This window comes from Oryza glaberrima, chromosome 6 (assembly GCF_000147395.1).
Source record: "Oryza glaberrima chromosome 6, OglaRS2, whole genome shotgun sequence".
Classification (NCBI taxonomy): Eukaryota; Viridiplantae; Streptophyta; class Magnoliopsida; order Poales; family Poaceae; genus Oryza; species Oryza glaberrima.
The window spans coordinates 13,068,800-13,195,220 of record NC_068331.1 but is presented as its reverse complement, the minus strand read 5'-3'; the positions used below and the strand labels follow the sequence as shown (position 1 = coordinate 13,195,220).

The window sequence follows — 126,421 nt, the reverse complement described above, 5'->3', positions numbered from 1 at the left end:
CCTCTCCCACGGCGCCCTCTCTCATTCCCTCCAAAATATCCTTAAATCTCCCTCAAATCGAAGGTTATTTTATGGGCATTGCTTTGGAGATTGATTTGTAAGATAAACCCCTCCAAAAACCCTAATTTCCCCAAGGTTTGCCTCATTTTTGTTGGGTATTTTGGTTGAAACCGTGGGTTGTTGAATGTGGCTTGGGATGAGGTGTGAATTGGGGAATGTGGGTAAGGATGTAATGTTGTAGTTGTATATTGATGTTGGTACGGAGAATTCATATTGATTTTGCAAGTTTTGTACTCTTTTGCCATGGGTGAATTTGGGAGGGATGCATAGTGCTCTTGTGTTATGAATATTTGGGGATTTATGTTGATTCATGTTGATATTGATAGGTATAGATCCTAAGAATATTGTGACCAGTGGTTAGGCTTTAAAATTACAAGAATCTCGTAGGTAGTTTTGGGGTACCCATGTCAATTTTCTATTTTTAAACTAGCGTATTATTTTAGAATCATGCACTTTTATTTATCGGTTAAATGATGTAGATAGATAGATTGTTAGGACTCCATTTTGTTGGTTGTGTGGTAAATAAAAGTACCGGTGGAAGCCAATTTGAGGGGATGACTAGTGTTTCATGCTAAACCCACATTTGAGGAGTTAATTTCCCGCACGAAGGATGAATTAGATTGGAGTGGTGAGTCGACTGATATGCAAGGGAGATACGATGTGGGTGTCGGTCCCATGTCGCATAAGTTTATGTTAGACTTGAATGGAGAGGTGGAATGGGAAACATATATAGATATAGCATTGGGATCACAGTTCAAATCGCTTGAGGTATTTGCTTGGAAGAAAGAGCGCAAGGAATCGAAGAACGATGTGTTTGTAGCGAATCGAAAGAAAGAATTAATTGAGAAAGATGTGGAGGTAGGGGACGAAGTACAAGTTAAGGAGGATGTGGAGGTAGGGGAGGAAGTACTGGATGAGGAGGATGTGGAGGTAGGGGAGGAATTGTCAGATGGTAATCTGGATGTGAATTAAGTGGAGAATGAGATGAGAGTTGAACCTAATGATAGGTAGATAGATGGCTACATTCATCAGAGAATTGCTTCAAAGAAAAATTTACACCCACCAGGAGTGTGAGGGGGCTATGATATTTAATGGATTGAACTCATATTTGTTGGATGTTGATTAAGAGGATGAAGTGGATGAGTATGCTTCTAACTCAAATAGATGGTGCATGAGGCATTTCTGTGCTAACTTTTATACCGTTGAAGCTGCTCAGGATCAGATGAAATATCTCGAGCGCATATGTCAAATAAACAAAAAAGTTCCGTTCCTAAGTGAGATTAAGTGCCTCATGTGTTTCGTTGAAGAGGGACCGAAGAGGTGACTAGAGGACAATATGCCACTTAAGGTTAAATGGGCAAGATCATTTGATACCGATGGACGTCGATACAGCTTCATGACTAGCAATATGACCGAGAGTTTCAACAATGTCTTGAGAGGCATTCGAAAACTGCCCATGACGGCTATTGTGGAGTACGCATTCTCGAAATGCAATACTTGGTTCATCGATAGACATAAAGCAGCTACCGCGGAAATCCAGAGTGGGCACAAGTGGCCTAAAAAAAATTAGGCAAATCCTGGAGGAGCAGAAAAAACGAACTTTGGGTTAACTAACATGTTTCGATTTTCCTTCCACGAAGTATGAGGTTACCGAGCAAGGTGGACGTCACTCTGTGTGGTTGCAAGAAATAACACATGTACTCGTCATTTCCCTGAACTCTGCCATATGCCATGTTCACACATGATAACCGTTTATAGAGTCCGAGGTTTGGACATGGAGGTTCCCCCACGGATGTGTTTCGAAGTTTCCAATGAGGTTGTGCAGCACACGAACTCCCCAAGTTTTGAGCCCTACTTAGATCCATCTTAGTGGGTGAGTTATGGCCATGTGCATCTGTTTTGTACTTGCCATCCAGCAGTCGTCGCGTGCGCGCACACAGTGGTGCATGCATATGAGATTCATCATGCATGATGATGTTGTTTTCCCATCCCCTCTTGCTGCATGTGGATTTGCCTCAACAAGTGAAAGAAAAGTTGCTATATAGTGTTTCCAGGAGACATGCAGTGCTGCAGCATTGTATCCAAATACTGTACATACATACAGCTTTTGAATTGCTCTGTTGGTGTGTCTGATTTGCTGCATCTACCCACTCCAGCTGCTGTAAGGCATCAGCTTTTGCATCCCCCTTCTAGAGGGAAGTGAGAGACCGAGAGAGCGAGAAAAGTTTTTTTTAGCTTTGCGCCTTTTGCCGTTTCGAGCAAGCTAGGCCACAACGATCAGGGCTAATCAATGGCGAAGCCACAACGGGTGCCCGACTAGGCCTCGCACCCCCATGTGGCCATGCGAGAACACCCCCGGGAGGGGGAGCAAGTGATTAGCCTCTGCTCCCATATAATTTGCTCAGTAATTGCGAATTGAAGCTAGCTAGCTAACCGCCTATTGGTTCTAGCTTACTTGGTTAGTTACGAGAGTTAATTAAGTAAAGTCAGATGTGGTCGTATGGGTGCAACTGTGCAAGCCTCCATTTAAAAGAATGAATTAGTGGGCGTGATATTACATTGTCCGTATACTGAATTACTCAATTTTGAATGGGTGCTATTTAGCGACCTTGTTTCGAATTGGTGTATTTTAATCATCGATATATTAGACTACATACGGACATATGTAAACATAAACTGAAATACATCAAAAACCATATCAACAATCATTTTATACATTAATTAATATGAACGACAGATTAACATATATTTTGATAATTACACAAGAGACGACCAAACATATCAAATTTATGCATAATTACGGATTCTAATGCGAACAAGAGACATTTGTACATAGTCAAGCAATCATTCCATAGAGTCAAGCTGCCAAGGTGTTAAGGCGAATCGTGATTCATGGTTTATTATTTCTCTCGTAGCTATTAGCTAATTTTTGTGACATGATACAGATTAAGCATCGACGTCACCGTCCAGGCATCCACTAAGCTGCTAGTGAGTTCTCACGTCTTCTAGCTGGCACCCCAAATCAACAGATCCTGGCTTCGCCCCTTGCACGGGAATGGTAAACCCTATCTACCACGCACCACGTTTGAAATCTAGGACGCCACGTGGCCCCACGAAGTCACTGCCAGGTGAGGCCAACCACCCACCGCGCCTGTTCGGCTGGGTTGTGGAAAATGTGCATGCATTGGGTCCACTTCCTCCACGTCAGCTACATGTGTGTTGAGAAGAGAGTTAATGGGTGTTATTTGATTTTGCTCGATTTGACGTTGTATCAGTTCAACGTTGCAATGATCGCTATGCGTGTGTGTTCATGTGTTTTCATGAGGCATGGTCTGATTTGAGGCTGCACGTGACATGACATCTATATGTGTACGTAGTCCACAAGTTAGGAATAGTACAAGGAGAAGCACCGGGCTCCAAGGATAGCGAGCAGAGAGGTTATTCTCCATTTCACTCTTCCTTTTATGTTTTAAGCATTTCTATTTATTGCACAGATTTATTGACACTAACATATTTTTTATGTCTACTGATGCAGCGCCTCAAGACCCTACGAGTTAGAGCTCATACAACACACATCCCGTTCGATGACCGGTACATTCCGTTCCTACGACGAGCGAAGCTGTTGGCGTTCGTCACCATGACGCAGTGGCTCATGCCTATGTACAACGCCGCAGTACTGACGACTTTTGTGGACCGATGGAGACCAGAAGTTCACACTTTCCACCTTTCTAGCGGGGAGCTGATGGTGACACTTGAGGACAATGCCATGATCCTGGTTCATCCTTCATGGGGCCAGGCAGTCACCAGTGACACTAGTTGCGGTAACTGGAGGGGCGTGTGGTACAGTACCTTGGCGTCGAGCCTCTAGAGGCACCTGACAGGCAGAGGCTGACGAAGACCTCTAGAGTTCCACTCAGTTGGTTGCGTGCCAACTTCTCACACCGTCCTCCTGATATTGACCAGGCGATGGTTGACCAGTATTGCAAGGCGTACGTGATGTATCCTTGATGTGGTTGCCTCTGCTAGCTGATTGGGACGAGACAGGTACCTATAATTGGGGTTCTGCTACCCTAGCGTGGTTGTACAGTCACCTGTGTGATGCAGGCAGAAGGACTAGTGCAGACGCTAACTTCGCAGAATGTGTTTGGTTGCTACATGTATGTGGCTGTTTGCGGCTGTTAAATGCCAAATTTATACCACCAATACCTGCATAAACATAGAAAAAAAAACATCCAACATAGTGGTAGGGCTTAAATCAAACATTTTCCACGAGTGTTGGTGTATATTTGGATGCACGTACTAAAACGCTAAAGTTGGGAGGAAATCCAAACTACAGTGAAGGAAAATTTCATCCATACAAGTGTTGGGCTCTAGAACTCCATTTTAACATCAGAGAATTGGCTGAACTCTCGAAGAAATGGATAAGGTAGGCTGTGAAGGAGCAACAGGCCAGTTTCTAGGCCTGTTGGGCCAGGCCAGGGTTGGGCCGAACCCCAATCTCAGCCGTTCAGGCTGAGGTTTGGCATGGACGCTCCAGATGCTCTCATGATGGCGGTTGAGGGGCACTTTAGACATTTTGTGTTCTCCGACTGTCATTACCTGCTTATATAAGGACATCACCTTTTTACTTCACTCACACACTCCAAGATTGAGCTAAATTATCAGAGGCTCTATTGTACTTTATTGTATACTAGAATTAGGGAGAGAGTAGAGTAGAAGCCGGAGAAATTCCGGAGTTGTCGGTAATCCTCTTCTTTTTTCTGTTACTCTGTTAATTACTCTACTTTAATAGAATTATCATTCTAAGTAATTAAGACTTATTCAGTGAAAATTATCTCTTGGTTAGTTCCTAATTAGCGTGCAGGATCATTGATCACTATAATCTAGTAAAATATAGTGGTTGCTTTAGTGATTAGTTAGCACTAAAGTAGTTATTGATTGCATAGACGTGGTGTCTGGGTTGTTAATTTCCGGTAATTGCTCCGTATCCCACAATTGGTTTGAGGTGGGTGTAGAGGTGGTGACAGCCCTCAATTACACTAAAGTCCCCCCGTCCGGGTACGCAGTAGAGCGACATCTGGGAGCAGCAGGCTGGCCAGTGCCTGAAGTATCGCGTTAGGATTAAACTGAGCTTTTCGTACACTGTTTCTCACTAGTAAATCCTCTCTACCCTTTGCCTACCTTTGCTTTGTGTCCTTGGATAAACACGACGAGGAGTTGAGCACACACGTTCCTTGTGGAAATCGATACCTTGGAATACTTTTGGGTGAAGTGCTACATCGGTGAGGTTAAGAAATACCAACAGTGGCAATATTTAATGTTGTGATTCATTTTTTGGTCATAAGTTATAAATGCTAACAAGTTACATCTTACAGGTCAGGATGTGGATTCTCCTCTCGGTTGGTCGTCCTACTTGAAATATTAAATGAAATTTGCTTCAAATCATCTTGAGCAACAAGATTGAAAATATGATTCAAACATCTCACATGGAAAATGGCCTCATCACAGATCAAGGGTTGTATCTTGTTGAGCTTGCTGATGCATTGTCCAAAGTAAGTGCAAGCAATTTCCTAGCAAGGTTCCAATCCAGTACACTATCATAGAATTCTTTGCTCAAGTTCCCTGTGTGATGACCCTCTACATGCATGAACATTATAATTCTCTTTTGCATGCACCAATTATCATCTATCCAATTCACAATGATGCACATATAACCTTTATTTTGATTTGAAGCCCACATGTCCATGGTTGTACAAAAGCGGCACGAAAGAGTTTTGAAGTACTCATACATTATCTTTCCTAACCCCTTTCAAAAAACATGTCTTTCCTAACAGTTATGCAACTTTTCATTGCAAAAGTAGGGCACAATGACTTAATAAGATCCACAAAGTACTCATGCTCAACAATATTAAAGGGATATTCATATATAATGATCAAGTAAAATTTCTTCAAGCTAACTCCCTCATCATACCTGTAGATCCCAACAGAAGTGCTGCTTTCACTCTTCTTGAGATCTTGAAGCTGTTGGCCACTTTTTATTTGGTGCTTGTTGTCTAAGTGACTCCAAAATATTGTTGTGCACTGTTGCTCTCACAATGAGATGTATAGCTGTACTTCTTACCCTTTTCCCAAAGCTCTACGATCTCTGTTCCATCATATCCTACTGTCTTTTTCTCATACATGTCAAAGTGGCTCCAAACTTCAGAACTGCACTTCTTTGCCTTCTTTGCAAGAGGGACATTTGGATCTGTAGTTTCCTGTGTCAAATCAACTTTAACTCTTGCTACTACAACAACATTTGCAGCATGATCTCCTTCATTTGCAAGAGTTGGTTCTGATGCTCACAAAGCTGCAACACTCGCACTGCATACACTTGCACGGTTGCTACTTGCATATGACGTATCCATCACCAATCTACAGCATAAAAGAAAGAAAATCAACTCGGGGCTCCACAACATAACTGTAGAAACCAAATCATTCAACATTCACCAAAACAAATCTATACAGAGACTACACAATAGAGGTGGAGGTGGGGGCAGAGTCAGGTTAGCATCGGTCAGCGTCGATGGTGTCGGTGCTAGGGCTTGAGGCGTTGGCATTGGGCGAGAGGTGACAGTTATGGCGGCGGCCCAAGAGGGCGAGGGGTGGAAGCGGCACAAGACGGCAATGGGCAGGGGCGGTGCAAGACGGCGATGCAAGATGGCGTGGGGAGGAGCCGGCTCGAGACAGCGAGGGGGTGCGGCGGCGTGCGATGGTGAGGGGGCGCAGTGGCGTGAGACCGCTCCACCGCCCTTCTCCTCATCTGGAATGGATATGTCTCTTTGAATCTCTCTCTCACTGCTAGGGTTAGCCTATTTGGGGATTTAGGAATTATGAATTTAGGGCTATTATTGTGTTGTATGGGTTGTGCTATGGGCCTAGAAATTCTGAGAAAATTTCCAGAAAATTTCCGACCAATTCCAAGTTTCGACGGAAACTACCCTTATCATATTTGATTCCATTTCTGAGAAAATATTTCCGAATTCATTTTTGTTTCTAAAAAATTCCAACCGATAGATTCCGTTTTTAAAAATAACTTTAGAATCCGGAAAGTTTCCATACTATTTTCACCCCTAGGTAGGAGGAACGTTAGAACATGTTTGTCTGCAAAAGGCAAGCTGAAGGAAATTCTAGATGTTCAGTCTTAATCCGATGGGATCATAATCTTTTTTTAAGATGATGTGGCCTTTTGTGATGTCTGCTTTATAGCATTAAGTGTAGTTAGTGGGTTGTAATTAAATAAGTGTGTAATTACTATGTTGTACTCTCATATATTACTAGATGATCGATGCTCCACGCGAAATATACATGTTTGAATATATGTTAAATATTTTAGAAATGATGGATGAATATATTTTGAAAATTATGTGGGTGACGATGATTTGACATGCTTGCAGGTTGTACTGTGGAATTTCATAAGCTATAGATAATGTGGAATGCTTGAGTTAGCTTTAAATGTAATTATCACCACGTCAGATCAGCACATCTGTGTCGGCCAACCTGTGATGAACCAAAATGTCTCGTCACAGATGATATCATCTCTGACGGGTTAAACTAAATCCTGTTGTAGATGAGGCTCAAGAGAATAACCTGTTACAGCCAACAACTCATTTGTGATGGATCTATATAAGGACCCGACACATAACATCTCTGATGAGCTCACGTATACCCGTCACAAATAACCTCTTACATGTGACGGGTGTTGAGTTTGCACCCGTCACAGGTGAGCTATCTCATCTCAAACGTGTGCAATTCTCGTCAGTGATGACTTAAAAAAGGAAAAAGCCCCGGGCCTACCAGTTCGCCCGTCCCTTCTCCTCCCCACCTCCGTACCGACTCCCTCCCCATCTCCTCCTCTTCTTCGATCTCTCTTCTCTCTTCCTCCTCATCTTTCTCCGTCTCTTCCCCTCCGACCGCTTGCCACCATAATCGACCGCCTGAAGCCGTCTTCCCCAAGCCCTCCTTCAATCGCTGACCGCTGCCCCTCCCACCGAACCACTGGCCTTTGCGGCCTCCTTCCAACGATCGCCGCCCACCGGATCCGGCCTCCACGAGGTTGGGGTATGCGGATCCGACAGCCGGCTCTATCGCCCGCCGCCGTCGTCTGCTTGTCTCATCCGCCCCTGAGCATCGTCGGCCGCATCTTTGCCCCCAAGCTCTAGCCGCTGTGGCCTCCTTCGCCTAGTGCCCAAGGTCGCCGGTTACCGCCTCGAGCTTCGGGGTGCCAGATCTAGTCTCTAGGTGGTTGAGGACCATTAGATCTGTATGGCCACTGAGCCCCAATCTGCTCATCTCGTTCACTCCCATGCTTCAGCCTTCTTCGCCATCCGCCCAAGGTCACTGGTGGCTGCCTCTCCGCCGCCCGAACTCCGGGGCGCTCCCATGCTCCGAACGCCGCCTCCTCCAGCCCCTAGCCACCCCCTCTACCATGACTCCACTTCCTCGTCGTCCTCCACCTCTACCGCAGACTACCAACCGCCGACGACCGCCTCAGCAGCATCTACGTTGACTCCCTCCTCCGGCAGGTGTCGATCCTTTGCCCAGATGTGTGTTTGGATGTGCCCAGATGTGTGATTTTGATGATTTTTATGGTTTGTTAATTTGTAAGATGAATGCAATTGCAACGAGCAATAGAATGAAATATATTTTGTTTTTTTTTCATTGGTAATGTACAGCATTGATGGGTCGCATTGTTCTACCCGTCACAGGTGAGACACCTATGATGGGTTGCAATGCCACCAGTCAATGGGGTCAACATCACCTCTGACGAGTAACAATTTGCAACCCGCCAGAGGTATCCTATACTAGTGATGAGTCTTCACCTGTTAGAGATGAGTTTAGTCATCACTAAACACTCATCTCTAACTAGCACCCTATCGGTTAGAGGTGTCGATTTGTGTCCATATATCATTGATGACCTGAACCAGCATAGCGAATTGCGAATTTTTAGCGAGTCATGATGTGTCATGTTTGCATGTTAAGTCTTAGAGCTACTGCGTTTTAATTATATAGAAGATAAAAATATCGCTAGAGGCAATTGTCTTCCTCTTTCCCCCCTATCACGAACAGCACAAAAAACCTTCGTGAGAACCCGAACCGCCCCCACCTCCCACCCTACCACCCTCTCTCAAGATTAACCAACCTATGAAAGCAAATAGAAACAACTAAAACCTATAAAACCATTATTTTGTATTCTTTCAGATCCGTTACAATGCACGGGCATAGCACTAGTTCATATGTAAGAAAAAGATTAACAATGGTAGTTGATATCCTATATGTATCTTGATGCCTTGCAAGTAACATAAAAAAAACTGTCATTTATTACTAAGAATAAGAACAAGAAGGTAACACCGTAGAGAGAGTAAGCACAACTTCTAACTAGCAGCTCAACTGCTCAGGTGAAAAAGAAGAAAATGTTTCCACTCGGGAGTAGGCCTGCCACTGGGTAATCATTACCCATTCCCATATCCATACCCACATTATTTAGATAAGGTATGGGTAAAACAAAGTTTACCCATTTAAATTTTGGATATGAGGAGGGTATTATCCATTTTACCCACTTTGTCCATACCCATTTGTTATAGGTAAAACTCGGACCTAAAATTTTTAAACTCACGTTCACATTACAAAATCTTATCAAATTTGATTAAAATTTGAAAGGATGATTTACTATATGAAAGAGTAACATTTTATAAATTTGGTCCATTTCTATATATGGAACCCACATATATATTTTCTCTTACCCATTGGGTAATACCCACTTTATTTTATTTGGGTATGTGTAATTTTTTTTAGATTGTGATGGGTAAAATTTGATATAGATATGAGTTACCTATTATCCTCCACCGTGGCAGGCCTACTCAGGAGTTGGGACTCTGCGTACTCCCTTCGTCTCCCCCCCCCCCCCCCCCCCCCCCCAAAAAAAAAGTCCAATTGATTCATCCCTAGAATTGGACTTTTTTGGGGATGGAGGGAGTAGATAGTTAGGGCGATAGCAATGCGTCATAAGTATTTGCCGGAGCTTAGATGCCAGATGGGCTAGGAACGGTGATAGACACAAGGCTCACCATGCATCAACCTCACGTGGGGTCCAAAAAAATTTTTTTTCCTTTTTTTCTCCACTTTTCCCCCTCTCTCTCTTTCCTCGAGACCCACGCTTCCTTCTCCCCCTCTCTCTCCTCTCACGCTCGGACGCCGCTCTCCTCTTCTCCTTCCACCATGACGGGGTGGCCGAGTGGAGCAGCAGCCCGAGTGGAGACGACGGCGGGGCGGTCGGGCAGAGTAGCGGCCGGGTGGAGCAGCAGCCCGAGTGGAGACAGCGCCGGGGCGGCCGGGCGGAGCAGCGGCAGGGCCTGGTGCTCGCCGGTGCAACAGCGGCGTAGTCGGCGGCGCAGTAGCGGGGGACACGGGAGCTCGGTGGCGCAGTAGTAGGGGACGGCGGGAACTTGACGGCGCTGGGCAGCGGGACGGCTCGAGTGCCTCACCTCCTCCTCTTCCGGATCGGGGGGCGGCGTGGCTGGCGAGTTCCGGCGGGCGCAGATCGAGGGGCGCGGCGGCCGGCAGCGAGCGTAGCCCGTCGTGAAGGCGGGGGCCGCGGTGGCACCCTCCTCTCTCCCCGTTGGCGACGCCCTCCTTTCTCCCCGTTGGCGCGGGAGCTCGGACTCGGCGCAGATGCGGCTTCTCCGGCGAGCTTCTCCCCCTTCTCTCTCTCCTGCTTTCTCATCATGGGTGTGGATGCTATTCTCTGTGAAAAAACTGTTTTTTTTTCTGATGAGGTTCTCGGAGCCAACAAGGCTGCGCGAACCTGGTGAAGACATCGGCCCCACTGCCTTATCTCCTCCACGCATGCAATCTGCCTAGCTGGAGAGTTGAGGCCAAATACCATGTAGATGTAGTGTGAATGGCCTTAGGTTGTATTCTTTTCCCCTCTTTCCTAACTCACTTTTCTCATTTTTTGCGCGCGCGCTCTTCAAACTGCTAAACGGTGTACTATTTTGTAAAGTTTTTTTTATATGAATGTTGCTTTAAAAAATCATATTAATCCATTTTTTAATTTTTTTAGGCTAATACTTAATTAATCTCATTATAATCATGTGCTTTGTTTTTCGTGGTCAGGAGGCAACCTTGCCTCCCGAACGTAGTCGAGTTGTTTCCTAGAGTTGGGCTTGTCCTGTTAGTTGTAGTCGTCAGGCTTCCAGTGGTCTGCGTTTTGCCCGGCCTGCCAGCCATGGATACCCTCGCTGAGTTTCTTGTGGTCTCTGAGACAATGTGCTCTTCGTAGACTCCAGCTTCTAGGTGCATGGCAGAGTTGCAGGAGATGGAGGTGTTGTCCAGTCCTCCATCTCTCTATTCATCAACAAGGTACTACTAGCCTCCTACCTTCCAGTGATCAGCCTTCTTCCTTACCTCCAAATTCCAATGATGGACTTCCAACAGGCAAGTGAAGATTGAAGATTATGCAAAAAATGCCACAGCCTCCAAATCCATGAGGTCTCAAAAGGGTTTGCAACTAGGCCTTTTTTTTTTTTTTTGCTGTTGGTCTTGGTTTCTCTGGTATTGTCATCGCCATCATCATCGATCTGGTCGGAGCATAGGAATAAATAGAGATAATTGCTTTTTCAGAATTTTGGAGCCCTTCTTTTTATGTTTGTTGTTCAATATCAAATTTGATTGGTTTTTCGGAGCTTCTTTACAAATCTAGCTATGTACCCAACTAGCTTTAATAAATAATACTCTGAGGCCTTTAGCCTTAGGCCTGTTTTTCTTTAAAAGAAAAAGGGCTAAGACATTCTGAGATCTATTTAGTATTTGAGGTGGGTTATGATAGATCTCGTTTTGCACTAAAACTTGTAGGTATTTTGGCCCTTGGCAAACTTATTTTGTTTTAATCTAATCTATTTTGCAAAAGATAGTATTTCTGCTCTTTGATAATATTAGGAGATTCATGATAGTGGGGCAATATAAATTTGAACCTTAATTTTCACCTGTGTAATTGTCACACCCTAAAAATCTTAAATATATAAATTGTTGTTTAATTGGAATTATTAGAATTGATTTTAAAAGCCTAGAAGAGAAGATCTAATTTTAAATAATAAATTCCAATATAAAAGTGGGCCAGATAAAATTTTATTAAATACTTCTCTTGATTCTATAGTTCCTAGATTTTTCTGGGATTTATTTGAGCCAAGGAAGTATTTTTAATAAATGGAATTGCATTTCATGAATAATTTAAATTGAAAAAGTTTTAAAAGTCTTCTTTTGGCTTTGGGCCGAAAGTCGGCCCAAAACCGCTCTCTCTCTCTCCCCAGCCAGGTCGGCCTGCAGCCGAGCCACTGCTCGCGCGCGCGTGCTCCCTCCCATTGACAGGTGGGGCCCACCTGTCAGGCCTTCGTCTACCTCGCGCCGCCGCCACAGCCGAACCCTAGCCGAGCCGCGCCGCCGTCTCCTTCCAAATTCGCTCGTCCCTTTCCTTTTTCGGTGAAATCAATAGAGGGGAAATGATCCCCGGGATCCCCTCTACCTTTTCTCTTTTGGAATCATCGTCTAATTTCTTTTGAAAATCGAGGGATTCGAGTTTGATTCGGATTTGCCTCTCTCTCTCGAACCCTAACCTTTCCTTCCCGTCGCCGGCCGCCGTGGGTCTTCGTCGCCGCCCCTTAGCCACTATAAAAGGACCCTCGGTGTCTCCTCTACCCGCCGCCACCCTCGCTTTCGTCTCTCGCCGCCGGTAGAGCTCTAGCACCGTGTAGCCTAGCGCCGCCGTCGCCGCCGCGAGTTTAACCGAGCACCGCCGTCGCTCCGGTCGTCATCGTCGCTCGGGAAGGACACCGTCGGGATTGCCAGGTCGTCCCCGTCCTCGTCCACCCCTCCGTCGTCGCCGAGGATCGCCAGAAGACCACCGTTGTCGTCAAGCTGATCGTCTCCGCCGCTTCGTCCTCGTCGCCGTCGCTGTCCGGTTGCCGTCCGCCGCCGTTTAGGTCACCGGTGAGTTCGCCGCGTCGCCCTCTACGTGCTGGTGCCCTCCGTTTGAGCCGCCGCGCCGTCGTTCGCCGGCGAGCATGCGCCGTCCGAGCCGTCGTCGGTGATGACATCACCGCTGACGTCATCGTCGCTGTCCGTCTGTAGACCGCGGTAGACCGATTAGATCTTGGTCGTTCGTTTTGGATAGATTAGATCTCGGCCGTTCGTTTCCGTGAGCCGCTGCCGTGCACCCGGTCCACCGTGATCCCGAGCCGCTGACACAATAATCTCTTTTTCCTTTTCAAAAATAATTCATTATTGCGTCATAATTCAATTAAAATCTATATAAATGATTTAATCCGATTTAATCTTTGAAAATTCATAACTAATTCATCTTAGCTCAGATTTAGTTGGTTCAAGTCTCTAAATTTCTCTAAAATTGAGATCTACATGTTAAAAATATCCACATATACTGTTCATACTTGTTTATGTGCTGTTTTGGTGTTTTTGTTCTTTTCTCCTTAGATTCCGACGTTCTCGGAGAGTCTGATTTCGCAGGAGAAGATTTTGAAGAGTTCCAAGGCCAGCAAGGCAAGTCACACAGATCCCAAACAACCCTTTGAGCATGTTGATCCCGTTTAAAGCTATTGTTTCTATTCAACTATTGCATTTGTTTTCAAATGTCATTTGGTGGAAATAATCTATTGCCTTGTTATAGCCCTTTTGCTATTGATTCCCTATTCTTTGTCATTTGGTTAATAATTTGATTAGCTAGAACATTATATGGTTTTAGCTAAAGTGAATAGGATGCTTAGCCATGCTTAGAGACACTAGCTCACATAAATGGGATAACTTATGATTCACTACTACTTAATGATGGCTTAATGATAGCTCATGATGGTTAATCATGATTGGTTAATTAATCAATTTGCCAACTAAAACCTGATAATGGTGGGTTGTGAGCATATGGTTTTGATGGTTGTGCTCATGACAATTAAGGACCGGTTCAGGATTTTCGGTTGTGAAACATTTACCGTGCCAACCACAAGCCAGCGTGGGCAACGGCTTTACTTTCTGTATAGTATGGTTCATAGTAGAGCACCAGACTGTGAAGTGGCGGAGATAAGCCCACGAGGGTCGCTGGGGAGTCCATGCCTTGTTTAAGGGGGTGATTATGATCCGGGAACGGTGCACTGCTTTGAATTGTATTATATAGAGGGTATTGTCACAATCTCTATTCAGGTACTTGTCAAGTATCGTGACGCATGGTTGACATGATGTTGAGGTTGTGTCTTGTGGGTACAGTGGTACACCTCTGGCCAGAGTTTAAACTATTCGAATAGACGTGCCCGCGGTTATGGGCGGGTCTAACAATGTCTTTCGTGATTAGTTTCACACTTCTCACCATATTAAATGATGTTGTTAATAACCTGTTAGCTCCTGGTTTGGAATGGTATATTTCTGGTTTGGAGATAGAACTGTGCAGCCGGGATTGGTTGTTCATAATGGTTGGGCCTATGCAACAGGTATGTTGTATAGCGTTGGATTAATACTGTTTAATTAAATACTCTACTGTTTTATTAAATTATGAAATGTTTATTAAATGCTATTTATGCAAATGAGACTATACTATGCCATCCTTTGTTATCCTGTGCACTTGCATATTTGCTGCGTGGCTTGCTGAGTATGTCATATACTCACCTTGCAATCATTCATCAGAGGAGGAGTTCTACAGTGATGTTGATGGTGTGGATGATTAGGCGTAGCCCTGGTCAAGCTGCCTGTGGAGAGGAGTCGCCTGCGCTGTTTCTTTTATTTTCCGCTGCTTAGAACTTTATTGATTGAGAGGAACTATCTGCCTCTGTAATGACATTTTATTCACTTATTAATTAGAGTAATAATTGTACTCTATTATCAATTTGTTATTGTGTGCCTTGGCTGATTCCTGGACGAGGGTTTACACACATGTAAGCGTTTGGAATTTTGGATAGAAATTCCGGGCGTGACAGTAATTACTATAAAATTGTAAGATTTCATTTGACATCAACTTAAAAAATAGACACAACATAGTAACTCCTCATCAGTTTGTTGCAAATATGGTGTCTCTAATTAATTTATTGTTATTCCCTCTAGTCAAAAGAACATGTTAGTGTGTAGCCGCGAATGATCTCCAAAATATAATTGACCACTCTCTCTCCATTGCAATATATTTTTAAAACATATAAGCAATAATATAATAAAATGATGTGTTGAAATGCTTTAAAAAAATTGTACTAACAGCGTGTACGTCCAAAGTAACAGTTTTTGTTTTGTCAAGAGAAAAGTAACAATTTTTGTGAATGAGTAGATTAAACTCACAATATATGAACTTGTGTAGTAGGTCCAAATAAGTATAACAACTTCCAAACCGATCATTTTGGTACAATAACTTGGCTAATAAGTGTAAACCGGCCCATGAACTTGTGAGTTGCATAACATCCAAGATTGACTTGTAATTTTTTTTAGAGAATCTATTTATACCACTGAGTTTCTCCGAGTTCAATAATTTGCTACTGACATTATCTCTTTCTATGATATACCGGTAACTTTATCAATTGTTTTACAATACGCCATTGGACCGAGCATTCTTTTTTAAAAATACCCAAAATACCCTTTTTTGGACACACAAGATTGACAATTGATTTATCACATTAGAAGTTTCACAAAAGATATGAAAATTTTCATGTGGCCTCCTTACCTAACATGGAAGTTTGTATTTAAGTTTCTAGTTCTTTGCATTTCTATTTTTTTTGTAAAATATAACTTATCTGTTATATGCTATACAAAATACTTTTTGTTGGTGTTTTTAATATAAATCATCTTTCATACACTACAGAAGATATTTTTTACTATTATCTTTTGTGTAAGCAAATTGTCTCTCATAGACCACAAAATTTTTTTTTTATAAAAGTTAAATATACTAAAAAAACTTGAAACTTATATAGAAGTTTCCATGTTTCCATATTGTATAAGGAGGCCATATAAAAATTTTCATATTTTTTCGAAACTTCTAATAAGATAAATTAATTGTTAACATTATATGTCTATAGGGTATTTTGGGCATTTTTTTTTTGAAAAAAGTCCAATCCAATGGCATATCGTCGAACAATATATAAAGTCACCGCTATATTAGATAAAGAGACAATGTCAGTGGTAAACCGTTGAACATTGACAAACTCAGTGGCATAGAGTAGATTTTATCATCTCTCATTTCTCCTCAGTCCCCACTAAACCAAACAAGGCCATAAGGATAACGAGTCAACACCAGCTTCCAGGCAACGATCAATATTTTCTATAAGTAGGAATCACTGGATTGCTAAAAGGGGGAGAGGACGAATAGTACGATGGCCAATTGGCATCATGACGCATGTATTTTAGGTTGGGAACAAGGATACATGCATGGGACCAACAGTAACAGATGAGGATATGTTGTGGCGTTTCCTGCCCTCTCACCATCACTTGTATAGAGCCACACACAACATCCGCATCCCAACGAAATACCCCAGTGACCACAGCTCACACTTATCTTAACCCATTCATAATAAGCTAGACACTACTGGCCGGCCAGCTAGCTGTGGCCTCTGGGCTCTCTATAAAGAAGAAAGAGTATGTTGTGTATGAGAGAGAGAGAGAGAGGGTATGAAGAGGAGAGGTGGTGATGGAGGGAGAACATTAGACATGAAGGATGAAGAGACGTAGACGATGAAGGAGCGGGGCAAGATGGAAGATCTGTGCTCAAGGCTTGTCTCTCTCATTCCACAAGACTACTTGCTGCTGGAAACCACCTCACAGCAGGTACTGTAAATCAGCAAAAATTTTTACAAATTTATATCCTGCTGGCTTATATATATGATTAGACTAGAAAAAATGCCCGTGCATTGCGACGGATGAAGGTTATTTTTATCTTTATTATTGTTATACAGTTTAATTAAGTGAACTTCATTGTGGGAATTCGCTTAAAATCATGAGTTGTAATTAGAGTCTGATCGTCTCAAGTTAGCATGCGAGTTTTTTTTAAGAGATTTTTTTATAGATCAACTCTTATGTATTTCCAAAAGCAAACAAACTTAATAAACGACTCAAATACGGATATGTATTTCCAAAAGTGAACAAACTTGAAAACCGACTCATACACAGATGACGTACCAAAGTACCGGTAAAAATATCTTTAATTTTCATAATAGTATAGATATAGAAGAAATAGTGCATTGGTGATACAAGTCGGGTTAGAAAGCCGGGTTAACGAATAATCTGATTTCCAAAAGAAATGAAAAAGAATTAGCTGCTGCGGCTCTCTCTCTCGTTTGCACTTGTTTGATCATTAAAGAGATTTTACATACACAAAACAAATTTTTACTACATGCAATCTATGAACGTTTTTATTATAAGGTTGAGATCAACAGAATCAGTTACCAAAAAAGAAAAAAAGATCAACATAATCGGGTATGGATTCTACATGGTGAGATATTAAAAAAAGAAAAACTATATATGGAGCATTTATGTAGTTTAACATGCGTTTTTCACGTCATACAAGTTGGAGAAGTGGGGAATCATTTTTTATTAGGAAGGTATGTGGTGCTAATTATGTACTCACCAAACAATGTCTTCTTAGAATTTTGACTAGTATGGTTCCTATCTGGGCATATGAAAATGATATAACCAAATTTATCATGGAAATTCTTTCATAATACCTAACTTGTCCAGATTTGTGCAAGAAAATTCGATGGTGAAAGTTATGTTATGTTGACTATAGAAAATAAAATATTAGAGCAAGTTTAATAGTATAGCCAACTACTAGCTCCAAATAATCTATAGCTAATATAATAGTCAATTCATATAATAGTTGTTTACTACACTATTAATACCTGGTCTTACCAGTCATACACACATTACGTCTTAGATTCCGTGCTGCAGCTGGCTAAGATCTGTAGCTCGCTGCTTTTCTCTCTCTTCTTTTATCTTTTTAAAATATGTTTATAGCTAGCTTATAGCCTGCTATTGCACCTGCTCTTATACCATCCTTCATTAACTACACGTATCAAATAATTAATACTCATACCTCTTTTGAGTACAGAAGTTAGAGAAACACAAGTACCCACACACGAACACCTTACATCCACAAGAATGGGTGCATCCTAACCTCATATGAGCATCAAACACATTCATATATACATCTAGGTAGTGTATGGTGTTTGTCTTTTTTAACCTCATTCATGTATACATTTAGTCCTAACCGGAGACCACTTCATCCCATATATAAATCCTCATTTAGCATATGGTGTTTGTCTTTTTTAACCTCTTTAATGACGTGTATCTTTTAAATCACATATTTTTTAAGATCTATTTGCATCATTGTACTCTACTCAAAATATAAGACAAAACGAGATCCATATTGAATATATTCAAACATTTCATTACTTTTAAAGGTAATTTATTTAAATTGTAGAAGTAACTATCTACACCCTCCATCCTAAAATATAACAACTTTTAGCCCTTAAGATTTGTCCCAAAATACAATACCTTCTCCACCAACATTCTCTTCCCAACCAATCACAATCCTCCACGATTCACTTTTCTCACCTACCTCCACTACTCAACTAATCACAACTCTCCACCATTCATTTCTACCTACTTTCTTAATAACCGTGTCCAACTCTAAAAATGATTATATTCTGGGATGGAGGGAGTATAACATTAGGAGTAATTATATTATGACTAAGTTGAAATAAGAAACTATATGAAATAAATTCACAAGCAAAGTGTAGAGAAGATTTGCAAGTAAATACATTTATGAGAGTAAATTCAATAAAGTCTAAAAGTAATTTACAAAAATCATAAAAGTAACTTTGTACAAAATGGAAGTAAGTTGTTACAATATTTTAATGAAAACCCGTTGTAGGGATAATAATATGAGTCTATCTAGAAATTAAATTTAATCATCACCAATTATGGAATTGACTAAAAACAATAATAAAAGTGATCAACTCAAAGCATTATGAATGTATAAGAAGTAATTTAATCAAATATAAAAGTAATATATATATATATATGATAAAAGTAACTTACATATATAATAAAAGTTATTTACAAACATAAATATTTTTTTATCATAATATAATCATGTAAGATCTTGTTATAAAGGTTTAATTACAATGAACGCAATGGTGTAATCAGATTGTGGATCTGATAAATATTTTAAGAGAAAATTCTATAAGAAGAAACTTTTGGGTGTCACTACACCATGGCATAGTGTTTATAGCAATACAACTGCTCTTAAAAATAGTTTGTATGGCAATTCATCTGCCGGTAAAAGGCTTTCCTGGCACTTGCTAACTGCCCTATAAAGTCCTGTAGGGAATGCTCTTAGCCGGCAGAAAACAAGTTCCCGGTAGTTAACTGCCGTAGTTGCAATTCGGTTTCCTCGGCAAATGTTCAGATTACCGGCAATTAAATGCCCTAAATGTTTGAAACATCCTCAGCACATCATTCAATTATCCCTAGCAGTTATATGTGTTTGCTGGCATGATTTTTTCACAAGGCATGCATGCACCAAATCAATTGTACGATTTGTAAAATAGATAAAAATTCAGATTGTAGACATTAATTCACCATGCATTCAATAGTTCAGATTAAACATACATCCATCAACACTGTATAAAACATTCCACTGTAGAATTCCAAATCAGAACTTCAGAAATAACAAATTCATAAGTAACAATTATGTTGCATCTAGGATAGCAATATATACATGCATCTGCATAGAGCATATGCATACAAGAGTACAGACAACTCTTAGCATTCATTAAATTTAAGTCATAACTTCTCAATAAAGTTTATCGAATTACTCTACATTGAAGTGGCATCTCTTCTAGATAATATAAATACAGAGAGAACTTCATTGGACAAGTGACATCTTAAGCAGGTCTTTATTGGACACGTGATATCTTTAGCAGGTCTCCATTCATAAATAACTTCAGCAAAAAAATCTTCAATGGACAATTTCTGGGAAAAGTGACATCTTTAGCAGAACAATTTCAGTAGCCCTTTCGATTTTGACCTAAAAATAATGGTTTGAAATCTGTGAGCAATATTGCATGTAGAATATAAAGAACTATCTATCAGAATATAAATACATTCTTGATCACAAACTGACAAGACACCATGCAAACTGGCCAGGATCAAAGAAACAAAATAGCTACATATGCAATCAATGTATATTATTGAGGTCACTTGATCATGCAGCACCAATAAAGAACACTTCAGACTGTCCAGGTTAACAGTCTATCCAGACAACATAATATCACAAGGATAGTGTGAGATGGGAAATCACATCAGACCACTAATGGTTCTAGCTCCATATGCCCTTCTCAATGTAGCACATGATCGACAACATAACCTCCCAAAAGGTTTCATGTGGATAAAATGTTCTAGGTGCGGTCAATTTGACAAACAATCATAGGCTGTGGTCCTAAAATTATCAGGTAGAATTGTACCTAGGAAGGTCCATCCATCTCTTATCCATATAGCTGATATTGACAATCAAATTTCACATGCCACCTAAATTATTCTGTGTTTCAGTGGTGTTTTCTGCGCACGCGTACAAACCATTGTGCTCATGGGAAAAATAATAAAAAGACTTTGCACAAGACAAACATAACACATAGATATAACATTTCAGCCTTTAAGCACAGTACTGATGGCAAGTTGGATGATACTAACCGTGGTACGATGTTTTTTTGGATCTCCTGCTTGGTAGATGCTCAACAACGTAGGTCGATTGTAGCAAAATCGATAGTGGCAAACTAAACTGCACCATAAATCCAAATAGTTCACATTTAGAAACAGATTATAACACTGACTTAAAATTAAATGCTTGCGTTAATAATTTCAAGGAACTCCCAAGATATCAATCATGGTACAGAGTACTAGAACATTTAAGTGGTTGCCAATGTCCAGATCAATATAACATTTAACGAAATCGTTATGTAGGAGTACAACAGGTTACCTTCCTATAAGCTATGCTCATTACATGACTGACTTTATTGAAACAAATCAACATCCTATAAAAAAACCTATATTCATCCATGAGCATAGCTTATAAACAAACGAAATTGACCGATGAAGACAACCAAATTACCAACATGTTATATGCAGGGCAGAGATATAACAAACAGATTTGTAGCTTGCATATAAGGTGCTTTATACTTATATGTAGACATACAAGACAGAGGGTTCCTCATGTTTGTAATATTGGCTAACACAAGTATTTAGCCCTAACGCTTCAGGAGTCATTGCTGCCATGATGCACATATTTCAGGGAGTGAAGATTAAATCTCCAAATTCTAAAGGTATCAGAATTCAGGTGAAAACTACAAGAACATAGATGGCTCTGAAAAAATTCAGGTGAAATCTTTGTACTACTGTATCTCTGAATTATGTTCATGTATGTAGCTACATATTTAGAGTTACAAGCTGCCAAAGAGCATTCCATGGTTCACTGTCTTGTATCAAGACATGTGCTAAAATTAGTGAGCTGGTAGCCCAATCTGGCTGGTGCAGTGTACTTACATGCAGACTAATTCAGGTAAATCACAGGCTAACCAGGCCTATCAGTCAACAAGTATGAAATATGTCAGGTAAAAAACATGCAGTGCTAAGGGATTACTGTTCATAAGCTCAAACAACACCATGGTTACCTCGTTGATCTAAGATTCATGGCTACCTCCCTTGTCATTCTCTCAATTCTAACACCCGAAACAAATTCTGATTGCAATCGGTGCAAAATTCGTTAAAGTACAGAACAAGCAAGCTGGTCAATCAATTACCCTCGAATTCTAAGCAACTAATGGCTGCAAGTTACCCTCCAAATCCATCATGCAAGCACCAATATGCGGACAAATTAAGTAAATCACAGGGCAAACATACAGCTTATAGGCAAGGTTGTAAAAAGAAAAACACATGTAACCAAGAGATTTGATTTTTACCTGAACAAGGGGACTTCCTTGATGTCGGAAGATGAGGTGGAGGCAGGAACCGGAGGCGGAGGCGGCGGAGGTGGGGAAGAGGGTAGAGTCAACTGCGGCAATGGGAAGGCGTTGGGCGGAGGAGCCGATAGTGGAAGCCAGCGTGCAGGTCGAGTCGGAGGTGGGGAGGAGGGGAGGGTTTGAGTGGAGTTGGAGTTAGGGAGTAGCGGCGGCTGGCTAGTGGAGTCGACGGCGGCGTGCGGCGGTGTGGGTGAGGCGGAGGGGGCTGCGTGGTGGAGGCGGCACGTGGTGGGAGAGGAGCGAGCAGGTGGGGGGCGCTGGATTTGGCGGAGGAGGTGGTGCGCGGTGGCGGGGGGCGCACGCGGTGGATTTGGCGGAGGAGGCAGCGGCGCGTGCGGTGGATGGCGACAAAGGCGCGCGCGGTGGAAGGGGGCACGAGGTGGTGGCGCCTAGGGTTTTTTTGGCATTGATTTTCTTTTTGGCGTGGATTTTTTTTTTGGCGTGGAAAAAATTTGGGTGATTCTTTTTTTTATTATTTTCCTGCACCCCTAAATTAATTTGCCGCCCGAGTATACACTTCACTCTATCTTAACCATGGGATCAAGATCTGACGGAGTTCAGTGGAGATAGGGGAGATTGAGACTCGTTTTCCGCGCGCACGCTTTTCAAAGTATTAAACGGTGTATTTTTCGTAAAAATTTTCTATAGGAAAATTATTTTAAAAAATCATATTAATCCATTTTTGAAATTCAAAATAGTTAATATTTAATTAATCATGCGCTAATGGCTCACCTCATTTTGCGTATCTTCTCAATCGTCTCTTTTCCTCTCCTCTCAAACACTCCCAGATTTCACGACATATAATTGGTTTCTGCTCATAATATTGCTGACAGATATTTTGATCAAAAAATATTTTAATTTGCCGACATATAACATGTCTTATTACATAGCATTGCCAACATATAATTTGCCAAAAGCCTTTACCAACAAATAGTCTATCAATAATTGTTAATCTTTACCGATAGATGTTTGTTGATAATCTAGTGTCAGCGGCGCAGATGAGGAATTGGGTGTGGAGTAGGAGTGCGGCACAGATGAGGAATAGGGTACGCAGATGGGAGTGGAATCAGGTGTGGCCCACGAAAGTTTTCGCACCTTGGCGCCTTGCTCGGCCCAATAATATTTTTAGCCCGCCAAAATTTCCTCAAAAAGTTAACTAGAAATTTGTTTTCCCGGTAACAAAATTCCCGGCAGATTATGTGTTGTCTTAAATTATCTATAGCAGATCAATTGACCTGTTATATTAGTTCATTGCCGGCACTTAATTTGCTGCTCTATTTTTTTAATTCCCGGCAAATGAGATGATATCCAAGATTATTTCTGGCACTTGATATATTTCCGGCAAATAGTTCACCACTAACTTCATTTTATTACCGGCAGTTAAGTGCCATGAATATTAGGTCATGGTGTAGTGTGTACTAGTAGCAACTTACAGGACTCTAACCTATAGGTTTCTTTGGTTAAGACTAATCTGAGAGTGCTATCCGTTTATATTTTACCATACATTTATTATTTCTTAACATTTATCTTGAGAAAAATATAAGCACCGCTTTGAGTTTGGAGTGGATAGTTTTCATAACAACACCCTAACTTATTAAGCCATGCTCAGTTCACAATTATCACGTATATTTGCTCTAACTTTTAGTAGCAAAGTATCTTGGAACTATAAGGATATAAATATGTTCCGTTCCTTTCATAACATCTTTTCATAACAACTTAAATGCAATAAAGAATTTAACAACATGTAGATAATAGCAAAAACAATTGCTACACAATATACAGTCAAATATGCGAGAATCAATATATACTAAGAACAAATTCAATAATATAGTCAATTGATGGCTATAGAAATATAAATGTCATTGAGAGACAGAACCAAGAGATGCCAAGTATAATAGTTACTACTAAGTTGTCTACATACTTCTCTAGACAATTATTTTTTATATTACTTGCTTCTCTCTACCTATCCCATTTGGATACGAGCGTTGACCAAGTTATTAAGTAGAACTAGGACATGGCATCGATTTCGAAAGTGCTTTGCATCTGCCGTCTGACGGAATGAAAAATATGGGCGCTTCCGTCCTACCACGTCCACGTAGTCAACACTAAAAGGTATTGACATCCATCCATCCAAACTTATCCATCCATCTAATAACTCATCTCTCCTCTAGCTCTCTCGCATTCTCCTTTTCTCTTTGCTTCAACTACCACCACGGCACCACCTCTCTCATGATTGCTGCTCAAACGTAGATGCTACGAGACGGCAGGAGGAGGAGCTAGATGGAGTACGTGTCGGGGCACATACACTACACTTGCCGCCGCCGACGAGGGCCCATGCCCCTGCACGTTTACTCCATCTTAGCGAGGTCCTCATCAGATTGCCGCCTACAGGTCGGCCTCTTGCTCGTTGAAGCGCGCGATGGCCCACCGACGAGGACGGTTGCCGTGCGAACAAAACATATACCGAAGCTCGATGGTTGTCGCCTCTATGAGTGTACTCCCCATCTTTTCTGGCAGAAGGGAGCATGGATTGCTCAGATCTAGCGAGCGGAGAAGAGCGGGGATGTGGATTCGGGGTCAGAGTAGAGGAAGAAGGCAGGAAGTAGGCTTTTTTCTTTAGCTTTTCATGTTTTTGCAGCCTGATGTTGATCCTTGTTGCAACTTAGTGTATTCGAATGTTTCACTCTATTTTAACCATACGTTCCACACATTTGATTCTTTGGTATTGCAGTTGTTGGCAACTTTTTGACAAGTTGACAAGCACGATCGTAGCACCTTAAGCCTTGCAGTAATTCTAGAGTCGCCAACCACCTCGATCTAGCAAAGAGCTAAACCTATATGGGTTTTGATAACTAAACCGGCTAGCGGAGCCGATTTCTAGATAACTACCCGTCTCGTGGGCAAAACGGAAGGTTTTCAGGACAAACCTACAAAGAGATGTCGCACTCTCGCAGCGGCGGCGGACGGTTTACGGCGCAAACCGATAAAGATGGACAAACTAAGAGAAAACTAAAAGCAATATAAAAAACGATTCGATTGATTGATTGTAGATTGGTTTTTTACAATGAACCGGCCATGTCCCTTAAACAGGGGTTGGTCCTGCCCTCTACAGGCCCTCCTCTACGTCCAACTCGGGGTAGAAACTAAAGGAAACCCGAAACATGCCTTCCCGAGCAAAGAAACCTTGAGACCCGACGAAACACAGTCGGACTCGGACCTGCCGGTCAGACCGGCCTCATACCGCCGGTCTGACCGGCCCTCAACCGGCGGTCTGACCGCCCAACACACGGCGGTCCGACCGGCCCACTCAGAGGAAACCGGTAGACTTCCAAATTTTGGCAATCTTTCCTATTTTAATCCTAGGTGCCAAATTTGGGTGTAAACACATGCCCCCCTATCTTTTTGATGAACAACGTGAATCTAAAAGTATAGAACATGTTTTGGTCTTAGGACGATAATCCAATTACCGGCCATAGCACCTCCTAAGTGTCTTGCCAAACGCTCGGGAAGTATTTCTTCAAGTATTTCCCATTAATTGCTCGCTGAAAATGCTCCCCTTGAAGTGTCTCCAAAAAGTATGCGTTCCCTCGAACAATGCCGCACACTCGAGTTCCTAAAGGCAAAATCGTCTTCCAAACCAAGTCTCCAACTTGAAACAACTTTGCTTTCACCCTTTTATTGTACGCCTTGGCCACCCTCTTCTTCTCTTTCTCTATTTCTTCCAATGCCTTCAAGCACTTGTCGATGACTTCATCAAGATTATCTCCCATCAACGTCTTGTAATCTTCACTTGACAAATCATCTTGCTTGACACAACGAAGAGAACCAAGATTTACCTCTACCGGTAAAATGGCTTCTTGACCATAAACCAATTCAAAAGGAGTGACTTTAGTGGCACCATGTTTAGATATCCTATGCGCCTACAATGCTTCGGAAAGCACCTCATGCCACCTCTTTGGGTGTTCCTCAATCTTCTTTTTTACTAACTTCAACAATGTCTTATTACTCGGCTCGGCTTGTCCATTAGCCTGAGCGTAGTAAGGAGAAGAACTTAACAATTTAATACCATAAGATTCGGTAAAACTCTTCACTTCCTTAGACATAAAAGAAGCACCTTGATCCGTAGTTAATGTTTGTGGAATGCCGAATCTATGGATAATATGCTTCAAAATAAAGTCAATTACCTCCGTATGAGTCATATTCTTCAAAGGCACGGCTTCGGCCCACTTGGTGAAGTAATCCGTAGCAACTAGCACGAACCTATGCCCCTTTGACGACGAAGGATAAATTTGACCAATGAAATCCAAAGCCCAATCTCGGAACGGCCATGGTTTGATTATAGGACTCAACACGGCGGTGGGCGCCAATTGAACATTGCTGAACCGTTGACAAGCTTCACATCCTTTACAATATTTGAAGCAATCATCAATCATCCTCGGCCAATAGAATCCCGCTCTTCTAAGCAACCAATTCATCTTATGGGCCGATTGATGAGTTCCACAAATTCCTTCATGCACCTCTCTCATAGCCACTTTAGATTGATCTTCATCTAAGCACTTCAACAAGACACCATCTATATTTCGGCGATATAAATCTTCATCAAGCAATGTTTATTTGAATGCTTGCCACAGAATTTTCCGATCAACCTTAAGTGTGGGATCTTTCAAACATCGAATCAAAGGAATTCTCCAATCTTCTTCTGCTTCCTGGGCATAAATGTCCGAATTCACAATTAATTCGGCCTCTAAATTGATTGAAACGTGCCCCCCAGCACTCTGCCCAAAATCAGTCAGACCGACCACACAGGGCCGGTCAGACCGCTCGGGCTCGCCGGTCAGACCGGCGACATGGAGCCGGTCAGACCGCCCTTGGTCACCGGTCAGACTGGCCACGCAATGCCGGTCAGACCGCCGCTGGTCCTCAGTTTTGCCAATTTCGCACAAAGATTTAAAAGCAAGCACCGGCTCCTCTAATATCAAAAATAATCACTTCTTCACATTATAGCCAGATGCTTGTTGTGCCAAGTCATTTGCTCTAGAGTTATCACGCCTAGCAATATGTTTAATAGCAAAATTATCAAAATTGGCAATAATATCCAAACATGAATCGAGGTACCTATTTAGTGATCTGTCCAAGCATTCGTAGACTCCGGCAACTTGTTGCACCATCAATTCCGAATCACCAAAAGCTTCTACGTACTTAGCTCCAACCATCTCCATGACTTGTAAGCCGAATAACAAAGCATTATATTCGGCTTGATTATTTGTACAATAATATTCCAAACGAACCGATGCTTCATAAAACATGCCATTAGGTGAAAACAAAACTACCCATATGCCTTGACCTTCTTTGCAAGAAGAACCATCAAAATAAATCTTCCAAGGTATAACTTCAACTAGGTAAATCTCTTCCTCATAAGCAATATCTATATGATGGTCCACTATAAAATCACATACAATCTGGCCTTTCATAGATTTCAATGGTTCATAAGCCAAATCATATTCTATCAAAGCATATGCCCACTTGCCAATTCTTCCACTTAGAATTGGCCTTTGCAACATGTGTTTAATAACATCGGCTTGACAAGCAACTATGCATGTACTAGATAACAAGTAATGCCTCAATTTGGTACAAGCATAGTATATACATAGACAAAGTCTCTCTATAAAGACATACCTCGTTTCGGCATCCAAAAGACGGCGGCTCAAATATGTAATGATATATTCCTTGCCATCTTCCTCTTACGTCAAAACGGCACTAATGACTTTGTCCTCGGAGGCAATATATAACCGAAAAGGCTTTCCGGCTTTAGGCGCTCGCAAACGGGTGGAGCAGACAAATACCTCTTCAACTCTTCAAACGCCTCTTGTTGTTTTGCCCCGCAAGTAAAATCGGCTTCTTTTTCCAAGCAAAGTATAGGAACAAAAGCATCGATTTTACCCGCTAGATTAGAAATAAACCTTCTCAAATAATTCACCTTACCTAGCAACTTTTGGACCTCCTTCTTACATGTCGGCGCTTTGAAATCACGAATCTTTTCTATCTTCTTAGGATCAATCTCAACCCCTCTCTCATGCACCATGAATCCTAAGAACTTCCCCGCCGACACACCAAAAGCACACTTAAGTGGGTTCATCTTCAAACCATACCGGCGCATCCTCTCAAAAGCTAACCTCAAATCGGCTATGTGTCCTTCCATACCATCCAATTTGACAACAATATCATCAATGTAAATCTCTAAGATAATACCTAGCAAATCATGAAAGATCAAATTCATTGCCCTTTGATATGTTGCACTGGCATTCTTCAACCCAAAAGTCATGACAACCCACTCAAACAAACCAACAAATCCCGGGCACCTAAAAGCCGTCTTGTACATATCCTCTTCCGCCATAAAGATTTGATTGTAGCTGGCATTACCATCTAAAAAGCTAATCACCTTATGACCCGAGGCATCATTAATCATCATATCGGCTATAGGCATAGGATACTCATCTTTGGGAGTGGCTTTATTTAAATCTCTAAAATCTATGCAAACTCTAATCTTACCACTCCCCTTCTTCTCCACCGGGACTATGCTAGAAACCCACTCCGCATAACAACATGGCCTAATAAACCCTGCCTTCAACAACCGATCAATCTCCTCTTTGACCCGGTCATATAGCAAAGGATTAAAACGACGAGGTGGTTGCTTATAAGGCCTAAAACCCGGTTTAATTGGAAGCCGATGCTCAACAAGCTCACGGCTAAGACCCGGCATCTCATGATATTCACATGCAAAGCAATCAACATATTCTTTAAGTAGCTCGATTATCTTAACCTTATAATCGGCTCTCATATTTTTGTTTACAAAAGTCGGCCTTGGTTTGGTTCCATCACCAATGTCCACTTCCTCTAATGGATCGGCCGATGTAAACCCTTGTCCAAGTTTCTCCACTTCATCAAAATCTTCAACGGTTTCACCAATATCGTTCTGTGTAGACCGATATTATTGCACCCTCTTTTGTAACCATTCTAAATTAGCCTTATTACTCATTATACAAATTTATATGGCTTAGCCGTGCTACACTAGCCGGCTTTACAGAGATAGGTACAAATTTGCCATCGGAAATACTAATAAAATCATAGCTAGAAAGATCCCTCCCCGATAAGCATTGGATATTCCCATGACGCCACTCAAAAGTAGCATCGGCCATTGCAACCTTGGCCAATGTATCCGCTTGAACAATTTCAACATCATCGCCGTCCCATTGAATTATACATTGATGCAAGGTAGAAGGCACACAACAATTGGCATGAATCCAACAACGACCCAAAATAACATTTTAGTTACCTTGCACATCGACGATGAAGAAAGCGGTTGGTAGCGTCTTGTTTCTCACGGTGAGCTCCGCCGAAAAGATACCCTTTGCCTCCGTTGGTTCACCATTGAAGCCATTGAGAATCATGTTGGTCTTCTTCAACTCATCATCCTCACGCCCCAACTTCTTGAATAATGAGTACGGCATCAAGTTCATGGCGGCACCTCCATCCACTAGCATCCTAGAGACCGGCTTCCCATCAACATGGCCTTTGAGATAGAGACGCTTCATGTGACGGTTTGACTCATCGGGCTTCTCAAAAACCGCGTCTTTAGGATCTAATGAGAATTGAGCAACCTCGGCTTCATCCATAGCACAAAACTCCATAGGCAACATACATACCATGTTGATATCCATGTCTTCTTTTGGAGATGATTCACCTTTATCAACCGATTGTTCCTCCTTCTCCTCTACAACAACCGGTTTTTCCTTCTCTATGGACTTATGCCTCCATACTGGTGGTGGTCGCAACACATTGAACCTTTTATCTCTTTGCTCTTCGGCCTTTTTCTCTCTCATCTCTTGAGCTCGAAGACGTTGCAACCTTCTCTTTTGAGTAGCCGTCAAATCCTTAGGCATCCACCTAGGATTCGGCTCTGTTCTAGGAGGTAAATAATGCCCTCTAGTAACCTTGCTTGAAGACGATGAAGCCCTCACATCGCCCTTTACAATCCTCCTATCAAACCGGCACTGGAGCCCGGTCAGACCGGATGGACCACCGGTTAGACCGGCCAGATGCGCCGGTCAGACCGACAGTTGGCGCACAGTCAAACCGGCCTAAGGCATCGGTTGGACTACCGTCGGGTTGGCGGTCAAACTGGCCTGATGGCCCGGTCAGACCGGCCGTATGGCTGCGGTCAGACCGGCCAGAAGGCCTGGTCAGACCGGCCGACTGCGATGAGCTGGTACCGGCTTCGAAGTTTTTGCTTGAAGACTCCCCAACTTCATCTCCAGAAGGTATTGGCACATCATGAGACCCCACTTTGATGGTAATTACTTCCAAAGTCCTTGCCTCTACCTTAACACGCTTTTCTTCCCTCCTTTCTCCATTGGCTCGATTCTTACCAAAAAACCGGCCATTATTTGGTGAAGACAAACGCTCCTGAATTGGCCTCCTTGGTCCTCCCCACCCTTGTTTGAATTGCATTGGAGGCATATGATTGAACATTGGCGGAGTTGCCCCCCATGGCATGTAATAAGGATAAGGATAACCCGGTGGCGGCATTGGATAAGAACCCCATGACATGTCCTGTGGATGATGATATGGAGGTGAATGCGACCGTCTTGGTGAATGACCAAATGGCTCCCTAGGAGGTGATCTTGGTCTTTTTCCTTTGTTGCGAATTCTCTCACCACCTCGCTTCTCATATTTCTCCAAAAGCATATCAAAAGTCACTTTGGTCTTCCTAGGGGCTTTAGAAGTTGAAGCTTCACTCTTATTTTCCTTACAAACACCAACCTCCAGCTTCTTTGGCACTATCATCTTTGGTCTTGGTTCACCAATGATTACTCCTTTTCCTTTAGTAGATTTGACTTGCTCCGGCCGAATCAACACCTTTTTATTATTGAAATTAATTGTATTCACCGGAAAAGGATCATGATCAAGCTTCATCTTGGAGCCATCGGTGAACTTCAATCGTCCTTCATCTATGGCCGATTGAACCTGTCGTCGAAACACATTGCAATCATTAGTAGAATGAGAATGAGAATCATGCCAATTACAATATGCTCAGCGTTTCAACTCTTCTTGAGATGGTATGACATGGCCTTTAGGTAATCTAATTTGTTTTTCTTGTAAAAGATAATCAAAAATTTTATCACACTTGGCCACATCAAAACTATATTTAACCTCACTTTGCTGATCTTTGCGAGGAGTCGGCATTAGGTTGGAGCAAACAAAAGGCTTGTTTTTGTTAGTCCATGACCATTCAGCAACATATATATCATGATCACCCTCCTCCTCACTATCAATAGCCTCAGGGTAATTAATCACATTAACATTAGGCTTTTTGTCATATGATCTAACAAGTTTTTTATTATCCTTAACCCGGCTTTCTTGAGCCAGAGCCCTTTGCATAAGTTGACTAACATCAAGAAATTGTTGGCCATCTAGTCTTTCTCTAAGAGGAGCAATTAAACCATTAAAAGCAAGACCAGCCAAATCTCTATCAGTTATATTCAAGCTATAACATCGGTTTCTAACATCCCTAAATCTCTTAATATAATCAATGACAGGCTCATTATACTTTTGCTTAACCGATGTTAAATCACATAACCTAAGCTCAGTTTCTCCAGTATAGAAATAATCATGAAATTTTTCTCCTAATTGAGCCCAAGTATGAATAGAATTTGCCAGTAAAGAAGTAAACCATGTAAAAGCATTACTGGACAAAGATAAAGAAAACAAGCGCAATTTAAAAGTATCACTATTAGCCTCACCACATTGCGCCAAAAATTGACCTACATGCTCCCATGTGGTCTTACCATCCTCACCACTAAACTTGGTAAATTTAAGAACTCTATAATTACGGGGAAACGGTACATTGTCATAATAACCAGGATACGGCTTTTTGTAAACCCTAGCACAATTCCTAGTTTCAATCCCGAATCTATTCCTAATAATCTCACTAATTATATCCTCCATATTATTAGGCCCATGTTGATTTGGCGGTGGATTTGGTGGCCTAATAGGTTGTGTTTGTGGCACAATATGATTATATTGGCCTTATCTAGTAATGGGAATATACCCCCTAGCAACATCATTATAAGCATTAGGAATATGTGGAGGAACTTGGGGATTATTTGCACTAGTAGATACAGGAGGATCAAATGTTCTAAGATGATACAAATAACTAGCATTAGTCATCGGATCGATTCCTTGTATAGGTATAATCGCGCCGGTCTAACCAGCCCAGGGCCCGGTCTGACCGGCATCCAGAGGCGCGGTCGAATCGTCCTGAGTATCGGTCTGACCCCGAGGTAATACCCGGTCTGACCGGCCGTTTGGCCGGTCGGACCGACGGCTAAGTCACGGTCGGACCGGCCGTGTGCGCCGCTCCATTGGTTTTACTACCCGTTTGATCTATAGGAGGTTGGTTAGTAGCGGTAGAGGCTTTATCCTTTGACATGTAATCGGCCATAAGAGGGCCAAATTTAACCCTTAAAAACTCATCAAATTTACCCTCAAAAGTTGCATCTAACTTATCTTTGAAAGCAATCATAGATGAATCTATTGTAGATGCTACTTGTTGTTGGATAGATTGTGTTACCTCATCATTACTTACCAAATCGGGGGTGAGCTTAGGACATGGCCCGGGCTTGATGATCACGCCTTTACGAGTCCTAGTGCTTGCCCTCATCAACGCCTCTCGCGTGAGTTCGTTGATGTACTCCTCCATAGCTTTGCGGTCCTCTCCATCCAAATCCTCCAATGTGACCGATATCACATTGGATGGCTCCACCTCCGTCTTGGATGGCGGCTTCATCATGGTGAAGTCGAAGTTGAGTTGACGATGAACGGATCTCCTCCCCAGTGGAGTCGCCAAAAATCGTGTTGGCAACTTTTTTGACAAGTTGACAAGCACGAACGCAGCACCTTAAGCCTTGCGGTGATCCTAGAGTCGCCAACCACCTCAATCTAGCAAAGAGCTAAACCTAGATGGGTTTTGATAACTAAACCGGCTAGCGGAGCCGATTTCTAGAACACGCGCCAACGAAGAGAACATGGGCACCTTGTACTACGTGAAACGGGCACCACAAAAACTACACAAGGCAACATCAGGGTGAATTTGTGGATAATGCTTACCATCAGCCATCCGACACGGAAGAAAAAATCGGATGCATCGGTCCAAACGAGCAGCAGGTGCATGGCAAGTCTAAGCATGCATGCAAGCATATTTTAAACTTAAAATGATTTTTTCTCTCAAACTATTTATCTGAATTTCAAACTAATTATATCGTTGGATTTGTTATAATTAAATATTTATAACAAGATATCACATGACTATATTCTGATGACCTTTTTTTTTACTTTTTAAATGTTGCACACATTGTTAATGTATATTCCAACAAGTATTTATTAATGTTTCACTAATGCATTAGCAATGTTGCACATTATTTTTTATATGTTTCAGCAACCATTTTTTTTTATGTTTCAACAATTACAATTCGATGCAAGCTAAATACAAAAATATTTTAACAAAATCAAATATTTGCAAATGTATTGTATCATACGATTTTTTTTTTCAATGTTTCACTAGTTGGGACATAATGTCTCATGTAGTGATAATTACTGTTATAGTCAATACTTTTTATACGTTGAATCTCTGGAACATTTTATGAACTGGGTTGACGCATCTGCACATGTGATGAAACTTTTTTTAGATGGTGCAACATAAGTTTGATTTTTTAATAAATATTTTTTATCAAAATATATCCAGGTGAGATCTTGTTATAAAGATGTAATTATGACGAATAAAATGACGCATTAGAATTATATATTGAACACATATTTTAGAAAAAGGAAAAGAGAGAAAGTAGAAAAATACATGCATGTGACATACGCCATGCATGCGCCACAAGCCAACATGCAAACGGTATACGATGCGCATCCTGACGGATGTGTCAGACGCCAAGGATGGGCGGGTGTCCGATATTTGATAAAATATCCGAAAATGCTTGAACCCGAGCGCCCGATCCGTGTGCCAAACAATCGGGTGATCCCTCCACGTGCCGCGCTTCCCGCGTGCGTCCGCGCCCGTGCATGTGTCCCCGCCACTGCGCCGCTCCTGCCACGTGTCCCCACCACGCACAACATTACAACAAATCACCCACATATTTTGGAAGGCAAAATTTGCTACAGGACACTCAAAAAACGTGTAATTAGCTAAGAGACACCGCAAAAATGAGACACGGCTGATGGACACTACAAAAATTGTGTAATTGGCTATAGGACACCGAAGACAATATTTTATAATATCCGGGTCAAAAGAGGTGAGAAATTTTTCGAAATGGCAAGATTGCCCCAGGCTCCATCTTCCTCCACTTGAAATCACACAAAAAAAAAAGAATAGCAGGGAGCAGCCGCCGGCGAGGTTGTCCATGGCAAGGGAGAGAGCGGCGACTGCCCTCCAGGAGCGGCCAACGGCGCGGAGGCGGACGCGGTCGGGGAGGGAGCGCGAGGGAGGCGGTGTGGAGCGCAAGCAGGAGGCGGCTGCACGCGAGGCTGGCGGCGGCGGCGGCGACGGCGGCGCGGAGCACAAGCAGGAGGTGGCCATGCGCAAGGAGGCTATTGAACGCTGGCCGATATGAGGCTTGCTGTGGCCGCCGGTCGCTGGGTCTCGCCGGTACACCTACACATCCATGATCCTAGGTCTCTCAATGCACGGCCGCGGTGAGGATGCCCTGTCTCTATTCGCCGGCATGCAATGAGCCGGCATGACGCCGAACGAGGTGACCCTCCTCGGCGTCCTCATGGCGTGCTATCACGCCGGACTCGTCGAGGAGGGGCTCCAGCAACTCGACGCCATGCTGGAACCTCGCATCAAGCACTACGGCTGCGTCGTCGGCATGCTCGACCGCGCCGGGAGACTAGACGAGGCAGAGGAGCTCGTCGCGGCAATGCCAGCACACCCCGACGTGCTCATCTGGGGCTCGCTGCTCGTCGCATGCCGCGCGCACGGTGACGTCGAGCACGCCGAGCGGGTGATGCTGCGGCGCACCACCGACGCCGACGCAGACACCGGCGACTACGTGTTGATGTCGAACACGTACGCGTCGAATGACCGGCACGGCAAGGCGGTGAAGGTGAGGAGGCAGATAAGGAGGAACGAGATCGACAAGGTCCCCGGCTGCAGCCTCATCGAGATCGATGGCGTCGTGCACGAATTCAAAGCAATCCCAGCAAATTCCATCCGATAAAAACACAACAAGATTCATCAAAGAACAGGTTATCCGATTGATCGATTGATCACTGTAGATAACAAGATTCATAGAACCAAGGATGCAAGATTTCAACTGGAAATTTTCTATTTCTAGCTATACATGAGATTTCAGAAGGCATTATTTGGCTTTATTGGTTATTGCTGCAAGAAGTTGATGCTCATTTGGGCTTGTGATTGGCAGCGGCCATGTCGACGGCCGGCCTCTCGACGTCCTCCATGTCCTCCTCGCGGACGAACACAGCCTGGTCAAGCACCGACGGCGAGCCGCCGGCCGCCGCCGCCGCTCCGCAGTGGTCATTGTTTTCGGTGCCGGAGACGGCGGACTTGTCGGCGGGGACGAAGACGCAAGTCTCGTGGTCGGGCACCCACGCGTCCTCTGGGCCGCCCTCCACCGTCTCGTCCTCCGGGAGCGCCTCCACGTTCTTGCGGTTCAGCGCCGCCTCCACCTGCGCTCCGGCGACGCCACCGCCGTCGTGGACGCCCTTCTGCTCCTCCTCCGGCTGAGCCTGGGCATTAATCGAACACGTACGCGTCGAATGGTTTTCGGTGCTGATGTCGAACACGTACGCGTCGAATGGCCGTCGCCGGCCACGCGCGCAGCCGCCTCCTGCTAGCGCTCCACGCCGCCGCCCCCGCGCTCCCTCCCCGACCGCGTCCGCCTCCGCGCCGTCGGCCACTCCTGGCGCGCAGTTGCCGCTACCCGCTCCACAGGACAAACTCGCCGGCGGCTGCTCCCTGCTAATTTTTTTTGGTGTGATTTCAGGTGGAGGAAGATGGAGCCAGGGGCAATCTTGCCATTTCAAAAAATTTCTCACCTCTTTTGACCTGGATATTATAAAATATTGTCTTCGGTGTCCTATAGCTAATTACACAATTTTTGTAGTGTCTATCAGCCGTGTCTCGTTTTTGCGGTGTCTCTCAGCCAATTACACGTTTTTTTAGTGTCCTGTAGCAAATTTTGCCATTTTGAAAATACTTTCTTAAGGGAATTCATTTTATTTGTTGTTGCACATAAAATGTTTCACCTAGTGTACTCACAATGTTTCACTATGTATAGATCTAATGTTGCATTGAACTGAAACATTCTTTCGCTATTTACTGAAACATTGTTTTTATATAAGGGGAAACAACGCCCGATTTAAACGACTGAAACATTTTCGATCTACTTAGTGAAACAATTTCGATATACTTGGTGTAACATCGTGCAACATTTAAAAATAATTAAATAATAAGCTAAAAAACTTTTTTGTTGGAATATATCCATGTGTGGTCTTGTTTTAAAGATTTAATTGCAACGAATTTAATGGTGCAATTGGATCATGATTTGGATTAATAATTTAAGACAAAAAAATAGTTTAAAGTTTGCTTACAAAACATTAACTGTCCCTGTCACACATGCAATTCTGTGCGCGAAAAAGTTGCATCCATGCATGTAGCTACGCGGGAGAAGTTTGCATCTAACACTGACGACACGCTATCAATGGTCGGGATTTAATCCCTCGATCCGTTGGCTGGAACAGGCGTCCGATTTTTTTCTCCTGATCAGACGTCCGATCTGTAGGTCTCTCCTGAATTACAGGTCTCTCCTGAATTTGTTCCTACACGGCCGTAGAAGGCGACGTCCCATATACTACCTGCAGGCTGCAGCTGCAGGGATGGACCATCATGGTCGGTACATGCATGGTCATGGAGCCATAATTTTGCAATCTGCTGCTTTCATGATGAACTTGTATTTTGTAATATTAGAGAGCTCAAAAGTAGTTGGTAAAATGTATTGATATTAACGTTCAAATCTTTCTTCGGACTACAGGGTTCATCTGACCTGCCCAGCCAATTGATGCATGCTAGTACTGTTGAAATTATAAGTACATAATAATTTAATTTATTCCATAAATAAATCATGACATTGCAAATGTAAATTAGATTGAACGCATCATTAGATCTACACATGTAAACTAAGCAGTAAAACATGAACAGATCAAATATGCGCAACATGTCGAACACGTACTGAGGTGACGGAAAGACCGGTTGCTCGGCAGGAACTACTCGCGGCTGCGAGCGTCGACGAAGGCGCGAAGCACGCGAGCGGAGAGGAAGGCGAGCCGTCGCGGACGAACAGAGAGCAGTCGCGTGAAGCGCTTCCCAAAAACCTTATTGCCGCCTTCTCCCGGTGCAGGACGTCGAAGGCAGAGGCTCCGGAGACCTGCTCTCCTGATCGCCGGTGCACGCCGGCGAGCGGAATGGAGTAGTCTACGAGCGACGGCGCAGTATAGAGTAGGAGGCAAACCCTAGATTGATTTCGCGTGTGTTGCGTGAAGGCGGCGGCTCGGTTTATATAGAGATAGGTCCCTTGATCAGGGCGCCCGCACGATCTCCACTCCGCGTAACCGAACCGGACCGGATAAGTCGCGCGTAACTTATCCAGACTCCACGCCGTTTTCACGCACCGGATTTTTTGGTGTGTTTCAAAACAAAACAAATCCGAATTTTCCTGCAGCAAAACAAAACTGCAAAGTGTTTCCAAAACAAAACAAATCCGAATTTTCCTGCAGCAAAACAAAACTGCAAAAAGGAGGCTGCATCTGCGCAAGGGTGAGGAGCCAATTTTGCGGACCATTCGACGCGTACGTCATGTGCGCGCGCCGCCTGCCCTGCCAGGCCAGGCGAGGCGAGCGAGCGCGCGCGTGTGTTCCCCCTCTTCTCTCCACCACACATGCTTCAAGTGGTAAGAGGGCATCCTCCCTTTTAAGGAGGTCCCCCTCTCTTAGAATAAGTAAGGTGGTACTAAACTCCACATGCATGCCACCCATGAGGTGAGCTTTTGTGATTTTCCAAAGAATTAATCTTTGAATGGGCCTTAGCCCATCTATTAATTCCAACAATCCCCCACCAAATCTCAAAATCCCACTGAGATTTGCCTTTTCCAATGTACTGTTTATATACCAGCGGTTCGATGGAGACCGATTAAGGTTGAACATCCACCTAGAACTCCAAGCTACACTTACTCACAACTTAAACAATGGACTACGCCTTTAATTGCAAGTCTTGTGCAAGTAAGTTTCACTTAGAGTCTTATCTGGTACTAGACCGTCTGTAGACTACCCCTCGGGTGGAGCGTATAAGTCATACTCCTAGGTCTTTAGTAAAGTTCCTAGAAGATTCACCCAAAATCTCCATAGACTGCGACCAACAATCAAGCTTACAAAGGTGAGTTCTTTCAAGAATGCTCTGCAGGACAACATCTTCGCTAATTAAAGCCAACAGAACTCATTAAGGCATAGCCAACCTGCCTTGCAGCTTACGAGAGTACATGCATCTTCACTTAGAGAGAGTATATATTAGTACTCTCCTCTAGTTTACTAATGGTTTGTTCTTCCCAGGTTCTAATTCACGGGATCTCCGATCACATAGACTGGGTTACCACCATAGTATAACTCACATGGGTCTCAAACCCATCTCCTTCGATGCATTGTCTATCACATTTTGTGATAGTCCCTTCGTGAAGGGATCTGCCAGCTTTCTAGCTGTTTGGATGTAATCAAATGTTATAACTCCGGAGTTTCTCAATTTCCTGACAGACTTCAATCGTCTTTTCACATGTCTAGACGATTTCATATTATCCTTAGAACTATTCACTTTGACAATTACCGTTTGATTGTCACAGCTCATAAGGATAGTCGGCACCGGTTTTTCAACAATAGGCAGATCCATTAATAGATCACGCAGCCATTCTGCCTCAACAGTAGCAGTGTCTAGTGCCGTCAACTCTGCTTCCATGGTTGACCTCGTCAAAATGGTCTGTTTGCAAGATCTCCACGAAACAGCACCACCACCTAGTGTGAAGACATATCCACTAGTGGCTTTGATCTCATCCACATCAGAAATCCAGTTAGAATCACTATATCCTTCCAGTACCGCAGGATACCCAGAATAGTGAAGCCCCAATTCCATAGTACCTTTCAGATAGCGTATTACTCGCTCAAGCGCACGCCAGTGATCATCTCCCGGATTAGAGGTAAACCGTCTCAACTTGCTCACAGCAAAGGAGATATCAGGTCTAGTTGCACTAGCCAGGTACATCAGCGAACCAATGATTTGGGAGTATTCCAGTTGGTTCCTAGCAATTCTCTTGTTCTTGCGAAGCAACAAGCTAGGATCATAAGGTGTTGGAGAAGGCTTACTATCAATGTAGCCAAAGCAATTCAAGATCTTCTCCACATAATGGGACTGCAAGAGTGTAATCCCATTCTCACCTCTAATTAGCTTAATGTTTAGGATAACATCAGCTACTCCCAAATCCTTCATATCAAATTTTTGAGACAAGAATGATTTAACCTCATTTATCACCTCAAGGTTTGTCCCAAATATCAGTATATCATCAACATACAAGCACAGAATAACTCCCTCACCCCCACCATGGCGATAGTATACACATTTATCTGCCTCATTGACTGCGAAGCCTGCAGATGTCAATGTTCTATCAAATTTCTCGTGCCATTGCTTAGGAGCTTGTTTCAGACCATACAAAGACTTCAACAATTTGCACACCTTGCCTTCTTGACCTTCAACTACAAACTCATCAGGATGATCCATATAGATCTCCTCATCCAGCTCTCCATTAAGAAAAGTTGTCTTAACGTCCATTTGATGAACGAGAAGACCATGTGAGGCTGCTAGGGAAAGTAGCACACGAATTGTGGTCAATCTGGCAACAAGTGAGTAAGTGTCAAAGAAATCTTCGCCTTCTTTCTGAGTATAGCCTTTAGCAACAAGCCGAGCCTTGTACTTTTCAATGGTACCATCAGGCCTCAGCTTCTTTTTGAACTCCCACTTGCACCCCACAGGTTTACACCCATAGGGTCGCTCTGTCATCTCCCAAGTTCCATTAGCGATAATGGAATCCATTTCACTACGGACAGCTTCCTTCTAGTAGTCTGCATCAGGAGATGCATATGCTTCTGAAATTGACTTAGGAGTGTCGTCCACGAGGTACACAGTGAAATCATCACCAAAAGACTTAGCCGTCCTTTGTCTTTTACTCCTTCGAGGAGCTTCACTGTCATCCTCCTCAGTGACATGTTCATGTGTATGTTCAGTTTGTTCTGGTGGTATGATTGAATTGGGAATTATTTCAGAGGTTTGGCTAGAACTACTATGTGTATCCTTCATTGGGAAAAAGCTCTCAAAGAAGGTAGCATCATGAGACTCCATGATTGTACCAACATGCATGTCAGGTACCTCAGATTTAACTATTAAAAATCTATAGGCAATGCTGTGATGAGCATATCCCAGAAAGACACAGTCCACAGTCTTAGGTCCAAGTTTGCGCTTCTTCGTTATTGGTACATTGACTTTCTCCAAGCACCCCATGTGCGCAAGTAAGAAAGTGATGGTTTTCTCCCAATCCATATCTCATATGGTGTTTTGTCCTTATTTCTGTTAGAAACTCTGTTTAACACATGATTCGAGGTCAACAATGTCTCCCCCCACCATGCCTTAGGTAGTCCCGCGGTGTCCAACATGGCATTCACCAAGTCAGTCAGTGTGCGGTTATTCCTTTTAGCAATCCCATTAGACTCAGGAGAATAGGGAGGCGTCCTCTCATGTATGATGCCATGTTCCTCACAGAATAAGTCAAACTCTTTTGAGAAAAACTCTCCACCACGATCAGACCAAAGCCTTTTTATCTTTCTGCCAAGTTGATTTTCAACTTCTGCCTTATAAATTTTAAAATAGTCTAGAGCCTCGTCTTTCATTTTCAACAAGTACACATAGCAAAATCTAGTAGCATCATCAATCAACGTCATGAAATATCGTTTTCCACCCTTCGTCAACACCCCATTCATTTCACAAAGATCTGAATGTAGGAGTTCTAGTGGTGCCAAGTTTCTCTCCTCGGCAGCCTTGTGAGGCTTGCGAGGTTGCTTCGATTGCACACAACTATGGCACTTAGAACCTTTGACAATAGAAAACTTAGGAATTAAACACATGCTGGAAAGCCGAGACATCAAGCCAAAATTAATATGACATAAACGTGAGTGCCAAACATTAGCCTCATCATCCACACTGCTACAAATATGGTTCACAGACTTATTGCAAAAATCAGAAAGGGAAAAGCGGAACAGGCTTCCTCACTAATAACCTTTACCAATAAAATATCCATGTTTAGACACGACTACTTTATTAGATTCAAAAACCAACTTAAATCCATCTCTAGTCAGACGGGAGCCACTAACAAGATTCCTGTCAATAGAAGGGACATGCTGCACGTTCTTCAGCTGCACGATCTTTCCCGAAGTAAACTTCAGATCTACCGTGCCAACACCACGAACAAAAGCATGTGACCCATTCCCCATTAGGACGGTGGAACCCCGTGCGACCTGATAAGAAGAAAACAATGAGATGTCAGCACAAACATGTACATTGGCCCCAGTATCAACCCACCAATAAGTAGACTGATTAACTGAAAAAACAGTAGGTAAATTACCATACCCGCTTCCATCTCCAGTGTTGCCAATGGTCACATTAGCAGACTTAGAGGTCTGCTCTGCAGGTGCCTTCATCCCCTTGCGTTGTGGACACTTCCTGGCCAGATGGCCAGGTTGACCACACACAAAGCAAGTCCTCTCATCCTGATTAGGATTGTTGTTGTTGTTCTTCTTCTTGAAATTGGTGGTCTGCTGAGCTTTGTATTTCCCCTTGCTCTTGTTCTGGGCCATGTGCACAACATTGGCAGTGGACTAGCCACCATCGCCCTTAGACGCGGCATCTTTTTCCCGAGCTTTCTCCTCAACATCAAGAGACGCTATCAACCCCTCAACGGAGTATTCCTGTCTCTTGTGTTTGAGTGCAGTACCGAAACCTCTCCAAGATGGAGGTAGTTTCTTAATAATGCACCCGATCACAAATTTGTCGGGTAAGACATACTTAAGGAGTTTGAGTTCCTTAGCCATGGTTTATATCTCATGAGCCTATTCAACTACAGAACGGTTGCCAGCCATCTTGAGTCATGAAACTGCTCCATGATATACAGATCATTGCTAGCATCAGTAGCACCGAATTTAGTATTCAGTGCATCCCACAACTCCTTAGCGTCGGTCATATGCATATACACCTCGACCAGACGATCGCCAAGCACGCTAAGAATGCATCCCACAAAGAGAGTAGTGGCCTCATCGAATTCTTCCTGCTGATCAGCATTAAGAACGCCCATAGGCTTGCCAGTACTCACCCATAAGCATTTCAAAGCTGTCAGCCACAGAGTGACACTAATCTGCCATCTCTTGAAGTGCACACTGGTGAATTTATCCGGCCTCAGTGCATCGGTAAAACCAGCCATAGTAAAATCACAGTGCCTATAATAAGGTTTTTGGATTGTTGAAATTATAAGCACATAATGATTTAATTTATTCCATAAATAAATCATGACATTGCAAATGTAAACTAGATTGAACACATTATTAGATCTACACATATAAACTAAGCATGACATTGCAAATGTAAACTAGATTGAACGCATCATTAATCTTTACACATGTAAACTAAGCAATAAAACATGAACAGATCAAATATGCGCAACATGTCGAACACGTACCGAGGTGGCGGAAAGACCGGTTGCTTGGCAGGAACTACTCGCGGCTGCAAGCGTTGAGCCGTCGCGGACCATTCGACGCATACATCGTGCACGCGCGCCGCCTGCCCTGCCCTGCCAGGCGAGGCGAGGCGAGCGAGCTCGCGCGTGTTCCCCTCTTCTCTCCACCACACATGCTTCAAGTGGCGAGGAGGGCATCCTCCCTTTTAAGGAGGTCCCCGTCTCCTAGAATAAGCAAGGTGATACTAAACTCCACATGCATGCCATCCCATGAGGTGGGCTTTTGTGATTTTCCAAAGAATTAATCTTCGAATGGGCCTTAGCCTATCTATTAATTCCAACAAGTACAACCTACATCAAGGACCTGCGAGAAAGGGTACAACAGCTGAAGCAAAGGAGAGACCATTGCTACGCAAAGATCCAGCAGGCGAGCAGCAACGACCTCGAAACTACAGCAACACCAGGATCATGCTCACGTTCACCGCAAATCAGAGTACAATTCGACGGAGCAGCAGAGCATTTCGACGTGAATTCCGCGTCGAACTGTACATGGTGATCCGAGCCATCGAGGAAGATGGATGCGTCGAGATCATCGAAGCGAGTTTTGCTTGGTGGAGGATGGCAACGTTGGTCACTTGATCAAGTGCAGGGTATACAGATATATATTTATATGGCATTTTCAGTCCCAGTTTGCTAATTAAATTTCCTCTAATTTGATCCTCAATGTCATGGTATCCCTCTCTTTGATAACAGGCGAGAAGCTCTGGGGTTGCATTGGATGTATCCGAGGTGGAAACAAGAATCAAAAGGTTGTTCATGGCACCCCATGCAAAACAACAAGGTCTTGGTGCCTAGATTGGTAGTACTTGTGAACGGCACTGATCAACACCCAACGGACCGAGAGTATTGCCTTATGTGTTGTCGTGCTTGTAGTGACTGCTAGGCTCAATTTGCGTGATCTAAAGAGATGTTTGCGGCTAGTTTCTTAACATAAGGTGAAACCCTTTTTCAATTACTACGTACAGGACATCTTACGAATACACACCAGAAAAGTATTACTCCCTTTTATAGAAAAATACAGTGGCATTTTCAACACAAAATGAATATATTATCAAAATATATTGAATGCTTGATTTAATTAAACTAATTAGGTGTTTTAGATATTGCTAAATTTTTCTATAGCTTTGATCAAATTTTAAAATGTTTGAATAGGAAAAATTTTAAAACAACTTATAATATGAAACGGAGAGAGCACTTCGCAAAAAATAAATATCATCACAATCGCACTTCAAATCTAAGAGTATGTTTAATGATATCAAAAAAAAATATTTATTTGCACTTTCCAGTAATTTAGAGTAAAATAGATGGACGGTCTTCCAACTTTAGAGTGGGTGTCACTTAGATCCGTAAACTTGAAAATTGTGTATTTAGGTGCACAATCTTGGTTTAATGAACCATAGCCTGTCCAAATCTCGTTTGACCAAAGCTAACTGCTGACGTGGCATTCCACGTAGGCAACACATTTACAACCACCCCCCTTCGCAGCGAAGAGTGGCGAAAGAATTGCAATTTGCCCCTTCGCACTACAGTACCACCCTAAAACCCACAAAATTTCCAAATCCTTCGCCTCCCTCGTCGCTATTCTGTACTTCACCACCGCCCACTGCTTCCTCGTCACTACCCGTACATCACCGCCTCAGTCACTAACCCAAGCCATTGAGGGAGAAGGCAAGGGCTTTTGCGGCACTGGCCACCGGAGAAAGAGGGAGTCCGCCCCATCTCTTCGGCCCGGTGACTTGGTGGGTAAGGAAGCGGAATCTGCGGCGCGAACTCGCCGCCCATGGCTAGCGGCGGCCCGAGGCTCCAAGGTGGCCCTCCGCGCTCGACGAGCTCGGTGAGGGAGGCAGTGGCGGTGACGGATGGTTTTGGTGACGGATACGGGTACGGACGAGACAGAGATGGCAGTGGCGGAGGCTCTTCCTATTCCCATCTCCACTGTGCCAGCTAGCTCCACCTAGTCTACCCCCATCTCCTCCTTCGTGCCGGCTAGATCCGCCTGGGCCACCGCTGTTGAGGCCCTCCCCTTCCACTACCTGCCAGAGCAAGTTGATCGTTGAGGCAAGCACCTTGTGCGTCGACGGCCAACAGCTGTAGTGAAAAGAAAGGGGAAAGAGAGCTCCCCGTCGCTGCTACAGCTTCTTCAAATCGATGAGACAATGTCGGCCCGAAGAAAGAGGCACCGGTGGTGAGGTTTGCCCGACGGCGGAGCGGAGGCTCGGGGCTGGAGCTGATGACAGCGACCGCGAGCTTCCCGCTCTCTCACTTCTCTCCACCTCGAGCTCCATTTGACGGCGACCAGGAGCTCCCCGTCATTGCCACTGCTTCTTTAAATCGACAAGACAACGCCGGCTGTCGAGGAGGCCATCGTCGCTGTTGCTTCTTCAAATCCCGCGGACCCCACCTCATTTTTGGCACAGACCAAGGTGGTGTTAGCTGTAAATGTGTTGCATACGTGGAATGCCACGTCGGTAGTCAGTTCTAGTTAAACGAGGTTTGGACCGGATATGGTTCATTAAACAAAGATGGTGGACCTAGATGTGCAATTTTTAAGTTTACAGACCTAACTGACACCCGCTCTCAAGTTTAAGGACCGGTCATATATTTTATTTGGTAATTTATGTCAAACTACCATTTGTAGGTAGGTAAAAAGACAACTTTGCTCTTGTGTGCATTCTTTGCAATTTCTATGCCTAGCTTATTATGCGCTGAAGGTAAATACTACTCGCTTCGTATTTTAATATATGACGTCGTTAACTTTTAAGATACGTTTGAGCATTTGTTTAATTAAAAAAATGTAATTGTCATTTTATTTTATTATGACTTGATTTTCGTCAAATGATCTTTAAGCATGATCTTTATTTTATAGTTGCACAAAAATTTTGAATGAAACGAATGGTCAAAAGTTTATAAGAAAAGTTAGCGGCATCATATATAATAAAACGGAATTGCTAGAAAACTTCCACAAGTTTTCTGTACCAAAGATTTTCAGATATGTGATCATCTCATCGCCTCGAGATTATGCATGAAGGACAAAAATTGGTAGGAAGAAATTTTCACACATGTCACACGTAAGATTCCGATGCTAACCAATCAAACCATAGTTGAATACAAGTTTTATATAAGTTATATCGTATGCACTTACAGTATGGTTACAATATAATTACACTTTAATTATACTATAGTTATATCCGAAAGTTTCACTCAAAAAACTTACGGCAGTTTCTTAGATACTCCCATATTAACAAGCATAGGTAGTGTTTTAATAATCCGGTGTTATGCAAAATCCTTTAAGGGGGTGTTTAGATCCAGGGTCATAAAGTTTTGGCGTATCACATTAGATATTATATAGGGTGTCGCATAGGGTGTTCGGGCACTAATAAAAAAAACTAATTACAGAATCCGTCGGTAAACCGTGAGACGAATTTATTAAGCCTAATTAATCTATCTTTAGCAGATGTTTACTGTAGCACCACATTATCAAATCATGGAGCAATTAGGCTCAAAAGATTCGTCTCGCAAATTAGTCGCAATATGTGCAATTAGTTATTTTTTAGTCTATATTTAATACTTCATGCAGGTGTTCAAACGTTCAATGTGACAGTGAAAAATTTTAGGGTGGGATCTAAACAAGGCCTAAATTTAGTAGCTAGCATTGCCCAAATTCATATATATGTTAATAAATCTAGACACATATAGATTCATTAGATTCATTGAATGATATGCGATTGCCTAATGAATCTAGGGAGTATATTGAATGATATTGATTGCCATTGGCTGCTCGTTAGCATATAAACTGAATTGCTAGCTAGATTTGAATTTTACTTTTAGAGTTGATTTTGGATTTTTTTAAAAAAATTGGTTTGTTTATTTTTCATCTTAGTTTTTGAACAACTAAGAATATAAGTATAAAAGTCTTTCCCTAAAACTATATTCGCGTTGCTTCATTTATTTTGGATGCAACTTAACCTTTACCGTAAAAATCTAATCTATAAGTTAGTTATAATTAATTGACAAGCTTTGTTGGTACTAAGAAAATGATACCAAGGAAAAAAAAACATTGTCTTTTTACATATGTACTACCATATATACACTAATATACAACTACATGTTTGGTTAGGTGCCACACGTTAGACATGCCACAAATTATTAGCTTAGCGTTTGGTTGCTTGTTTTTTTTGGTAAGTCACACTTTCTTGTTACATGGATCTACATGTCATATACTCATTTTTTAGCCAAACATTACCACACTTGTGGCCAACAAATTATTGACCACACTTTGTTTGTTATGACATTCCTATGGCAAATTGAGTTGTGACAATGTTAGACAACAACCAAACATACCCTAAATAAAGAATAAAGTTTTAGAAAGAGGGATATAAGAGCGAGAGCCAATTCCACAAGGGCAAGTAAGGGCCCTATCATATCATCTTTCAAGGGCAAATAAATATTTCTCCGATAAGTATGGAAAGATAATGTCAGTCATGAATGGATCTATCGGCTAGAAAAGCAGGGCACATGACAAATCAAATCATGAACCAAACGCTAGCCTTAGATGATCAGGCTGTCGTCACAAAGTATGACAAAGTTTAGCACTAAACCAAACACGGCCCACAGCCCTAAATAAGGGATTTTAATTTTTTTATTTTATTTATTAAAATATTTTACAAAAAATAATTTTCTATTTAAAAATTTTACAAAACTAGTCTCACGTCATTCTGGGAAGACGATTTTGCCAACGTGGCAGACAGCAAGCCACCAAGGGAAGGCCAAGCGGCTCCCTTCCCACCCTCCCACAGGGCGTTTTTTTACTGTGCAGGGGTTGGGGGGGGTGATGCAAAAGAGAGCGGCTAACATTTTGCAGGCAGCCCCCTACACTGTTGAAAAACGTTCTCTAGGAAGGAGGGAAGGGAGTCGCTTGCAAAAAAAAAAAACCATCCCTGCTTCCCTTTAAGCAGACGGTCCCTTGTACAGTACAAAATAGGGAGGGCGGCAAGGGGCTACATGCAAAAATGCCAGGCCGCCCTCGCATTCCTTTTGCAAGCGGGCCCCCTATACCCAAAAATCACCCTCTAGAAGGGCGGTAAGGGGGCCACTTGCAAAATTATGGCCGGGCGTTAGGCGAGGGCCAACAACCGTCTGCCATGTCAGCAAAATCGCTATCTAGGAGGGCAATTTTTAAAAATCACCCTCCTAGAGGGCGATGGGCGACTAGTTATATAAATTTTTTAAATAGAAAGTTATTTTTCAAAATATTTTAATAAATAAAATTAAAAATAAAAAAATCCTAAATAAGGTTCTCTCTCTTTCTCTGGACACGCGCAGCTGACTCTATGTGTGCATTTGTGTTATCCGCATCTACAAAAGAAAACAATTAGAGCTTGTTCGGTTAATCTCACCATGGGATTAACTGAACAAGAATTAATGGATAATTGGAAAACAGTGTGAACTCCGTGATGCCGCCTGACTTTTACTAGCACCAAATGTACAAGTGTCCCCAAAAGCATGGTTTTAAGAGCGATGACAGTATCCAACTCCAAAAGTTGTGCCTCCACTCCACCGACGGCTATACCCATCAGAACTTCAATTCAGAATGCTTTACAAGCAGAAATTTGGGCAGGCAGGTGAGAGCTATTCTGATGATTCTCCCCTTCCTCATGGGTTTACAAGCAGATCCTGCAGCTGTCAACTTGGCAGCTCAGAGCTTGTAGGAGCAGTTTGTCAAATTCGACCATTCTCTTGTAGCCCAGCCTAAGAACTAACCAAGAACCAAAATTATCCCCAAGAGCCCAGCGGATAACCCGGCTTTCTACCTAAACTATACACGGCAGTATCGCATATTTGCAGACCTACCTACCATAGTACCCAGTACAGTACCTTCCAAGTTTCCTTCTCTTGTGGCATAACCGGAGAAGACAATTGAGAGCTATGTTTTCCCGATGCACACCAACCTTCCACATTCCGAGGCCAGCTCCCATAGCAGCCGCCTGCAAACTATGAGGTGGCGACGCCAACCGCATTCCGAGGGTGGTCTGGTACTGCTGGCTCGGTTGACAAGACTTCAACAGGGTGCTCCGCTGTTGCTGACACTGGTGTTGTTGGATCTCTCATGTGGTTGTTGTCTTTAGCTTCCTCAAACAACTGAAGAAGCAGAGCTTGCATTTCCTTTCGCAGTGCAGAAGCCTCTTCACGTTGGAACCACCCTTCGCCAAACTAACAAGGGAAAATAGAAAAATAAAAAAGAAAAGAGAGATAAGGGCAGCTATAAGTATCCGTGCAGGCAGTAGAACACCATCATATAAAATGGTGAAAACTCAACTAATGGTGACTTACCATATTAGATGAGTCCTTGTTGTTAAGCCTTTCAGGTGCTTCCTCGATAAAGCGTCGCATATAGTACAGAACAAAGACACCACAATCGTATTCATTGTCCTGCTGTGGAACCTGGCAACAAAAGGAAGAAGAATGCAAGGATAATTAAAGGAACAAAAGACCAAGAACAAACAAACCAGCCAGAATCAAGATGTTCTGAACAATACTAATGGAGAAATTCCATCATATGCCATTGATGAAGCACCAGTTCTATGATTTGCCACTGACAAAGTCCAATAGTTTCCTTTGTATATATCATCATCATTAATCAACCACCTATAGATAGAATAAAATGACAATTTTGCCTCTAGGATACCATGTGCTGATGTGCACTATACTATTATCACAAAAGTAATTTTGATGTTACTACCTACTTGGTTCTCTTTCGTTTTTAAAAGGCAAAATTGGTTCCATGCCATCGAAAGTTCTCCACTTTTGGTTTATACCATCGAAAGTTCTCGGTGCACTTTAATACCATCCAAAGTTTACCACGTTACTCGTTATACCACTTCCGTCCACTTTGCTGAATCTCCCGTTAAGCAGGACATCTTTGCCCTTGTGTCATGTTCATAGCCCTGATGCATCATATCAGATCGAAAGCAGATATTTCCCCTTCGTCCAGCATAGCTGCCGCCCCCGTCGCATTGTCCCACAGCCAACCCCGGTCGTAGTTGGTGTCAGATGACCGGTCCTGTTGCTTCCGTGCCCCTATTCCACCCGCGTGTGCAGCTCGCTCGGCATGCTCCTCCGGCCAGGAGCGGCACGGCGCTGCGCTCGATGGACGACGGCGGCCGCCGCACACGACGAGCAGTGTCGGGCGCTCTGCAGATAGCCACCACATTCTGTCACTGCAACTTTTGCTTTATCTACGAATGCAACCACATGGCTCTGGCTCTCCAGGAGCGGTTGGAATATCTTGTTGTTGGTTAAGGTTGCTAACCATGGCTGCTGCCTCCTTATGCATGCCGAATATGCTAGCTTGACTAATTGCCTCCTTATGCGCATCGATGGTAGCGTGGAGCATGCGAATGCGAGATGAACAGGGAAGCCGCGTCTCACAATGCTCAAGCGATGCGTTCAGATTGGCTCGAGAGAAAGAACAAGAGATTGGGCAGGATTAGATGGGTAAAGGAAGGGTAGTATAGACATATCCCTTTGCCTTTCAGCAAAATGTGGAAGAGAACAAAAATAAAATAATAAAGCTCTAACAGAAGTGAACGGTTGTGATATGAAAAGGTAATGGGGAAACTTTGAATGGTATTAAAGTGCACCAAGATCTTTTGATGGTATAAACCAAAAGTCGAGAACTTTCGATGGCATGGAACCAATCTAACCTTTTTAAAATTCTAGTGTACAATACTCTGCTCTGCCTTTCACCCATAAAGAAAATGAGGGTATTTCAGTCTCTGAGAACAATAGGTTCACTACTTGACTTGATGGAGTTTTACCAGAAGTTGACTAACAGTGATGACATAAGAAACAAAGGAAGTCAACGAATGGCATATACTCCATCCGTTTCTAACTATAATGGATTCTGGCAGTCTGGCTATGAATCTGGGCATTTTCATGTCCAGATTTATGACTAGAATCCCTTACACTTAGGGATAGGAGGTAGTGATAGAGTTGTACTTCATCAATGGCATGATGTAGAATTGGTCAGCAGAATATTATGGATTTTCTAATTTTTATAAGAAAACAGTACTTCCATTTCTACAAATGTAACCCTAATTTATTGTTGGTAATGTATGTCCCAAATATCCTAGTCATTGCCTACCTGTACTGTACAACTGTAAGACTGCTCCAGATTGGATGCAGTCTATTCGCACATTAGAAAAAGCATGCAATCCCACCAACCCTGCTTATATGTAGTTCGCTCAACCTAAGGGGCATGTGGGTTATATGTAGTTCGCTCACAACCTAAACATGATAGACACCCATTGTCGCCATGCCCCTACATTGTCAAACTTTGAGTCTTTGACAGTTTACCGCCTGTACATTCTGAATTGGTTGAACTTAACACCTTCAGTCTCGAAGAAATTGCTCACTTAGAGTAGAAAGGACAAATTGTCATGGAAAGTTGCAAATGATCGTCTTAGCAGTACCTTATACCAAAATATTTATCCTTACATTGCTAATAAAATAAAAAAAATCTTGATGTAGGAGGTCTTAAATTTAACAGTTTTCAGTAACATCACAGTAAATAATACAAACATGGGTCTGATGCAAGATACATGCATGGCTAAATAATGGAGAAGTAGACTATTGGAAATTTCAACTATATAGGTAGTATACGTTATCTTTTAAAAGATAAGAAGCTGCACACATTTGCAATTGCATTTGGAGGGAGGAAACACTTACTGTAACTGCTTTCTTCTTAATTTTCCGAGGAAGGTTCTTCCACACTGATTCATGTAGATGACAATCTTCTAAAGAACCAGTTTTATTCAGGTAGTTCCATTCTTCTTTAAGGAATCTGTAAACAACTTCAAGGTGTAAGAGAGCGCTAAAAATAATCTAGCTTAAACTGAGTATCAAACAATTTCATACCCATATAAGCAGGAGGAATAAAAAGGCATGCACCAAATAACAGTATACAGATACCAGAAGCTAAGCTTCTACCAATTGCAGAAGTGCAGTTATTGGGAAGTTGGGGAACTCAATTATGAAAAAAGAAAAAAGAACATGTTGAAAAAATGTTGGCCTTTATCACATGTATTTGTGTACTTAAGAGAAAAAAGGTGGTACACCAAATAACACACAACATACAAATTCTCAGAAGTTTTTTGGACCACTTGCCTCTCAACGGTGCTGAAAATAAATCTGCTGCTATGAAACTTCAGTGAATCCAAATGAAATATGGTGGGCCCTGATTGGTCTTCCTTTGCAGGCATACATATAATGACCAAGCTCCAGTGTGCGCTGACCAATACAATACAATATACTGTAAGGAATAGCCAAATAGGTAGCGTTGCATAGATAGGTTAAGATATGCATGTGATCAGCTCAGGTCCCAACTCAGGAGTTGGGACTTGGGACCTGAGCTCATGAGTTGGTAACAAATAATTGTTGTATTCCTGATGACAACAAAAAAAAGGCAACAAAATTGCTTACTCTGCATGCACAGGAATTATTATGTATGCCTTTTTAAATATATCTACACCTTTCCACCATCTTCTCAGATTCAAGAAATAAGCATCATTGTCCACCTTCAGAGTACGAATACAAAAAAAATTAAAGGAATAACCATACAAAATAAACATCACATGGATTTTTTTATAAAAAAATCAAAATGGTGAACTAACATCAATTTTTCATTTATGAAAAAGTAATAAAAAAAATAGGTACTACCTCCGTCCCAGAATAGGTTCACTTTTATACAAGAATCTGGATATAGGCTATGTCTAGATTCGTGTAAAAAGTGGAGTTATTTTGGGACGGAGAGAGTATTAGCTAACAGTAGCATGAAATTAAACATAATTTATGCATGATACATGTAGCCAGCAGTTGCTACATTAGGACAAAGAAAAAGGTGTTTATGGCTTGGGACTGAGGGCTAAAAATTGGTTAGATGGAGGCGTAGTTACCCTCCAGCTTGTAGGAGATTCAATCCTTCGTGATATGACTGATAAACCAGCTAAGTGGACATTAGTCAAGAGTTTATCTCTTACGTAACTTAGAGAAGCTAAACTAGCTCCCTCATACAGATGGTCTACCAACTCCAAACCAAATCTAAGAGGCAACAATTGATTGGGAACTAGCCAACCTTATGCATAACGACTTATGCCAAACTAGCTACTCTTAGTGAATTATCTGAATCCTAGCCAGTTGTACCTTATGAATTGACAAGCTAGCTGCAACCAAAATTACAAGTGCTACCACTGCTGCTTTGTCTACATAACTGCTGTCCACAAGGCATGAACTCCATAACAACAATTACGAACTAAATACCTAAAACACCAGTAAGATTGAATAGAACATATACATATATGGTTAGTCTTGTACTCGTTTCTCTTGTCCATGTTGAATTATAGCTATCCATCTTTCTAGGTGCAAAATTCAAGATCTAATATGAAAGATGAACTAGAATACCCCGCAAAAAAAAATAGAAAAGGAACAAGAAAAGATAGCAAATCTATCAATCACATTATAGCATATTATTTTTTTAAGAAATAAAGTAAATGTTAACAATCTAATATAGGAAAAAACCTTTGATGTCAAGGCTTCAAGTTTGCTGAAGAAGTATGTATTGAAAATATGATACTTGCCTCCAAGCCTACTTGTCGATGGCATTTGTCCCATTAGGTACCTAGATGGATTTCATTTTATGATTTTGTTAAGAAAAAAAGAGACAGAAGTTCATTTTTAACACATGCAAGACAACAAAAGTATAAATAATCAAGTGTTAATAACACCAATAGATACCAAAAGATGTTGCTGAGATATATTTTGCATCACCATTACACAAAGGCAATAGAGCACGCAAAACAAATGCTAACATCTGAAACGTGGTCTATGGATTGCTATCGAGCTCCGATGTCCATTAAAGAAGGCAATTCAAGCCTAAAGGACAAGATCACTTATTTCTTGTTTAAATGAGAAATTTATGTTGGCATCTACAACAGGAGTTTCATATTTTTTGTTTGCTTCATTGTGTCTGTTCAAATCATTCAATGGATAATGTTCAAATGCTTATTGATTAATTAGTTGAAGGTGTAAAGCCAGGATAAAGTGGGGGGCATACAACAGTAGCTCTACACTGGTGTGTCACTCCATCTCAAATATATAGCATGTATGATGTGAACAGAACATGAACCATCAAGAGGCAATGACAACGTGACAAGAGGCAATGACGCACTGTCTGAAAGCCTAGATTTTTTTTTAGAACATGCAGAAGATCTGTGTATCATTTCATTAAGATAGAGAAGAAAAGGTGTAAGGTGTTAGAGAAAGACTGTCTGAAAGCCTAGATGATGCCATAAAACTAGCATGCAGCAGGATTTATAGGGAAAATGCAAAAGAAGTAAAAAGGGAAATACAACTTGAGAAATCAACCTGACCCAGCTGTTGCATGAATACAGCAACAACAATGGTGAACAAAAACAGCAGTTGTGGCAACACGGCAGCAGGCTCTCAATCTGCCTCCCTTCCATTTTAATTTGTTGCTCAATGTTTTAGGAGACAACCAGTCAGTCATCTTGACCACACCGGACAATCTCGGTGCCTAACTATTGCCTAAATGACACCCAGATATCACCTTGATCACCATGTTTTACATATCAACATGAAAAATGTGAAAATAGGCTGCTAGAATGAGCCATGGATCTTTTTATGGTCTATGTTAATGAAGTGATCTTTATTATTAATTGTTTTCCGTGATGAATACATATTTTTCTCCTAAAACAATGCCCTTGTTTCATGAAACTATGAGTCTATGATGCACATCCTTCTCCACAAACACTTACATAATGTAGAAGTTCAGTATAGGTGAGGACAACAATGATTCAGGCTCAAGACACTTCATGTCAGAATAAGAAAGCTCAATAGAATTAGGGGTGTCCCTGCAGAGAACAGAAAAACAAAATTAAACCATCAACTGTATATAAAACAGAGTAAGCTCAAATAATTATGTTAGTTCAAAGACCAACCATGAAGGATAGTGTATCTTCATTGCATCACTGTAGAAGTGCCAGCATTAGTCAACAGTAGTGAAAAAATCACAGAAAAAATACTAGACGTAAAATATAATAAGTAAATTGCACTTTCGGTACACAAACTTGCACAGTGGGTGTAAGTAGGTATAGCAACTTGCAAATTGTTCACTTCAGTGCAACAACTTGCCTAGCCCGTGCAAACCCAGGACAAAACAATCCACAGAAGCAAAAATGATTTGATGTGGCACTCATTGATGACGTGTAGGCCTGTAGTACGGACATATCTCGACCAAGGCTCACCAATAGTTAACCGTTGTGTAATGAATATGGGAGAACTTTTATGTTGTTGCTTATAAGATGTTGATGGGCAAGGAGCAGAATTGCAGTAGCTTTGTGCAACAATGAAGTAGAAGGATTAGATTACTGTGACGGCCTCTATACATTGTTTTAGCAGTTATTTACGGTGGTTCAAAACTTCAAATACTGAAGAATTAAAATCAAGCAAATAGCTTTGATACTGGTTCAATGTCAGAACCCAATAGCATCCGAGGGATTTTGTTTTCCTGCTTGCTCTAATTCAGTTTGCTATAGTGCAGAACACAAGCAAGTGGTTCAATATCTGAATTAAGTAGCTTTAGTCTAGCCTGGAACTTATGTGTGTACTGCAGGCCTATATGTATCATCAATGAGGGCCACCTCAGATTAGTTTCCGCTTGCGTGGACTTTTGTCCCAGGTTTGCACAGACCAAGCAAGTTGTTGCACCAGAGCAAACGATTTGCAGGTTGTTATACCTATTTGCAACCACCACACAAGTTTGTGCACAAACTCACTTAGACACCGACCAACGACATAGGTTAAGATGGTATACACATATGGAAGAACACAAGTGGCCAAATGACAAATCATAAACTCATTTACCATGCAGAGGATGTTTTTTCTGCAGAGTCTGAAATGCAAGTATCTCCATCGAGTAGAACCACCTCTTCAACCACCTGAACAGAAATATCAGAATAAGCTTTGTAAAAAGAGTAACCTAAAGCAAACTAACTAGCATAGATAGTTCTAGAAGCTGTGATGAGTACATCTATAATAACAGGTACTGTGCAGTTTATCAATAACCCAACAAGAGGCAAATTAATTTCACTTTCATTCTGTGGATCTTTGCAATTACTGTATGGGACAGGGAACTGAAAACTGATCATAAACTACCGAAGAATCAAAAGCTGCCCAGGTTTTTTCTATTTTCCTGGTACAGTCCATAAAAAAAACAACCCCCCACCCCCACATTCCCATATAAATCACAATGAAGGGATGAAATATGCATCAAAAATCAAAACTTCCCATCTATTAGTCATACTGGGTTCACAAAATATGTTTTTAATGGGTATATCTGCCGACCTGAAGTTTCATTTTAAATTGTACAAAAGCATTATGTACTCATGTTACTAATACCAATATGCCATAAAATTTTGGATCTTTTGATATGTAAGAAATTTTCATGCCATCTTCAATGCAGGACGGCTGAAGTGGGTATACCCCTTATCAGCAGTAGCAAATCGCAATTCACATGTTCGATGCGTAGACAAATATACTCAATAGTTGTCTTATGTTCTAACCGTAGGGATGCAAACAAGATCAAAGGTGATCTTACCATATTATATCATTTTTACATATCAGGAGTTGGATATAAATATGAATTAGGATAGTTATAATTAGATCAGATAAGAATACAATTTATGAATATTTAACCAGATATTAGACAGTGTAAAGTTCAGAGACAAATAACATCACAAATGAAACATTCAGCACACCTTTTATATCTCTACTAACAGTATAGCTATGGAATTGGAATCCATCATGGTTTGGGTGTAACGATTGGTGGAAAGATATTTATAAACTATAAAACATTAATGCCTTTATAAGCAGCAAAGTCAATATGTGCAAGATTTAAAAACCCAGAAAATTTTGTTGTTTGTTAAGAAAAATAAGAGCAAAAAAACGTTCACACCACAGAACAAACTCAAAATGCCCCATATGCATGAACATGGGGGAGAATTAGAGATCCCATGCCACCACTCCTCAACTAAGAGACCCCTCCTGCCTTTTTGTTTACATAATCCCCCGAACCCCTTGTTGCCACAAGGTTCAAAAAAAGGCTTTTAATAGTACAATCCTAGGACTCTATTGTTACCATAGAACCATGTTGTACAGGGTCCATCTTGATTCTAATTGGAGCAGAATCCTTATTCTAATCGTAATTACTTAGAAAATAACCGGTTTTCTATGTCTTTCCTTCTAAATGTCACATATTACAAATAAATTCCAATTTTAGTAATGCATAGTTGCATACTAGAAATCAGCACCAATGTTATAACAAAAAAGGTATCTAATCAGTTTATATGGAAATAATATTAATAGATTCTCAAAAGGAATACATTTTGTAGTAACATATCTTATAGTTTTTACCAGCATATTACTACTGAAATTAGTACACAAAGCTGTAGATTAGAAACTATGGTAACATCTGAAATGGCATGTATTTGTGAAATGAAGGAATGCGAAAATGGTCAAAGTATAAAAAACTCAATGAGCATGCATGAAAAATAACAATTCACTTGACACGAAGATAAAACACAGCGTGTACAATCATCTAATCAACAATTTATCATCAAGCTTGGTAATAACAGAATCAACCACACATCAGCAAACGGAACTTCACAAATTTATCACAATTCAGTTAAAAGGAGGAGCCTTTAGGGCAGTAAGGTTCATCCTTTGATAGTGAGCGAGAAGATGATAATATCATTGCAAATAAATATTTCCTTTTTCCCAGTTAGAAAATATAATTAATCTTTCCATGTTATTGACCACCATAACAGATAGTCAAAAAACAAATCAACTAATTTATGTACTGGCAATAATAGGGGTGGTGGACCTCTGCCAACTGTATTACTAGAACTTTAGTATTCAACATAAAAATTACTACTAGTATACCAAGTCACGATGTTTGGAAAGGAAAATGTACATACTAACCTTTCTTGATCGCAATCGCATTGAAAAGGTAGGTGAAAATTCTCCATTCCTAGTAGAGGACAGATAACATAATTCAATACAATAACTAATAAGTTACAGATTAACAAAACATATTCATTGATCAATACATATATACAGTTACAAGTTTAGAACTGGTGAGATATACAACAATCTAACAGTCTAACAGATGCACAAGACATGGTATATATAATAGCAGTATTGCTATTTGTTTGTCAACTGATTTGCTTTATCTAACAGTCACAATGCTTAGCCTAAATTTGCACCATATAAAAAGTACTACCGCCGTTTTTTTAATATAATTTTGTGCAAATATAAAAAAACTGACGACATGCTTAAAGAACATTTGATGATAAATCAAGTCACATTAAAATAAATGATAATTACATATTTTTTTGAATAAGATGAATGGTCAAACGTATCTAAAAAAAGTCAACGGCGTCATATATTAAAAAATGGAGGGAGTACAACTTTTATATAAATCATTGCAACTGTAAGATTGCTTCTTTTTTTTCTATGTTTTGCATTGTCTTGGATGCGTTTGATTCAATTAAAAAATCAGTGTTTGATGGAAACCTACATCTCCATGCTTCATAATTCTAAATTGTAAAAAAATAAGTTATCTAAACGAATGTTTTGCATTTCCCTTGATGCTTTAATATCTATAAGGTATGAACACCAAGAATTTTGATAGGGTTATGCATCTCATGAAATGATGCATGATTTTAGAACAAGTTAACTGTTAACATTCCCATAACAAAGAAAATGGATGTTTGGCTTGAGACTCTGCAATACAAGAGTTTGTGTATACTAACCTTTTCCTAGAAGTGTGGGCATCTTTGCATATCCTACTGTAGCCATTATCCTTGCCATCATCAGCAGCATCTATATTTTCCATATAAGTTGACCTATCAACATATGACGCCTTTTGAGACGTAGAGGGTTTACACTTACAGGAATCTTCCTCTTCACACAAGATCCCCTCATTATCTGTTGAAGTTTTTGGGTCACCAATGCATGCACTTGTTTCCAAACGAGATACATCAACGCCTGCCTAATGTAAAGGAAATAAAACACTTGCACAAAATACTGGGTTTATATAACAAAGATCAAAATAGTTACCTCTTCATCTATCCCAAAGGAGGACCGAAAATCTGATATGGTTACTGCTTGTTGTTTAACTGACATTAATAAAACCAACAGGTTGGCATGGAATAAAATTCAGATAGAATAGTAACCAATTGTAGATATCACTATAAAAGAAACACATGGTAAAAAAATGGCCAACTATTATGAAACAAAGAAATATGATCTGAAAACTAGCAAGGTTTTTGTCTGCCCAATTGATATAGTAGCAGACTAGCAGTAGCTTGCTCATATAATCTCGAATTGTGTGCTAATATACTCTTGGAGTAAAATTACTAAAAAGTGGTGATTTCTTCTTTTAACAGATACATGTTCATCGTGACCTGTTACTGAGCATCACACAATTTTGAAACTAATTAATTCCTTTGAAAAGAGCTTTGGGCATCAGCTAATTCTGGATTTTATCAACATTTTACTCAACAAATGGGAAGTCACATGACATAGGAGTGGCTCACCTTAGATCATCAAATATTGAAGAAAAATGTGAACCAACAGCTCAAATCAGGAACTAACTGTAGTAAAATTGTATTACTCTTCCACATTATTTTATTATATGTATCATTTGAACTAAGAAAACCTATACTGCATTTTCATGCATGTAAATCTACTACAAAGCAAAGCGTTTAAGGTATGAAGAATGAAATAGACAGCTTGCCCATATCTTAAGAGAGGACAGAAGCAAAGGACATATTAAGTTATCTTCACAGAAGGTAAGTTACAGCATCTATCACACAACACTGGCACCGCAGTGAGTAACAAGCGTTCAATAGAACAGCAAGCAAATCAATACTTGAAGTCATGAACGAGAACACGTGTACTATAAGTCCCAGTCATAAATGATCCATGCTACCAACCATAAATCAACCAATATCTTAACACAAATCAATCCCATACCTGATGATTCTGCACATCCCGATTGAACTACCCTTGCGCATCTGTCATCATCCTGCAAGAGAACATACGATGATCAGTCTTACAAAGACCTTATCCACCCTTAATAACTAATGTATATGTAAATAGCTGTAGCATTTAACGGATTGGTTGCCTAACATCTACTTCATATATTGTGTGAGGCGCTCTTTTGTTACCTATTTTAGAGATCAGACACAAGAAAATTCACAATATCAACTTATCAAGTGATTAGCATTGGCCAGCATTCCCTTAGAATATAGGAGTACATTGATAACATAATATCATTTTCTCCAGTAATCACCATCCTCACACCAAAGATAACAAGAGCCTTACAGTACATTGAAGTTGTCAACACTGGATTATTACAGTTGGGTATGCGCGGCAGGCATATCATCGAACAGAAGCATAACAAAAATCAAGATTCCCCATCCCTTCAATCATGCCCTAATTGAAGCGCACCGGGCAAGGATTGAATCTTTAATCCCCTCACCGCACACCAAGAAAATAACTTACAGCATAAAAAAAAAAAGAAGAGAAGAAGAATCTCACCGTTGCTGCCTTACGGCGATCAATCTCGCGGACGATGGCGTCTAGCAAGCGGCGAAACTTGGCCCCGCGGTCCTTGAGCCTTCGCTCGATACCCCCACTGAGCTCCCCCTGAATGCGCCGCGACTTCTCCAGCAGCTCCACGTCTGAGAACCTGCGAAGCTCGGTGTCATCTCCGACGCCGTCGGCCCCGTCCTCGCCGCCGGCCATAGCATTCACGGTGGCCAGGAGCAGGAGGCGGCGCGGATTCCCCTACTCTACCCCCTACGCGGAGGAGAGGAGAGGAGAGAGGAACACAAGGAGCAGGAACGCGTGCGGTGCTGCAGCGGAGGCCAGCCGGCCTGATGGCCTAGTTAGGGTGCCCGTTCGGTCTACACCCACAATTCCGGTTTATCCGGTTTTTTTAAAAAAATCGTTCTTTGTAAAAAAGTTCGGCCGGGGGGGGGGTGCCTACGACGGGAGACGCCTCGATGGTAGGGATGCAAACGGGCTGACCGGTGAGCCCATCTATAGGTTAAATCAGTGATAGTAAATTGATAATCCATAGGTTTTTGTATTATAGTCCGAATTGCCGCAACCAGAGATGTAAATGGGTCGACCCATAAACCCATTTATAGGATAAATTAATAAGGGAATAAGTTCACTTTATGACCCTCAAAAGGGATCGAAATCTAATCCATGACTCTAAATCGCAAAACCGGATATCTTTACCCCCAAACTATTAAAACCGGTGCAATTTGACTCTCTTGGTGGTTTTGGAGGATGGTTTCGCTGACGTGGTAGTGTTTACCTAGTCTGTGTGCTGACATGGCGCTGAGGTGGAATTTCAATTAAAAACATATATGTGGGACCCATTTGTGGGCCTACCAACATGTGGGCCCCACATGTCATCTCTCCCCTTTCTTCTTCCTCCCGGACCTCCCCTCCTCCTCCCTTCTCTCTTTCTGTTATCCCTCTCCCCTTCGACCGTCTGCGGGGAGCGAGCGGCGATGGGCGGGGGCTGAAGCGATGGCGGCCGGCGGGAGCTGAAGCGGCGGTAGGCTGGAGTTGGCAACGGCGGGCGTGGGCCGGATTGGTGGTAGTCGGCGAGAGCTGAAGCGAGGACAGCAGCGCTGACGCCGACGAGATCGAGCGGGGGGACGGTGGTCTACGGGCTACGGCTTCGGATCCATCCGCATTGCCGGGATTAGAGCTCCTCGTCGTCGTCCTCCACCACCTCCCCGCATCCATCCTCACATCGTCGTTGCGAGGAGGTGCGACCTCGTAGTCCAGTGCCTCCTCCTTCTCCTCCGTCCCTCCACGCGCGTCAGCTCCAGCGCGGGAGGGCGCGGGACGTCGACGGCGGCGGCGACAACACGAGCTCGGTGGCTCCGCCTCTCCCTCTCCCTTCTGGCCCTCACGCGCCGCCACTTGGCGAGGCGATGGCGAGGCCGCCGCCGCCGCCGCTGCTCTGGCCCCTGCCGCCACCGCTCCAACTCCAGCCGCTCGTGCTCCCCGCGGCCGGCCGAAGGGGAGAGAAGAGAAAGAGAAAGAAAGAGAGAAGGGAGGAAGAAGAAAGGGAAAGAGAGAGGATGACATGTGGGGCCCACATGTAAGTGGGCCTACATTTTTTAATTTTGTGTGTGAATGACTAATGGGTCCCATGCATATTTTTTTTATTTCTAATGCCACCTAAGCGCCACGTCAACACCACGTGGAAAGAAGACCGAGTCAATACTACCACGTAGGCGCCACGTCAGCGAAACCGCTCTCCAAAACCACCCAGGGAGTCAAATTGCACTGGTTTTAAGAGTTTGGGGGTCGAGATATCCAGTCTTGTGGTTTAGAGTCATGGATTAGATTTTGATCACTTTTGAGGGTCATGAAGTGAACCCACCTCATTAATAAGTAAACCTTGAGTCAATCCGTGGGTTGCCCACTAATTTTGCTTATAAGTGGACTCGCAGATCAGCCCATTTGCATCCCTACCAGACGGGATCCTCTAACCAGCGTCCCGCCCATGAAGAGTGCAGGGACGAGGAGTCGAGTTAGGGATAGTTAAGAAATGGGGATAAAGGATTTATTTTTTCTTTTCTTCACCTGGGATAGTTAAGGAAATCACCTCTCATATGGCAATTTTATACAAGAACAGATATAAGAGGGATACTTAGCGAGTTGCCAAATCTAAAAGTGGTGAATAGAATTTTCATTGTTGGAATAATTTGATGTTACATGAAATACATCCTTACGTTTGGAAGATATGTTACAGATAATGGTATATCATATGTGCTTAACATGTTTTAGAGAAAATGTTATACGCTTCACGGAACAAACAGAGATATGGCCTTATCTATTACAGCAAAAGTGCCTTATTTGCAATCTTGAAGATTAAAAACACTATTATAAAACATCTAATATGGGACACCTCATGCGTGCCCCCTTTTTAAAAAACCAGCACATATAAGACATTTTTCGTCCACATGACTTTCTCACGTGAAAAAAGAAAAACCGGCACCTATAATATATTATATTATAGGTATCGATTTTTGAAAAAAAAAACACTTATAACCAATCCGAGTCAAACCATCGGTTAACTGTCTCTCTCTCTACCTTATCCTCTCCGTCTCTCGACCCCACGCCTCCTCCCCTCTCCCTCTCCCTCTCCCCCGCACCGCAGCCGATCAGGGAGCAACAGCGCCCAGCGGGTGGTGTACTCTTGGCGACGGTGCGCGGCGTGTGGCGGTGGCTCACCTTCCACAACGTTCCCTCCTCTTAACCTCTTTGCCTCTCGCCTCCTCTCCTGTTCTCTTCCTCTCCCCCAGCCTCCCATATGAGGCGTACAGTGGTATCCTTCCCTCCCTACCTTGTCATGGGGCTGCCGTGAGTTTGGGGCAGCCAAATCCAAGGCAGGGAATCAGGGTGGGGGCAGGCGAGCGAACAACAACTGTGATTTTGTTCATGTTGTGATTTTGTTGTTAGATGTTTTTGGATATGATCTTTGTGTTTTTTTATGTCAATCAGTATGAGCGATGGGGAGTCGATTGAATCGAGTGAATGCTTCAAGTGGCTCTCTTTTTTCTAGGTGCCGGTCATGGAACCGTCGCCAACGAACATGGGTCGTGTGTCTCACTTGATGGGTGCTGGTTTATCAACATAGGACATAGTTTATTATTGTAATGACACAAAACTATGACCCATGTTGATAAACCGGCACCCACATTATGGGTCATTTATTAATTGTTTTATAGATTAAAAGAAATACACAATTATTGATTAATTACTTAGTTTTATCATTAAGTGTGCTATCAGTGTATTAAATACATTGTTTTGTGTCGAATCAACTTCTCTTAGCTATAACACAATAATTTAGTATTGTTTGAATATGCTAGATAATCAACTATAGTATTTATTTATTGCCCGTTACACCATCTACATATATGCGTTCAGCTTTTTTGCTTGCGAAAGTTTTAAGCGTTCGCACGATTGAACTGCATCTTTTCCCCACTCACAGTCAACTGACACCAAAAACTGATGTAGTGGCTCCCACTACTTAAAAAAACTGTTTTTGCTAGCGGCCAAAATGGGTTTTCCACATATGGTTTATTTGCATGATCTGGTGCGTACGTACAGGATACTATCAAAAGAAAGCATTAAACATACGCCGTGATTTGCCATTAATCAGTCATCTAATTTGATAAGAGGCACATAATTATCTATTTAACATTTCACCTAATGTACCTGGGCCACCTTTTGCTACTTTTCTCGGAAGGTACCATTGCTTGTAGATCATTAGATTTTTATCGATATAACCTCCAAGCACCGAAGATGCGGGGGGTGGGGGGTGCTCCCACAACAAGACCAGTTGCGTTCCCGCAGCTTGCACAATCATTGACATCCACGCGATCCCGCACACTTACGCCCTTGTCTCCGTGTGATCACGCTCAGGCGATCAGAAACGAAAAGAAAGCCCCCTCGTGACCGTTTACATGAGGATAAAAACACATGTAGCTAGTTGCCTCCATTTCTTTTGGCCCACATGTGAAAGAAGAAGCCCAATATTAGGCAAAAAAAAATGTTATACATAGCAACTTTACACCTAAAAGTTTTTATATAAAAACTTGCATATATAGAAACTTTCTATGTATAAATATTTTACTATACAATTTTTATACACAAATATATAAAAAAATTGATATACAAATTTTATAAATAAAAGATTTGGTATAGAAATTCACACATAAATATTTGGCATAGAAACTTTAAGCACATAACCATTTGAATTTTATACGTAGAAATATTTGAAAACTTTATATGTAAAATTTGTTTACACCTAAATTTGGCACCTAGGATTAAAATATGAAAGATTGACAAAATTTGGAAATCTACCGGTTTCCTCCGAGTAGGCCGGTCTGACCGCCGTGTGTTGGCCGCTTCGACCACCGATTGAAGGCCGGTTAGACCGGCGGTGTGTGGCCGGTCTGACCGGCAGGTCCAAGTCCAACTGTGTTTCGTCGGGTCTCGAGGTTTCCTTGCTCGGGAAGGCATGTTTCGGGTTTCCTTTGGTTTCTACCCTGAGTTGGATGTGGAGGAGGGCCTGTAGAGGGCAAGACCAACCCCTATATAAGGGACATGGCCAGTTCATTGTAAAAGATCAATCTACAATCAATCAATCGAATCATTTTTTTCATATTGCTTTTAGTTTTCTCTTAGTTTGTCCATCTTTGTCGGTTTGCGCCGTAAACCGTCCGCCGCCGCTGCGAGAGTACGACATCTCTTTGTAGGTTTGTCCGGAAAACCTTCCGTTTTGCCCACGAGACGGGTAGTTATCTAGAAATCGGCTCCGCTAGCCGGTTTAGTTATCAAAACCCATCTAGATTTAGCTCTTTGCTAGATCGAGGTGGTTGGCGACTCTAGGATCACCGCAAGGCTTAAGGTGCTGCGATCGTGCTTGTCAACTTGTCAAAAAAGTTTCCAACACGATTTTTGGCGACTCCGCTGGGGACGAGATCCGTTCATCGTCAACTCAACTTCGACTTCGTCATGACGAAGCTGCCATCCAAGACAGAGGTGGAGCCATCCAATGTGATACCGGTCACATTGGATGATTTCGAAGGAGAAGACCGTAAAGCTATGGAGGAGTACATCAACGAACTCACACGGGAGGCGTTGATGAGAGCAAGCACTAGGACTCGTCAAGGCGTGACCATCAAGCCCGGGCCACGTCCTAAGCTCGCTCCCGACTTGGTAAGTAATGATGAGGTAACACAATCTATCCAACAACAAGTAGCATCTATGATAGATTCATCTATGATTACTTTTAAAGATAAGTTAGATGCAACTTTTGAGGGTAAATTTGATGAGTTTTTAAGGGTTAAATTCGGCCCTCTTATGGCCGATTACATGTAAAGAATAAAGCCTCTACCACCGCTAACCAACCTCTTATAGATCAAACGGGTAGTAAAACCGATGGAGCGGCGCATAAGGTCGGTCAGACTGGGACTTAGCCGTCGGTCCGACCGGCCAAACGGCCGGTCAGACCGGGTATTATCCCAGCGGTCAGACCGGCACTCAGGCCGGTCCGACCGCGCCTCTGGATGCCGGTCAGACCGGGTATTATCCCAGCGGTCAGACCGGCACTCAGGCTGGTCCGACCGCGCCTTTGGATGCCGGTCAGACCGGGCCCTGGGCTGGTCAGACCGGCGCAATTGTTCCGATACAGGGAATAGATCCAATGACTAATGCTGGTTATTTGTATCATCTTAGAACATTTGATCCTCCTGTATCTGCTGCTACAAGTAGTCCCCAAGTTCCCCCACATGTTTCTAATGCTTATAATGATGTTGCTAGGGGGTATCCTCCCGATACTAGACAAGGCCAATATAATCATATTGCGCCACAAACACAACCTATTAGGCCAACTAATCCACTGCCAAATCAACATGGGCCTAATAATATGGAGGATATAATTAGTGAGATTATTAGGAATAGATTCGGGATTGAAACTAGGAATCATGCTAGGGTTTACAAAAAGCCGTATCCTGATTATTATGATAATGTGCCGTTTCCCCATAATTATAGAGTTCCCGAATTTACCAAGTTTAGTGGTGAGGATAGTAAGACCACATGGGAGCATGTAGGTCAATTTTTGGCGCAATGTGGTGAGGCCAATAGTGATACTTTTAAATTGCGCTTGTTTTCTTTATCTTTGTCCGGTAATGCTTTTACATGGTTTACTTCTTTACCGGCAAATTCTATTCATACTTGGGCTCAATTAGAAGAAAAATTTCATGATTATTTCTATACTGGAGAAACTGAGCTTAGGTTATGTGATTTAACATCGGTTAAGCAAAAGTATAATGAGCCTGTCATTGATTATATTAAGAGATTTAGGGATGTTAGAAACCGATGTTATACCTTGAATATAACTGATAGAGATTTGGCTGGTCTTGCTTTTAATGGTTTAATTGCTCCTCTTAGAGAAAGACTAGATAGCCAACAATTTCTTGATGTTAGTCAACTTATGCAAAGGGCTCTGGCTCAGGAAAGCCGGGTTAAGGATAATAAAAAACTTGTTAGATCATATGACAAAAAGCCCAATGTTAATGTGATTGATTACCCTGAGGCTAGTGATAGTGAGGAGGAGGGTGATCATGATATATATGTTGCCGAATGGTCATGGACTAATACAAATAAGCCTTTTGTTTGTTCTAACCTAATGCCGACTCCTCGCAAAGATCGGCAAAGTGAGGTTCAACATAGTTTTGATATGGCCAAGTGTGATAAGATTTTTGATTATCTTTTGCAAGAAAAACAAATTAGATTACCTAAAGGCCATGTCATACCATCTCAAGAAGAGTTGAAACATCGAGCATATTGTAAATGGCATGATTCTCATTCTCATTCTACTAATGATTGCAATGTGTTTCGACGACAGGTTCAATCGGCCATAGATGAAGGACGATTGAAGTTCACCGATGGCTCCAAGATGAAGCTTGATCATGATCCTTTTCCGGTGAATACAATTAATTTCAATGATAAAAAGGTGTTGATTCGGCCGGAGCAAGCCGAATCTACTAAGGGAAAAGGAGTGGTCATTGGCGAACCAAGGCCTAAGATGATAGTGCCAAAGAAGCCGGAGGTTGACATTTGGAAGGAGAATAAGAGTGGAGCTTCAACTTCTAAAGCCCCTAGGAAGACCAAAGTGACTTTTGATATGCTTTTGGAGAAATATGAGAAGCAAGGTGGTGAGAAAATTCGCAACAAGGGTAAAAGACCAAGATCACCTCCTAGGGAGCGATTTGGTCATTCACCAAGACGGTCGCATTCGCCTTCATATCATCCACAAGACATGTCATGGGGTTCTTATCCAATGCCACCGCCGGGTTATCCTTATCCTTATTACATGCCATGGGGGGCAACGCCGCCAATGTTCAATCATATGCCTCCAATGCAATTCAAACAAGAGTGGGGAGGACCATGGAGGCCAATTCAGGAGCGTTTGTCTTCACCAAATAATGGCCGGTTTTTTGGTAAGAATCGAGCCAATGGAGAAAGGAGGGAAGAAAAGCGTGTTAAGGTGGAGGCAAGGACTTTGGAAGTAATTACCATCAAAGTGGGGTCTCATGATGTGCCAATACCTTCTGGAGATGAAGTTGGGGAGTCTTCAAGCAAAAACTTCGAAGCCGGTACCAGCTCATCGCAGTCGGCCGGTATGACCAGGCCTTCTGGCCGGTCTGACCACAGCCATACGGCCGGTCTGACCGGGCCATCAGGCCAGTTTGACCGCCAACCCGACGGCAGTCCAACCGATGCCTTAGGCCGGTTTGACCGTGCGCCAACTGTCGGTCTGACCGGCGCATCTGGCTGGTCTGACCGGTGGTCCATCCGGTCTGACCGGGCTCCAGCGCCGGTTTGATAGGAGGATTGTAAAGGGCGATGTGAGGGCTTCATCGTCTTCAAGCAAGGTTACTAGAGGGCATTATTTACCTCCTAGAACAGAGCCGAATCCTAGGTGGATGCCTAAGGATTTGACGGCTACTCAAAAGAGAAGGTTGCAACGTCTTCGAGCTCAAGAGATGAGAGAGAAAAAGGCCGAAGAGCAAAGAGATAAAAGGTTCAATGAGTTGCGACCACCACCAGTATGGAGGCATAAGTCCATAGAGAAGGAAAAACCGGTTGTTGTAGAGGAGAAGGAGGAACAATCGGTTGATAAAGGTGAATCATCTCCAAAAGAAGACATGGATATCAACATGGTATGTATGTTGCCTATGGAGTTTTGTGCTATGGATGAAGTCGAGGTTGCTCAATTCTCATTAGGTCCTAAAGACGCGGCTTTTGAGAAGCCCGATGAGTCAAACCGTCACATGAAGCCTCTCTATCTCAAAGGCCATGTTGATGGGAAGCCGGTCTCTAGGATGCTAGTGGATGGAGGTGCCGCCATGAACTTGATGCCGTACTCATTATTCAAGAAGTTGGGGCGTGAGGATGATGAGTTGAAGAAGACCAATATGATTCTCAACAGCTTCAATGGTGAACCAACGGAGGCAAAGGGTATCTTTTTGGCGGAGCTCACCGTGAGAAACAAGACGCTACCAACCGCTTTCTTCATCGTCGATGTGCAAGGTAACTACAATGTTATTTTGGGTCGTTGTTGGATTCATGCCAATTGTTGTGTGCCTTCTACCTTGCATCAATGTATAATTCAATGGGACGGCGATGATGTTGAAATTGTTCAAGCGGATACATCGGCCGAGGTTGCAATGGCCGATGCTACTTTTGAGTGGCGTCATGGGAATATCCAATGCTTATCGGGGAGGGATCTTTCTAGCTATGATTTTATTAGTATTTCCGATGGCAAATTTGTACCTATCTCTGTAAAGCCGGCTAGTGTAGCATGGCTAAGCCATATAAATTTGTATAATGAGTAAAGAGGCTAATTTAGAGTGGTTACAAAAGAGGGTGCAAGAATATCGGTCTACAAAGAATGATATTGATGAAACCGTTGAAGATTTTGATGAAGTAGAGAAGCTTGGGAAAGGGTTTACATCGGCCGATCCTTTGGAGGAAGTAGATATAGGTGATGGAACTAAACCAAGGCCGACTTTTGTAAACAAAAATATGAAAGCCAATTATAAGGTTAAAATAATCGAGCTACTTAAAGAGTATGTTGATTGCTTTGCATGGGAATATCATGAGATGCCGGGTCTTAGCTGTGAGCTCGTTGAGCATCGATTTCCAATTAAACCGGGTTTTAGGCCTTATAAGCAACCACCTCGTCGTTTTAATCCTTTGCTATATGACCGGGTCAAAGAGGAGATTGATCGGTTGTTGAAGGCAGGGTTTATTTGGCCATGTCGTTATGCGCAGTGGGTTTCTAGCATAGTCTCGGTGGAGAAGAAGGGGAGTGGTAAGATTAGAGTTTGCATAGATTTTAGAGATTTAAATAAAGCTACTCCCAAAGATGAGTATCCTATGCCTATAGCCGACATGATGATTAATGATGCCTCGGGTCATAAGGTGATTAGCTTTCTAGATGGTAATGCCAGCTACAATCAAATCTTCATGGCGGAAAAGGATATGTACAAGACGGCTTTTAGGTGCCCGGGATTTGTTGGTTTATTTGAGTGGGTTGTCATGACTTTTGGGTTGAAGAATGCCGGTGCAACATATCAAAGGGCAATGAATTTGATCTTTCATGATTTGTTAGGTATTATCCTAGAGATCTATATTGATGATATTGTTGTCAAATCGAATGGTATGGAAGGACACATAGCCGATTTGAGGTTAGCTTTTGAGAGGATGCGCCGGTATGGTTTGAAGATGAACCTACTTAAATGTGCTTTTGATGTGTCGGCGGGGAAGTTCTTAGGATTCATGGTGCATGAGAGAGGAGTTGAGATTGATCCTAAGAAGATAGAGAAGATTCGTGATTTCAAAGCGCCGACATGCAAGATGGAGGTCCAAAAGTTGCTAGGTAAAGTGAATTATTTGAGAAGGTTTATTTCTAACCTAGCGGGTAAAATCGATGCTTTTGTTCCTATACTTCGCTTGAAAAAAGAAGCCGATTTTACTTGGGGGGCAAAACAACAAGAGGCATTTGAAGAGTTGAAGAGATATTTATCTACTCCACCTGTTGTGCGAGCGCCTAAAGCCAGAAAGCCTTTTCGGTTATATATTGCCTTCGAAGACAAAGTTATTGGTGCCGTTTTGACGCAAGAGGAAGATGGCAAGGAATATATCATTACATATTTGAGTCGCCGTCTTTTAGATGCCGAAACGAGGTATGTTTTTTATAGAGAGACTTTGTCTATGCTTATACTATGCTTGTACCAAATTGAGGCATTATTTGTTATCTAGTACATGCATAGTTACTTGTCAAGCTGATGTTATTAAACACATGTTGCAAAGGCCAATTCTAAGTGGAGAATTGGCAAGTGGGCATATGCTTTGATAAAATATGATTTGGCTTATGAACCATTAAAATCTATGAAAGGCCAAATTGTATGTGATTTTATAGTAGACCATCATATAGATATTGCTTATGAGGGAGAGGTTTGCTTAGTTGAAGTTATACCTTGGAAGATTTATTTTGATGGTTCTTCTTGCAAAGAAGGTCAAGGCATAGGGGTAGTTTTGTTTTCACCTAATGGCATGTGTTATGAAGCATCGGTTCGTTTAGAGTATTATTGTACAAATAATCAAGCCGAATACAATGCTTTATTATTCAGCTTACAAGTTATGGAGATGGTTGGAGCTAAATACGTGGAGGCTTTTGGTGATTCGGAATTGGTGGTGCAACAAATCGCCGGAGTCTACAATTGCTTGGACGGATCACTAAATAGGTACCTCGATTCATGTTTAGATATTATTGCCAATTTTGATAATTTTGCTATTAGACATATTGCTAGGCATGATAATTCTAGAGCAAATGACTTGGCACAACAAGCATCTGGCTATAATGTGAAGAAGGGATTATTTCTGATATTAGAAGAGCTGGTGCTTGATTTTAAATCTTTGTGCGAAATTGGCAAAACTGGAAACCAGAGGCGGTCTGACCGGCATTGCACGGCCGGTCTGACCAGTGACCAGGGGTGGTCTGACCGGCCGCATGCCGCCGGTCTGACCGGCTACCCCGAGCGGTCTGACCGGCTTTGCGTGGCCGGTCTGACCGGTTCTGGGCAGAGCGTTGGGGGGTACGTTTCAATCAATTTAGAGGCCGAATTAAGTGTGAATTCGGACATTTGTGCCCAGGGAGCAGAAGAAGATTGGAGAATTCCTTTGATTCGATATTTGAAAGATCCTACACTTAAGGTTGATCGGAAAATTCGGTGGCAAGCATTCAAATATACATTGCTTGATGGAGATTTAAGCATTCAAATATACATTACTTGATGGAGATTTGTATCGCCAAAATATAGATGGTGTCTTGTTGAAGTGCTTAGATGAAGATCAATCTAAAGTGGCTATGGGAGAGGTACATGATGGAATTTGTGGAACTCATCAATCGGCCCACAAGATGAATTGGTTGCTTAGGAGAGCGGGGTTCTATTGGCCGAAGATGATTGATGATTGCTTCAAATATTATAGGGGATGTGAAGCTTGTCAACGGTTCGGCAATGTTTAATTGGCGCCCGCCACCGTGTTGAACCCCATAATCAAACCATGGCTGTTCCGGGGATGGGCTTTGGATTTCATTGGTCAAATTTATCCTTCGTCATCAAAGAGGCATAGGTTCGTGCTAGTTGCTACGGATTACTTCACCAAGTGGGCCGAAGCCGTGCCTTTGAAGAATATGACTCATACGGAGGTAATTGACTTTATTTTGAAGCATATTATTCATAGATTCGGTATTCCGCAAACATTAACTATGGACCAAGGTGCTTCTTTTATGTCTAAGGAAGTGAAGAGTTTTACCGAATCTTACGGTATTAAATTGTTGAGTTCTTCTCCTTACTACGCTCAGGCTAATGGACAAGCCGAATCGAGTAATAAGATATTGTTGAAGTTAGTGAAAAAGAAGATTGAGGAACACCCAAAGAGGTGGCATGAGGTGCTTTCCGAAGTATTGTGGGCGCATAGGATTTCTAAACATGGTGCCACTAAAGTCACTCCTTTTGAGTTGGTTTATGGTCAAGAAGCCATTTTACCGGTGGAGATAAATCTTGGTTCTCTTCGTTATATCAAGCAAGATGATTTGTCAAGTGAAGATTACAAGATGTTGATGGGAGACAATCTTGATGAAGTCATCGACTAGCGCTTGAAGGCATTGGAAGAAATAGAGAAAGAGAAGAAGAAGGTGGCCAAGGCGTACAACAAAAGGGTGAAAGCAAAGTTGTTTTAAGTTGGAGACTTGGTTTGGAAGACAATTTTGCCTTTGGGTACTCGATCCAAGGAGTTCAGTAAGTGTTCTCCTAGTTGGGAGGGTCCTTATCGAGTATGCGGCATTGTTCGAGGGAACACATATTTTTTGGAGACACTTCAAGGGGAGCGTTTTCAGCGAGCAATCAACGGGAAATACTTGAAGAAATACTTCCCGAGCGTTTGGCAAGACGCTTAGGAGGTACTATGGCCGGTAATTGGATTATCGTCCTAAGACCAAAACATGTTCTGTGCTTTTAGATTCACGTTGTTCATAAAAAAGGCAGGGGGGGCATGTGTTTACACCCAAATTTGGCACCTAGGATTAAAATAGGAAAGATTGCCAAAATTTGGAAATCTACCGGTTTCCTCCGAGAAGGCCGGTCTGACCGCCGTGTGTTGGCCGGTCCGACCGCCGGTTGAAGGCCGGTCAGATCGGCGGTGTATGGCCGGTCTGACCGGCAGGTCCGAGTCCGACTGTGTTTCGTCGGGTCTCGAGGTTTCCTTGCTCGGGAAGGCATGTTTCAGGTTTCCTTTGGTTTCTACCCCGAGTTGGATATGGAGGAGGGACTATAAAGGGCAAGACCAACCCCCTATATAAGGGACATGGCCGGTTCATTGGAAAAGATCAATCTACAATCAATCAATCGAATCGTTTTTTTCATATTGCTTTTAGTTTTCTCTTAGTTTGTCTATCTTTGTCGGTTTGCGCCGTAAACCGTCCGCCGCCGCTGCGAGAGTGCAACATCTCTTTGTAGGTTTGTCCTGAAAACCTTCCGTTTTGCCCACGAGACGGGTAGTTATCTAGAAATCGGCTCCGCTAGCCGGTTTAGTTATCAAAACCCATCTAGGTTTGGCTCTTTGCTAGATCGAGGTGGTTGGCGACTCTAGGATCACCGCAAGGCTTAAGGTGCTGCGATCGTGCTTGTCAACTTGTCAAAAAAGTTGCGAACGAAATTATTTCATATGTAAACTTTATACATAATATTTGAATTAAATAAAAAAGAAAAAAAGCACGAGCACTTGATTGGACCATGTATTCAACCTAAACTAGAATGAGCCTGGTGTATTCAGCATAAACTGGAACATGTCGAACCCACGAAGAGAAAAACATTCGTTCAGCCCATACTAAACTATCAAACATGCCCCCACAAAAAATGCCGCCAGAAAAGGAAATCATGATGGGCCGAAAAAAATCACCTGATCAAAAAAAGCAAACCCCGATATGATCGCTGCCGTGCGGGTACGCGATCGTCCGCGTGATAGCATTTTCACCGAAGAAGCTCTCCCTTCTTTTTATTGCCTAAAACCTTGAGAGAGAAAGTCATGGAGATTTTATTTAGTTATTGGTCCGATGTTATAACTTATAAGAGCATCTCCAAAGTGTCCAAAACATATGATCCCATGATCAAATTCACTCCCAATTTATCTACGCTCCAAATCGAATGTATCATTGAGACTTGAGAGCGTGATCTGCCTGCTAGTGCCGATCTCCCTCATATCATATGGGAAAGAAAGTAAAGTTAAAAAAACAAATGTAGTAGGACAAACCTATGATAACGTGGCATATTTTACGGCATGTTCAACGGTAGAACCCATATAGACTCTTAGATAATACTCCTATATGTTTTTTTAAGAGACTATGCCCTTACAAAATTGAGATAACAAATACTCTAAACCATTTAATCTAAAAAATATTTTTATTACTATTTTTCCTTGTTTACACCCTCATGCAACGAAGTTTTTATTTTATAGAGGTTATTAAGAGTTGTTGTAAGCAGTTGTAAACCACCTCTTCTCGCTTCTCTCTTCCATGTCCTTAAACGTTCCTAATTAGCAAGGCTAAGAAACCCTTATTAATGATTATTGTGCATGCCCTTAAAGTTTTTGGAAACCAAATTTAGTGGCGGTGTTGGAGGCGGGGTGAATTTGGGTCCAACCTTTTAGATGGCCCGATCCAATATATTTCCTGGAGTTAAATTCTTTGTTGTAAAAGACTGGAGTTCTTCCTGGATTATAGTAAAAAGGAGATAGAAAAGTTACAAAAGACCTAAGGAAACTACTTTCCAAAGATAAAAAGAGAGGGAACTGCTAGCGGCTAGGCATCCACAAGTTACATGCAAAGTAATCTTACAAGGAATAAATTAGTATTTTTGTTCTATGCATTGAGAGAGGAGCAAAGCAATGAATATTGTTATGGGCAACCTTAAGCTTTAAGCTAGATCATAAGAAATAAAAAAATATTTTATGACTTTGCAACACATATGTCCTCAAAATAAAGAGAAAATATCGTGTGAAAACGAGCTAAGTGTTGGAAACTTATGAAAATCATCTCTAAAAGTCTTGTAAATTCATAAAAGAAATATGTGTAGATATAAAATACATTTACACCAAATCTTAAGTCGAAACTCAACTTCATTTGAGAGAAAAAAAATTAAAAAACTTCGGATGGATAGTGTACTGTAACTATTCACCCGAATTTTTTTTTGTTACTCATAGATAAACGTTACCTTATATATTTTCATACGGTGGGAGTATTACGTATTTCCCATGAAGGCGCTATCCCCTGTGTTTACCTCTGATGGTCTCGCGACTGCGTACAAGTAGCCCGACTGCCCGAGCTTAACTAATCAAACGGCATGTCATGCGCCCTTGTTTGCAAAGCAGCAGTAGTAGACAATGTCAGGGACGCGACTACTCTCCTGCTACCTTCCTCCAAAAGACCATGCATATCTTTCGACAATAGTACATAATAGTAGTATATTTATGTGTAAACATGTAGGCAAGTTTATATCTGTAAACATATAAGTTTTGGTCGTCATGTTCCGGCACAGCTCAGCAGGTGTCGTCGTTGCCACCACGTTCTTGATCAGTTACCAACAGCAGCAGAGAGGGAGGGAGGGTCGGAGAAGGAGAGAAAGAAGAAGATGCCTTCAGACCACCACCTCTGATTCTCTGCATTATCTTCTTCTGCTTCTTCTTCAGTTCTTCCTCCAACGCCGGTGTGTCTTTTTCTTGGGCCGATGCAGCATGAGAACTGAGCTGAATTGCGCTGCTGGTCCGTCCGTGTCGCCGTCGGTGTCGCGGGTAGGGTTCTCCGTCTGATTTGCGGAGGTGGTAGCTAAGCTTCCTCTGATCTGAAGAAGAAGGTACTGTTCAGGTCTGAGCTGCAGACCTGAATTGTTCAGAATTGTTGTTTGTTTTTTTTTTTTTTTGGGGGGGGGGGGGGGAGGGGGGGGGGGGATATGTAACCTTCTTGGCGGGTATAATTTCACAAATTTGAAGTCATAATTTCTGCTTTCAAAATATCTATTATGTATTGGAGTTCGTTGTTGGCAAATTGCAAAAGTTTTATTGATTAGCATTGTTCTTCCATAGTTCCCTCAACAGCAAAGGAAGCTTCCATCCAATTGGTCTGGGAGAATCTTTTACTTTGGGAGACATTTTTTTAGTGAGAAGACGTGTTGTGATCGATCGAATTAGAAGATTTGTCAAGGTTGTTAGGTTTGTTTATTTGAGCTTCGTTTTTTTTTTCATTTAACCCCACCTGGATCTCCTCCCATTTTTCATAATTTGCTGAAATTTAAGCTGTTTTTTAAAGTAAAGCATTTTGGAGCTTTGCAGGGATACAGATGTTTTTCTTTTCTGGTCGAAGAGTTTATAGGAACATTTCTGTACCATCTGTAACATTGAAATGTTATGGTTCCATGATGTTGCTTTAGACCAAGAAATGTTAATGAATTAGTTACATTTGAAAGTTGACTTGAAATTCTTCAAGATCATGAAGCAATGATATATTTGTATGATGTTTTCTGAAAACTTTTTCTGTTCTAATAATTTGTGAACATTTGCAGAGTTGCAATAGTAGACACGATGAGAACTCTGCTCCAGGTGCAACCCGGCGGCAGCGGCGGCGGCAGCGTCCCTCTTCCGCCCACCCCGACGGTGACATCACCGTTGACTGGTGGCTCGCCGCCGCCTCCGGCGACCTCATCGTCCTCCACCCCTCCTCCACCTTCTTCTTCCTCATCCTCTGCTCCGCCGCCGCCTGCTCCATCGTCTGCCAGTCCGCCGCCACCTTCTCCTTCAGAGCCACCGCCGTCGCTTCCACCGCCTCCGCCGCCGGTGGTGACTTCCCCTCCGCCGCCGGTGGCGGAGCCTCCGCCTCCACCAACCGCATTGCCTCCCCCGCCGCCGTCTCCCGTACCGACGCCCTCCCCTCCGCCTCCCACAGCACCGCCCCCAGCGGACAACGCCGCGCCACCGCCGGCGCCCACGCAGGCGCCGCCGCCGCCCGCTCCCCCGCCGCGAGCACACGCCACTCCGCCTTCGTCAAGCGCGGCTCCTCCACCCGTCGCAGCGGCGCCGAGAGCGTCCCCCGCCGACGCGCCGCCGCCGCCGCCGCCACCACCACGGCATTCGGCGATGGACTCCGCGACCCCGCCACCTCCGCCGGCCCGGACGAGCGCAGCGACCACGACGCGCTCTCCGGCTGAAGCGGGCAGCGGCGCGGGCGTGCCGGCACCGCCCGTCAGCGGCGGGCTGAGCTCCGGAACCACCGCGGCCGTGGTGGTCGTGGTCGTGGTCGCCTTCCTGGGCCTCGCCGGCATGTTCGCCTGTCTGTCGCAGCGGCGGAGGCGGAGGCAAGCCGAGCGGTACTACCCGGGCTTCGCGGTGCCGTCGTACACGCCGCAGCACATGTCCGGCGAGGCCCCGTTCCTGCGGCCGCCGTCGGCGTCGGGGTCGATGAACTTCAGCACGGGCCAGAGCCAGGGCGTGTCGCCGATGATGTCATCCGGGCAGGCGTACGGACAGTCGACGTCGTACGGGCAGCAGCAGCGGTTGACGTCGGCGAACTACAGCACGGGGAGCCAGGGGGGCGGGGCGGCGAGGAGCGTGGCGGCGTCGGGCGAGCTGAGCGTGGGGAACACCAAGGCGTTCACGTTCGACGAGCTGTACGACATCACGGCGGGGTTCGCGCGCGACAAGCTCCTCGGGGAGGGCGGGTTCGGGTGCGTGTTCAAGGGGACGCTCGCGGACGGCAAGGCGGTGGCGGTGAAGCAGCTCAAGGGCGGCGGCGGGCAGGGGGAGCGGGAGTTCCAGGCGGAGGTGGAGATCATCAGCCGCGTCCACCACCGCCACCTCGTCTCCCTCGTCGGCTACTGCATCGCCGAGGACCACCGCCTCCTCGTCTACGACTTCGTCTCCAACGACACGCTGCACCACCACCTCCATGGTAATCAAACTGTTCGACCAGCTCCTTCGTGTAGTGTACAGCTCGCTTGCTTACGCACCAGCGGCGCTTGCAGGGAGGGGAAGGCCGGTGATGGACTGGCCAACGAGGGTCAAGATCGCCGCCGGCTCAGCACGCGGATTGGCCTACCTGCATGAGGATTGTAAGAAGGATTCAGTTGGGTTATGTCAGTGTTTTGTTCTCTCGGAAATCCTGATGTTAATAATTATATTTGCTTTCTCTTGGAACTTTGTTTTGTTACTATAGGTCATCCAAGAATCATCCACAGGGACATAAAGTCATCAAACATCCTTCTCGATGAGCACTTTGAAGCTCAGGTGTTCTTCTAACTGCAACATTTTTCTCAACATTTAGCTACTGATGTGAAATGTGCTATATATATGTTTCAGTTATACTGATGGAGCTTGACTGCTGTGTGTGTGTTTATGCCCAGGTGGCAGACTTTGGGCTTGCCAGGCTGGCGGAGAACGACGTCACCCACGTCTCGACGCGTGTGATGGGCACATTTGGGTAATGTATTCCTGCCTGTAGGCTGTAGGAGTTTGCCACAATCACGTGGTTAATGCAAGGCGCTAGTGTTGATTCTGCATTTCTGCTGAATTATGTACAGGTACTTGGCTCCAGAGTATGCATCCACAGGAAAGCTTACCGAGAAATCGGACGTTTTCTCCTTCGGCGTCGTTCTTCTGGAGCTCATCACGGGCCGGAAGCCTGTCGACTCGTCCCGTCCCCTCGGCGATGAGAGCCTCGTGGAGTGGGTAAGCTCCAGCACCTAATATCACCACTGCGTGCGAATCTCTTAAAACATAATTCCTTCGTCTCAAACTAAACCAATATAGGATATAATTTAAATAGTATAACAAATCTGAATAGGTGCTTTGGAGATATACAGTTGTACTATTAGTGATTGGTAAGATTGGTAACATGTTCTTCCTAACCATACTACTACTCTTGCAGTCGAGGCCATTGCTGAACCGTGCAATTGAGAACCAAGAATTCGACGAGCTCGTCGACCCTCGCCTCGATGGGGAGTATGATGATGTTGAGATGTTCCGCGTGATCGAGGCAGCTGCAGCGTGCATCCGGCACTCAGCTGCGCGGAGGCCAAAGATGGGACAGGTACTCATGAAAGTCCATTTTGACACTTGCAAAATCTGGCAATCGGAGATTGCACATTGCAAAATCTTGCATATTGCTCACTGCCATTGGGATGTTTCTCTGTCTCTGTTTTCAGGTCGTTAGAGTACTTGACAGTTTGACGGATGTTGACCTCAGCAATGGTGTGCAGCCGGGGAAGAGCCAGATGTTCAATGTCGCGAACACTGCCGACATCAGGCAGTTCCAAAGGATGGCATTTGGCAGCCAGGATTTCAGCTCGGAGTACAGCCAATCCAGGTCTAGCATGAGCAGCAGGAGAGACTTTTAGGCATGAAAGAATCTCCGGAACAATTTCATAGTTTCACGATTTTGTTTGTGTTGATATCTTCATTTTTCTTTGAGGGACTTTGAATTGAATTCATTGTCTTACTATTCGTTTCTTTGTTGTTTATGTTGATGAAATCGATATATACACACGATTCCGTTGGTTGATTTTATCGACTCACTGTCGATATGGATTAGGAAGGGAAAAATCCCGCTAGTTCCCTTTTCTAACAAGAAACAAACTAAGAGCAAAAAAAAATCTGTTTTTGTGTGATTGGTACAAAATAAGTTCGAATTCTAATTAGAGATGAACCTCTGAGCCTCACCAATGGGACTATAAAAGCAATAGGAGGAGAAGCAAAGCCGCAGAGCGGACACTCGACTTCTCTATGAAACATTCTAAACCCTAATCTCCCGATTGATTAGACGCCATAAGAGGTTTCGTGAGGTATCTCTTGAACTGGTCAGCAACGAGTGTCAAGATCGTTGTCGGGTCGGCAGTCAGAGGTGTGTAAGTTCAGAAGGGGAGAAATTCAGAAATTCAGAAATATTCAGAGAAAGAAGGTTCAGAAAAGGGGGGATGCATCTTTCATTTGAGTAGTCTGAAGAGCGGACGGCTAGTATGGATTCATTTAAAACTTCCCGCTTCATCTAACAGCGTGGACTTTTTTTTTTTTTGAGGAAACCGACGGTAGGAGTTCTGCCGGAATTTAATTAGAGATAGAAAATATAGTGCTTACAAGCCAGATAGAGGAAAAAAGACATCAGGGCGGCCTAAAAGCCGACTTGTGGAGATCAAGCTCCTGCTTTATGACATAGGCCACCTCACGCTCAGTTCTAGCACTATTGGCGAAAATCCTATTATTTCTCTCTAACCAAACATTCCACCACGTCGTTAAGAGAGCTCCTCTAACCGCCAACTTTTGATCCTTTGAGAGAACACAGTTGACTGCAGCCCACCACACGGGGGTTCCGGCCGTGGGATCAGCAATAACAGGTGGCAAAGCTTGCCAAGAGCGAACAAAGTTCCAAACTTCTGTGACGAAGCTGCAATCGCTAAACAAATGATTGGTGTCTTCGAATGCACATGTGCATAGACGGCAGATCCAATTACACGGCCAATGTCTGCGAAGTAAGCTTTGCGCGGTTAAGGTTTTCTGATGAAGGACAAGCCATCCAAAGAACTGAATTTTCGGCTCAGCCGGCGCCTTCCATAGCGAGGAGAAATCAATTGATGTGAAGGATCCTTCGAATTGGAAGAGATATGCACTCTTGGATAAGTAAGACCCTGATTCGTTCCAATTCTATGTGATATCATCTGTGTTATCAGAAAGATTTACATCTTGGAGCAAGCTTCCCAAGTGCACTAATTCATTTAGCTCTTCCACTGTGGTAAATTGCCTAAAGGAGCCAATCCAGTTGTTGTTTAGGAGTTCATGACGGACACTTCTCTGCTTTCTTTTGGCCAGTTTAAAACACAAAGGCGCTATGTCCTTCAGGCAATAGTGCTGAAACCAATTGTCATGCCAGAAACTGGACTTAGCTCCATTTCCAAGAGTGATGGTCGCTGCTGCTTTTGAAACAATCTTCTATCAGACTCATCACAGGGCACAGGCATCCCAGCCCAAGGCTTGCCTTCATCTTTCCAGCTGAACCATAACCAACGGAGACGGAGTGCTCTCGAGAATCTCTCTAGGTCTTGAAGGCCTAGTCCTCCTAAGTGTTTAGGTTTGCACACCGTTTGCCAATTGACTAGGCTGCTGCCCGGATTAGTCTTATCAGGGTCTTCCCCTTTCCAAAGGAACGCTCTACGGAACCGATCGATTCTTTTTATCACCCATTTTGGTGCTTGTAGAGCTGTAAGATGGTAGGTGGGCATGGCGCTCAGAACGGATTGCACCAGAGTTTTGCGTCCGGCCGAAGTAAAGAATCTCCCTTTCCAGCCCGGGATTCGCGAACCAATTTTCTCAATGAGCGGAAGGAAATCTACCTTCCTTAGTTTTCTGAAGTGGAGCGGCAAGCCAAGATAGCGGCATGGGAACTGTTTAATCAAACCTGGAAAGTTTGCAAGGAGGGAGTCAATGTCAATATCTTCACATCTTATTGGGTAAATCTCCGTTTTGCTAACATTTGTGTGAAGCCCGGAGACTTGCACGAAGAAATTCAGAAGCTGCACAAGCGCCAACAGATCACTAGCTTTGGGCTTCACAAACACGGCAACATCATCCGCATACAAGGAACATCTGAAACTATCAAATCTCCCCCCAATCGGGGACAGCAATGATGCATTTTCCGCCGCTTTCATAATTCTGTGGAAAGGTTCCATAGCAAGTATGAACAACATCGGAGAAAGCGGATCACCTTGCCGGAGCCCTCTGACATGATTGATTGCTTGTCCCGGAGAACCATTCAGTAACACTTGGGAGGTAGAAGTTGCCAGGAGATTTGAAATCCAATTTAACCACCGTGTGCCAAAACCAAAATGCCGAAGGACATCGAGAAGGTAGGGCCAGCACACAGTGTCAAAAGCTTTAGCAATGTCGACTTTGATGAAGAGACTTTGCCTTTTCGTTCTATGCAGAAATTGCACCATATTCTGCACATAAAGGAAATTGTCATGGATAGCCCTCTTGCGGATGAAAGCGCTTTGATTTGAAGAAACCATCTCATGGAGCCTAGGCGCTAGCCTGTTCGCCATTATTTTGGAGATTATCTTCGAGAAGCTATGAATCAAACTTATAGGACGGTAGTGCTCAGCTCCCATAGCATCATCTTTCTTTGGAAGGAGACATAAGAAGGCCGAGTTAAGATCATGGAGATGCGAGGTGTTTAGGTTGAAAAAGGATGTTACTGCCGCAAAAAACAGCTTGGACTTTTACCATGTACGATTCACGGTCTAAGTTTTGTCGTTGCCTACAAGCGCGACTCCTTTACTCTGCTTTTCTCTGTTTGGACTATGATTCTGGACCTGTTTTGCGTGACGTGACTAGGAGTATATAACCCGGCGCCGAGGAGAAATGAATTAAGAAAAAAAAAATATTACAAGTCTCTTGGAATAGCTTAGAATGCTAGTTTTTCCCAATCTTGCGGCGGCCACAGATTTGAGTGAGAGAGCGGGTGATCCATTTCAGACTCTAAATAACTCGGATCTGACATCGGTGCGCGGATTGGCCTACCTACATGAGGATTGTAAGATGGATTCAGTTGGGCTATGTCAGTGTTTCGTTCTATCAGAATTCCTGATGTTAATTTGTTGTTTTTCTTGGAACTTTGTCTTGTTATTCTAGGTCATCCAAGAATCATTCATAGGGATATAAAGTCCTCAAACATCTTGCTTGATGAGCATTTTGGAGCTCAGTTTTTTTTTTCTAACTGCCACTTTCTGAACATTTAGCTACTAATGTGGATGTGTTGTATGTTCAATTACTGATGGAGCTTGACTTCTGTGTTGATTGCCTAGGTGGCACACTTTGGGCTTGCCAAGCTAGCGAAGAACGATGTCACCAATGTCTCGACGCGTGTGATGGGTACATTTGGGTAATGCATTCTGTCGACGTTTGATGTCTCGACTACGGTATTTGGACAGTATGGGGATCGTTGGTGCTAGGATATACGCGAGACTGAGGTAAAAGAGATGGAGACAGGGATTTTTATACAGGTTCGGGCCCTTGAGTAGTCAGGTAATAACCCTACATCCTGTTGGCCGAAGCCGGTATTGCTCTTATTCACCATAATCACACCAGTACAATATGTGGGTAGCCTATCTAACTGTTGTCGACATGGCGGTCTGAAGGTCTGACTCGTAGTCGACAATAGGGTAGCCTTCCTCGAATCCGTGCCCGGCGAGACCAGAGATAGCACTTTCGTATCTCCTGACGGTATCCGGAGACACCGTAGGGGAATAGCCATGCCTATCCCTGAAGTCGATATCCGGCGGCGTGTCTTGGCGTATGTAGGCTTGTATGTTGTGGCTTCTGGTGGGTGTATGTTGATTGTCATGGATGTCTTCCATGGTCTCCTCTCATGGTGGTTCCCCCTCTGTCCTCCTAAGGGGGCTTGTATTTATACCCATAGGTGTCCCCTTGTCCAAGTAGAACTAGGGAAACCAATATGGATACAATCCGAGTAGTCCTTGTCGTTTCCATGTAGAACTCTGGTTGTTTTTTCTTATCCGGAACTCCCTCCTATATCCGTAGGTTGTTTCCATATAGGACATGGTATGTGGTGGGTCCTGCCGAGATTTAGTCAACTACTATTAGGTATGTGGTATCCATAACCATGACAGTAGCCCCCGACTTCAATGCAAATGAACGAATTCATATTCTCAATCACGCGCAGACTTTGGAGTAACTATTATCGAGCTCATGTGATCATTCTCGGTGAGTTTAGAGATAAAGTTAGACTTCCTTTGTCAACCTCGTGCGGGCACCTAAAGGGCTTGTCTGAGTCAATCCTCGATGTCAACCAAGGAAGTACATAGCGTACGACTAAGTCTCCCGTCTTGCCGTAATCGAGAATTTGGATTGAAGTCAAGAAATTCTATCTCGGAGGGTACACCATCTTTTCATTCTGTATTCCTTGTCGAGATCCAGCAACCGTTCTCGAGTGATCGAGAAGGCGTAGAGTCTGCGACGAAGCTTTGTCAACATTTGTTGTACTCGCCTTTAGTCGATCTTGGTGTAGAACCATAGAGACATGGAGTCTTCGTAAATGTCGAATAGAATTTTCCTGAAATCAATACTTAGAAAAGAATATCAAATAGAAATAGCCCCCGACCGAATGCCCATAGGGTGACATGTTATAATATGTATGGTAAATTGAAAATGAATTAAATTTACCGACCAATGTTTTGTGTAAGAGTGTCTTCTCAGTTCATGACTTTGGTCAGTCGTTTGAGTTGTACACTCTCCCTAGCCCCCAGCCTTGTCCTCGGAAAATCGTTCTCGGAGGAGAAGGCTCTTGGACCCTTGACCTGCCTTGGTTGAATAAGCACTGATCCTAGCCCCCAGCCACGAAGTTGGAAAAGTCAATTTCCGATTACACGGCTTGGTTAATACGTACGGCGAGAACTCTTACACGACCAGATCTTACATGGTCTTTCGTCTCTAAAGGATCCGACAAGGCCTTATCGGCTCTGGGCGTCCCCAGCCGAAGATCCCTTAGGTTCCTCGGAGGCCTTGTCAAGACGGCGTAAAGGGACAGTAGGATAGGTTTCAACGCTAGGTGTCATCGTGGTAAGGGATCTCTGGGTAAAACACTTGGCGATATTGTGTACTTGCTACCAACTTTGTTGGAGTAGAGGTAGTAGGAGAATCGCTACTCCGCTGGTCGAGGACCAGGCAGTAGTCGTAACTCGACCACTTAAAGTGGAAATAGTGGGAGAAACGCTACATCGCTGGTCGAGGACCAGGCAGTAGCCATAACTCGACCATTGAAAGTGGAAGTAGTCGGAGAAACGCTACATCGGTGGTCGAGACCGGGCAGTAGCCGTAACTCGACCACTGAAAGTGGAAGTAGTCGGAGGAAAGCTACATCGCTGGTCGAGGAATGCTACATCGCTGGTCGAGGACCGGGCAGTAGCCGTAACTCGACCACTCAAAGTGGAAGTAGTCGGAGGAACGCTACATCGCTGGTCGAGGACCGGGCAGTAGCCGTAACTCGACCACTGAAAGTGGAAGTAGTGGGAGGAGCGCTACATCGCTGGTCGAGGACCAGGCAGTAGCCGTAACTCGACCACTGAAAGTGGAAGTAGTCGGAGGAACGCTACATCGCTGGTCGAGGACCAGGCAGTAGCCGTAACTCGACCACTGAAAGTGGAGGTAGTCGGAGGAACGCTACATCGCTTGTCGAGGACCAGGCAGTAGCCGTAACTCGACCACTGAACGACCACTGAAAGTGGAGGTAGTCGGAGGAACGCTACATCGCTGGTCGAGGACCAGGCAATAGCCGTAACTCAACCACTGAAAGTGGAAGTAGTCGGAGGAACGCTACATCGCTGGTCGAGGACCAGGCAGTAGCCATAACTCGACCACTTGAAGCAAATGTACGAGAGATCACTACGATCAACTGGTTGAGGACCAGTGAGTAGGTGTCTCTCGATCACTTGGAGTCGTGGTACGAGGACCGTTACGCTGCTGTAGTCATACCTTGACCATCTGAAGTTAAGGTGCGAGAGATTGCTATGTACTGGTGCGAGAACCAGTGAGCGAGCGGAATTATCTCTCGAACACCGATGAAAGTTGCGGTGTGAGAGATTGCTGCGAATTGGTGCTAGAACCAGTGAGCGAGCAGAATTATCTCTCGAACACCGATGGAAGCTGCGGTGCGAGAGATTGCTGCGTACTGGTGCGAGAACCAGTGAGCGAGAGGAATTATCTCTCGAACACCAATGGAACCTGCGGTGTGAGAGATTGCTGCGTACTGGTGCGAGAACCAGTGAGCGAGCGGAATTATCTCTCGAACACCTATGGAAGCTGCGGTGTGAGAGATTGCTGCGTACTGGTGCGAGAACCAGTGAGCGAGCGAAATTATCTCTCAAACACCTATGGACGTTGCGGTGCGAGAGATTGCTGCGTACTGGTGCGAGAACCAGTGAGCGAGCAGAATTATCTCTCGAACGCCGATGGAAGCTGTGGTGTGAGAGATTACTGCGTACTGGTGCGAGAACCAGCGTGCGAGTAGAGTTATCTCTCGGACACCGATGGAAGTTGTGGTGCGAGAGATTACTGCGTACTGGTGCGAGAACCAGCGTGCGAGTAGAATTATCTCTCGAACACCAATGGAAGTTGCGGTGTGAGAGATTGCTGCGTATTGGTGCGAGAACCAGTGAGCGAGCAGAATTATCTCTCGAACACCGATGGAAGCTGTGGTGTGAGAGATTACTACGTACTGGTGTGAGAACCAGCGTGCGAGCAGAATTATCTCTCGAACACCAATGGAAGTTGTGGTGTGAGAGATTGCTGCGTACTGGTGCGAGAACCAGTGAGCGAGCAGAATTATCTCTCGAACACCAATGGAAGTTGTGGTGTGAGAGATTGCTGCGTACTGGTGCGAGAACTAGCGTGCGAGCAGAATTATCTCTCGAACACCAATGGAAGTTGCGGTGTGAGAGATTGCTGCGTACTGGTGCGAGAACCAGTGAGCGAGCAGAATTATCTCTCGAACACCGATGAAAAGTGCTAGAGTTGGTTTATTGCAAGTTTATCTCATGTTGCCAGCATGACTCACGTACCCAACTTATAGCATATCCGGATGTCCGTTCGCAATCATGTCAGGTGATCAAGCCGACGACGTTCGCGAGGAATTATCCATTAACAACCTTTTCTCGAGTAGTCCAGCCATGGCCGGTGCTATGAGATAGGTCGTCGGTCTTTGTTGGTAGGTTGGGTGCGATAACTCCGCATTTGTCGAGAATATTCTCGATAATGGAGTGTACTCGACCATAACCTACTCGAGTGCTCAGTTGTTCCTGAAAAATATTTTCTAGAAGGCAAGGTATATAGCAGATAATATCGAGTATGTACTCAAAAACTGCGTGGATCTTCTAGTATTATCAAGATACAACAAGCAGATGTAAATATCAGGGCATTATGTAAACCGTAAACAAGCATGATTTATATAGAAGAAAACAGAGCGAGCCCCTAGCGTTAGACCGTGGTTGGCCTAACATCGGAAGCACTCATGCAACGGGGATTGTATAAAAAACATGCTCTAGGTAAACATAATAAATTATAGATCTGACAATGTTGTATGATCTGAATAGGTACGATAAATTGCATATAAAATATTGCGTACCTTTGTAGATATATGCCAGATATATCTACGAAATTAGTAGATCAATTAAATTAATTAATCCGCTAATTACCTTAATTATCCTTGGTAACCGTTGAATTGCCTTCTGTGCATGCATATGACGGCAAACCAGTGCATGCTTGGGCACGTATTGAGTCTGCATGTGCACATGTCAGGAGCAGCAATACGTGGTGATCTTGGACAACGGTATATCCGGCCTAGTCATCCGGCCTATCACCCTGAATCCGACCAGACCACACGTGAAGTCGATCAGTGTAGTGGTCGGTTTCGGTCCCTCGAGGTGTCGGCGTGTTGTATTATTTCGGCAACATCCTCACGATCGTCGATGGTTGGAAATACCGAATAGATGCATGTTCTCCGCGACAGCGACATCTTGAAGCTTGGTCGATCTCGCCGGATCGAATAGTTGGTGACGATGATTCCAATCTCGTCGAGGGACGTACTCTGGCCGGGTTGGATCTCCTCACAGCTGAAGTCGTCGAGTAGCTTGTTGTCGGAGGATCCATCTTTTGAACCCATCTCGTCGAAATCTTGAAGCACCAAAATCCCCCTACCTGGCGCGCCACTATTGACGTTTGATGTCTCGACTACGGTATTTGGACAGTATGGGGATCGTTGGTGCTAGGATATACGCGAGACTGAGGTAAAAGAGATGGAGACAGAGATTTTTATACAGGTTCGGGCCCCTGAGTAGTCAGGTAATAACCTTACATCCTGTTGGCCGAAGCCGGTATTGCTCTTATTCTCTATAATCACACCAGTACAATATGTGGGTAGCCTATCTAACTGTTGTCAACATGGTGGTCTGAAGGTCTGACTCGTAGTCGACAACAGGGTAGCCTTCCTCCTCGAATCCGTGCCCGGTGAGACCAGAGATAGCACTTTCGTATCTCCTGACGGTATCCGGAGACACCGTAGGGGAATAGCCATGCCTATCCCTGAAATCGATATCCGGCGGCGTGTCTTGGCGTATGTAGGCTTGTATGTTGTGGCTTCTGGTGGGTGTATGTTGATTGTCATGGGTGTCTTCCATGGTCTCCTCTCATGGTGATTCCCCCTCTGTCCTCCCAAGGGGGCTTGTATTTATATCCATAGGTGTCCCTTGTCTAAGTAGAACTAGGGAAACCAATATGGATACAATCCGAGTAGTCCTTGTCGTTTCCATGTAGAACTCTGGTTGTTTTTCCTTATCCGGAACTCCCTCCTATATCCGTAGGTTGTTTCCGTATAGGACATGGTATGTGGTGGGTCCTGCCGAGATTTAGTCAACTACTATTATGTATGTGGTATCCATAACCATGACACATTCTTGCAGGAGTACTGCAACATTTAGTTTTGTCTGAGAGTGTACAGTAATTCTACATTTATGCTGAATATGTACGCACAGGTATTTGGCTCCCGAGTACGCAGGTAAGCTGGCCGAGAAATCAGACATGTTCTCTTTCGGCGTCGTTCTTATGGAGCTCATCACAGGTCGGAAGCCTGTCGACTCGTCCCGTCCCCTCGGCAATGAGAGCCTTATCGAGTGGGAAAGCTCCAACACTAGTGCCCCAAGTGACTGCAAATATCTCCTCGGAGATGCACAATTGTACTGTGTGATGTTGGTGTTTGGTGATATGTTCTTCCTGACCATACTCATACTCACACTAAAGATTTGTGTATTCAAACAATTTATAATACAACATATTCATTAGCACATAATTTGAAAGAAAACCCCTAACATAGATAAGCTGCATTAACATTAATTCAAAAAATTTATGTGCAGCTTAAAACAATAACCAAGAGAAACTTTCAACAAAAATTCGAGTTTTTTTTTTGCTCATTTTGAATATTGATAACATAATAACATACATATCTTAGATTGTTTGATTATATCCTTGTCATGATTATTGTTTCCAAGGATTCAACACCCATTATTTTTCTCACCACTAATACATCATTGTTATTATTACTGTTTCAAAAAATATGGTACCTATTTTCACCTTTCTTAAAGGTAAATACAAGCAAATTTGTAATCGCGCTTGTGGCATTTATATTGCATTTGTGGAATGAAAATCCAACAGGTATAGATGTAAGCATAAGTCATTCAAACTAGCACTAGTTTCAATATTGTATATTTACTTAGTTCAAGTATAAGAATTTAAGTGGCATGCATCATATCACTTAAAAGTAAGAGTGACAGCCCTGTCCCCTTTGTATTCCTCCACGTTCAGGTATGATATAAGAGTGCGTAAATGCTGTAACCACGCTGGCAAACCAATAGGGAGTGGTCTCTCGGTAGTACCTAGGTGCCTAGAACTAAGTCCTATGTTGTAAGCATGTATATGTGTTAAGTGTATACTAGACATGATTAGTATAGAAGTACAGTTGTATCGTAATCTCTAATGTTCTTATCCACTATGCTTGCGGATTTATCGTTTCCTCCTCTCCATCTCCTTCTCCTCTGTTGCTCTGCACGCCATCGAATTCTTGACCGATATTGTTGGTGGCGACGAGATTCCCCTCCACACTTTCTTCACCGGCTCCCACGTCAATGTATGCACAGATCTGAAGCAAAAAAAAAAAAGAGAAGTAAATCGGACAATGACGTTGGACGCATGGAGAAGGGTGGAGGTGTGAGCTAGCCGGCGAAGAACTGCTCCTCTGCCACCTCGCCCTCCACCACTTTGTCACCACCTCTCCCTCAATGTCGTTTGCCGCTGTGGGGGATCATGTAGCTCCTGGAGGTGGCGGAGAGGAAGACATGTTAGGCGGGTCCCACTCTTTTTTTTAAGCTAACTGGACCGCCACATGTGCACCATGTATGATCCAAATCCGCTTTGAGTCAAGCTAGGGGATTTATTCATCCGGTTTAGAAAGTTTAGGGTATGAAATGTTTGGTTTTGTGCTTTTTTTTGGGAGGGGGGGTTGGGGGTAAACCGGACTGACGCAATAGTTAATGGGGTAATTCGTGTTTTTAACTTAATTATTTAGCCGGTCGACCTATGTATATTTAAAGTAGTTGTAATCTGAATTTTAATTCTTGTATGTGCCTTATTTCCTGTTTACCGTTGCTTTATATGAAAGTGTGAGATTAGTCCTTATGCTGGGAACTAGTCTAACACGAGTATGAATTTCGAGCAATTGAGATGTTGTAGAGCATTAGCAATTTGAGTTAAGTCTCCTGGGATGTGTAACACATTTGGTTGTCGCATTCGGGTGGTTTGATGGGTACATCTCAGGCTGAAGTTGACTAGCACGCTGAGTATGAACAATATATCCTTTGCTTATTATTCGGCATTGCGGATTTTATATTGAATAGTGTCAATTTGTACCATAGACACATTGAGATATGAGTGGCTATTTATGTGTTTATGGATTCCACTAATCCAAAATTATGTGGTGATCACAAATGACACTGGACAGTATAATTTTTGAGTGCTCTATAAACATCATGTGCGTAACAAATGGAATACATTATAGCTTTATGAATTTGGACAACAGTCTATCTAGATTCGTATTAGTAGAATATGTCTAATCCAATCATAGGTATTAGTAGAATATGTCTAATCCGATCATAGGTTACTATAGTTTATATCTTTTTCTTTGAAATTCCTATAGAATAGATAATTCTAGAGAAAATTTGAAACAAAGTTAGCAAGAGCACTAACTTCTTGAAACTTTTCTTTCAATATATCTCTTATCCGATTCGTATGGTTTTTTTTCTACTGTCTAATTTCTATATTTTTTCCTGTATGTTATAGTCTTGTGTTTTACTCGGGGAGCGATACGTCCGATGCAAGACAAAAAAATCGGATGCTCTTCACGATGGGGTGCATGTTGCTCTGACTGTACTTTGACACTTCTTTTTTACCATCTGCATCCACCGTTGATTAAAGTAGTACCATATATTTTCTCTCTCATGCATGTATATAACAATCTTGTAAAACTTTAAACCATTTTTTCTCCTAATTTATTTATCCAATCTACGATTCAATTATACCATTATATTCGTTGTAATTAAATCTCTACAACAGGATCTCACATGACTATATTTTGATAAAGAATAATTACATTCCTAATTGAAACATTTTTTTTATCATGCATGAAACATTAAGTTGGAGCAACTGAACCATTACAAAATACTTGCTAAAACATTGTAGAACACTGTACAACAACTATAAATCAATTAGTGAGATATCAGAAAATATTTATTAAAACACCATGTACAACTAAAAAAAAAACCAAAATCTTAAAAATGTACAACATAGTAGTAGAATTCCAATTGAAACATTCGCTTCTTCCATGTGAAACATTTTATTTATTATTAAACATGAAACATCAAGTCATTAACTACTGGAAACATAAAAAGAGAATGACTGAAAATGTACAACATAGTAGAATTCCAATTGAAACATTCGCTTCTTGCATGTGAAACATTTTATTTATTATACATGAAACATCAAGTCATTAACTACTGAAACATACAAAGAAAAAGGAAAAAAAAAGAAAAGACTGCGTGCAATATTTGAAAATGAACTTCTGAAACATCAGATAAACTTATTGAAACATATAAACTACACAACCACGACATTAGAACGGATCCATTGAAAAAACTTAGTATGTGCAATATAGTCAAATATTAATTGAAACATTTGCTTCTCACTTGTGAAACATGGAATCTTAATGACTGAAACATATATGTTTCTTTCATTAAAACATAGCCACATGAGATCTCGTTGTAAAGATTTAATCATAACGAATATAAAGATATAACTAGATCTTAAATTGGATAGATAGTTTTAAAGGAAAAATATTTTAAAGATCATATCCAGTTTTGTATATCCTTGCATGCAAGTGCATGTATATATGTATTGAGCTGACACTAATTATGAAGTGAATTGGCGTCCGATAGTTCGGCTGTACTCGTTGGTCGATACCAAGCATTTCCGGTTTTACTCTTATATTTCTATCGAAATCTTTCATATTGTCTGTTTTTTAAATCTCAACATGCTAATCGTTCAATTAAAATAATCGATTATACCCTAATTTTGGCTATTAACATGAGCTAGCGAGAGAGATGGGGGCGGATTCCATGGCGCCCCGCAGAGATCGAAGGGAGGGCCTGCCATGGCCGCTCCACGTACTCCCGCCCCCTCTCCGCCCTCCACTGCCTTCTACACATCCGCTCCTCCCTCTCCACTCCCCCGCTTTTGCACCCACCACCGCATCCCCCGCCCGGAGACCGGCGACGACGGACGGAGGGGTTAGCTCCGACGAGCGACCGACCACGAGTTATGATATGAGCTCATCTGCGCCTTCCCTCACAGCGTCCACCTACTGATCATCCTCAAAATCCGGTGAAATGGTAATCCCTCTTGCGTCCGCCTGGGGGATGCAGTCGCTGAAGATGTTTGATCCTTGGCATGCTTTCCGTGAAGCTTCCTGATTGTAGCAATTCGTTTAATGCGGTTTCAAATCGAAGCGATTTGATTTTTTTCCCATGTTAATCCGTTTTAGAGTTCAAACCGAATCACCATTTTAGAGAGGTTTTTTTTTTTGAAGTTCATAGAGGATTACAATGTTTCTGCATATATGTGAAACATGAATGCATTGAACACTATTGTAAATTTCCCAATGACGAATGAAATCATGAGAAGATGTCCAATTTTTTCTTCTATTGCAGGGGACGAAAGTTAATATTATAGTAGGTTCTCATGTTTGGGCTGAAGACCCTGAAAATGCCTGGGTCGATGGAGAAGTTGTTAAGATCAAAGGCGAAGAGGCCGAGATCCAAGCAACCAATGGAAAGACGGTAAGCCGCTAATTCGTTTTCTGCCTTCAGTTTGATGTACTGCTACTTATGTCTGTGCTGTCAATTCTTTTAGATCACCGCAAATTTGTCGAAACTGTATCCTAAAGATATGGAAGCAGCTGCTGGTGGAGTTGATGATATGACAAAGCTATCCTACCTCCATGAACCAGGAGTTCTGCAGAATTTGGCAACCAGATATGAACTTAATGAAATATATGTATGTTATTCTGCATAGCCATTTACTGTAAATATGCCATTGTTTCAGTCGTACTGTATGACCTATAGCTTAACATTTTGACAGACATATACGGGAAACATTCTCATCGCCGTCAATCCTTTCCAAAGATTGCCACATTTGTATGATCCACATATGATGCAACAGTACAAGGGAGCACCATTTGGAGAGTTAAGTCCACATGTTTTCGCTGTGGCAGATGTTGCATACAGGTAAAGTAAATATGATAGGTGGTATTTGAGTCATCAGTGTTTCTATTTTTCTACTCCTATAAATCATGGACCATCCTGCTGTCTTTTACATGAAACAGAGCAATGATTCATGAAGGGAAAAGCAACTCTATTCTTGTGAGTGGTGAGAGCGGTGCAGGTAAAACAGAAACAACAAAAATGCTCATGAGATATCTTGCCTATTTGGGTGGCCGAGCTGCTACCGAGGGAAGAACAGTAGAGCAACAAGTTCTCGAAGTAAGGAATTGAGTTCTTAGCTTTGGAAGGCCATTGTATTATTAAGTTAGTTATATTCCAATTGAACTTTTGCTGCATATTCTTTTTATGTCTGCAGTCAAATCCAGTCCTTGAAGCTTTTGGCAATGCTAAAACTGTCAGAAACAACAATTCTAGGTACATAAGGGAGATTTAACACATTTGTCTCAATCATAAGACTACTTGTATTTCTTCAAATTATAGCTAGAGGTATATATATATACATGTTGCAGTATCATTTCCTCCGTAATTCTTTCTGCAGTCGGTTTGGTAAGTTTGTTGAGATTCAGTTTGATAAGCAAGGGAGGATCTCAGGTGCTGCTGTGAGAACTTACTTGCTAGAAAGGTCACGGGTGTGCCAAATTTCTGATCCTGAACGCAACTACCACTGCTTCTATCTCCTTTGTGCTGCACCACAGGAGGTAAATGATATCTATTCTCTTTGAACACTTCTCATCCTCAGATCTCTGGTGCTATTGCACTAATAACTAATACAGACAATTAATATCCTGTGACGTTGAACTTTCAGGAGGTTGAGAAGTACAAATTAGGAAATCCTAAGACTTTTCATTATCTTAATCAATCAAATTGCTACGAGTTGGTTGGGGTTAGTGATGCTCATGAATACTTGGCTACCAGAAGAGCAATGGATATTGTTGGCATCAGTACTCAGGAACAGGTAGCTCAATTATCTCCATATGCTCTTTCATCTGATCAATGGCTAGTTGAGCTGAACCTTTTTCTCACTTCTCTGCAATTTAATTTGTTTTCAGGATGCTATTTTCAGGGTTGTTGCAGCTATCCTTCATATTGGTAACATTGAGTTTGCCAAGGGCAAAGAAGTCGATTCCTCAGTTTTGAAAGATGACAAATCTAAGTTCCACCTTGACACAACTGCTGAGCTTCTTATGTAACGACTGCATTTGGTTCTGTTCTATATATATCTGTTGATATTACTTATGTATAACATGTTCCATCAATTGTTGAACTGTATTCCATGTGCAGGTGTGATTCTGGAGCCTTGGGAGATGCTCTTTGCAAGCGTGTCATGGTAACACCAGAGGAGGTTATAAAAAGGAGCCTTGATCCTTACAATGCAACTGTCAGCAGGGACGGTCTAGCTAAGACAATATATTCCCGCTTGTTTGACTGGTAATATAACTATGTTCCCAGGAGTAATGCAATACGTAAAAAGAACCTTGCAGTCATCTTTCTGACTCACCATTATATTTTCAGGCTTGTTGATAAAATAAACAGCTCAATTGGACAAGATCCTAACTCTAAATCTCTTATTGGTGTCTTGGATATCTATGGTTTTGAGAGCTTCAAGTTGAACAGGTTAGCTTTACTGTAGTTTATTCTTGTATGGAAGTTTACTGAGTATTTTTTTTACAAACTAATGAATTATACTTTGCTTTTGCAGTTTTGAACAATTCTGTATTAATTATACAAATGAAAAATTGCAACAACATTTCAATCAGGTACACTTGTTCACATGGCATGGTTCGTGTACACCAAACTCTCTTTCCCGAAGAACATATATTTATATGGAAGATGCCTATGTCTTCTTTTTCAGCACGTTTTCAAGATGGAACAGGAAGAGTATACCAAAGAACAAATTGATTGGAGCTATATTGAGTTTGTTGATAATCAGGATGTTCTTGACCTTATTGAGAAGGTATGCATAAGTAGCCAGAATATAGAGTTCCTTAACATCCCAGTTTCTCGAAAAGTTCTTGGTTAAAATAATTCAGGAAAATTGAAATTTGCCACGTGTTTGCATTAAATATGTCAAAATTCTTGTTTTCCCCTAATTAGCTTCATGATATGTATGAAGTCAACAACTCCGCATAAAAGGATCTCTAGATTTGATTTCTCTAATTCCATCTAAGGTGCATCAACATTGGACATCTCAAAATGCTGTAGTGTATAAGTTGAATACATGGTCAAACATATTCAGTAGCACCTATTCTTATTTGAGAAGATTGGAATAGCCAAATAGGTCTATGATTTAGGCAGGACTCCCTCCATATTTAAACATATGGCATCATTGAATTTATTCGGTCCAACTTTTAAAATCAGTAGGTCTCCAAATATTTAGTTTGCAAACATCAAAATCATATGGGCAGATTTTTCTTTATAAGACGTTTACAATATTATAGTTTTGTTAGATATTATCATTATATTCTAATAGAAAAATACTGGTTAATATTGCACACAAAAGACTGATTAATATCAACATTGTCACATATTTAAATAGGGAGGTTCATTCTTTTTCTTCTACTTGTTTTTGACTAAGTAATATATCCAATAATTTTGTGATGTATTTTCACTTGCTTATTTTCCATGTGTTTACTGAATTTGTCAATAAACGACATTTAATTAGTTTGTTTAAATTGTCCCTTTACAGAAACCTGGTGGTGTTATTGCACTTCTAGATGAGGCATGGTACGCTTGCCATTTATCTTCTGTTTGTTCTTGCTGTCTAATCAATTTAATTTCCCTATGTTTAGTTAATCACTATGATTTCTGTTATTGTTTTTGCACAGTATGTTTCCTAAGTCAACACATGAGACTTTTTCCCAGAAGCTGTACCAGACATTTCAAAAACACAAACGGTTTGTCAAACCAAAGCTATCTCGCACAGATTTTACAATCTGTCACTACGCTGGAGAGGTTAGCTTTTCTCATCAAATTCAATTCTCATGATCGTATCAGTTCTTGTTTTAACTGGTAGCTATGCTTCCGTTATCCAGGTGTTGTATCAATCTGACCAATTCCTTGACAAAAACAAAGACTATGTTGTGGCCGAGCACCAGGAGTTACTAAGTGCTTCCAAATGCTCGTTTATCTCTGGACTTTTTCCTCCTCTGCCAGAGGAAACATCCAAATCCTCCAAGTTCTCTTCTATTGGAGCACGCTTCAAGGTTTTTTTTGCCTATCCTTTTCCCAGTTTTTAGCCAGTTTGCTATCATGTATAACTAACTGCTAACCTGTGGTTTTCATATTTCAGCAACAACTTCAAGCTCTTATGGAAACACTAAACTCTACAGAACCTCATTATATCAGATGTGTCAAGCCAAACAATGTGCTAAAACCGGCGATTTTTGAGAATGTCAATGTCATGCAACAGTTGCGTTGTGGTGTAAGTGCTTCTAAACTATGATTGTGTTGTGCAAACAATCTAACATGTACTGCAATCAAATAGTGGCTATGTTAGAGTGCATCTAACTTGCATGCCATGTATATGCATTAGGGTGTACTTGAGGCAATCAGGATCAGCTGTGCAGGTTATCCTACACGTCGCACATTTTATGAGTTTTTGCATCGCTTTGGAATACTTGCTCAAGAGGCCCTTGAAGGAAAGTAAGTTCTTCCTTGAAGCTCTCCATACTCCAGCTTTGTAGTGTATTGTATTATCTGAGACTGAACTGAGTTCGTTGATGCTTTTTAAAAGTGATATGACATGAACTTTCTCTTTTATCATATTTCACTAGTTGCGACGAAAAGGTTGCATGCAAGAGGATTCTTGAAAAGAAGGGTCTTGTGGGATTTCAGGTAATCAACATGAAACTCTGCTCCATCTAAGTCAACATTAAACTGTGCCGTGTTAGGTCTTTTGAGTCGTTTTAGATCAACTAAGTCTGGTTCATATGTCTCAGATAGGCAAAACAAAAGTTTTTCTGAGAGCTGGCCAGATGGCCGAATTAGACGCTAGGAGAACTGAAGTGCTCGGTGCTGCGGCAAAAACGATTCAAGGGAAAATACGGACACATATCATGCGGAAGAAGTTTGTTAATTGGAGGAAGGCATCTATATCTGTTCAGGCAATATGGAGAGGTCTGTTTTGGTTCTGCTTTTACTGTACAACTGCTCTGTTTTATTTTACTAAAATTGCCTTGTATCATATGCTTTGTGTTTCAGGAAGATTGGCTTGTAAACTGTTTGATCAAATGCGAAGGGTAGCAGCTGCCATCAAAGTTCAGAAGAACCAACGTATGCATCAGGCTAGGAGGTCCTATAAACACCTAAATGCTTCGGTTCTTGTAGTGCAAACGGCTCTGCGAGCGATGGCAGCAAGAAATACGTTCAGATACAAGAAGCAGTCTAAGGCAGCAGTTAAAATTCAGGTAGTTTTCAATTTCTAGTAATTACTAATAAAGCAATTCAACAATGTATATATCTTGACAAGCCATATATGTTTTTCACTCTCTGTTACAGGCCTGTTATAGGTGCCATACAGCTCATGTGTACCATAAGAAGTTGAAACGCACAGCCATTGTTGCGCAATGTAGATGGAGAGGAAAGATTGCAAGGAAGGAACTCAGAAAACTTAAAATGGTATATACTCGCATTATCCCAGCCAATGCACTACTGCTACTACATATTATATATGCTTGTTCTGAATGGAGGATGCAATATGAAAATGCTCTAGCTATTGACATTTTCTCCTATGATGGATTTGGATCATGTATCATTCTTATATAATATTTTTCTTCTCACCAAATGCACTGCAACTTATCTTTCTCTGCAGGAAGCTAGAGAAACAGGTGCTCTCAAGGAAGCAAAGGATAAACTCGAAAAGAAAGTGGAAGAACTTACATGGCGTGTGCAGTTAGAGAAGAGAATGAGGGTACGGTGTGCAACTTCTTCTGTTATGTATTCCTGCATATTTTCCATTCCATAAACACTTCTAAAAGAATAAAATGCATTAAATCATATGGTTTCATCTTCTACCACATATTATTTGAATAGTTTCACACAAATCATTTCACATGCATACAGACAGACTTGGAAGAAGCAAAAGCACAGGAGTTGTCAAAACTGCAGAGCTCTATGGAAGCTCTGCAGGCTAAATTGGACGAGACAAGTGCAAAGCTTGTTAAGGAAAGAGAAGTTGCTAGGGCTATTGAGGAGGCACCTCCTGTAGTGCAACAAACTGAGGTTCTAGTCCAGGACACTGAAAAGGTTGATTCCTTGACAGCAGAGGTGGAAGAACTTAAGGTACGTATGGTATTAGGATAATTTACCATCCTTGATAACATACCGGGAGGTACCACATTTTCTAGTTTAAAATTTGGTACCTCCAGATACTAAGTACCTTGAGGTACCAAATTTTCTAGTGTAAAATTTTGGTGCCTATGTGTACTTTCTCAATAACTGTAATTTTTCTCATGATATTATTGTTCTTACTGACCCGGATTTCTTAATGCTTTGCTCACCTGATGATTTTATATTACAAGATATCAACACATGAACTTGGCATTTTTATACCTAGATGATTAAACACTTCCACTCCCCTTGTGACATACAACCCTATTTGTCTGTAGACCTCACTACAATCAGAAAAACAAAGAGCGGATGATTTGGAAAAAAAACGCTCTGAAGAACAACAAGCAAATGAAGAAAAACAAAAGAAAATGGAAGAGACTGATATAAAAATGCGTCAATTCCAGGAATATCTTAGAAGGTGAAGCTTTTCGCTGTTAACTATTCTATTTTCCTATTTTTACAGGGTTTGTGTCCTTGTGCAGTTGTGCCCCTTTGTACCCCATATATTATCCTTTAGGCCCAACTTAGTACATTCATATGTTGCATTTTTTATCCTTTTGTGCATGAAACATGTCCAGATTTCCCTACTTCAGTTTTTGGACTGTGTATGTAAAAGAAACCATTCTAACTTATTTAAAGCCTTTTGGGGGTTTCAAAAAAGTCTAACCTATACCTAGCTCTTAGCAGACTTTGGGGCAGTATAGTAGTACTCCCTCCGTATTTTAATGTATGACACCGTTGACTTTTTAACAAACATTTGACCTTTCGTCTTATTCAAAAAATTTATGTAATTATCATTTATATTATTGTGACTTGATTTATCATCAAATGTTCTTTAAGCATGATATAAGTATTTTTATATTTGCATAAAATTTTTGAATAAGACGAGTGGTCAAACGTTGGTTAAAAAGTCAACGGCGTCATACATTAAAATATGGAGGGAGTATTTCATATGGAATGTACTGTATGTTTATGCAACATGAATTTTTCATATCATTGCTCGTGATCTGCATGTTCTCATGCAGGTTAGAGGAGAAGCTCGCTAATGTAGAGTCTGAGAATAAAGTCCTTCGTCAGCAAGCTGTCTCAATGGCTCCAAGTAAAATTTTGTCAGGCCGTTCCAAGTCCATTTTACAGGTGAGAAAAATCAGCGTAAATGTTTTTATCTTTGGTTAATTCCCTCTTATGATACTTCGACAGTTTATACTGCTGCTTTATTTTCCAGAGGAATGCAGAAAGTGTTCATGTATCAAGCGGCGATTCGAAAGCAGCCCCAGTGAGTAGACACAATATATATTTGTTCAGCGGTTATATAATTTGTAAAAGTAACATGGTTTTTTTAATTTGTTATTGTTTAAGGAGTCCAATAACATATCCTCTCCTAAAAAGGAATTTGACTTCGATGATAAGCCACAGAAGTCACTTAATGAAAAGCAGCAGGTGTGTCCGCTGTTTTGGTGCTTATTCTTAGATTACTTTGTAGATCCTTCATATACTCTCTGCAATTAACATTTTAATCTTTGCAGGAAAATCAAGATCTATTAATTAGGTGCATTGCTCAGCATTTGGGCTTTGCTGGAAATCGGCCAGTCGCTGCTTGCATCATATACAAGTGCCTTCTTCACTGGAGATCATTTGAAGTAGAGAGGACAAGTGTTTTTGACCGCATTATTCAGACCATCGGTCATGCTATTGAGGTTATAACCATACCCTACAACTCTGTTATCATTATCCAGAATTAATGATACTGACTTATCATTTTATCTGTTTTACATAGACACAGGACAACAACGAAGTCTTAGCATATTGGCTCTCAAATGCTTCAACACTTCTGCTGCTGCTTCAAAGGACACTGAAGGCAAGTGGATCAACAGGGATGGCTCCGCAGCGACGGAGATCGTCATCTGCCACTCTTTTTGGAAGGATGACCCAGGTACTCACCGCATTTAAATCATCATTAGCAGAAGCTTTATAATAGTTACTGAATGGCTGTAATTAATACATATTCTATTTCCAGAGCTTCAGAGGAACTCCCCAAGGTGTAAATCTTTCTCTGATAAATGGGAGCATGGTTAGTGGAGTAGAGACTCTACGACAAGTCGAAGCCAAGTATCCGGCGTTGTTGTTTAAGCAGCAACTTACGGCGTATGTGGAAAAGATATATGGAATGATCCGGGACAATTTGAAGAAAGAGATCTCTCCTTTGCTTGGTTTGTGCATTCAGGTACCTGTGGTTTCTTAGTCTAGAGAATGAGAAATTTTACGGTCGTTGAGAAAGTAACTATATGTACTAAAATTTTACATTAAACTTTTTTTTTTACCTTGAGGTACTATGTACTTGTAGGTATCAAATTTTACGCTAGAAAATGTGTTACATTCCAGTAAAATTACCACTATAGAATGGTACCTACTAATTAAGTGGATTTACTTCTATTTGTCGAGTAGCAAATACATTATATTCTCTAACTGATATCTATTTGCAATACTCCCCACTGATACAATACTACAGGCACCAAGAACATCAAGAGCAAGCTTGATGAAAGGATCTTCACGTTCAAACACAAATACGGCCGCACAACAAGCTTTGATTGCTCACTGGCAAGGGATTGTAAAGAGCCTTGGAAATTTCTTAAACATGCTGAAATTGAACAATGTTAGTAAAACGTTAATTGTTGAAACATAGTTTTGTTTTTTTACATCATTGCAATAAATTCTGAGTGGTTGCGCAAACACCAACCATATGAATATGCATGCTTAAAACTATATATCAGCCAGCACTTGTGATCAGGCCGAATGTGATTAAAACCATATATCAACACATCCTGTTCATGTGTGCCATTGCTGCAGGTTCCTCCATTTTTGGTACGAAAGGTATTCACTCAGATATTCTCATTCATCAACGTACAGCTTTTTAACAGGTAAATTTTATTTACAATACAAGATATTGATCCTGGGTTCCTGGCCTGTGAAACACTAGAAATGCATGACCAAGCTCCATTTGATTGCCATATCTGCAGTCTGCTGTTGAGAAGGGAGTGCTGTTCGTTCAGCAATGGTGAGTATGTAAAAGCAGGATTAGCTGAACTCGAGCATTGGTGCTATCGAGCTACCGATGAGGTAAAAAGAATTTCATTCATCAAGTGTTGAAGCAAATAATTCTTCAAAGGACTAATGTCCTCTCTAATACACCTCTGTGAAATGGCAGTAAATCTTTAGAAGTACCCTGTTTTTCTTGGAATATTTTAAGTAGCATCCAAAACTGGTGTTGGGCTCTTGGATCACAATCTGTTCTTGTTCATATGGCTGTGGTTATATCCAGACTTTTACGGTGATCTATAAAAGGAAGTAAAGATTGTTTGTGCTTGCCCTGTTTTTTACTCTGAGCACATTCTAATATGTATATGTTTTTAGTCGAAACACATTATGTATTATTGCAACAAAACTTCATGGATGGTTGTGAGCATTAATATTGATTTCTCATCTAGTGGTTTCCTATTTGCAGTATGCAGGTTCAGCCTGGGACGAACTCAAACATATTAGACAAGCTATTGGTTTCCTGGTAACTATTTTCTCTATTTGCTCCTAAAACATGTATTGCATATATGATCTTTTTCTCCTTAAGACCGATATTGAGGTCATTGTTGCTAAACTATGTGTTATGATCAAATACAAGACTATTGATAAAATGGTTTTCAAACATCCTATCTTTGTCCTTTATAAATTAGGATTTTGACTTTGAGGATATACAGTTACATCTTTAACATTTGGGATATGAGAACTTATATAAATAAGTATAATACAGATATAAAGTAGATTGCAGCATTGGACATTGCCAAATCAATTGTAGTGGTCTCTCACATCTATCATTTATATCAGGTGATTCATCAAAAGCCAAAGAAAACGTTGGATGAAATAAGTCATGACCTTTGTCCAGTAAGTGAGATATAACCAAGCGATTCATTTATCCCTCATTTGGAAAGTTGGATTTCCATGGAATTAATTCACAACCCTATATCTTTCTGCTCAGGTACTTAGTATACAACAGTTATACAGGATCAGTACTATGTACTGGGATGATAAGTATGGAACACACAGCGTGTCCCCAGAGGTAAGCTTTAAACGACATTGCATAATTATATTTGATTCCACCAGTTAAGATGTGACAACGTATGGTTTATCATGTTAGGTTATATCAAACATGAGAGTATTAATGACTGAAGACTCTAACAATCCTGTGAGCAATTCATTTCTTCTGGATGACGACTCGAGGTTATTTATGCTTCCATCAATTGCTCATATTATGCTAACTATTCCCAAAAAAAAAAAGGTATATTGTACTTACTCATTTGAACATAATGCAGTATACCTTTCTCCGTCGATGATATATCCAAATCGATGGAGCAGATTGACATTTCTGACATTGAACCACCTCCGCTCATTCGAGAGAACTCAGGCTTTGTATTTCTGTTGCCGCCCCCTGAATAAATAGATGGAATAAACAATGCAAGACTTGGTTATGAAAAGCATTGCCTCAGCCAGATAATTGGACAGCTTATGCAAAATGAGGTGTTACGAGTTACTATTGCCCAATTAGCGAGATACGAAGATTCCTCGTTTGCAATATTACTGATACAGGTCGATGTAAGCAAATGCGGCGAAATATGAAACCTGGCATGCCTAGACCCAGCTTCTATGCCTTGGGTTTTTTTTTTATCCCCTCCTATATTTTTGTTTATTCTTTTAAAGTCCAGAATGGTTAGACATTAGTTCATATCAAACTAGTTTAGAAAATTTTAGCAGAATCAGCGAAGATTCATTTGTTTCTAGGTTATTGACTTAGTTCTAGAGCCTTTTTGAGGTTTGCAAGAGGTGTGCAAATTGCAAATAGGATTTTTTTTTCCTCTTCCAGTCATTGGGTTGCCTACTTTGTACTGATCGTGTGTATACCAGAATACTATATTGAACTGCAGTTGATGATTCTTTGCTGTATAACTTTCAGAGCTCATTCTTGTCCAGTGATAGATTTGCCATGTTTTTTCAGTTGACAATTTGTTTTCAATTTGACATTGTTCTCGAGATATCCTGTGGCCACGAGCGCCTTGTGTGCTTCTATCTGGGCAAGAAGTGATCAAGTGAAGATGGTTGAGGTCTTAAGGAAGTTGAAAAAAAAAACACATTTTCTTACTATTTGTTAATATTAGTTTGGATTTTATCAAGTCACCCAGAGAAAAAGTTAGGATAATATCATCCACGATAATATTTAGAAAAGTTACTCCCTCCAGTCATAAATACTTAATGTGTAGGATAATCTTTAATCAAACTTTTTTGGAACTTGACAATCGATAATTTCTCCAATGCTTAGTTTAAAAACAAGAAATATACTACGCAAGGATTTGCCTTGAAAAGTGCCATCATAACATCATAATTATTAGGTTTTGTCAACTTACTCTAATCTAAAATTGATGGTGAAAGTTTAAAAGTTTACCTTCTGCCATACATTTATTAGAACCCTTACTTCTCATGTTCCTCTCATTGAAGTATACCACCATTGCAATGGATTTATTAGAACTCTCACTTCCCACGAGAATCGTCATTTCCTATGTGTCCCCCTCTCATTTGCATCTCAGCAAGTATTTCATTAATGCCTGTAGGATCGAAATACAAGAACTAAGCCAACCAGAGAGGGTGAATGGTTGGTATGCCATATGAAATCTTCACCAACCACGTGCATTGAACTCTAACCTTAGTATCTCGCATGATCTCTGACCACCATAGACGTCGTCTTATCCCCAAGCCGACTCCCGGTTCATCACCGCAAATACTCTCCCGACATCGAGTCACCTACACATGGAACAAACAAAGAAACCATATTCCGAAACCAAGCTATCCTCCACTTGACTCATTAGTAGCAAACAACAGTATTACATATGCATTGTATCCATCTAGAAGCCATAGTCATGAAACAATCACGGATATCCAAATAAACAACCCGAAACCGAAACCGACACAGTGTCAGCCGGTCAGACCGTGGGCTGACCTGTCTGACCGCTCGATAACCACCGGTTTGACCGGCAACCGGGGACCGGACCCAACAGACAGTAGTCTCTGTCAATCACCTGTAAAAACCAATCATCTCCAAAACCACTTCGCAAATAAATTCCAAATATCAAAACCAATAATCTCCAATGCCAATTGTTCATCACAGAATAATAATCAAAAACATCTTTGATTTTACAATCTCCCCCTTGATGAACACATTGGCAAACCCATAAAAAACATTTTGTTGTTTGGAAAAATAAAACCAAAAGTGGTAAAAAGCACACTTCGTACAAATGTACACATCGTGTTCGAAAAAAAATCCAAAGAAAACTTCTCTCACTTTTGAAAAGAAAGAAATTTGCTTCTCCAAAAATTCACCTGTCCTAAACTTATTGCTTCTCCTTCTTTTGACAATGATTTCATCAAACATAGTGAGATGATCAAAACCAAATGTCCAAGTCTACGATGCCAAAACATCACATCTTTATCAAACTTAGCAACCAAACATGTTATCACATGTGAAACAATATTTTCAAAATCAGCTTTAAACACTCTTCCATAGCGAGAAATATTCAGCACAGAATCACCAGAAGAATCAAATACTTTACTTCCAGTTTTCTTAAAGTGAACCTCAAAATTTCCATCAACAATTTGTGAAACTGAAAGCAAATTATACTTTCCTCAACCAAAGCTACGTTTTTCAATTCAAATTTCTCATTTACCTTAACCAAACCTGTAGCGAGAACGGCACTAGTAGAAGCATCACCAAAGATAATCGATTCAGTCTTGGATGCCTGTTTGAGGGAGGAGAACCAATTTTTATCACCGGTCATGTGCCGCGAACAACCGGAATCCACGATCCATATGTTCTCCTTCCTCGCCACCAAAGCCTACACAAAAGCGGAAGTCGACGCCTCAGTACTGGGGTTAGATGATAATAAAAATTTAGAAATCCACTACCGAGACACACGACTAGTAGATCCAATAGGCATATATCCAAGTGCAAAAACAGTTTGAGAATTTTTAGAAAAATCTCTCTGAGGCCGATCTGAATGGTCACCGGTCTGACCGCGGGACCCACTGCGGTCTAACCAGTTTCCTCGAGGGAAATCCAGATTTTTGCCACTTTCATTTTGCAAAAGTAATCTCTCTCTCTCTTTTGTTTATGAGCTAACCTGAAACAAAAACCAATAATATGAAACATTGGAGACAACGCATTTGAAAATCAGTTAAAAACTGCTCCATCTGTTGCCTCTGTTCCTCCGTTAAATTCTCCACCATGACCATGATCTTGGCATTGACTTCTTCTTCAGACATGTGGATATAAAATTTGTGGTCACACCAGGCGTGCCAATTTGTGTTGATGAAAAAATCGAATACATCGGTCTGGGAGATCTGCTTAACTCCTGTGCAGGTCCAAAGATTGATGAGATGCGGGCGTGCCAGTCAGTTTGATCCTGCAACTGACAAGATATGCAAATATTAGATCAAAACAGCCGATCGGCTGACAAGCCGATGGAGTAGTTCCAGCCGATAGCCGATAATAGCCGATGCCGATACCAGCCGATAACGATAGGGTTTAAGCAATCGGCTATATGTCCAATGTAGATAATGACATAAAGGCAATAGACTGATGACGATGTAATAAATAACAATATAATCCAATATAAACCAATCGGCAAATAATGATATGATAAATAAGCATCGATCCGAAGGTTAAAGCACACATCGGCTGGAGGTCTGATGTCATGAAATCCACAAGATTAGATTAAACAGTGAAACCTTTGTTGTCATTGGCTAAATCCAACTTATATGTATATGCAATCCTTATGAGCCGATGCAACGTCCAGATAACTCACCGGCTGAAACCCCGATGAAACCCTTATTGGCAATCAAGAAGCAGGCTAGAGATTATGGTTCTAAGCACGACTTAGTAGATCAAACTTAACTGATGCAGCACTAAGTATGAAAAGAAACATAATATCTAGACAATCAAGCCGTTGACTGAGTTTTCAGGGTGGTAGATGTCTAAGATAATCTAATCTAGCAAGGCGATTTAGCCGATACCGGCAGAAACCCTAAAACAAGAAGCAGCCGATAGAGCTAAATTGATATGCTAAGACTAGATTAATAGAGACATATGATAAATAGGTAGGCAAATATATCATCCAAACCAGAGCAATCCAAGAGGTCGAATATACTGATGCAGCTTTGAACAACACCAATGTAAACGATACAATTGCTTGGGCCGGCGGAACGTTGGACTTACCCCTTAGCCGGAGATCAAACACCAACGCAGCCCCGCGTCAGGTGCCAAGTCCCGCCGGACGATAAAATAAAGTAGAAAAGGTAAAAGGTGGCGATGCGCCGAATTGTATTAATCGTGAAGATGATTTACATAGACCCCGGTGTACATATTTATACCCATGGGTTGATACAAGTCCTTGTCGGACAAGAAAGAAACTTTCCTAAAGATAAAAGGAAAACATAAAGTCCTTATCGGACACTAAACATACTTTCCTAAAGATAAAAGGAACTAACAAACTATTCCTAATTAATAGATAAACTGCCATGCCGCATCCTTCTTGAACTCGGAATCTTCTGGATAAATTCCCTTTAGTTAATCCGACTCCATCGAGAACACGGTTGCTGGCGATTTGACGACTCCCATCGGCTGATTCCATAACTCTGAAGCCGATACTGACTCTAAGCCGATGAGGACTTTGGGCTTACCAAATTTCTTCGTTAACACAAGTATACTTTACTTTAGAAGAAGATGGTTTGAAGATTTGTTTTTGTTTCTTTTAGTGTTGTAGAAAGAGAAGGCAAAATTCCAGCAGATTTTAAAACTATTTTCTTTACACTTGGTTTTGTCAAAATTTCACCATGTTCAGTCACACTCAAAACATTAGGTTGATTTTTGGTGAAATAGTCATGAACATCAAAACCAACACCCCTATTGTAACTAGTCAGTTTAGATTGATCCAAAATCATGTTAAGTTGTTTCTTACCTTCAGAAAATCTTTGCAAAGAACTTTTCAAATAAGAAACCTCTTTTTCCAAATTTGCACAATTTTCACAATCTACCATGACACCTTTGCTTTTACAACATTTGGGGCAAGAAAGCACTCCATTGTTTTTCACAACATCTTCCATCTACTCAACACAGCCTAAAGCATCTTTTAGTTTCATCTTGTTTAATGTGCATGTTGAGCAATCCAAAACATCATGTGGTTGTTTTAACTTTTTAGCACAAATCATGTTAAACATCAAACTAGCATGAAAAGCAATTTTATATTTTTGCAACAGCTTTTTAGTTAAAAACATCTCATCCAAAGTGCGTGTGTGCATAGCAAATCCAAGAGCTAGAGAAGATTTATTTTTCAAATCATGTGCAGCATTGACATATCTAATTTTTGAAATCTCATTCATTAAAACCTCACAATTTTTGCAATCATCGTCATTGGGAATAAGAGATTTTAATCTAGCAATTTCAGAATTAAGAGATTCAACGATAAACTCATGTTTCCTATACATCTTTTCACACTTTTTATTTTTTGCACTTAAAATAAGAATAGCTTCCTCAAAAGTACATACCTCATTGTCTTCACACTATGAATCCGATTCACCACGCGCCATGAAGCAAACACCGGAGATGTTCTTTCCCTTATCTTCATCTCTACTATCACCATCTACATTGCTTAGTGGTTCAAAAGCGGCATAGACTTGATCAAAAGCCTTCCTGAGAGTCTCCTTGATCTTCCTCCCTTTGAATGTACCCTTCGGCTTGTTGTCATTGATCTTTCATCACTATTATCTTCCTTCTTGCCTCTCCCAAGCTTAGGACAACGCGAACGAAAGTGATCCAGAGAACCACATTCAAAACAACGATTTGATCCACCTCTTTTCCTAAACCTAACATTAGTCACAGCTCGAGAAAGTTTGTTAGATAACAAAACCAAGTCCTCCTCCTCGAACTGTTCGAGTTGATCATCAAACATGGCATTAAATAAAGCGAATACTAAAGACTTCGATGAAGAGGCATCAACATCCAAAGAAGTTGAGGAAGAAACCAAAGCACTAGACTTAGAATCAACTTTACGAGAAAGAATATTCATCTGATGTGTTTTCAGTTTTGTGTAAAGCGAATCCAAAGTCAAAGTAGACATATCAACAGACTCATGAATAGATGTAACTTTCATCTCCCAAATAGACATGTCAAGACCATTCAAAAAGTGGCGAGAAACCTCAGATTGTGTATAATTAACATCATACGAAGAATCAACAGATCTAAGATCACTCAAAATTTTGTTAAACCTAGAAAGATAGTCATCCAAAGTTTCTTAGGTTTCATCTCAAATTTAATGTACTCCTTTTTGAAAAGATCTCAACGAAGTTCTTTAATCTATAAAAATTATAGTTTTTGGTGAAGTACGGCAGCTGCGCTACTTCTCTTGCCACGTAGTCACGTTACTGTTGCCCTGTTCATCTGCTTGCTGGCCATTGGATCAGCCCATGCATGTTTCTAACCGTCCGATGCACGACGAGTCTTTAGGTCTTTTGCCTGCTTCCAGCGAACCCATTCCCCATCGTTCTTTCCCGTCCCCTGTACAACCACGCCGCCGCCGGTGGTCGCCAACTCGCCATATGCCCGTCCCATCATCTGGCCGCTAGAGGACGGTAGGAAATCCATATCGCTGTCACCGCCACGGTCGCTGCTGTTGTTGCCGCCATCGCCGCCGATGTAAATCTCGGCTCGCCACGGCCGTCACCGCTGATTTGAGGTTGATTCCCCACCACCTCACTAAACTGTTCCCCTGCTCATCAAAGCCTATCGAAGATCCTTCCCTGCCCTCATGAAGTTCTACCATTGCCTCCCACCACCGCTGTCGCCGCCGCCGTTGCCACCGATGTAAATCTCGGCTCGCCATGGTTGCCACCGCCGATTTGAGGTCGGATCCTCACCACTTCACGAGACTCTTCCGCTGTAAATAGGTGAGCACGGATCGCTGATAGCATCGGCAGCTGCAGCTTGCTCGACGATTCTGTGACAAGCTGCTCAGCCCCAGCAGCCTCAAGCTCCGACCGAAGCGCCCAGTCACTAGAAGGTAATGCCCCTCGATCCTCCTTGTGTGTGGCTATGCTCTGCCGGACTATTTTTGCTGCCATTGCTGATTTGTGTGATGCACGGTTACTGTTACTATCATTGGTAGAGCTGACATAAAGATCGGTGGTTGCGCCGGAGTCGACACCAGATTGCATGTGTCTCCTCCTCAGCTGCTTCTGAGCTTCATTGCGTTTGCCCGTTTGTATTTAGTGAACTACATTTCTGCAGTGCTTACGGTTTTTAGAGGAAGGCCATTTGAAATTCATGCCTCTTGAGTTTGAGGCTACATTGTGCAATAGTTTGGAAGTGAATTGGATTGTAAAAATAGGTAATTGATGTTTGAACTGATCCTAAAATTACAAGTTAGCACTTTAACTGTGCCTATTGTTTTTTTTGCCATAACGTATAAAATGTACCTGGAACCATTTTTATGTGCTTTCACATTGTTCTCAGATTAGGGGTCGCGTTGGAATTTGGGATTGCTTTTTTTAGTTTTCTTTATGTAATAAGAATTTAATGTACTTCCATTCCCTAATTAGCAAATAACAACAAAAAGGAAAGCACTAACAATATATAATTATCCTTTCTACGCTGAGCAATGCATGGAACAAACTAGCCAAATTGGAATGACCTTTGTTGACCTATTTAAATTAGGCTATCAATAAAGGTTTAAAATACAAACCATCCAATGCCGTGCCACGAGGATCATTGCAATGTGCTGATTGCATCTGCTAACATTGTAATGTGTCTTAATTTAGTTTAGTGGTCCTTCCGATAAGCTCTTACAATTGTTATCGTGCCTTTAGCTTCTATGACCTAGGCTATGTATGCTCCTGCCCCCTCCATGCCTTTCCTTGATTCCTTTCTTGCTGTCTAATGAATTGTTCATGCTTTCACACATCCATCTACAGCTCAGGCCATGCATCAATGGCTGAGAATAGTAACAAGAACCAGTTGGTTTTGGGTGAGTGCATAGTCTGAGCATCATGCCTGAGTGCAGTCCAATATTATCGCAATCTGCGTGCTGAGAGGAATGATATCTTGAACTAATTATGTGATAATTGCAAGATGTAATATAGCTCAACATATTGTACATAATCTCTTCTTAAATTTATACTGTTAGCACGAAGAAATGATGTGCTTATGTATTTGTTAGGTAGGTCTACATATAAGAAAGTCAGTGGTCTACATTGCAAATGGAAAGCTAATCTTTAGAATCAGCCATATCATTTATTGAGTTCCTATCAATACATTAGTAGCTTATATGGAATTATTTATCATTGTTGATTCCCGTTCTACATTGTATTTGGTGTTTATCATGCTTCGCTTTGTCAGTTGGCGACTTGACATGATTGGAAATATTTTTGCCTTTTGATTTCTCTGTGGATGGAATGACATTATTTGTTTGTCTGTTTCTTCAGGAATCAAGATTTGGCTTAAATGGGGGAACGATATAAATTCTTTAGTGGAAGTTTCAGCTCTAACACTGACTTGGTATGATGTTGATGTACTTATCTATTTCCCTCGAAGATCTTCCCTGGTCGCAGCAAGATCCGCCCAAATCCCCTTATCTGTACAAGGTATTTGGATGAAAATTGGACTATAAGACTCAACATAAACTTCCAGGTTTAACAAATTAGTTATGCCTGTTGTTTTTTTTATCATGGATTATAAAATGTAGCCTTCTTTCAGATTGCTCTGTACGTATGATGAGGTTGGCATTTAGGATTGTTCTTTTATTTGCTTAATATACTAACCTCCTAATTAGCAAATTTGTAATCATAATAAAAAGGAAACGGTAAGGATATGTGCTTATTCTTTCTAGACAGAGCAACACATGCAACAAATTAGCCGATTGGAATGAGCTTATATGTCGATAACCTGATGGTTTAGTTAGTTGACCTATGCAGCCAATGTGACGTCAACTACAAAGCATCCGGTATTGTGTTGGGAGTATCGTTGCCATCCACTGAATGCATATGTTAACCCTGTAATTTGACCTCACAATTTTTAGTGCTCCTGCCGATTAGCTCTTCATGTGGTTAGCCTTCCTGGTACCTTTTACGCTTACGCTTTTCCTTTCCTCCACTCCTTTACTTGCTGTCTCTTTAGTTATTCATGCTTTCTTACCATCCATCTAAATGGCCAGGTCATACAAGAATGGCTAAGAATAGTGATAACAACCAGCTGATTTTGGATGGGCGCATTGGATTAGCGTCATCTCTATGTCAAGTCGAACCTATTCTTCGCAATCCAGAACGTAAGCGGAAGGCCGTTGTATTGGACCAACAATTCAAAGGTCAGCTAGCAACTGGTGTTTCGTACATTCATTATCTTTTATTTTCGATTTCGTGGTGTTACTTTTCTGGCTGTACCAGAACCTGAACTTGCAATTTTGGTTCAGGTGTCCTTTGTGCTGGACAATCGAGCCAATCAATAAGCCATGTTCCAGATGCATACGCTGGAGACTTTATATCAACCTTTCACTTACCATCAAGGCGAACAATTAGGCGCAGGCTGAGCTTTGCTTCCGATAATGTGCCTATCCCAGCAGGTGACGGTCTCTCATCGGGTAGCCCAACACTTCGTGCCGTTGAGACCTTTTGTGGTGAGCTCTCCATTAGACTATGTCCTCTTTAGTTATCTCTCTTTTTTTTTATGAAAAACAGCAAGACAACCTCCTACTGTGCTACCATATTAGTATAGATATTTACAAAGTTACAATATTTAGTTCTCTCTCTGAGCTCAATGAAATTAACATGCCTATCACTTTGCGATTTTGGCCATTATCATTAAGGCCTTACCCTCTAGGTTAGTCCCAGATTTATATTGTTATATTCATGCAATATATTCTGTTGGTCATAGGTTTACCGCATCCGCCTCGATGTGTTGCTGCCGAGTCGCGTAAAAAACGCAAGGCAGCTATGATTTGCAGGAGAGAAGAAAGTAAGAAAAGACATTCTACACTAATAAGCTTATAGACAAATTTGTTTTGTTAGATTTGTGATCATTTGGTTGTTGTTCCAGGGTTATATGCTGATACTCTCTCCCCTTCATCTCGGTCTGTTCGGCGGCGCAAAATCCCAAATGATAATATTGTACACCAACCACACCATACACAACTATGTCAACATAACCCAACCTCAGCTGCTCAGCCAGGCAGCGATGGTACCTAATTTATTTCTTTTCAATTTCCAATAATGTATTGTGATGACCAGAAATCCTTAATTCTTCCGGTCTATCTTTTTCTTGCACCAGATCATAGGCAGCCATTCCCCGGTCGACACCACCGTAAGTTCTATTACTTTTTTTCAATCTTACTGTTGTCATATTCATTAACTATATCTTAGCATATGAGAAACATGCACGCTATGTGTGTTTCGAATATGCCTAGGAGATATATCTCCTCATATTGCCTCAGACTCACGATTGGTTTTACACACCACTCGCCTACAGATGTCATGCTGCTCGACTCCGCAGTTCATCTTGCTAGTCACTCTATGATCAATCTGTTGCTTGCTGATGAGGTTTCATTACAACGATAATTACTATGATTCTCGCCGCAGCTGATTCATGGCAGTGATCACTTCCATATGGTGATGATAATAAAGCATATTGTCCATTCCGTTGCTCTATATTTTCTCTGTCAAATGTTTTCTTATTTCCTGTTTGTCTTTTTTAACTCTTAGGCACTATATTTTCGCCTTTGTACCTTGGAGGACCTGATCAGACTTGCCGATATTGTGGTGCTCTCTTCTGGTATGAGGAGCGTGTCCGTGGTCAAGGACAGGTAACTTCACCTGTGTACAACAAATGTTGTAGGGGAGGAAGTGTTCGTTTACCTCCATACAGACCACCTCCAGAACCATTGCTTAGTTTGTTGACTGGACAAAACCGTGCATTGTCTGCCCATTTCTTTGATAATATTAGACGTTACAACTCTATGTTTGCTATGACATCTATGGGCGTCAACATCATAAGGTCTATTAACGACGGTGGAGGACCTTATGTTTTCAAGATTAGTGGGCAGTTGTGCCATCGGATAGGATCTCTAATTCCAAGACATGGTGCTAGGCCAGAATATTGTCAGCTATACATTTTTGATACTGAAAATGAAGTCCAGAATAGGATGGGGGTTGCTTCCGTTTGTGGTAGTTTTCAGCCAAATGAAGATGTCATTAGATCTTTGATGAGGATGTTTGATATGAATAACCCAATTGTGCAAGTGTTCCGAACTGCTCGAGATAGATTGGCTAACCAATCAGAAGACAACTACTTCGTCAGGTTATTTGCTGTGCCTAATCAACATGGTAGTGTTTATAGTGCCCCTGTTGCATCTGAGGTTGTTGGGTTGGTGGTCAATGATCTAGGAACCACTGATCAAGGTCGTGATTTAATAGTACAAGACCATGCTTCTCATCTACAGAGGATAAAAGAATCTCACTGCAAGTTTATGGCTATGCAGTACCCTCTCCTGTTCCCATATGGGGAAGATGGCTTCCACAAGGATCTCAAGTACTGTCAATGCCAACGCTCAGGAGCCATTAAGAGAGGTTATGTCACGATGGTAGAGTTTTTTGCGTATAGACTACATGATAGAGTTGGTGACTTCAACACTCCTTTACGGTGCAAGAAATTTACTCAATCCTATGAGGTTGATGGTTTTTGCTGTGTTGAGGATGGTCGCTTGAGCCATTACAGAACTGACTCATTTCAGAAGAAATATAGAGCCAGCCCATACAACTCTTTGGTTCAGGCTGTTAGCACCGGCATGACACAAGGATCAGCAGTAGGTCAAAAGATCGTTTTGCCAGCTTCATTTACCGGAAGCCCACGTTATTACTATCAAAACTACCAAGATTGTGTGGCGCTTTGTCGTCGGTTTGGGTGCCCACATCTATTCATCACTTTTACATGCAATGCTTTATGGCTAGAAATAGTAGAAGCTTTAGCACCCATTCCAGGACAGCATTCCTCTGATCGACCTGATATTGTTGATCGTGTTTTTCATATGAAGCTAAGAATGTTTATGGATGACATAGTAAAAAACCAGTTTTTTGGTCCAATATCTGGAGGTAATTTCCATAGCTCCTTACTTTTGCGCACTATGTTCTATTACATAATGTATTTCCCGTTGATATTTCCCATCTACATGCAAATTTTTCAGCTATTTTTTGGCCTGATTTTCCCCTTCGATACTTCTCAATTAGTTTTCCATTCCCTTTTTTTGTAGTTGTCTATACAATTGAGTTCCAGAAACGTGGATTGCCCCATGTCCATATAATCGTGTGGCTCAAAAGGGACGGACCTCTTGATGCTGATTGGATAGATGCTTTTGTATCTGCACAGCTACCAGATCCATCCGTTGATCGTGTTGGTTATGAGGCCGTTTCAAGGTTCATGATACATGGCCCTTGCGGCAGCTCAAACAAATTGTCTGCTTGCATGAACGATGGAAAATGCAGTAAGTTTTACCCTAAAGAATTTACAGAGAAAAGTATGGTTTTGCCCAATGGACGTATCATATATGCTCGGCCAAATAACAAAATTACCACAAACAAAAGTGGTGTGGATGTCAACAACGGGTATGTTGTGCCCCATAATGTTGACCTCTTGGTTAAGTACCAGGCACACATCAATGTTGAAATTGTTAATCGTGATGGTATGGAGAAGTACTTATTCAAGTACACAACCAAAGGACCAGATTGTCGAAACAAATTTTCGGCAGTATGAAAAGGGGTAGCGCACGAGACCTAAAAGTGGATGGATGCGGAGACAAGGATTTAGACAGGTTCAGGCCCTCTCAATGAGAGGTAATACTCTACTCCTGTTTTGGGATTTGAATCCACCGGGTGTAGTATAGATCTGACGATCATATGTGCTCATGCCCCCTAGAGGGCCTCCTACCCACCTTATATAGGATGGGGGCAGGATTACAAGATAGAAACCTTAACTAATACGGTATCGGTTTCCTAAATCTACTTTACAATCTTATTAAATCAGGACTTTAGGCCGTTCCATAATATGTAGGGAAACGTAATACCCAAGTCATGATCCGTTACATATTTTATAGATATAAGTTATCCCCCATAACCAGTCGGATAACCACGCCGTGTGGGTATGGGGTACCCATAATCTCCACAGTAGCCCCTGAGACCTTCACAGTCAAAAAGATAATCTTCTCTCGAACTAGATTACTCCAAAGCCGAGTGCTTCAATCATCTTCGCCATGGTCTCCTGAGTACTTTTACCAGAGCTGAAGACTGTGGAGGGCTGAAAAATAAAGGCAGGTGCATCGACTAGATGCACCTAATAGGTGTAGCCCCCGACTATGTGGTTAGCTGAACAAACTAAGCATATAGTAAAGGAGTAAATAATCCAACCAACCGAGTGGTTTTGATAATTGTAGTCAACCAAGTGACTTAATATTAATATATAGCAGACGCAGTGTGAATCCCCGAATAACAAGATCCAAGTGATATATCGACTGCTTTATAAAATATGATGCATGCAGTCTAAAGTTGGTTACATCATTGAAAAATCACATAGCAAAACAGCTATAAAGAAGCTTGTATGTTATGAATAAAGAAATTTCCCAAAGTATTGGGCACACACCATGTGCACACTGCTTTAACAGATATGCTTAAGTCCCTAAAAGACACATGGTTTCACCACACCTGGAAATATATGGCATATGTGGTATAAAATCCGAGTAAATAAACTCATAAAGAATTTACCAACCGCCTAGAAAATGACCGAAATATATAATCAGCCTAAGCCATAATATTGGTCAATAAAAATGCACAGTTATGTGGCAAAAAGCAATGATATTGTATCCAATCAATTGTTGTATAAACCCAAACAATGTCTTGACTATATAAAAAAGTCAGCGGGGCAGCTATGAAAAACTTCATTGTTGGGCACCTTTTAAAATGCATTGTACCAACTCCTAAAAAGTTGAGTAACTGCGGTATAAAAGGATTTTAAGGTACTGGGCACTTGATCACGCGCACTTTGGCCTAAGCAAAAAGTGCCTAAGTCCCTAAAAGAACGTGACAGGTCACACCTGAAAATATGGGCTGCAGACATATTAGGCTTAGGCCAAAAAATATGCCTTCGACACCCTTTAAAGGATGACGCATGTAACATGCTCCCGAGTAATAAATCTTCCGGGTGATATAGACCAAGTGTATCTCATATGAATAGCTTTTGATTTGAGTGATTATCCCTTATGGGATACTCCAAAATAGATATAAAAATTGAATCCCGACTGGCGCAAGTATTCGGTTGATAACCCTTACAGGGAATAATAAATAGTCCAGTCTTTGAGCATAGAAAATAGACCCATGATCATGAATTCATGTTGCATGTATCCGGAACAAGTCCAAATTGAGGGTATGATACTTGTGTTTGAGCTAGTAAGCCCTTGAGCATATAGCTTGTCCTTCTGTCGTAGTCACAATTGTCCATTGATGGTAGCTAATGTAGTTGGCATAGAGACAAGACGACCAATATAGAGATAATATTGCCCACCAGAGGTGGCAAAAATATTGGTGGTAGTGAAGATAGTGATACCAATCAAAAGTGATGAAGTTGCATAGCCGTAGAGGCGAAAAAAACCAGTCGGCAGCAGTCAGGTCAGCCAGCAATGAAGATGAAGGCGCCCAACAATAAAGTTGTGTGACCATGGCAGCGAAATAATCAGTCGGTGACATACGAGACAAGTGGTGAAGAAGATGAAGATGCCCACTAGTGGCAACATAATAAGCCATCCGTGAAGGCGAGGATACCGGTCGGTGGTGACGAAAACACGCTGATGGTGAAGATGTAGACACGCATCAAAGGTGATGACGAAATCCACCAATCATGAAGATAAAGAAAATAGTCGGTGACGACAAACGCAACCGACAGTAATGATGATAAGCAGCAACAGAGATGATCAAATATGATGACGAAGTTGCCCATCAACAGCAGTAGAGTGGCTATGTTGAAGAGGCTTGACAGGATGTCGATGAAGATGACGATGTCGGTGATCCAGTCAATAGCGGTGTAGTAGCCGATGATAATGATGAAGACGCTCATCGGTGTTTGCATAGTAGGTCAACCGTGAAGGCGAAATAACAAGTCGGCAATGTCAGAAGCAACTGGAGGCTAAGACGTAGTCACCCATTAGCAACGGCGGAGACGTCAGGACCGATGAAGTAGAGGTGCTAATGATGATGTTAGTGACAATAATCCATCAAACTTGATTTATAAAGATGTCAGTAGAACTTGGTGTTATAGCTGTTGCAGATGCTTTACTTGAAGGAAACTTGATTGTGCGAAGGTTGGAATACGGGATGGAGGCAACGAAATACAGCAATATCTTGATTGTAGGTGTATAGCACCTAATGAAGCTGCATGGCGCCTGCTACAATTTGATATCCACCTCACCGATCCATCTGTTGAACGTTTACCTGTTCATCTCCCGCTAGAAAATAGTGTGGTGTTTTCTGAAGATGACTATCTTGACCAAGTCATTGAAAATCCACTAAGCACTATCACCAAATTGACTACATGGTTTGATGCTAACAGGATATACCCACACGCTCGCCAACACACTTATGTGGAATTCCCTGAATTGTGGACATGGCATGGCGATGGCAAGTATTGGAAACAACGCTCTAAGAGTCATGAGGGCAAGGTTGGTCGCATTGCAAATGTTGGACCTAACAAGGTGAGTGTTTTTACCTATGCATATTATTGCATGTTATCAAGGGTGCTCAATCCTTTTCTGGTGTACGCACTATCGGTGACATTCAATATCCAACTTTCCAATCTGCATGCGAAGCATTGGGGTTACTTGGTGATGACCGTGAATGGTCTCATGCTATCACTGATGCAGCACAGTGGACACTCCCATACCAACTCCGACAATTATTTGTCATGATGCTTCTATTTTGCCAAGTATCAAACCCAACCAAACTATTTGATAGCCATGTTCAACTAATGGGTGAAGACTTTGCATATCGTGTGTGCCAGCATACACCTAGGATACATCAAACTATCCTTCAAGACCATATTAGATTATCAACCTTGGCTGAACTAGACAAATTACTGAGAGATGCAGGATATAGCTTGGATCATTTCCAGTTACCGCAGCTAAGCCATCATGCTTTTCCACCATTGGAGAATAGGCTTATAATGGATGAACTTGCTTATGGAACAAACGGTGTGACTGAACTACTTAATCAATTAAATCTTGATCAGAGGCGTATTTACACTGCCATAGAATCCTCAGTTTTAAATAATTCTGGGCAAACATTCTTTGTTTATGGATATGGTGGCACAGGGAAGACATTTCTATGGAATACCCTATTGAACAGCATTAGAAACAGAGGGAAAATAGCCTTGGCAGTTGCATCTTCTGGTATAGCATCATTGTTACTTCCAGGTGGGCGTACACCTCATTCACGCTTTAGGATTCCTCTAGACATCCAGGAGGACTCTATGTGTGCTATTAAGAAGAACACCCAGCTAGCTGAATTGATTCAGCAGACATCTCTCATTATATGGGATGAAGCACCTGTCAACCATAGGCATTGTTTTGAAGCATTCGATCGAACCCTTCGGGATATCATGTCATCGGTCAACCATGATTCGATGAACATGCAGTTTGGTGGTATAACAGTTGTCTTCGGTGGTGATTTTAGACAAACTCTACCAGTTATTCCTAATGCAAGGAAACAACAGATCTTGAATGCCTCAATCACCCGTTCTCGCCTTTGGCAAAACTGTGTGGTGCTCAAATTAACTGAAAATATGAGGCTCAGCTATCCAGGCCTTTCTCTTCAAGATAAATCTGAGCTTTAACAGTTTGCTGCATGGCTTCTATCCTTAGGTAATGGTAATGTCCATGACAGTGCACCTACTGATCGACCGGACACCACCTGGGTGGAAATTCCATCATATCTTTTACTACCGGATGAAGAGAGGAACCTCACAGGTTTGATTTCTTTTGTGTATGGTTCACAGCTGCATATATCACAGCTACCAGCTTACTTATGTGAGCGTGCAATTTTGGCACCAACAAATGAGATCGCTGCTGGTATAAATGCACAGATTATCAGCCACATAGCCACCGAAGAAATGTCCTACTATAGCTTTGATGACATTGATGATGCCACACCAAACTATTGCAATGTGCAGTCTCTTTATCCTCCAGAATTTCTCAATACAATACACATGAGTGGTCTGTCGGATCATCATTTACAACTTAAAATTGGTGTCCCCATTATGCTTCTTAGGAATTTAGATCCACCAAAGGGATTATGTAATGCTACCCGTCTCATAGTTACACAGCTGACTCATCGCATAATTGAGGCTGAAATAATAACAGGAAAATCCAGAGGATCAAAAGCATACATACCAAGAATAGTCACTACTTCGACTGACTCAAAATGGCCTTTCAAAATAAAGCGTCGGCAATTCCCAGTCCGTGTTTCATATGCCATTACAATCAATAAAAGCCAAGAACAGACACTCAGTAAGGTTGGTGTGTACTTACCAAACCCTGTATTCTCACATGGACAATTATATGTTGCCTTCTCGTGTGTTACATCACCTCAAGGTCTTCGAGTCCTCATTGAGAATAGTCTACCTGGGTATGAATCTAAGACACATAATGTTGTATATTCTGAAATATTCAGTGATATTGCGAATCAGCGTGGTTAGCTTTACCAGGTATTTTCATACGCTCTCTATCTCAACATATATGTATACATGTGCCTCGGTTTTATACATGAATCATTCTAACGTGTGGACTGTGTGTGCTTCCAATTTCATCTATTCTTATTCTTCTGAATCAATGGGCATAACTCAGCTAGCTATGCCTTTTTTTTTATAAATGCAGATTTCACTACCCCTATGTTGCACCCATGGTACCCAAAGTCATCGAACTGGAAGATATGAAGTTTTATGATTATTCCTTGGTTTTTTTTTCCCTATTGCACCATACAGTTATTCACCAAAAAACAAAGGTAAATTTCTTTAGGACTGTATGGGTTCAGCTTGCCCTCAGTATACATGGATTCATCATTTGTAGATGCCCTCCTGTCATGTTTGATATGCACATGGCAGCAAATATTGATGCATATATTTATATTTAGCAAATGTAGGTTAAAAATCTATTCGTAATTTTTCCATTTCCTTCCTATGGACCGCTTACCGAATTCTGTTATTACAAGATAAAAAAAAATGTTCCATACATTCCAACTATTGTGCCTCCACACGTGCAAAATTAGTTCACTCTTATTTTACTTACGCACGCTTATAGTGTGTAGTATGTGCTATTTATTCTCATTCAACTTTGTGATTAACTAAACGAATTATGGACAGTTCTATATGTATACTGAGCTCAGTGTGGTACACTTCAAAACATTATATGTTGTTTTACTCTGCCCAGATTTGTGAACTCAATTTAATCATATTGCTTACTTTTTAAACTGAACATGATACATCATGCTTTGATTATTTGTTATCATGACAATATTCTACCCGCTTCCCTTTTTTTCATATGCTTGAAGGTTTTTCAGGTTGTCCTTATGGTTTGGTGCTTTCCGTATGGGTTGATCGGTGCGAATGGCAACCAAACGCGCAAAACTGCCGTCATTTACTATCATTTGTTTTGTTACCATGCTATAGCTTTTTATATGTTTGCTATTATGCGAACTTTTCTGTGCAATGCACTAGGCAGAATATATGATTATGTTGTATACGCTCCAACATCACGCGCTCACTTGGCATGATGTCAATGTTCTTATGCCTATCATGGGTTGGTGCTGTATAGCGTCCAGCTTTTGCAATTTCTATTAACTGCAAATATTTTTGTCATGTGCTATACTGTTAAGTAAACTAATATGCTATCACTAATATTCAATCACGTATAACTTTGTTACTCTTGCATGGTGATGTTTAGGTTGTCTCCATACGGTTCATCTTTTATCAACATACTTTTTTATTGTATTTACGTGTTTATTTCTCATTTATGTTTATAACAGTATCCGCGGCTTTGCCGCGGGGGGTACATCCTAGTATTATTAGTTCCTTGATGAAAATTACTCAAAGCAATCCAAATCTCATTGGCAGTTTGAAGATGAGAAACATGATCATAATCCGAACGAGAAATCCCACTCAAAAGAATATTGCGAGCTTTGCAATTTTGTTCAAAATCAGTTTTTAAAGCAGCAGTATTAATTTGTTCAGGAATCACATAAGGTAGAGAAAATTTTCTCCAAATATCATAATCCTCAGCCATAATGTAAGATTGCATCCTACTACACCAATGAGAAAATCCGTTCCATCGAAAACATGAGGCTTAGTTGTAAACTTAGCAGCCATGGCAAAAACTCTAGATTGATTAAAATTCAAAGAAGAAAATAAGGCTCTGATACCACTTGTAGGATCGAAACACAAGAACTAAGCCAACCAGAGGGGGGTGAATGGTTGGTATGCCCAAAAACCCAAACATTTTTCGGAATAAAAAGTTACCCTCAAATTTGATGTAGATCGGTCTGCCGAAGATGATATGCCGGTCTGACTACTCTGATGCCGTCGGTCTGACCGGTGTAGATTGATCAGTCTGACCGCCCTGAGATCGCCTCTGCTCCCGGTTGCCGTTGCCGGTCTGACCGCCTATACACCGCCGGTCTCACCGCCACCTTGCCGCCGGTCTCACCGCCGGTGAGTCGCTAGTTGGACCGCCGCACCCGAGAAAATACAAATCAAAGAACTCTTAAAGTGGATGACGACTTTATTGATTCTATCTGTGTTTACAAAGTGCACCAACAACACTTCTTACAAAAATCTTGACTAAACTCGAAACCTTAACTAAACTATCAACTCAATTGCTCTCAAAAGCGATACCGGGAAGCCTCACGCTCCCTCTCTATTTGTACATGAGGTAGGCAGCCTAAAGCCACGAACCAAACTCATACTAGAAATCCTAAACACCCTAGGAAACCTTCTCATACAAGAAACAAACTTTACATAACCAATCATACCAAATTTGGACTCCTTCCAAATTCGACTCCGCATCCTATACGCACACAATACCTCCATCGTATGCCATATGGAATCTTCACCAACCACGTGCATTGAACTCTAGCATTAGTATCCCGCATGATCTCTGACCACCATGGACGTCATCTTATCCCCAAGCTGACTCCCAGTCCATCACCGCAAATACTCTCCCGACATCGAGTCACCTACATATGGAACAAACAAAGAAACCATATTCCGAGACCAAGCTATCCCCAACTTGACTCATTAATAGCAAACAACAGTATTACTTATGCATAGTATCCATGTAGAAGCCATAATCATGAAACAATCACAGATATCCAAATAAACAACCCGAAACCGAAACCGACACTGTGTCGGCCAGTCAGACCGTGGGCTGACCTGTCTGACCACTCGATAACCACCGGTCTGACCGGACCCTACAGACAGCAGTCCCTGTCAATCACTTGTAAAAACCAATCATCTCCAAAACCGCTTCGCAAATAAATTCCAAATATCAAAACCAATAATCTCTAATGCCAATTGTTCATCACAGAATAATAATTAAAAACACCTTTGATTTTACAATGCCTCCGTCGCTCTCTGCAATGCAACGCCTTCCTCTCATCCCAATCCCCAAGGCTGCCACCGTCCTCTCCTCCTCTATCCCTGAACGATATGCTCACAGCCTCTCGTCCACCCATTCCCTCAACACAAACCCTAAGCTCCACTATCACCGTCCTCTTGGCCTTCTACCCATCGTTGACGACTTTTGAACTCACTGTCAATACCTTTGCCTTTACAAGGGAAAAAGTTGACGTCGTAACAATTTGCTGCTTGACCTGTGAACTAGGAAGCTCGTGGGTGACTGAATCTGCTTGCCGGTGACCTGATTTGTGAATCAGGGTCATTACTCAGCATTTGCATGTGGAGCGCATGGTGAATTGGTGATGAGTGTCGCTGACCTAGACTCAAGTGCACTGTGTCCAAACTTGGACCACCCCTTCTCCATCAAGCCACAACATCTGTAAACTTTTTCGCTGATGCAAGGTCTAATTTGCAAAATTCTAGACTACTACCATTGTGTTTTATCGCAGAACATAAGCTTCCCATAAAGTGGGTATCCAGGCAATTCTAGACTAGTTGTACCTTTTTCTTTGAAGTCATTGTTAGTGGTATTGGTTATATGCAAAATTAAGGGCTGATACGGATAGCGATTGAACACTCAGATATACGGGGCCAATGTATAAAAGTTAAGATTGCTATAAACAGTGGCAATATCAAACAGTCAATATTCACGAAATTCGCAAAAGTTAGTATTGCTACAATTGGTAGCGGTCAGAAACAAGGGCTAACTTTATTAATAAAGTTCAGTACCACGCTGGCTGTTTGATGTAGGGGCAAGGTGTAATGACGAATTGGCCAAGTGCCAAACGCTGCTAGTGGTCATAATAAAGATCAAACTAAATTGGCCAAGGCTTCAACCAGAAGGCAAAATTTGCCACTGGACACTCAAAAAAACGTGTAATTAGCTGGTAGACATCGCAAAAACACGAATTTGCTGTAGGACACCACAAAAAACTGGTAATTAGCTATCGGACACTTGCTACCATATTTTATTATTTCCGAAGGAATTGGAGAGGGAAACACTCATTAAAGACAAGTTTGCCCTTGGTCACCACTGTAAATGCCACAAACTTTGAACGTCCCATAGCAAATTTTGCCTAGATAATGATATGATTATTGCTTCACACAAACCAGTGGGATTGGATTTGACACAAACATTAGGGACACTTTGGCCACTCGAAATATTTGCTGTACTTCGTCATGGCGTTCCTCCTCCTCACTGCCCGCCTCACGCTGCCCAAGAATGCAGCCAAGGAGGTGGCCACTCGGACCTCTTGGCTGGCCTCCATGCGGGCGCCGTCACCGCCGTCGCGTTCGAGGAGGACTCCCACCGCATCTACTTCCGCAGGGCCACAGACGACGGGGGCGGCGGCGAGCTACCGACGCCGGCGTGGGCGAGTCCTGCAAAAGCGCCTTGGCGACAAGGTGGCCGTGCTACACAAGGAGGGTGCCGCACAATGAGGGGTTCTTGTTCGGGATGATGCGGGACGGCAGGGTGGACTACCGGTCGGTGCCACGGCTGGCGGGGAGGCTATTGGTATACATGCTGAACACGCTGCTCGCGCTGTGGGTGGAGCGGTGGCAGCGGGCGAGTGCTGTGATGACGGGCAAAGTGGCAGGTGAGGTTGAAGGCGGCGGTTGAGAGCAGTGAGAGAAAGAGAGAAATAATGAGAGAGAGAAAAGGATAAGGAAGAAAAAAGAAAATAAAAAAAATCAAAGGGTAGAACCATACTTACACAGCTATTTCTCTCTCTAATTCTTCCGAATATAATAAAATAATCCCGCGGGTGTCCAGCAGCTAATTAACAGTTTTTATGGTGCCGTACAGCATAAACGTGTTCTTGTGGTGTCTTATAGCTAATTACACATTTTTGGATGTCCTCTAGCAAATTTTGCCAAATCAGAAAGTTCAGTCAATAGTAGTTCTACTGAATTTATCCCGGTTAATTCGGTCATCCCTCTCGGTTAACCGAAATTACCCAAGTACTATGTATAAAGTCCATTAGAAGCGTGTAATGTATAGCCCAGAAGCTCGTTGGGCAAAGGCAGAACATCAAGAATTTGACATATTGACCCTTTTCAAAACCTTATTTGAAAAGTAGATCATACAAAAAAAAAAACTTCAGCCAAAAATGGACCAGGAGCTTTGTTTCCAGGCAGATAGCTATCAGCTCTTTGCCCAGCAACATCCTGTTAACAATGGAATTTGGCATCAGATTCGGAAAAGAAGGAAGAAAATCCAAGATTGATTTTCCTTAAAAAGAAGGTGCACTATATTTTTGGACCGAGGGAGTATATATCAAGAACAAAATCAACAGTCAAGAACACAATTACAGAATTAATATTCAGGAAACAAATCCACATATCAACACCAAAATCGAACATGTACAGAGAGGATAAGGACGCCGAAGAAAACACGGCCACAGCCGCCAGTCTTCCTCCTTGTTA

The 126,421-nt window shown here is 42.0% G+C and overlaps 5 protein-coding genes and 1 long non-coding RNA gene across 8 annotated transcripts; 4 read left to right on the top strand and 2 right to left on the bottom strand.

The window, feature by feature from the left end:
* Positions 1 to 10,280: 10,280 nt before the first annotated feature.
* On the bottom strand, positions 10,281 to 10,946 carry LOC127776169 (uncharacterized). The gene has a single exon (XM_052302514.1). The coding sequence runs from the start codon at positions 10,944 to 10,946 to the stop codon at positions 10,281 to 10,283; it is 666 nt and encodes a 221-aa protein (XP_052158474.1).
* A 5,796-nt stretch (positions 10,947 to 16,742) lies between these two features.
* Positions 16,743 to 24,857, top strand: LOC127775996 (uncharacterized). The gene is made up of 3 exons (XR_008018086.1): positions 16,743 to 16,893; positions 24,148 to 24,254; positions 24,393 to 24,857. It is a non-coding gene; the product is annotated as an uncharacterized LOC127775996 (long non-coding RNA).
* A 23,681-nt stretch (positions 24,858 to 48,538) lies between these two features.
* LOC127776506 (ubiquitin-like-specific protease 1D) lies at positions 48,539 to 61,107 on the bottom strand. Of its 2 annotated transcripts, XM_052302903.1 has the most exons (15): positions 60,776 to 61,107; positions 60,209 to 60,260; positions 59,291 to 59,349; positions 59,123 to 59,222; positions 58,984 to 59,053; positions 58,151 to 58,199; positions 56,036 to 56,109; positions 55,111 to 55,140; positions 54,928 to 55,023; positions 53,672 to 53,771; positions 52,577 to 52,671; positions 52,262 to 52,384; positions 51,824 to 51,938; positions 49,427 to 49,537; positions 48,539 to 49,306 (listed from the first exon to the last, which is right to left on the bottom strand). In XM_052302903.1, exons 1-15 carry the CDS (start codon positions 60,980 to 60,982, stop codon positions 49,088 to 49,090), a joined length of 1,500 nt encoding a protein of 499 aa, XP_052158863.1. In that variant the 5' UTR covers positions 60,983 to 61,107; the 3' UTR covers positions 48,539 to 49,087. The 2 variants fall into 2 exon arrangements, with proteins under 2 accessions (XP_052158863.1, XP_052158862.1); XM_052302902.1 differs by having other exon boundaries at positions 58,984 to 59,222.
* A 16,505-nt stretch (positions 61,108 to 77,612) lies between these two features.
* Positions 77,613 to 80,059, top strand: LOC127777196 (proline-rich receptor-like protein kinase PERK8). The gene is made up of 7 exons (XM_052303741.1): positions 77,613 to 78,344; positions 78,418 to 78,504; positions 78,609 to 78,679; positions 78,796 to 78,872; positions 78,973 to 79,120; positions 79,320 to 79,481; positions 79,597 to 80,059. Exons 1-7 carry the CDS (start codon positions 77,717 to 77,719, stop codon positions 79,786 to 79,788), a joined length of 1,365 nt encoding a protein of 454 aa, XP_052159701.1. The 5' UTR covers positions 77,613 to 77,716; the 3' UTR covers positions 79,789 to 80,059.
* Positions 80,060 to 82,849: 2,790 nt separating this feature from the next.
* LOC127776916 (proline-rich receptor-like protein kinase PERK9) lies at positions 82,850 to 89,374 on the top strand. The gene is made up of 5 exons (XM_052303479.1): positions 82,850 to 82,973; positions 83,072 to 83,140; positions 83,243 to 83,321; positions 88,984 to 89,184; positions 89,362 to 89,374. The coding sequence occupies exons 1-5, from the start codon at positions 82,850 to 82,852 to the stop codon at positions 89,372 to 89,374; spliced, it is 486 nt and encodes a 161-aa protein (XP_052159439.1).
* Positions 89,375 to 92,629: 3,255 nt separating this feature from the next.
* On the top strand, positions 92,630 to 104,154 carry LOC127776446 (myosin-11-like). Of its 2 annotated transcripts, XM_052302818.1 has the most exons (39): positions 92,630 to 92,943; positions 93,262 to 93,390; positions 93,464 to 93,607; positions 93,692 to 93,837; positions 93,936 to 94,092; positions 94,190 to 94,248; positions 94,373 to 94,532; positions 94,640 to 94,789; positions 94,884 to 95,020; positions 95,116 to 95,262; positions 95,347 to 95,448; positions 95,534 to 95,591; positions 95,687 to 95,788; positions 96,521 to 96,558; positions 96,660 to 96,786; positions 96,867 to 97,037; positions 97,124 to 97,255; positions 97,367 to 97,476; positions 97,608 to 97,668; positions 97,773 to 97,950; positions 98,035 to 98,240; positions 98,332 to 98,451; positions 98,645 to 98,743; positions 98,896 to 99,114; positions 99,441 to 99,580; positions 100,188 to 100,299; positions 100,388 to 100,438; positions 100,522 to 100,602; positions 100,689 to 100,859; positions 100,940 to 101,095; positions 101,180 to 101,386; positions 101,672 to 101,815; positions 102,010 to 102,080; positions 102,180 to 102,279; positions 102,665 to 102,721; positions 103,039 to 103,095; positions 103,190 to 103,270; positions 103,349 to 103,431; positions 103,524 to 104,154. In XM_052302818.1, exons 1-39 carry the CDS (start codon positions 92,941 to 92,943, stop codon positions 103,645 to 103,647), a joined length of 4,590 nt encoding a protein of 1,529 aa, XP_052158778.1. In that variant the 5' UTR covers positions 92,630 to 92,940; the 3' UTR covers positions 103,648 to 104,154. The 2 variants fall into 2 exon arrangements, with proteins under 2 accessions (XP_052158778.1, XP_052158779.1); XM_052302819.1 differs by lacking the exons at positions 92,630 to 92,943; positions 93,262 to 93,390; positions 93,464 to 93,607; ... (1 more) ...; positions 93,936 to 94,092; positions 94,190 to 94,248 and having other exon boundaries at positions 94,393 to 94,532; positions 94,898 to 95,020.
* Positions 104,155 to 126,421: the final 22,267 nt, after the last annotated feature.

What these genes read in the sequence shown, in the direction of transcription:
- LOC127776169 (XM_052302514.1), bottom strand. Translation starts at nt 10,946, where the DNA reads ATGCGTGGAGGAGATAAGGCAGTGGGGCCGATGTCTTCACCAGGTTCG.
- LOC127776506 (XM_052302902.1), bottom strand. Translation starts at nt 60,982, where the DNA reads ATGGCCGGCGGCGAGGACGGGGCCGACGGCGTCGGAGATGACACCGAG. An exon ending in TGCGATTGCGATCAAGAAAG is followed by an intron (nt 56,110 to 58,150) that starts GTTAGTATGTAC and finishes ATTTCTGTTCAG; the next exon opens with GTGGTTGAAGAGGTGGTTCT. An exon ending in GAAAAAACATCCTCTGCATG is followed by an intron (nt 55,141 to 56,035) that starts GTAAATGAGTTT and finishes GCACTTCTACAG; the next exon opens with TGATGCAATGAAGATACACT.
- LOC127777196 (XM_052303741.1), top strand. Translation starts at nt 77,717, where the DNA reads ATGTTCGCCTGTCTGTCGCAGCGGCGGAGGCGGAGGCAAGCCGAGCGG. An exon ending in GCTGCACCACCACCTCCATG is followed by an intron (nt 78,345 to 78,417) that starts GTAATCAAACTG and finishes CGGCGCTTGCAG; the next exon opens with GGAGGGGAAGGCCGGTGATG. An exon ending in GGAGGCCAAAGATGGGACAG is followed by an intron (nt 79,482 to 79,596) that starts GTACTCATGAAA and finishes CTCTGTTTTCAG; the next exon opens with GTCGTTAGAGTACTTGACAG.
- LOC127776916 (XM_052303479.1), top strand. Translation starts at nt 82,850, where the DNA reads ATGCTAGTTTTTCCCAATCTTGCGGCGGCCACAGATTTGAGTGAGAGA. An exon ending in GGCCTACCTACATGAGGATT is followed by an intron (nt 82,974 to 83,071) that starts GTAAGATGGATT and finishes TTGTTATTCTAG; the next exon opens with GTCATCCAAGAATCATTCAT. An exon ending in CGTGTGATGGGTACATTTGG is followed by an intron (nt 83,322 to 88,983) that starts GTAATGCATTCT and finishes ATGTACGCACAG; the next exon opens with GTATTTGGCTCCCGAGTACG.
- LOC127776446 (XM_052302818.1), top strand. An exon ending in GCGATTCGAAAGCAGCCCCA is followed by an intron (nt 100,439 to 100,521) that starts GTGAGTAGACAC and finishes TTATTGTTTAAG; the next exon opens with GAGTCCAATAACATATCCTC. An exon ending in TGCTTGGTTTGTGCATTCAG is followed by an intron (nt 101,387 to 101,671) that starts GTACCTGTGGTT and finishes ACAATACTACAG; the next exon opens with GCACCAAGAACATCAAGAGC.